The 140,276-nt window shown below is 51.9% G+C and overlaps 1 protein-coding gene and 1 long non-coding RNA gene across 26 annotated transcripts; one reads left to right on the top strand and one right to left on the bottom strand.

Annotated features, from left to right (window-relative positions):
* The first annotated feature begins 31,959 nt into the window (after window positions 1-31,959).
* Window positions 31,960-137,810, top strand: LOC105476534 (myosin XVIIIA). Of its 24 annotated transcripts, XM_071082590.1 has the most exons (49): window positions 72,132-72,191; window positions 75,448-75,516; window positions 78,575-78,717; window positions 81,066-81,124; window positions 83,902-84,585; window positions 86,441-86,515; window positions 87,707-87,850; window positions 89,833-89,920; window positions 90,126-90,232; window positions 90,355-90,531; window positions 90,861-91,074; window positions 91,308-91,450; window positions 92,617-92,717; window positions 93,598-93,661; window positions 93,851-93,995; window positions 94,258-94,278; window positions 95,565-95,576; window positions 96,171-96,347; window positions 96,570-96,660; window positions 96,920-97,112; window positions 97,922-98,008; window positions 100,154-100,295; window positions 100,425-100,584; window positions 101,386-101,572; window positions 101,907-102,150; window positions 104,870-104,979; window positions 108,103-108,168; window positions 112,009-112,137; window positions 112,801-112,944; window positions 113,327-113,416; window positions 113,548-113,667; window positions 113,873-113,984; window positions 114,422-114,549; window positions 114,859-115,013; window positions 116,710-116,833; window positions 116,919-117,119; window positions 117,655-117,765; window positions 118,316-118,420; window positions 118,740-118,886; window positions 119,288-119,401; window positions 120,764-120,880; window positions 121,075-121,158; window positions 121,591-121,728; window positions 124,243-124,428; window positions 124,788-124,927; window positions 125,720-125,764; window positions 128,919-129,041; window positions 130,367-131,634; window positions 136,418-136,551. In XM_071082590.1, exons 3-48 carry the CDS (start codon window positions 78,678-78,680, stop codon window positions 131,628-131,630), a joined length of 7,308 nt encoding a protein of 2,435 aa, XP_070938691.1. In that variant the 5' UTR covers window positions 72,132-72,191; window positions 75,448-75,516; window positions 78,575-78,677; the 3' UTR covers window positions 131,631-131,634; window positions 136,418-136,551. The 24 variants fall into 24 exon arrangements, with proteins under 24 accessions (XP_011730839.2, XP_070938685.1, XP_070938686.1 ...); XM_011732537.3 differs by lacking the exons at window positions 72,132-72,191; window positions 75,448-75,516; window positions 78,575-78,717 and adding exons at window positions 31,960-32,097; window positions 45,376-46,456 and having other exon boundaries at window positions 81,065-81,124; window positions 87,707-87,742; XM_071082584.1 differs by lacking the exons at window positions 72,132-72,191; window positions 75,448-75,516; window positions 78,575-78,717 and adding exons at window positions 31,960-32,097; window positions 45,376-46,456 and having other exon boundaries at window positions 81,065-81,124.
* Window positions 50,112-72,200, bottom strand: LOC105476529 (uncharacterized). Of its 2 annotated transcripts, none has more exons than XR_984119.3 (3): window positions 72,005-72,200; window positions 55,349-55,910; window positions 50,112-50,199 (listed from the first exon to the last, which is right to left on the bottom strand). It is a non-coding gene; the product is annotated as an uncharacterized lncRNA (long non-coding RNA). The 2 variants fall into 2 exon arrangements; XR_011615567.1 differs by lacking the exon at window positions 50,112-50,199 and adding an exon at window positions 53,099-54,146.
* Window positions 137,811-140,276: the final 2,466 nt, after the last annotated feature.

The raw sequence follows: 140,276 nt of genomic DNA, 5'->3' as shown, positions 1-140,276 counted from the left end.
ATAAAAATAAGTTCAGATATAGTTTTTGATTATTATTATTATTATTAGAGACAGAGTCTCACTCTGGAGTGAGGCTGGAGTGCAGTAGAGTAATCTTGGCTCACTGTAGCCTCAACCTTCTGGGCTCAAGTGATTCTCCCGCCTCAGTCTCCCGAGTAGCTGGGACCACAGGAGCACATCACCATGTCTAGCTACTTTTTTTTACTTTTTGTGGAGATAAGATCTCATTTTGTTGGCCTTGAATTCCTGAGCTCATGTGATCCTTCCACCTTGGCCCCACAAAATGCTAGGATTACTGGAGTGAGCCGCTGTGCCCGAACTTGATGTGATATTTTGCAGACTTTACCCATTTTTTCCTTACTGGCATTTTAACACTTCATGGCCACCACTGGCCCCTTTTCTAGGAGCTGGGCTGTCCTGTGCTCATTGCCTCAGAAGATGATGCTGCAGAAATAAAGTTGCTTCCTGGCCTAGTTCCTAGCCATAGGGGAATGGAGAGGTTTCTGAACATAGGCCGCGTATTTGAAGGAAATACCTTAAGTGAAAGCTGGGTGGGGTAGGTTGAAGGGGAGTGGGCTTCCCTTTAGAAACTAAAGAAGCTTCCTCCAGGCTGGTGGCAGAGGAAAAGGGATGACTATGTAGGTGGCCTTGAGTTCCAGCAAGAAGAACACTGCTGTGTATTTGGGGCCACAGCCTAGGCAAGCAGAAAGAGAATGGCCCCATAGTGAGGCTGGGCAAATGGGAACTTGGCCCCCTGGAATCCTGGAACATCAAGGCTGGCAGGAATGTAGTAAAAAAAGCCACCAGAAGGCAGGCGTGGTGGCACAGATCTGTAGTCCCAACTACTCAGGAGACTGAGACGGGAGGATGGCTTTAGCCCAGGAGTTCAAGGCTACAGTGAGCTGCAATCATGGTACTGCACTCCAGCCTGGGTGACAGAGCGAGACATTGTCTCTAAAACGAAAAACAGAAAAACGCTCATGTGTGAGCCAATGACTAGCTGAACAGTGGATGACACAATACTAATGAGCGGCAGATGACACAGAGGCAGAGTGCTTCCACCCCTGCCTTGGGACACTTTGAAAAATTATGGCTTCTGATGCAGAAGGAGGGGGAAACTAAAACTGACTGGGATTAAACTGAGTTATACAAAAGTTAATACCTATTTCCTATACCCTGCCGTTGAGGGTGGAGTCGTTCCTGCTACACTTGTGTCAAGTACTGTATAATTTATGATGTGAAGCCATGGAGTTTGAATCAACCAGATCTGAGTTTGAATCTCAGCTGTGCGACCCAAGGTAAGTTACCTGACCTCTCTGTTCCTCAGTTTCCTCTGCTACAATGTGGGGATCCTAATATCAATCTCATAGAGTTGGAAGGAGGATTTGAATAAGGAAAGGGATGTAAATTTTTATGTGTTTAGCACTGGAAAGCCACTCAATATTTGTTGGTTCTCTTACACAGATGAAGACCGGAGATGTAGAGTAAGTTGCCCAAAGTCACACAGGAAGCCATAGAACCCTAGGCCCTTGGTTTCAGGGTTGGATGCTGAGAGAGGTCAGAAAGACCAGAGAAGCTGGGCAGGCTTTCTGGAGAAGGGGACCCTCTCTTGGGAAGGTGCCCCTAAACGTCACTCCCAAGCTTCCCTGCCCCTTCCACCAAAATGGGAGAAAAGGACTTCATGAGGAAGAGCTGCTTTGGGGAGGGATAAGCCACAGCTCCTGATTCACTCCTGCCAGTGTAGACCAAGATCTCTTGGGGGCCAGGTGGTTTCCAAGCCATGCCTCATCTGTTCTTCCACACGGGTGACCATACAGGACCCTCAGGGCATTCACACCTGTGGAGCAAATTTAACAAATCTGGCAAGCCATGGGCACAGCTAGGTCCTGAGTGCTGGCAGTGGGGGGATTCTCGTGGCTTCTGTTGTGCCGAGTGGGCAGGATTTTCAGCACGAGGGATGCCCATTGTATCTCCCAGCTTTTGTCCCAGCGTTTTCTGAGTTTTCCTCCTGCAGGGCCCCCAAGGCCTGGGGATAAACAGCCCACATTCTGCACATTCGCTGGTCTTTGGTACCCCTAAGCAGGCAGCAGATTTATTTGGACCTCCAACTCTCAGAGACAACGATTCCCTCTCAGGTAAGAGGATGGTGGGCCTTGCTCTGGGGGTTTCCAGAAGGCAGAACCATATTCAGAGGGACTTAGGATAGACTGAAGGGGCATCTTGCTGATGGGGAGGAGAATGAGGCTCTGGAGCAGGTTTTGTCTATGGGTTTGGTTCAATTTTTTCTCTTTTTTTTTTTTGTCTTCTGGGATCATGAAATGTACAGGCCTTTCATGCCTTACCATCTCTCCTTTGGAGGCGGCAGAGTACAAAGGGTACAGGCTTTGGAGGCAGCAGACCTAGATTGAAATCCAGCTCTGACATTCAGTTTTCTCCTCCGTAAATGGGAAAAACTATATATAATTATATATATACAATAACTATATATATCCTTATTATCAATTCCATATAGCCATTCATTCAAAATGCTTTCATTGATTTTTGAGGAATACTTGTACCAGTAACCAGCCTAAGGTTATGAATGATAAACAACTGTAGTTTTGACATGAATGTTGGTTGATACTCTCATTTAAGTTAATGAGTAAGATGAAGGTGAAACAATGAAGATTTTTGTCCTGAACTTCATTCCTTATTCAATGACAGGAACAACCTCTTTGGTGAATCAGATAGTAGTTTACAAATACTGGAAGAATATTTCCTTGAATTCTTGTGCTATTCATAATGCAATGGCTACAGACAAGCCACACTATTAAGTTTACTCTACATAATTAACAATTTCTCGATCAGTTTTTTTGTCTGTTTGTTTGTTTTGTTTTGTTTTGTTTTTTGAGATGGAGTTTCGCTCTTGTTGCCCAGGCTGGAGTGCAATGGTGCCATCTCAGCTCACCACAACCTCTGTCTCCTGGGTTCAAGCGATTCTCCTTCCACAGCCTCCCGAGTAGCTGGGATTACAGGCATGCGCCACCACGTCCAGCTAATTTTGTATTTTTAGTAGAGACGGGGTTTCTCCGTGTTGGTCAGGCTGATCTCGAGCTCCCGACCTCAGGTGATCTGCCCACCTCGGCCTCCCAAAGTGCTGAGATGACAGACGTGAGCCACTGCGCCCGGCCTCCATCAATATTTTAAGTCTCAACAATCAACGAAACAATAGATCAAGCCCTGTTTTGCAGTTTTGCTGATTTCCATCCTCTTACCATGGCCAAGTTCATGCTACCACTGTGACATCACTGAGCACGGAGTTGGGAGGAGATTTACAGCAGCGCACCACAGTATTGCACTTCCACCATACAGATGTAATAGACATTAATAATCTCAAGAACATAGATAACAGGAAAATGTAGTAAAATAATTAGGAAGTTATGAGTTTTGTTTTGAAGATAAAGTATCTAATTGTTAAGTTTATATAATTTTTTTTTTTATAATGACTGTACTTAACCGACTCTGAAAATTTGACAGTCCGCTCTTGTGAAATGGCGCAAGCTGGCTGCAGCTCGCCAGTGCTCAGGAGATAAAGTGGGTCTTGTAGATGGGAGAAGTTGGCTGGGTGGCTAAGGGAAATTGGGCAGCACCCCCTTTTCCTAAATGGTAAGCCACTAACCTGGTTCCAAAAGCTATTGCCCATCATGTGTAGGGTTGTCAGATTATCCAATTTTCTTTCCCAGAAATCTGGGTTTTTATGTGATTCTCTTGATTTAAGACAATTGGCAACAAGTGAAGACATTTTTGCAAAGGTAGTGCAAGCCAAACAAAACCTGTTTGTGTGCAGAATGTAGCCTGTGGGTCCCCCTCTGCCTTCACATATGCCTCATGAGCTCTCCTATTAGGGACCCAGTGAGCAGGGCCAGGACTAGAGTGAGGGGAGTGAGGCACTCACCTCAGTCATAGTACTTAATGGGATTCAAAAAACTCAGTAATCAAAATAAATAACATTTTAATGCCATATTAAAAAATTTTTAGGGGTGGGGTCTTGCTGTGTTGCCCCGGCTGGATTCGAATTTCTAGGCTCACACAATCCTCCCACCTCAGCCTCCCGAGTAGCTGACACCATGGGTGCACCCCACTGTGCCTGGCCAATGCCATATTTTTTAGCAATCAAATTAATGCAGAAAAATCCATATTGAACAAAACAATATTTTCAATAAAGATAATCGGTAGCAGTATCATGCCAGGGCACACTGGAGCCTGAGGCAAAAGGAAAAATCCATAATACTGATTTGGGACTGGGGAGCTTAATGTGCACTTGTTAATGGAGCTTAATGGCACCATCAGTGCCGTTCTCCGGCCCAGTGTTCTAGGGCTTTGGGGAGGGCAGGGATATTTAAGATTTGAAGCTGGGAAACTTCCTTCCAGGTCTTGGCTCTTCTTGAAGGCTTCTGTTTTCCATGTGGCTCCTAGGAAGGCCCAGAGAATGCTTGCTCAGCAACCACCCCAACCCCAGATCTGAGTTTAGAGGAGGAGCGGAATCCATCCACAGTGGAGCTGATTTGCATGACAGGGCTTGTCATTGCTGAGGACCTGGGGAGTCACCACTCCCCAGGTCCACACTGCAAGGTCCTTGCTGTGTGACTTTGCGCAGCTGACTGGAGCTTCACAATTTCCTAGGATGTGGGGCCTATGTTATTCTCCCTGACTTCCGGCCAGTCACAACATCTTGTTTACCCCTTGTGGAGTTTGACTTTGCATTTTTTTTTCTTTTTTCTTTTCTTTTCTTTTTTTTTAATTTTACTTTAAGTTCTGGAATACATGTGCAGAACATGCAGGTTTGTTACATAGGTGTACACGTGCCATGGTGGTTTACTGCTCCTACCAGCCCGTCATCTAGGTTTTATTTTTATTTTTATTTTTTTGAGAGAGAGTCTCGCTCTGTCGCCCAGGCTGGAGTGCAGTGGCGCCATCTCGGCTCACTGCAAGCTCCGCCTCCCAGGTTCACGCCATTCTCCTGCATCAGTCTCCTGAGTAGCTGGAACTACAGGTGCCCGCCACCTCGCCCGGCTAATTTTTTTTTATTTTTAGTAGAGACAGGGTTTCACTGTGTTAGCCAGGATGGTCTCAATCTCCCGACCTCATGATCCACCCGCCTCAGCCTCCCAAAGTGCTAGATTTATAGGCGTGAACCACCGCGTCCGGCCGTCAACTAGGTTTTAAGCCCCGCATGCATTAGGTATTTGTCCTAATGCTCTCCCTCCCCTTGCCCCCCACCCTGCGACAGGCCCCGGTGTGTGATGTTCCCCTCCCTGTGTCCATGTGTTCTCATTGTTCAACTCCTTCTTATGAGTGAGAACATGCAGTCTTTGGTTTTCTGTTCCTGAGTTTGCTGAGAATAATGGCTTCCAGCTTCATCCCTGTCCTTGCCAAAGACATGAACTCATTCCTTTTTTTTTTTTTTTTTTTGAGATGGAGTCTTGCTCTGTCACCCAGGCTATAGTGCAATGGCGCCATCTCGGCTCACTGCAACTGCCATCTCCCAGGTTCAAGTGATTCTCCTGCCTCAGCTTCCCAAATAGCTGGGATTACAGGTGTGCACCACCACGCCCGGCTAATTTTTGTACTTTTAGTAGAGATGGAGTTTCACCATAATGGCCAGGTTGGTCTCGAACTCCTGGCCTCAAGTGATTCCCCGGCCTTGGCTTCCCAAAGTGCTGGGATTACAGGCATACGCCACCGTGCCTGGCCGAGTTTTACATTTTACATTCTAGAATATAAAGGTCAATTCTTTACTCCCCAGTTTCCAAGCAGAAAAACACTTTGCTTAGCATAGATCAGTGGTACTCAAGTAAGGGTGGGGTGAATTTTGTCCGTCAGAAGACATTTGACAACAAAGGCATTTTTGGTTGTTGTGGCTGGGAGCAGGGGTGCTAATAGCATCTACTGAGTAGAGGCCAGGAATGCTGCTAACCATCCTACCCTGCCCAGGGCAGTTCCCTACACTGTAGAATTATCTAGTTCAAAATGTCAATATGCTGAGGTTAAAGCTGAAGTTAGGAAACCCTGGCCTATAAAGATAGATCCCTACCCCATTTTCAAAGTTCACCTGGGAGACAATATTCTCTTCCATTGCCTTAAAGCTCTGGCAACCAGAAACTTCTAACTCATTCACTCCTATTGTTATTTTATAACTTTTTTCTCTTCTAATTTCAAGGGCAATAGAAAATAAGTTCCTCAATCCCCACTGTCTTCTTGGGCTAACTGGCATTTCTCCCTTGCTATTCTATGCTTTATTGATTTCTTTCTTTTCCACTCTTCTCCCATCAGGGCTCAAATCAAGAGAAGCAGGGGCTCAGCTCTGGCTTTTTGGGTTTGAGAAGGAGCCCCAGCCTCTGCTCTGTGGAGAGGCAGGCCAGGGTGACAGGAGCTGACAAGGATGAGCAGGGAGCTCACCAGATGATTAATAAATATTTGAACCATGGGAGGCAGGTCGTTTCCTTTTGCCACCCACTCCTGGATGTCTTTGCTTGGCCAGAAAAGAAGGCCAGGTGTGGTGGTTCATGCCTGTGGGAGGCTGTGGCAAATGGATTGCCTGATCCCAGGAGCTCCAGACCAGCCTGGGCAACCTGATGAAACCCCTTCTTCATAAAACACACACACACACACACACACAAACACAAAAATTAGCTGGGTGTGGTGGCACACACCTGTGGTCCCAGCTACTTGGGAGGTTGAGGTGGGTGGACCACCTGAGTCCAGGGAGGTTGAGGCTGCAGTGAGCTGTGATCGCACTACTGCACTCCAGCCTGGGCAACAGAGTGAGATCCTATCTAAAAAAAAAAAAAAAAAAAAAAAAAAAGTGGGCGGGGGAGGAAAGAAAATGCCCAGAGACCTCCATCTCCCAAGTGCCTACTGCCTGACCAAGGAGGCATACATAAACTTCCAGCCCTGCAGGAACTTCTGCTTCCTTAATGGTGGTGGTGAGCAGTTTAAACACTCAGACTGGGGGTTTCTAGTATTTTCTTCCTGAAGAGTGAAGAGAAGGGGTTTGGGGCAGCAGGAGAGGAGCTGCTAAGAGCAATAATAATAGCTTCTATTTATGACCAAGCACCCCTACCAGGTGTCCCGTACCAAGGAAGGTCCTGCCCACCCCCCACCATTTGGTTATATAAGTTTTTTGGTGTTTTTTTTTTTTTTTTTTTTGAGACAGAGTCTCGCTCTATTGCCCAGGCTGGAGTGCAGTGGTGTGATCTTGGCTTACTGCAACCTCCGCCTCCTGGGTTCAAGTGATTCTCATGCTTCAGCATCCCAAGTAGCTGAGATTACAGACACGCACCACCTGCCCAGCTAATTTTTATATTTTTAGTAGAGATGAGGGTTCACCATGTTGGCCAGGCTGGTCTTGAACTCCTGACCTCAAGTGATCCACCCACCTCGGCCTCCCAAAGTGCTGGGATTACAGGCATGAGACACCACGCCAAGCCATTTTGTTTTTTTCACAGGAGAGTCACTCTGTCCCCCAGGCTGGAGCTCAATGGCGTGATCTTGGCTCACAGCAACCTCCACCTCCAAGATTCAAGCGATTCTTGTGCCTCAGCCTCCCGGGTAGCTGGGACTACAGTCGTGCGCCACCACGCCCGGCTAATTTTTGCATTTTTAGTAGAGACAGCATTTCACCATGTTGACCAGGCTAGTCTGGAACTCCTGACCTCAAGTGATCTGCCCACCTCGGCCTCCCAAAGTGCTGGGATTACAGTCGTGAGCCACTGTGCCCGGCCGATTATATACATTTTTTGTAGTAAAATATACATATAAAATTTACCATTCTGGCCAGGTGCGGTGGCTACTCGGGAGGCTGAGGCAGGAGAATCACTTGAATCCAGGAGACAGAGGTTGCAGTAAGCTGAGATCACACCACTGCACTCCAGCCTGGGCAACAAAGCGAGACTCCATCTCAATAAATAAATAAATAAATAAATAAATAAATAAATAAAGTAAAATAAAAATTTACCATTCTAGCCATTTTTTGCTGTATACTTCATCAGCATTAAGTAGCTCCACAGTGTGGCACAGCTGTTACCACTCTCCACACCCAGCACTTTCTCATCATCCCAAACAAACTCTGCACCCATTAAATAATAACTCCCCATTCCCCCTCTCCTAGCCCCTGGGAACCTCTGTTCTACTTCCTGCCTCTATGAATTTGGGGCAGAGTTTTTGGTAATACATTATCTCTCATTGTCAATATGTCTTTGTCATTCTATGTTAAAAATCTCTACTTCACACATGGGAAAACAGGCCCAGAGGAGTTGAGTAATTGGCCCCACAGTCACACAAATAGCAAGTGGCAGAACCAGGATTTGAACCCAGGTGTGTCTGGCTCCAAAGGCCAGAGAAAGAAGGGGCAAGGAGGGAGAATGGAGGAGCTGCCTGAAGCGAGGTACGCGTGAGGAATGGAGGAGGCTTGCGTTTTCTTTCTTTGCCTTCCGCTGACAGCTCGCTCAGGAACGCTGACCAGGTGTGCCTCTCTCTCTCTCACTGACTTACCTAATTCAGGCCTGAAGCTTTGAATGAGAACAGGTGGGTTTCTTTCCTGCCTGGTGCCTCTGTTTCCCCAATTTTATCTAACATCCTTCCTAGCTATGGTAAGGAGGAGCCAGCAGTGGGGGAAATTTGAACTCTGCGCTCTGAGTAAAGTCTGGCAGAGCTTCCTCCGGAACCTCCCTCCTCTCAGGCCTTTCTGTTCCTGGACAAGTTGACCAGTGTGTGAGTCTATCTGAGCAGCTCCCTTGTGCTGGCTGCTCTGTAGGGCACAACAACAAGATAAGGCCTGATAGCAGGGAACGAGGCCAGCCAGAATGTGCACAGGGATCCTGCGTAGCAGTGAGCATAAGGAATTCAGGGATGCAGGCATTTGGTGTGGGCTGGAATAGTCAGGGGAGAATTCCTCCAGGAAGTGGGTCTCAAGGGGTGGGTAGGGTTGGGATGAAAGAAAAAGCAAAGAGGGTTCTTGGATGTGGGAATAATTCAGAAGTCTTGAAGAGTACACCTCTCTCTGGAGCTCTGGGAACCCCAATGATGGAGGAATTCTATCATCTACCCATTCATTCTTTCACTCATTCGTTTAATAAACATATATTAAACACCTATTTCATATTTAGAGTGGTGATGGCCGGGTGCGGTGGCTCACACCTATAATCTGCACTTTGGGAGGTTGAGGCGGGTGGATCACTTGAGCCCAGGAGTTTGAGACCAGTCTGGGCAACATGATGAAACCTCATCTCTACAAAAAATACAAAAATTAGGCGGGCATTGTGATGCACGCCTGTAGTTCCAGCTACTTGGGAGGCTGAGGTGGGAGGATCACTTGAGCCTGTGAGGCAGAGGTTGTGGTGAGTCCAGATTGTGCCACTGCATTCTAGCCTAAGTAACTGAGTGAGACCTATCTCAAAAAATAAATAATAACAGTAGTGACAAATATGATACAGTTTCTGTCATTGAATGATTCACAGTCAATTAATGGAGATAATTCTTATGTTTTAAATGAAATTTGTGTATAAATGGAAATTACAGACATTATGTTCAGCAGACAATGCACTAAGCAGGAGACCACCATAGGAATGGTCAGTCCTTTCTGGGATGGGATCAGGAATCTTCCTTGGAGAAAGTACTGCTTGAACTGAATGTTGGGAGGTAAGCAAGAATTGGCTGGAAGGACAGTGGGGCTGGACAGGCGGAGGAAGAGTGTGAGTGACTGCTCAGGAGCATAAAGTTGCCTGCGGGTGTGTAGGGCTTCCAGGAGTTCTGAGAGCTGGAGGGTAAGGAGGGCACAGATGGGGCTGGAGGTGTAGGCAGAGGCTAGATTACAGAGGGTCTTACATGCCATCTTGGGGAGTTAGGCTTTATCCTGAGGACAATGGAAGCCATTGCAGAGTTATTTATTTATTTACTTATTTTTTCTGAGACAGGGTCTCATTCTGTCACCAAGGCTGGAGTGCAGTGGCACTATCTTGGCTCACTGCAACCTCCACCTCCCAGGCTCAAGTGATCCTCCCACCTCAGCCTTCCAAGTAGCTGGGATTACAGGCATGCACCACCACACCCAGCTATTTTTTGTATTTTTTGTAGAGACGGGGCTTCACTATGTTGCCCAGACTGGTCTCAGCTTCTGAGATCAAGTGATACACCCACCTTGGCCTTCCAAAGAGTTGGAATTACAGGCGTGAGCCTCTGCACGCAGCTGAGAGTTTTAAGGAGGGAGACAAAATGACCAGATAACCAGATATGCATTTTAGGAATGCAGCCATTTAGCCAGGTGTGGTGGCACATGCCTGTAGTCCCAGCTACTCAGGAGGCTGAGGCAGGAGAATCGCTTGAACCTGGGAGGTGGAGGTTACAGTGAGCTGAGATCACGCCACTGCTCTCCAGCCTGGGCAACAGAGCAAGACTCCATCTCAAAAAAAAAAAAAAAAAGAAAGAAAGAAAACTATAGGAATGCAACCATTGAGGGTAGATCAAAGGGTCAAAACTGGAGGCAGAGCAAGTTACTAGGAGATTAGCGTAATAATGCCAGCAAGAGAAAGGGGAAGGTCTGGACTAAGTCTATGCCATGGACTGATGAGAAGCCAGTGGGTGCGAGAGATATTAAGGAAGTAGTACTGTGGGGACTTGGTTACCAATTAGATGAGGAGAAGCGAGAGGGAGAAATGATGGATAGTGATCAGGATTTGGGCAACTTGGATGACGGTGCTATTCACCAAGACAGCAAGAGGAGTAGGTTTGGAGGAGAGATAATAATACTTAGTATTATCTTACCATGGGCCAAGCACTTTTCTAAGTCCTTTACGTATATTAACTCAGGTAACCCATACAACTCTATGAGGTAAATCCCCTTAAAATCTCCATTACACAGAAGAAGAAACAGAAGCATAGACAGGTTAAGCAGCTTGCTCAAGGTTACACAGCTCTGGGTGTCCAAGTCCCAGTTCATAGCCACTATAACACTCCTTTCCAGGAGAGGGAGGTTTTTTTGTTTGTTTGTTTTGAGACAGAGTCTCACTCTGTCGCCCAGGCTGGAGTGAAGTGGCATGATCTTGGCTCACTACAACCTCTGCCTCCCGGGTTCAAGCGATTCTCCTGCCCCAGTCTCCTGAGTGGACACCACACCCAGCTAGTTTTTGTATTTTTAGTAGAGCTGGGGTTTCACCATGTTGGCCAGACTGGTCTCAAAAACTCCTGACCTCAGACGATCTGCCTGCCTCAGCCTCCCAAAGTGCTGGAATTACAGGCGTGAGCCACCGCACCCGGCCCAGGAGAGTACATTTAATGTGAGTTGGAGATGCCTGTGGCCATCCTAGCAGACTGCATCCTCCAGGACCAGTAAGAGGCTTGAAGTATCTTGAGGAACATTAATGTCTACAGAGTGGAGAGAAGAACAGCACATTGACTCAAACGGAGCAGCCAGGGAGATAAGAGTCAAGAGAACTTGGCTTCCTGAAAGTTAAGGAGGAAGAGGGAGGGGTCTCAGTAGGATCTGCAGGATTCTGTTTAGGAGGGAGTTAGGGAAGGCAATCAGTTACAGGGAAAGCTGGGGTCTGGTCTTTACCCTAAGGTTGTATAGTAAGCATGCTACGTACTGCTGTGTAGTAAGCAGGCTACATACTGTGTCAGCTGGGTGCAGCGGCTCACAACCGTAATCCCAGGACTTTGGGAGGCTGAGTTGGGAGGATTGCTTGAGGCCAGGAGTTCGAGACCAGCCTGGGTGAGATGAGAAGGCTCCCCCATGCCTCTACAAAAAATATATGTATATACACACACACATACATATTTTTTGAGATGGAGTCTCACTCTGTCGCTCAGGCTGGAGTACAGTGGCATGATGATCTTGGCTCACTGCAGCCTCTGCTTACTGGGTTCAAGTGATTCTCCTGCCTCAGCCTCCCAAGTAGCTGGGATTACAGGCACGTGCCACCACACCTGGCTAATTTTTGTATTTTTAGTAGAATCGGGAGTTGGGGTTTTGCTATGTTTGCCAGGCTGGTCTCGAATTCCAAGTTATCTGCATACCTCAGCCTCCCAAAGTGCTGGGGTTATAGGCATGAGCCACAGTGCCCAGCAAAAAAAAATTTTTTTTAATTACCTGGGCATGTGGGACACACCTATACTCCTAGCTACTCAGGAGGCTGAGGCGGGAGGATCACTTGAGCCCAGGAGTTTGAGGTTACAGTGAACTATGTTCATGTTACTGCATCCAGCCTGGGTGACAGAGTAGGACCTTGTTGCTAAACAAATACAATAAGTAAATTAACTACATGTTTATCTGAGAGGCAGAAGGGAGAGTGTTGACAGAAATAATAGGTGTAAATGCCCCACAAGCTATACACTTGGGAATTTTTTCAGTAATTCTCAGGGTCAGAAGCTGCAGAAGTGTAAAGTAAAATGAGATTGTTGCAATATGAGGCCTTAAGGAGAATCCAGTGGACAGAGACAGGAGGATATAAGGCCTGTCTCTTTCAAACCCTGCCACAGTAGTCAAAAAACATGTTACCCTGGACTTGGGAAGAAACACAATCTAGGTCATGAATTTCCACCGTGGCATCTTGGGAGAAATATGCCTGGTACTCTGTCGAGCTGAAGAGAATGCGAGGACAGTTGGGAGGCCCGAAAGCCTGTTGAGTTGGGAAGAGTTCAGTGGAAGCCTAACTGTAATAGAAGTATGCAGCCTGTCTTGGTGAATGTTGGGCTGCGTTGGGCTCCTTCTGGGAGTCACTGCTTCCATCTTTTCTTCGGCAGTGTCCTTTTCTCTGCCAGCTTGTTCTTCCCATCCTTGTCAGGCAGCGAGTGGCAAGCCTGGGCGTCAGGCACAGATGGAGCTGGAGCTCTTGCTGTGGGCCAGAAATAGCTTTGCAAATATCTGGCTGTGGGGGCATTATGTTTTCGTCCCCTTCCCTCCCTGTCCCCTCACTTCAATTTCTTGTGATTTCTGTGTCCACAGATGAGTGACTGGTCATTCCTGGGCTGGCTCCTGACCCGAGTGCAGAACGATTCCACTGTGGTTGGCAAGGTATGGCTCACTGTCCTGGTCTTGCACATCCTGCCTGTCATCCGACAAATGCTGTCTGTAGAATGAGCACTGCAAGTTCATCCTGCAATACCCTGCAGCCTGGTTGCACCAATGACCGCTTCTCCCACTTCCACTGGGGCTTTCCAGATTGCGCTGGTGGCCGCACCCTCCATCTTCTTGGTTGTCTGCACTAGATGGTGAGGGGGAGACAGTGGGTGTGGAGAGGGGGTACCTGCTGGAAACCGTGCAAGAGCTGGCAGCTGGAGGGGCTCTCCCTGGACCCAGGTTGGGGCCCCTTGGGACTTCTTACTTCCTAGAGGGGCAGCTCTTAGTAGGAGAGGAGGTTTTTCCACAAATGCCTTGGGGCTGCCGCCTGGTACCGCAGCCTGTAGTCATACAGGGTACTGGCCGTCTTCACTGCCCACGTGGTGCTGCGGGCCTGCATGGAGCTGGCCTTCCTGGTGGGGTCTACCCTCTGGGTATGATGTGCCATAGTTGCTTCACTGCTACTCCTCCCCTGTCCCTCCAGTCCTGACTGCTTTGTGTCCAGGGCCATGAGGAAGAAAATCTTCCTGAACTTTCTGTGCAGGTGGGGTTGGGCTGCTTCCTCCCAAACCTGGTGGAGTTGTGCTACCTGGGCTGGGTCTTCCCTTGCCAGGCACGCTCTGTGGCCTGCACCAGCTAGTGCTACTTCTGCTCCACTGTGATGAGGAAGGATTGTGCTCCAGGTGCCCTCCTGTTGGTGAGTGCCCGGGCAGTGCAGGCCCCAGCACCGCACGTCCCAGGCTCACTGCCTGGTGGTGAGAAGCAGCTGGCTTAGGGTAGCAGCAGAGACCTGACACTCCCCCGCAACAATGCCACCCAGCAAAAAAATCCTGCCATCCTACTTGGTCTTTGAGGGTGGGGAATGTGGAGTGGGAGAGGGAAACCCTGCTTCTCCCTAAAGACGTTCCTCAACAAACACAGTTTAGTGAAGTGGTGAAGAGTGAGGCCTCTGGAACCCAGATTCAAATCCCAGCTTTGCCATTTACCAGCTGTGTAACCTTGGACAAGTTGCTTAACTTCTCTCTACCCCAGCTTCTCTACCTGAAAAATGGAAATCATAATAGATCCTACCTCATAGGAATGCTGTGAGGGTGAAATGAGTTTATACATGTAAAGTGCTTACAGATAATAGCTGGTAACAAACATTAGCCATTGTATTAACCTCAGCTGCCTACAGCATTGCTTTTGCCTTGCCTAGCTTCCTGGGCCACCCACAATCGTGGAATCAGTTGTCAATTCCTCCCTCAGTTGCTCTTACGGCTGTTGGAAGCCAAGTCCACACACATTCTTCCTTGCAAGTCTCTCCTACACCTGTCCCCTCCGTTGGGTCTCCAAGTCATCTTCCTTGTTCAAGTTTGTATTCTCGCCCCCCTGCACTGCTGTTGCTGAACTGCCTAGCACCTCTCTGCCTGCACTGCCCTTCCCTCCATTCCAAAGTACACCTGCCTCGCTGTGGAATCTCCTTGAATTAATCACTTAAAGCTCCTGTGCCTGGAAACCAGCATCTTCCATGCGCTAGTCCGGACCTCCTTTTCTCGCCTGATCACCTACTTTTTCCAAAGAAGCCCTCCATTCTAACCATACCAGAAGCTGTGCCCGGGGCCTTCACAGGCTCCCTCCCCTACCTCTCACCCTTTGCTTGTGTTCTCTCCCGGGGACCTCTGACTTGGGAGGCTTCAGGACTCAGTTCAAATCCTGCCCTGCCACTCGGTGGTTGTGTGAGCTTGCGCAGGCTACTTGGTCCTCTGGCGATCAGTCGGCTGCTGTGTCAAAAGAGACTAATTATACTTTCTTTACAGTGTCATTGTGAGGATTAAACAAGATACTCTAAGTAAATTGCAAGGCACACAATGTTCATCGAGTAGTAGATGCCATGATTATCACCTACATTCAACTATTATTGCTCAGATACTACCTTTTTCTGTGCAACGTTCCTTGACCACTCCTCTGATCTTTTTTCCTCAGAGCCTCCAAGGCAATTTCACTTAACAATTAGTCACTCAGTGTTTTGTGACTTCCCCTTTACTGTGGTCTTCAGGAGTTATTTAAATCCCATCCTGCTGTATAAATGTGCACATGTCTCTCGTTGGTCTTTCATCTCAGTTGCAAGGAGGGGTGGTGATGATGTGCTTTGCAGGAAGAGGACACACGCTTCTGCTCCCAGCTTAGCACTTTGCATGGAATAGGAGCTCAACTCATGTATGCCAATGTAATTAATTTTGAAATCTTTAGGCTACAATTAGAACTGAGTCCAAACTGAGCTGTACTTGAGGCATGTCAGAAAAGCAGAGTGACAGACCTTCCTCCACTGTCTTCCACAACTTGGGCCGATTTCTAACAATCCTTTAACAACCAAAAAAGTTCTTTGCAGGGTCTAATTTGAGTCCTGCTTGCTGCAATTGAAGCTGCTTTTCAGACTCATATTATTGATGTCTAGGTCCTAAAAAGTGTGTGTGTGGGGGAAGGGGGCAGGCGCAGTGGCTCACGCCTGTAATCCCAGCACTTTGGGAGGCCAAGATGGGCAGATGGCCTGAGGTCAGGAGTTTCAGACCAGCCTGGCCAACATGGTGAAACCCCGTCTCTACTAAAAATAAAAAAATTAGCCAGGCATGGTGGCACACGCCTGTAGTTCTTGCTACTCAGGAGGCTGAGGCAGGAGAATCACTTGAACCCAGGAGGCGGAAGTTGCAGTGAGCCAAGATCATGCCACTGAACTCCAGCTTGGGAGACAGAGCAAGACTCTGTCTTTAAAAAAAAAAAAAAAGTGAGGGGGACAATATCTAGGATAATTGGAGATGTAAACCTCCTGTGACCCAGCAATTCTATTCCTAAATATATGCACCAGAAGATATCTTGCACAGTTAGCACCTGAAGATATGTCTTAAAATGTTCATAGCAGCATTGTTTTGTAATAACAAAAACCAGAAATAACCATGAATATTTATCAACAGAAGAATAGATAGATTGCATTATATTCACATCATGGAATATTATACAACAGTGAAATGAATAAATTAGAGCTAATCATATTAATAGGAATCTTTTTTATTTTATTTATTTTTGTTTTTTTAAATATTTTTTTATGATACTTTAAGTTCTAGAGTACATGTGCACAATGTGCAGATTTGTTACATATGTATACATGTGCCATGTTGGTGTGCTGTACCCATTAACTGGTCATTTACATTAGGTATATCTCCTAGTGCTATCCCTCCCCCCTCACCCCACCCCACAACAGGCCCCAGTGTGTGATGTTCCCCTTCCTGTGTCCAGGTGTTCTCATTGTTCAGTTCCCAGCTATGAGTGAGAACATGCAGTATTTGGTTTTCTGTCCTTGCAACAGTTTGCTGAGAACGATGGTTTCCAGCTTCATCCATGTCCCTACAAAGGACATGAACTCATCCTTTTTTATGGCTGCATAGTATTCCATGGTGTATATGTGCCACATTTTCTTAATCCAGTCTATCATTGATGGGCATTTGGGTTGGTTCCAAGTCTTTGCTATTGTGAATAGTGCTGCAATAAACATATGTGTGCATGTGTCTTTATAGCAGCATGATTTATAATCCTTTGGGTATATACCCAGTAATGGGATGGCTGGGTCAAATGGTATTTCTAGTTCTAGATCCTTGAGGAATCACCACACTGTTTTCCACAATGGTTGAACTAGTTTACAGTCCCACCAACAGTGTAAAAGTGTTCCTATTTCTCCACATCCTCTCCAGCACCTGTTGTTTCCTGACTTTTTAATGACTGCCATTCTAACTGGTGTGAGATGGTATCTCATTGTGGTTTTGATTTGCATTTCTCTGATGGCCAGTGACGATGAGCATTTTTTCATGTGTCTGTTGGCTGCATAAATGTCTTCTTTTGAGAAGTGTCTGTTCATATCCTTCGCCTACTTTTTAATGGGGTTGTTTTTTTGTTGTAAATTTGTTTAAGTTCTTTGTAGATTCTGGATATTAGCCCTTTGTCAGATGGGTAGATTGCAAAAATTTCTCCCATTCTGTAGGTTCTGTTCACTCTGATGGTAGTTTCTTTTTTCTTTTTTTTTTTTTTTTGAGAGGGAGTCTCGCTCTGTCGCCCAGGCTGGAGTGCAGTGGCCGGATCTCAGCTCACTGCAAGCTCCGCCTCCCGGGTTTATGCCATTCTCCTGCCTCAGCCTCCGGAGTAGCTGGGACTACAGGCGTCCACCACTTCGCCCGGCTAGTTTTTTGTATTTTTTAGTAGAGAAGGGGTTTCACCATGTTAGCCAGGATGGTCTCGATCTCCTGACCTCGTGATCCACCCGTCTCGGCCTCCCAAAGTGCTGGGATTACAGGCTTAAGCCACCGCGCCCGGCAGATGGTAGTTTCTTTTGATGTGCAGAAGCTCTTTAGTTTAATTAGATCCTTTATTCTTTTTATTTTTTAAATAATAGGAATCTTTCAATGATTAGCAAAAAGAGCAAGTTTCAGAAGAGTAATGACAGTGTGGTATTATTTTTACAAACTAGGTAAAATAATATTTTGTATTGCTTGAGGATATATGTTATAAAATAAAAGCATATGGAAGTGCATGAGAATAACAAACATCCAATTCAGGATAGTGGCTGCCCCTGGGAAGGGGGAGGATAATGCAGGGTGGTACTCAGTGTTCAAACTGAGTTTTAGTAATTCTTTCTTTCTTTATCTCCGTTCCTCCCTCCCTTCCTCCCTTCCTTCCTTCCTTTTTTTGGGACAGAGTTTCACTCTTGTTGCCCAGGCTGGAGTGCAATGGCACGATCTCAGCTCACTGCAACCTCCGCCTCCTGGGTTCAAGCGATTCTCCTGCCTCAGCCTCCCAAGTAGCTGGGATTACAGGCGTGTGCCATCTAGCTGGCTAATTTTGTATTTCTAGTAGAGACAGGGTTTCTCCATGTTGGTCAGGCTGGTCTTGAACTCCTGACCTCAAGTGATCTGCCCACCTTGGCCTCCCAAAGTGCTGGGATTACAGGCGTGAGCTACCACACCTGGCTATTGTTTAATTTTTTAATTTTTTTGTAGAAATGGGGTCTCCCTATGTGCCCAGACTTGTCTTGAACTCCTGAGATCAAGTGATCCTCCTGCCTTGGCCTCCTAAAGTGCTGGGATTATAGGTGTGAGCCACCGCACCCAGCCTAAATAGATTTTTATGTAGAGCCATTTTCCAAGGAAAGAATAATGGAGACATAATCTGGTTTTGTTCCTTCTGTCTCTGCTGGGAGGATTATAGCCTCCCTCTATAAGTGGGAACTCTGAGCTGGAGATTGGTGGCAGGATTTGCTGGATGCTATGTGGGAAATCAGGAGACCCTGCTGGTTCCTCTTTCTGTGGAACAAACTGGATTTGTGGAAATTACTTGTGTTGTTAGAGCCATTGAGACTTGAGTTTTAATCCTGCCTCTCACATTATCTATAACAGCTGTGTGGTCTTGGCCAATCTCTGACCTTTTAAAGCCTCAGTTCCTCATTTAAACAGGAAGATAACAACATTGAGTTTGCAGGGTTGTTGGAAGGATTAAAATGGGAGTGGTCCACCTTGCTCTGGTTTGGTACATGGTGGAAATGTAACTCAGGTCCTTTTTCCCATGCTCATAATCAGCTAGTCAGTGACCTTCTTCTCCTGGGCCCCACCTGTTCTCAGGGAATTTAGCCAACTCTTCTCTCTGACTATGATCAGGGCTCTCGACTGAAGGGAAAGCCACTTTCCATGTAATGTTGACATCTTGTGCCATGGAAATAATTAATACATTTATTCTCTTAATACATCTATTCATTAAGCAAATAACTACTGGTCAGTATAATATGGTAATCAAACTTTAGCCTTCAGAGTCAGAGATCTGAGTGCTAGTCTTGGCTATGCCATTTACTAGTTGTGTGACCTGGGCAAGTTACTTCTACTGTCTATACCTCATTTCCTTATCTGTATAATGGGGATAACATTGCCTACCTCCATGGGCTTTGCTGAGAGTATTAAATAAGAACACACGTATGGTGTTTAGCAGTAGCTATTATTACCCTATCATAATCCCAGCAATGTACTTGGGACTGTAGGGAGGAAGAAGTATAAACAAGACTGGTCTTGAAGCATCACAGTCAAAAGACATGATGACAAATAAATACCATATACATTCATGGAATGATAAACGTGGTAAAAGAGACAGAAAGCGCTGGAGTCGGTGAGGGGCGACCAACTCCTCCCGAAGGAGTTGTGGGGCAGCTCCACAGAGAAGCTAACATTTGGAATAGACCTTGAAGAACTGGTGGACTCCCTCAACTTGGGAGATGGGGAAGGATGTTTCAAATTGAGGGGCAGCACATACAAAGGCATGGTGGTATGTTCCGGGTAGAGCAAGGCATTTCCCATGGCTGTTGCATGTAAACAGTCTTTTTGGTTATGCTAAGAAGCTTGGATTCTGCCAGGCATGGTGGCTCACACTTGTAATCCCAGCACTTTGGGAGGCCTAGGCAGGCAGATCACTTGAGCCCGGGAGTTTGAGACCAGCCTGGGCAGCGTGGTGAAACCCCGTCTCTACAAAAAATACAAAAATTAGCTGGGAGTGGTGGCACGCACTGGTGGTCTCAGCTACTTGGGAGACTGAGGTGGGAGGACGGCTTGAACCCAGGAGGCAGAGCTTGCAGTGAGCCAAGATTGCACCATTGCACTCCAGCCTGGGTGACAGAGTCAGACCCTGTCTCAAAAAAAGAAAGAAAAAGAAGCTTGGATTCTCTTCCCTAGGCCAAGGGTCAGCAAACTACAGCCCTCGGGTCAAACACAGAAAGAAGTGGCTGTTATGCTACATGTTTTTGTAAATTAAGTATTTTGTTTTTGTTTTTGTTTTTTTTGAGACAGCCTCTCACTCTGTGGCCCAGGCTGGGGTGCAGTGGCATGATCTTGACTCACTGCAACCTCCGACTCCCGGGCTCAGGTAATCCTCCCACCTCAGCCTCCGGAATAGCTGGGAGCACAGGCACACACCACCACACCTGGCTAAGTAAATAAAGTTTTACTGGACCACAGTCATGCCCATTCATTTACGTATTGCTTTTGTGCCACATGGCTGCTTTTGTGCCACAATAAGAGTTGAGTAGTTGAGACAGAGACCATCTGGTCCCCAAAGCCTAAACTATTGACCATCAAGTCCTTTACAGAAAGTGTGCTGACCCCTGAGCTGGGCCATTGGGAACCTTTGAGGAATCCCAAGCCAGGAAGTGACGTGATCATATTTGTATTATGGAAAGACGACTCTGGCAGCCACATGGAGGACAAGTTAGAGGGGATGAAGTGGAAGCAGGTGACCACAAGAAGCCTGTTGCTATTGTCCAGCTAAGGGCTGACAAGGCCTGAATTGAGGTGATGGCAGTGAGAATGAGTGGATGATAGAGATCTGAGAGATTTTTGTTGTTGTTGTTTGAGATGGAGTCTTGCTCTGTCACCCAGGCTGGAGTGCAGTGGCATGATCATGGCTCACTGCAATCTCCACCTCCAGGGTTCAAGCGATTCTCATGCCTCAGCCTCCAGAGTAGCTGAGATTACAGATATACGCCACCACACCTAGCTAATTTTTAGTAGAGATAGGGTTTTACCATGCTGGTCAGGCTGGTCTCAAACTCCTGACCTCAAGTGATCTGCCCGCCTCGGCCTCCCAAAGTGTTGGGATTACAGGCGTGAGTCACTGCACCCAACCTAGATTTGAGAGATATTTAGGGATTAGATCAATAGGACTTGGTGCCTGAGTGGATGGTGGCTGAAGGAAAGGAAGGAGGCAGGGAAAGTGGACTTCTGGCCCCAGCAAAAGAGGGTTAGGGTCTTTAACCAAAAGGAAAAAGTCTATGGTGAAGGTTATACATTTCACTTTGGATACAACTTAGGGTATCTGTAAGTGATGGTGGAAATACCAGGCTGGCCTCTAGAGTAATGTCTGTGTAGAGATTTGGGAGTTATCCATTGTGTGGGAGGTGTTTGGGAGTCCTGAGAATGAACAAGATCTACCAAGGAGGGAGTATAGGATCATAAGAGCAAAAGGCAAAGGAAGAAATACTGAGAAGTGTCAGCAATGAAAGTCAAACAGAGGAAGTATATCTAGCCAGGCGATCCACAAGTACTTCTGGAGGCCAAGTTCTAGAGGAAGGCGGGTTGAATGGGCATTGATTAGCAGGCCAGGGAGGCAGGCCCTAGAATTAGCAATTGGGTGGTTACTGCTTGGGTGACCAACTCATACCTGGAACTTTCTCAGTTTTAGCACTGAAAACTCCCATCCTGGGAATGCCCTGAGTCTCCGGCAAACCAGTAGAGTTGGTCATCCTACTGCTGACCTTGCCATGAGTGATGTCAAGAAAAGTTTAGCTTGCAAAGAGCTAGCTTCTGAAGGTATCGATTTACCATTAAGTCGATGACCTAAGTCCTAAGTTGAACCTTTTTTTTTTTTTTTTGACACAGAGTCTTGTTCTGTCGCCCAGGCTGGAGTGCAGTGGTGCGATCACACCTCACTGCAGCCTTGACCTCCCACTCTCAAGCAATCCTTCCACCTCAGCCTCCCAAGTAGCTGGGACTACAGGCACACCTGGTTCATTTCGATTTTTTGTAGAGATGGTATCTCACTATGTTGCCCAGGCTGGTCTCAAACTCCTGGGCTCAAGTGACTAGGTTGATCCTTTCTGAATCACTCCAACCGTAATAACAAAAAGCTCTTTTTGTACAGCACTTGACCATTGTATGGCCTCATTTGATCCTTACGATAACCCTTCGAGGTAGAAGTTTGTAGCTGCGATTGCACAGGAGTGGGGATGGAGAGGTTGACTGTGCCGTGTAAGTGGCAAAGGCAGGGCTCAACCTCAGCCTTTTGACTCCAGAAGCATTTGCCTGGCTGCCTCCTGGTTGTAGATGTCCATAGTCTGGAGTGCTGGGCTCCTGACTGGCAGGGCTATGGATCCGCTGCTCACTGTAGAATTAGGCAGAGGTCAGGAAATTCTTGGAAGTGTAGAAGAAGCCCCACAGCTATGTGCAGATCAGTGTAAGAGTAAGGCTGTAGGTTCATAGAAAGGCCACTACATAAACTTATGCCACCAGGGGTTTGTAAGAGGGGCCATATTCTATGCAATAGCCAGGCTCTTAAACAAATTTTTCTTGTGGTAAAATTTGCATAACCTAAAATTTACCTTTTTTTTTTTTTTTTTAAAGACAGGGTCTGGCTCTGTCACCCAGGCTGGAGTGCCGTGATGTGCTCACAGCCCACTGCAGCCTCGAACTCCTGGGCTTAATTATTTTATGTATAAAATAGTTAATCCCCGTATTTTAGCTATTTTATGTGTACAATTCAGTGGCATTAAGTACATTCAAAATGTTGTATAACCATCACCACTATCCATTTCCAGAACTTTAAATAATCCCCAGTAGAAACTCCATACCCATTAAACAATGACTCCCAATTCCCACCCCCCCCAGTCCATGGTAACTTCTATTCTATTTTCTGTCTCTATGAATTTACATATTCTAGGTAGATCATATAAGGAGAATCAAACAATATTTGTTCTTCTGGGTCTGGATTCTTTCACTTAGCACAACATTTTAAAGGGCCATCCATGTTGTAGCCTGTATTAAAATTTCATTCCTTTTTATGGCTGAATAAAAATGTGCATATATTGTATGTATATGCCACGTTTCATTTATCCATTTATGTGTTGCTGGATAGACTCTTTTTATATTCTTATATTTCAAGTGAAGACAATCATAAATTTCTGATATCTTAGAGTATAATTTCAGAGACAACTGGATACTGTGTGCTTCCAGATATAAGAAATATTCTTGCCAAAAAAGAAAAAAAAATCAAACTCAAAGGTGATCAAGCCTCTAGATCTATCTGCCAATGATTGGATATCAAATTACACTACATGGATGCAATAAGAAAAATCCTGACTGTGAGAAAATCTATAGGATAAATGACCATGTTTCTTCAACAAAGAAGTTGCAGGGGGAAAACAGAAAAAGATAGAAGGGAAACCTGCAGATTAAAAGATAGTTAAAAGTCATGTCAACTCACTGCAATGTGTGGATCTTGATTCAAACACACATTTTTTAAAAAAGACATTTATGGAGACAATGGAGATCATTCCATCATGGAGATAACGGAATGTTTGACGATATTAAAAAATTATTGTTTAAGGCCGGGCATGGTGGCTCACGCCTGTAATCCCAGCACTTTGGGAGGCTGAGGCAAGTGGATCACCTGAAGTTGGGAGTTAGAGACCAGCCTGACCAACATGGAGAAACCCTATCTCCACTAAAAATACAAAATTAACCGGGCATGGTGGCGCATGCCTGTAATTCCAGCTACTTGGGAGGCTGAGGCAGGAGAATCACTTGAACCCGGGAGGCAGAGGTTGCAGTGAACTGAGATCGCACCATTGCACTCCAGCCTGGGCAACAAGAGTGAAACTCCATCTCAAAAAAAAAAATTGTTTAAAAATTGGTATGACCATTGTATTGTGGTTTTGTTTAAAAAATTATCCTGGCCTGTGTGGTGGCTCACGTCTGTGACCCCAGCACTTTGGGAGGTTGAGGTGGACGGTTCGCTTGAGCTCACGAGTTGGAGACCAGACTGGGCAACATGGTGAAACCCTGTTTCTACAAAACAAACAAACAAACAAGCAAAAATTTACCTGGGCATGGTGGTGTGCACCTGTAGTCCCAATTAGTTGGGAAGCAGAGGCAGGAGAATCACTTAAGTCCCAGAGGCAGAGGTTGCAGTGAGCCAAGATCGTGCCACTGCACTCCAGCCTTGGTGATAGAGCCAGACATTGTCTCAAGAAAAACAAAAAACAAAAACAAACCCTTATCTTTTAGAGATACACAATGAAATTCTTTCTTTCCCTTTCTTTCCTTTCTTTCTTTCTTGACAGAGTCTCTCTGTTGCCTAGGCTGGAGTTCAGTGGTACGATCTCAGCTCACTGCAACCTCCACCTCCCGGGTTCACAGGATTCTCCTGCCTCAGTCTCCCAAATAGTTGAGATTACAGGTGTGTGCCACCATGCCTGGCTAATTTTTGTATATATATATTTTTTAACAGACAGGGTTTCACCATGTCGGCCAGACTGGTCTCAAACTCCTGACCTCAAGTGATCCACCCGCCTCACCCTCCCAAAGTGCTGGGATTACAGGCATGAGCCACCGTGCCCAGCCTGTCTTCTTATTTTGAGACAGGGTCTGGCTCTGTTGCTCAAGCTGGAATACAGTGGTGTGATCTTGGCTCACTGCAACCTCCATGTCCCTGGCTCAAGTGATCCTCCTGCCTCAGTCTCCCAAGTAGCTGGGACTACAGACACACATCATGCCAGGCTAATTTTTTTGTTTTGTATTTTTTTGTATTTTTAGTAGAAACAGGGTTTCGCCATGTCAGCCAGGCTGGTCTTGAACTCCTGGCCTCAAGTAATCTGCATGCCTCAGCTTCCCAAAGTGCTGGGACTACAGGCATGATCCACCACAACCGGCCTGAAATATTTTATTTATTTAATTTTTTAATTTTTTATTTTTTTGAGACAGAGTCTTGCTCTGTCGCCCAGGCTGGAGTGCAGTGGCACGATCTCGGCTCACTGCAAGCTCCGCCTCCCAGGTTCACGCCATTCTCCTGCCCCAGCCTCCCGAGTAGCTGGGACTACAGGCCCCTGCCACCATGCCCGGCTAATTTTATATATTTTTAGTAGAGACGGGGTTTCACCGTGTTAGCCAGGATGGTCTCTATCTCCTGACCTCGTGATCCGCCCATCTCGGCCTCCCAAAATGCTGGGATTACAGGCTTGAGCCACCGCGCCCGGCCCGGCCTGAAATATTTTTATATAAAATTATTTGATATCTGGGATTAGGTTCAAAATTATACTCAGTGTGGGGGTTGGGGAGTAGGTAGAAAGATACTTGAAACAGTATTTCTGTGAGTTGATAACTACTGAAGTTGTATGCTGGCTACTTGAGAGTTTATTATATTATTTTGTTTACTTGCGTATGTGTTTGACTTCCTGTTAGTAGCTTTTTTACCTCATTTCAGAGACATGTTTCTTCATTTTGGACTGATCTTCAGCCTATACTCTAAGAATTTAGCTTTAAGTTTCCTGGAGAGCATTTTCCACCCACACTCCAAGTTTCTGCACAAAGATCTTAAGCTAATAAATGCAATAAGCTAATAAATGTTTGAGGAACAACATTTAAAAGTGTGCTTTTGACGTTTGAACAACACCAGCTATCAGGTATATTTGCAATTCTGTGGACTTTTAAAAAAGCAGACTTGCTTATTTTCAATTCTTTTTGGAGAGTCATATCATGGTAACTTACCACAGGACAGGCATCATCTTACACACTTTACATTTGCTATTTCTTCTAAGCCTCACAGTAACTCTACATATTATTATCAGCCTCTGTTTTACAGATGAAGAAATAGAGGTTCAGAGAGATTAATAATTCCTAACACGTGTTAACCACTTACTATGTTTTGAGCACTGGGCTAATTGCTTTAAATGAATTTGCTTATTTTATTCTCTCACACCCTTACAAGGTAGGCAATATTAATATTATTATTATTATTTTTTGAGACAGAGTCTCGCTCTGTTCCCCAGGCTGGAGTGCAGTGGCGGGAACTTGGCTCACTACAACCTCTGCCTCCCAGGTTCATGCCATTCTCCTGTCTCAGCCTCCCAAGTAGCTGGGACTACAGGCACCTGCCACAATGCCGGGCTAATTTTTTTTTTTTTTTTTTGTATTTTTAGTAGAGACGGGGTTTCACTGTGTTAGCCAGGATGGTCTCTATCTTCTGACCTCGTGATCTGCCCGCCTCAGCCTCCCAAAGTGCTGGGATTACAGGCGTGAGCCACTGCGCCCAGCCGTATTATTATACCTCTTCTATAGATGAGGAAATTGAAGTTTAGAGAGGCTAAGGAGCTTGCTGGCAGCTGCTAGAGCCAAGCATCCTCTCTGTGTGGCCCCAAAGCCCAGGCACTCACCACTCTACCCAGGATGCAGCCCAGAGCTTCAGGGCAAGCATACCAGGCTCTGCTGTTTATTAGTCACAGTGCCTTGGACAAATTAATTCATTTTCCCAAGCCTAGTTTCTAATCTGTGAAATGGGGATAAGAATAGCATCTCCCTAATAGGGTAATTCTGGGAATTAAGTGAGACAGTGCATTAAGGGGTTAGCATAGTGCCTGCCCCATAGGCTCCCTTGATATAAGTGATTTTCATTACCAAGCTTCTTTCTGGGGTGGAGGGCTTCTTGATTAAAGTCGGATCATTTTAGGACTTTAGGAATCTTCTGGAAAAACTGGCCTTCCGATGACCATCTGGGTGATTTTATGTGGATACTGCTCTGGCTTTTTTCTGTGCGAAGAGGAGAGGGGTGCTTTACTTTTACTTTTACTTAGAGCTAGGGCAGGGTTTATTCTGGCATTTGGGAAGGAAAAGACTAAAGTCAAGTGACCAAGAAGCAGAGTTACTGTGTCAGTGCGCGTGCTGCCCTGGAGTTTCAGTTTTGCTTAGTGTCTGAAACTGGTTCCTGGTTCAGGCAAGAAGAGCTCTCAGGGACACCATGTGCTACCCAGAGAGTGTCCTATGTGTAGACACATGTAAATAAAAGAGTTGTTGACTGGCACGTGGTGGCTCACGCCTGTAATCCCAGCACTTTGGGAAGCCAAGGTGGGTGGATCACCTGAGGTCAGGAGTTCGAGACCAGCCTGGCTAACATGGTGAAACCCTGTTTCTACTCAAAATACAAAAAATTAGCCGGGTGTGGTGGCAGGTGCCTGTAATCCCAGCTACTCAGGAGGCTGAGGCAGGAGAATCGCTTGAACCTGGGAGATGGATGTTGCAGTGAGCTGAGATTGTGCCACTGCACTCCAGCTTGGGCAACAAGAGTGAAGCTCTGTCTCAAAAAAAAAAAAAAAGAGTTGTTAATATACCTATTCATTTCACTGCCATGGTATAGGGAAAAGAATGGGCTTTGGAGCCTTAAGGACCTCAGATTGAATCCTGACTCTGCTACTCTCAGGCTGGGTGCAAGTCACAAACCTGTCTGTGCTTCATTTCCACAACTATGAGTTAGGAAAGATAACCAAGCTAACAGCTATAGAATGCTTACTATGTGCTGGGCACTGTTCTTTTTATATATTAAATCATGTAATTTAAAAAAATTAATAAATACAAGGCCGGGCACAATGGCTCATGCCTGTAATTGCAGCACTTTGGGAGGCCAAGGTGGGTGGATCACCTGAGGCCAGGAGTTTGAGACCAGCCTGGTCAACATGATGAAACCCCATCTCTACTAAAAATACTAAAATCAGCCAGGTGTGGTGGCACATGCCTGCAATCCCAGCTACTTGGGAGGCTGAGGCATGAGAATCACTTGAACCTGGGAGTCAGAGATTGCAGTGTGCTGAGATCACAGCACTGCACTCCAGCCTGGGTGGCAGAGTGAGACTTTGTCTCAAAATAGTAATAATAATAAATATTATTTTAAAAATCAGTTTAAGTTCACAGCCAAATTGCAAAGAAAGTACAGAGATTTCCCATCTGCCCCCTGCCCCCACACATGCACAGCCTTCCCCGTGATCACACTCTTCACCAGAGTTGTACACTTGTTATAACTGATGAACCTGCCTTGACACATCAGTATCCCCCAGTCCATGGTCCACATTAGGATTCATTCTTGGTGTTGTACATTCTGTGGGTTTTGACAAACGCATGTATTCAATATTGTGGTATCATACAGAAGAGTTTCACTGCCCTAAAAATCCTCTGTGCTTTGCATTTTCATCCCTCCCTCGACCTTAATCCATGGCACCACTAACTTTTTATTGTCTCCATAGTTTTGCCTTTTGCAGAATGCCATATAGTTGGAATCATACAATATGTAGCCTTTTCAGATCAGCTTCTTTTTTTTTTTTTTTTTTTTTTTTTTTTTTTTTTTTTTTTTTTTTTTTTGAGACAGAGTCTCGCTTAGTCGCCCAGGCTGGAGTGCAGTGGCGCGATCTCGGCTCACTGCAAGCTCCGCCTCCCAGGTTCACGCCATTCTCCTGCCTCAGCCTCCCGAGTAGCTGGGACTACAGGCGCCCGCCGCCTCGCCCAGCTAATTTTTTGCATTTTTAGTAGAGACGGGGTTTCACAGTGTTAGCCAGGATGGTCTCGATCTCCTGACCTTGTGATCCGCCCGCCTCGGCCTCCCAAAGTGCTGGGATTACAGGCGTGAGCCACCGCGCCCGGCCTCAGATCAGCTTCTTTCACTTATTAATATACATTGGAGTTTCCTCCATGTCTTTTCATGGCTTGATAGCTCATTTCTTTTTTAGTGCCACATAATATGCCATTGTCTGGATGTACCATAGGTTATTTATCAATTTCCCTACTGAAGTTCATCTTGGTTGCTTCCAAGTTTTGGCAATTATGAATAAAGTTGCTGTAAACATCAATGTGCAGGATCAATGTGTGGACATAAGTTTTCAATTCATTTGGATAAATACCAAGGAGTGGGATTGTTGGATTGTATGGTAAGAGTATGTTTCATTTTCTTTTTTTTTTTTTTTTTTTTGAGACGGAGTCTCGCTCTGTCGCCCAGGCTGGAGTGCAGTGGCCGGATCTCAGCTCACTGCAAGCTCCGCCTCCTGGGTTTACACCATTCTCCTGCCTCAGCCTCCCGAGTAGCTGGGACTACAGGCGCCGGCCACCTCCCCCGGCTAGTTTTTTTGTATTTTTTAGTAGATACGGGGTTTCACCGGGTTAGCCAGGATGGTCTCCATCTCCTGACCTCGTGATCCGTCCGTCTCGGCCTCCCAAAGTGCTGGGATTACAGGCTTGAGCCACCGCGCCCAGCCTATGTTTCATTTTCGAAGAAACCACCAAACTGTCTTTCAAAGTGGCTATACCATTTTGCACTGCTACCAGCAGTGAATGGGAGTTGCTGTTGCTCTACATTCTTGCTAGCATTTGGAGTTGGCGTTTTGGATTTTGGCCAAAATCCAAATTTAGGTAAATAAGGTAGTTTTATCTCATGGTTATCTTAATTTGCTATTCTCTTTTATTTTTTATTTATTATTATTTTTTTGAGACGGAGTCTTGCTCTGTTGCCCAGACTGGAGTGCAGTGGCACAATCTCGGTTCACTGCACCCTCTGCCTCCTGGGTTCAAGTGATTCTCCTGCCTCAGTCTCCTGAGTAGCTGGGACTACAGGCACGTGCCACCACCCCCAGCTAATTTTTTGTATTTTTAGTAGAGACAGAGTTTCACCCTGTTAGCCAGGATGGTCTCGATCTCCTGATCTCGTGATTTGCCCGCCTCAGCCTCCCAAAGTGCTGGGATTACAGGCGTGAGCCACCGCACCTGGCTTTAATTTGCTATTCTCTAATGACATACAATGTTGAGTATCTTTTCTTTTGCTTACTGCTATCTGTATATCTTCTTTGGTAAGGTGTCTGATTAGGTTTTTTGCCCATTTCTAAACAGGGTGGTTCATTTTCTTATTGTTAAGTTTTTAACTCTTTGCATATTTTGGATAACAATCCTTTATCAGATGTCTTTTGCATATATTTTATCCCAGTTGTGGCTTGTCTTCTCATTCTTTTGACAGTCTTTTGCAGAGCAGACATTTTTAATTTTAATGAAGCCCAGCTTATCAGCTCTTTCTTTCATGGTGCCTTTGGTGTTGTATCTAAAGAGTCATTATGATACTCAAGGTCATCTAGGTTTTCTCCTATGTTATCCTCTAGGAGACAGTTTTATAGTTTTGTGTTTTACATTTAGGTGTATCATCTATTCTGAGTTAATTTTTGTGATGGGTATAGGGTCTGTGTCTAGACCCCTTTTTTTTTTTTGCATGTGGATGTCCAGTTTGTTGAAAAGCCCCATGTGTTGAAAAGACTAAGCTTATTTAATTTTCAAAACAAATTTTGAGGGAGGGAGTCACTGTTATTATCCCAATTTTTTGGATGAACAAAGTGAAGCACAGAGAGGTTTTATAAATCATCCAGAGTAACACAGCTAGTACTTGACAGAACTGAGATTTGAACCCAGGCAATCCAGCTCCAGAGTCCATGCACTCAACCCCTATCTATAATAATAATGTCTCCCTCATAGGTTCATTGTGAGGAATAGAGATAGTGTCCAGTATATAGTAGGTACTCAGGAAACACTAATGATAGTCATTGTCCTATCTAGCCTGCAAGGTTCCCCTCAAATGTCATGTTTTTGGGTTTTTGGTTTTTTTTTTTTTTTTTTTCTTTTTTGGAGACAGAGTCTTGCTCTGTCGCCCAGGCTGAAGTACAGTGGTGCAATCTCAGCTCACTGCAACCTCTGCTCCCCGGGTTCAAGAGATTCTCCTGCCTCAGTCTCCCAAGTAGCTGGGATTACAGACGTGTACTACCATGCCTGGTTAATTTTTTGTATTTTTAGTAGAGATGGGGTTTCACCATTTAGTAGAGATGGGGGTTCAAGGCCAGGCTGGTCTTGAATGCTGGCCTCAAGGGATCTGCCCGACTCAGCCTCCCAAAGTGCTGGAATTACAGGCATGAGCCACCATGCCCGGCCTCAAATGTCATGTTTTTGAAGCTGCTTTTCTCACTCCTCAAGCCAAATAATCCTCCCGTCATAGCACCTATCTCATCATCCAAGTTATGCCAGCATGGTGAACCCTGCTACTGTCACAGCTCAGCTCTACCTGTTCCCCATGTGATTTCCCTGGAGATATGCCATGTCTGATCTCCTTCTGTATCACTCCAAATGCCTGGGGCTGCACTTGGCACTTAGCAGGCAGTTTGTCAAATTGAGTTTGAGTTGCATGTTATTCCAAAATGTGTATCCCACCTGGGTCTATTCCTCAGGAACTTCTAACTCTTACTCAACTCTTTGCTTCTGAGCCTTCTCGCTCCAGCCCTCCCTGGTCTGTCAGGTTGGGCTGCCCTTGCCTGGAGAAGTTCCTGTTTGGGCTGTCTAGGGAAGCAGCTGCCTTTGTCTGCTACACCCTTCTTCCTGCACCACCCCACTCAGTTTCTTCCACATTCTGGCGCACCCCACTCCAGCATGGACACTGCCCAGAAAAGTGTCTCCGTTTCTTTCTCTCTCCAAACTCCAGACATAGCACCTATCTTGGAGGCCTGGTATCTAGATGTCCCTTGGCCTCTCCTAGGAAGTATAAACTGTCTTCTTGGTGGGTAGAGCAGCTCACTTGATATTTACAGCACACGGTGGACCCAGGGACAGACTGCACTCCAAAGAGTGAAAGTGTTAATCTTGGCATTGGTGAACTCCTTCAGGGAGTGAGTGGCACTTACAGCCATGGCTCCCGGGCCCCGTACGCCTCTTGATCCACTCCACTTTGAGACAGGGCTCTATCAGACCAAGCTATTGAGAGTCTGTTTTTACCTTGGGGAGTGCATTCTGGCAGTGCCATCTGGGACATGGAAGGCAGTAACTGGTCTGGACTGAGCCTGGGGCACCATCCAGCAGGGCCCTGTGTGTGCCTCTGCAGAGCCACCTTGGGAAGAGTTGGCCAGTAAGACTTAATTGCTTCCTCTAGACAGCACTACCTTGAACACAGCCTGCAGAGTTCGGTGCCTGCCTTGGACAGCCCCTCTTCTATACGTTCATCATGACCCTGGTGCCTGTCCTGGGCAGTGCCACTCAGCCCCTTTCGGACCCTTTTCGGACAGCCTCCAGTGCCCAGTGCAGACAGAAACTCCAGGCAGGGCCTCTCTCAGACACAGCGAGAGGGGCTTCAGAGCCCACTGCGGACGGAGGCTGCTAGGGCAGCGCCCGGCCCGCCTGGCCCACGTCTGGCGGCGCGCACTGGTGCTGCCAGGCAGGCCGGGCGTTTATCCCCAGAGCAGCCAGCAGGGAGCTCCCTTTCGGCTCGGCTGGCGCGGTCGCTGGGGGCGGCGCTGAGCTGCGCCGCGCTGCGCTCTGCTCCAGCCCCGACCGGGCCGAGGCTGCTGGATGCCGCGTCTCCGCTTCTGCTGCCTGCCGGGCGGGCTCCGGTGGCCGGTGAGTGCGGGTCGGCGGCGGCTGCCGCTCGGTGGCGGGCCCGGCCCGGTGGGGCGGCGGGGCGGGCTCCGGCCGGGCGGGCGGGCGGGCAGGCGGCGGGGCCCGGCGGCTCCTCCTCCTCCCCTGTCCCCTGGAAGCAGCGGCCCGGACTCCCGGCTCCCGTCCCTGGCGGCGCCGTGGAGCTCGACGCCCAGGGGTGGGGGCCGACCGGGAGCGGCGGGGAAGGGGGACCACCGGCCCTTCCAGCCAACCTGGGGGGCGCAGGGAGGCAGGACAGGGTGGCCTTCAGTGTGGGGGGATTTGGCGCTTGGAGGCGCCCAGGTGGCCCGGAGCTGCGGGGTGCGGGCTGCAGCCTCGGGGGTGGGGGGACTTCTCTTGCCCCGGCCCAGGCCCCCCGATGGAGCGAGCGAGCGAGCGGGGCGCTGAGGAAGGCAGCGGGGAAAGGGAGCACCTCTACCCAGCCTTTTATCCCTCCCAGCGGCCTTCACTCTTTCACTGCCGGGCCGACTGCGGGCTCCTCTCAAAGGAGCAGCTGCTAGACAGCTGGCAAAACAATAGAGACCCCGCTTCCCTGGGCCCCCTCCTCTTGGGACAGAAGATGAGGCGATGAATGGTGGCAGGCTTTGGGGATTAGGGAGTGCAGGCTGTACCCTGCGACTGAATGCTCACCTCACCTTTCCCTGCAGAGGGGTGGGGTGCGTGTGGGAAGGTCGGACAAGCTGCCCCAGGCCTCTGGAGAGACCGCCCCAACGCCCCGCCCTGCTAACCTGTCATGCCAGTTGTTTCGCCAATGGGAAGGGGAGGTGGTAGGGGTGGCTGCCCCCTCACCCTGCCCCTTGTTAGTGGGGGTGCTCTCCTTGGTCCCAAGCCTGGCCAGGAGTGTGGGTCATGTTCCTGGGTGCGATAAGGCCCGCAGGGACAGGCCAGGCATTGGGGCTTTGTTGTGGGGGTGGAGATGGGGGAGTTGCCCTACTGCAAGGCACATGTGTCTTACTGATTAGTTGGAAAGGTTGCGGCCAGAATGAGCCAGAGGTGGGGGGTGGGGGAGATGGGGAGGAAGACAGCCAGTTTGTTTTTGAGCCCGTATTCGTTTTGCCTGGCCACTTGACCAATGGGGCACGTGTTTGGCGCTGGCCTCATAGTGTGTGTTTGTGTGGGGAGGGCTCGGGGAATGCTTCCTGAGAGGGACTGTCCTGGTTAGGGCCTTCATGCCCTCAGATGGCCACCCAGAATTAAAGAATTGGGTTCCCTCCCCGCTTCACCCTGCCAATGACTTGGGCTAGTTAGTGTGGGTTCGTCTTGTCTTTTGGAGCCCCTGGCGTGTCTGTGGCCGAGGAGACCTCATCAGTGCCCCTGTGGCGAGTGAGCTCTGGCAATTGTGTATGCACTGGGGCCCGCTGGAAGGGAGGGGAGGCCACTTGGATGATTAATAGCGAGATCAGGCCGGGCGCGGTGGCTCACACCTGTAATCCCAGCACTTTGGGAGGCCAAGGCAGGCGGATCACCTGAGGTCAGGAGTTGGAGACCAACCTCAACATGGATAAACCCCGTCTCTACTAAAAATACAAAATTAGCCGGGCGTGGTGGCTTGTGCCTGTAATCCTAGCTACTTGGGAGGCTGAGGCAGGAGAATTGCTTGAGCCTGGGAGGCGGAGGTTGTGGTGAGCTGAGATCGCGCCATTGCACTCCAGCCTGGGCAACAAGAGTGAAACTCTGTCTCAAAAAAAAAAAAAAAAAAAAAGCAAGATCATCTGAGGAGGACGGTGAGTACAGAGCCCATTGAATCAAGCTGCCTTTCCCTTGTGCTTTGGAGCCCTTTTCTTGAGCAGATTGGTGCCCTGTTGTCGTAGCAACAGGCCTGGCCTAATGTTCCCCACCCTTTTTAGTTCAGGGGCTACTTTCTATTTGGGGATATTGTAAGTTGCTCTCCTGAGGTCTCTGGCTTCCTGACAAGCCTCACTGGCTCTTTGTCCATGGCTTCCCACCTCCTCAGCTTCCCCTCTGTTTTTTTGTGATGAAGGCTTTCCAGGAAACATCCTCCTGGTTTCTGGATTTGACAGACGGGTTATATATAGCCTCGGGTGGAGGTGTGCTTGTCCATTTTGGGTTGAGGACATCGGGGTTGTGGCCTCAATTCCAGGAAAACCATGGCTTTGGGGGCAGCTATTGTATTGAGGGGATTAGGGGAATGAGAAGGGTTGTAGGTGGGGGTGGAGGGTGGGCATGGGAGGGGCCACAGGCTGGTGGTCACTTACTTTGGGAGCTTTGAACTTTGAACAGCTGATGACCTGGTGCCTGGTAGCTCTGAGTGTCTAGTTTGTTTACTCTCTCCTGGCCTGGCCCAGGTGCTAGAGTGTGTGCCTGAGGACTTCCTCCTGCGCCCCAGACTTTCCTCATGTGGGTTATGCCCTTCCTGACTCCCACCTGGTCTCTCAGCCTCACTCCTGGGCCGTCTGGGTAGCCAGCCAGTTCCCTGGAGGCCCCCTCACTGGCCCTGGTAGTGGCTGTTCATTGAGGAGTGCATGTGTCTTCAGAAACTAGGCCTGAAAACTCTGGGCCCCCCAGAGGCAGGTACCTAAAGGTGGACTGGGTGGGGCAGAACTGGGGCTCCTGTGAAAGGGAGAATCCACCCTGCTGAGGTGGAGCTGGGAGTTGTTGGAACTCAGGAAGCCTTCATCCGGACTTGGTGTGTCACAGGTCTCCAGGGCAGCAGGGTTGTTCTTACTCCTTGAAAGTAGAGACCTCCCCAGCCAGATCCTCTCACCTGGAGTGGACGCCACAGGCAAGAACCAGAGCATCCATGTGAGCTGGGTTTTGTTGGTGGCCCGGGGTCCCAGGCCTGAGTATGGTGGGAAAACCGAGGGGCTCTAGCTGGTTGTAGTTTAAAGGTTTGGGGCAGTAGGAGGGCCCAGCCCACTGTCTGCTGTAATTGACAGGTTCCCACAGGACTTGGGATTGGTAGGGGGCTTGATGGAGTTTAAGTTCTGCTTTAGGGTCAGACCTCTGGGTGCTTTAAGATCTGCACACCCCACCCCTATCACCTTTTTTCCCCCCTAGCATTTTCCAAGGTGGCTTGAATGAGAGGAGGTGGGGAGGTGCTGAGGTAGGAGCTGGATTGGGAGAGGTGTTGAGCAGACCTGGTGAGCCTCCACTCCCCACCTTCACTTCCCTGTCCTTCTCTTGAAGTAGGAATTGCATGCAGGGCTTGTAAAATGTCAATTTCCCTTGACATTTCAAACTTTAGAGTCAGGAAGCAGTTTTGGTTGTTGGACTGATGATTTTACAGGACCCAGGGCCCTTTCTCTCTGCCAAGTACTTTATCATCACTTACAAGTGATTATTGTGATTATTCTCTGATATTCAGAGAGGTTGGATGATGGGCTGAAGGTCACACAGCAAGTCGGAGGTAGAGCGGGATTACAACCTGCAGTGTGTGGTTGAGCAGAATACCTCCCCAGCAGAGGCTGAGGGCCAAGTCTGAGCTCTCAGGCTCTTGAAGATACTGTAGCTGAAATAATGAAGGCCTAGAGAGGGGAGGGGACTTGCTCAAGGTCACACGGAAGGGCTATTAGCTGAGCTGAGCGACCGACGGTGCACTTGGAAGAGCAGCAGGGGACCTGGCGGGGCCGCAGGAGCTCTCTCCCCCTTGCGTTCGTCCCTTGCCCGCCGGATTGCTGCGTTCCGGGGGAGATGGGATCGCAGCGGGAAGCGCCGCGGTTGCGCTGGCCCAGCCACCGGGAAACGCCGAGGGCCGCCCGGCTCACCGCGCGGCGGCGGGAGGGCCGGCTGATGTCACGTGAAAAGCGTGCAGTCGGAGTGAGGGAGCACACCTGGAGCCAGATAAGCTCCGTGTGACCTGGCAGGGAGTCACCCGGCACTGCGGAGCTCAGCACAGCCAGCCGGGAGGAGGCTCACCCTGGAGCGCGCGGCCAGGCCAGGTGCTGGCGACCCCGCCGGCCGCCGCTACAACCCTCGGCGCCGGGCAGAGCCGGGATGGGGGCCCCGGGGCTGGAGGAAACGGCCACTCAGGGAGGTCAGAGGTCAAGGGAGAGAGGCCGGCTCTCCCGGGAAAGTATTTCCTTTGTATTTATTTATGAGTGTGGTGTGGGGGTAGGAGGACTGACCTAAGAATCTATCCGCCACAGCCAAGTCTGGGCACCCTTGTCTTGGGACTCTAACGTTATAGTTTCCATTTCCTGGGTTTTTTTTCTTTCTTTCTTTCTTTTGCTAGCTGCAGGGTGACCCATTTAAACGTGTCCCCACTTACAGCCACAAGACACTAGTGAGCTCTATTTTAACTAAGTCCCCTAAGCCACCGAAACTTTTTCAAGACATGAAGGCAATCCTTAAACTGACTATTACCCTGTTTGCAGCTTTACTGTTAGTGGATTACCTACTAGTTTGTCCAGACATTTATTTTAGTCTGGAAAAAAGTTGAATCATTAGGTAGAAAGCTAAAGCGTTACTAAAGTGTTACCCTTCTTCTCCCCTACTCTCCAGAGATGACCACTGATATTTTTTGATCGAATTTTTCCAGACTTGCTGCTTTTTTTGAGGAGTCTTTCTCTGTTGCCAGCGCTGGAGTGCAGTGGCCTGATCTCGGCTCACTGCAAACTCCGCCTCCCGGGTTCAGGCGATTCTCTGCCTCAGCCTCCGGAGTAGCTGGGATTACAGGCACCCACCACCACGCCCGGCTACTTTTTTGTATTTTTAGTAGAGACGGGGTTTCACCATCTTGGCCGGGCTGGTCTTGAACTCCTGACCTCGTCATCCACCTGCCTCGTCCTCCCAAAGTGCTGGGATTACAGGCATGAGCCACCGCGCCTGGCCAGACTGCTTTTTAAAAGCTTATTATATTAAAAAAAAAAAAAAAGCTTATTATATATATTTTAGGCATTATGTATGTTTATAGTTTAATATATGTTATATAAAATATCATCTTATATAACTATTTTAAAATTTCCTGTAGGAGGCCAGACGCAGTGGCTCACACCTGTAATCCCAGGACTTTGGGAGGCCGAGATAGGCAGTTCGCTTGAGCCCAGGAATTTGAGACCAGGCTGGGCAACATGGAGAGACCCTGTCTCTACAAAAAATACAAAAATTAGCTGAGTGTGGTGGGGCATGCCTGTAGTCCCGGCTACTCAGGAGGCTGAAGTGGGAAGGATGGCTTGAGCCCCAGGAGGTTAAGGCTGCAGTGAACTGAGATTGCACTACCACACTCTAGCCTGGAGGACACAGTGAGACCCTGTCTCAAAAAAAAAAAAAAAAAAAAAAAAGAGATGAAAGAAAGGTAGAAGAAAAATGATAAATAATCCGACTCCCTAAAGCTCCTAGGTATAAGCAAATACACATTTACCAGATGAATGTTCTTATAAAAAATTAAAATATAGCCTGGACGTGGTGGCCCATGCCTATAATCCCAGCACTTTGGAGGCCAAGGTGTGTGGACTGCTTGAAGCCAGGAGTTCAAGATCAGCCTGACCAACATGGTGAGACCCCATCTCTATTATTTAAAAAAAGAAAAAAAAATTAAAATACGGATGAAACACAAGTCTATTTGACCCTTCTAAAATTCCAGTCTCCTCCCCAGAGCATACGTTTTTCCTACATATATGCAAATACTGTGCAAATATACATGTAATATAGGTTTTTAAATTTTAGCAAAATTATAAACTATCCTGCAACCTGTTTTTTCACTTAACAATATAGTATAGAATATTTCCAGGTCAGTGTATACAAATCTACTTCATTCTTTTTACTTTTAATTATACAACTGCTCAGTTGTATAATTTAGCTTTTTTGTTTTTGAGATGGAGTCTCGCCCTCTCGTGCAGGCTGGAGTGCAATGGCATGATCTTGGCTCACTGCAACCTCCACCTCCTGGATTCAAGTGATTCTTCTGCCTCAGCCTCCTGAGTAGCTGGGATTACAGGTGTGCCACTACACTGGCAAATTTTTGTGTTTTTAGTAAAGATGGGGTTTACCATGTTGGCCAGGCTGGTCTCGAACTCCTGACCTCAAGTGATCCACCTGCCTCAGCCTCCCAAAATGTTGGGATTATAGGTGTGAGCCACCATGCCCAGCCTTTTTTTTTTTTTTGAGACATAGTCTCCCTCTACCCAGGCTGGAGCACAGTAGCATGAATCTTGGCTCATGCAGCCTTGACCTCCTAGGCTCAAGTGATATTCTCCCACGTCAACCTCCCAAGTAGCTGGTATTACAGGTGTGCACCACTGCTTAGCTACTTTTTAAAAAAAAATTTGTGGAGTCAGAGTCCCACTATGTTGTCCAGGCTGGTCTCAAACTCCTGGGCTCAAGCAGTCCTCCTGCCTTGGCCTCCCAAAGTGCTGGAATTAGAGGCCTGAGCCACTGCACCTGGCCAGTTTTACTATTCTCTAGTAAGGACTTTTATATTTATAGACTTGCTATTATAAACAATGCTGCAAGGATTAGCCGTGTGTATTATGTGAATGTACCTATAGATGTCTTATAATGGAATTGCCCAAAGAATATGTACATAAATATTTTCATATGCCAGGTGCAGTGGTGGTGCCTGTAATCCTAGCTACTCAGGAGGCTGAGGCAGGAGGATTGCTTGGGGCCAGGAGTTTGAGACCAGCCTGGACAGAATAGCAAGACCCTGTGTCTAAAACAATTTTTAAAAAGTTAGCCAGTAATGGTGGCACACACCTGTAGTCCCAGCTACTGAGGAGGCTGAGACAGGGGGATCACTTGAGCCCAGGAGTTCAAGGCTGCAGTGATCTATGATTGAGCCACCAAACTCCAGCCTGGGTGACAAAGCAAGACCTTGTCTCTTAAAAAAAATTTTTTTTTCATAGATACCACTAACTTGACCTCTGAAAATATATTAGTTGGTGCAAAAGTAATTGAGGTTTTTGCCATTAAAAGTTAACGGCAAAAACCACAATTACTTTTGCACCAACCTACCAGTTTGTGTTTCTTCCAAGACTTATGAGAGACTCCCTGCATCCCATGCCCTAATTGATTGATGTTATCAACCTTCATAGTTTTTACTAAACTGCTAATTGAAAATAGTATACCTCAATTTCACATGTCTGTGAATATTGTGGAGGCTGAATACCTGTTCATGTTTGTTGGCCATTTGTATTTCTGTCCCTACAAAGTGCCTGTCCATAGTATCCTTGGCACTAGCTACGTGGGCCCTCTGGACTCAAGTCAGTGTGATCCAGCTTGGCCTTGTGCTTATCAAGTTACCTTCACTTCTTTGGACTTTACTTTCCGTGTACAAAGGTTTTGACTTATTTTAGTCATACTTGTGCTGATGGTCATTTGTGCACTCTGTTATCCTCTCTGCTGTCCCATTTAGATGGCAAAAAATGTGCCCTGCTACTATTAGGTACCTCTCTGAGGGTAATTAAATGTATTTCATTTAATTCCGCCACCTTTAGGTGGTAGGTACCATTATTATCTGCATTTTACAGATGAGGAAATGGAGGCATGGAGGCCTTAAGTGACTTGCCTGAGATTGCATAGCTATTTACTCAGATTTTTTTTCATTTGTATTTAATTTTTTTTTTTTTAGATGGAGTCTTGTTCTATCGCCCAGGCTGGAGTGCAGTGGCGTGAGCTCAGCTCACTGCAACCTCTGCCTCCCAGGTTCCAGCGATTCTCCTGCCTCAGCTTCCTGAGTAGCTGGGATTACAGGTGCATGCCACCATGCCCAGCTACTTTTAGTAGAGATGAGGTTTCACCATGTTGACCAGGTTGCTTTCGAACACCTGATCTCAGGTGATCTGCCCTCCTCAGCCTCCCAAAGTGCTAGGATTACAGGCATGAGCCATCGCACCCGGCCCTATTTACTCAGATTTGTTCACAGGTTTGTTACTTGATATCCAAAGCCTGAGATCTGACACTGGGCTTTTTTATCTTTATGTTGCTTGCCTTTAGGAAGTGACTGATAGATACATATTTTTTCCCAAAATTTTATCACAATGACCTGCAAACATTCAGAAAAGTTAAAGAATTTTGCAATTAATACTCTTCATCTCCTAGATTCTACAATTAACATTTTCCTATCCTTGCTTTTACATATCTTTATCCCTTGGTCCATCCATCAGGCTATGTTTTTTTTTTTTTTTTTTGAGACAGGGTCTCACTCTGTTACCCAGGCTGGAATGCAATGGCATGATTGTGGCTCACTGTAGCCTCGACCTCCCAGGCTCAGGTGATCTTCCCACCTTAGCCTCCCAAGTAGTTCCCACAGGCAGGCACCACCACATCCAGATACTTTTTTGTATTTTGAGTAGAGATAGGGCTTTGCCATGTTGCCCAGGCTTGTCTCCAACTCCTGAGCTCAAGCGATCTGCCCATCTCGGCCTCCCAAAGTGTTGGGATTATAGGTGTGAGCCACCTTGCCCAACCTCATCAAGCTGTCTTAAAATTTTATGCATTTCAAAGTAAAATGTAGACATCAGTATATTTCGCCCCAAATACTTTAACATATATATCATTCACTAGAGTTCAATATTTATTTATAGTTCTTTTGAGTGAATATTTACAAACAATGAATGCACAAATCTTTTTTTTTTTCTTTTTTTTTTTTTTGAGACGGAGTCTTGCTCTGTCTCCCAGATTAGAGTGCAGTGGCGCGATCTTGGCTCACTGCAACCTACGCCTCCTAGGTTCAAGCGATTCTCCTGCCTCAGCCATCCTAGTAGCTGGGACTACAGGCGCGTGCCACCATGCCCGGCTAATTTTTTGTATTTTTAGTAGAGACGGGTTTCAGGATGGTCTCGATCTCCTGACCTCGTGATCCACCCGCCTTGGCCTCCCAAAGTGCTGGGATTACAGATGTGAGCCACCGTGCCTGGCTGAATGCACAAATCTTATGTGCACCATTTGATGACTTGACAAATGCATATACTTATCAACCCAAACCGCTATCAATATATAGGACACGAACATCACCCCAAAAAGTTCCCTCATGTGATCCCACTCCTACCCCCACCATAGGTTAGTTTTGCCTGCACTAGAACTTCATATAAAGAGCATCATACCAATATGTACTTTGTCAAAGACTTCTTTCCCTCTCACTTGAAATCATGATTTTGAAGTTAATCCCTATTGTGTGTATCTTTAGTTGTTTCCTTTTTCTTGCTGAGTAGTATTCCATTGTATGAATATGAACATTGTTTATGCACTCTCTAATGGACAGATAGATGTATATTTGAGTTGAATGGTCATTGCCTTCAGGATGCTTACTCTCTTAAAGTGATAGAGCAGATAAGTGGACAGATTGTACTTTCCTTTTGTTTTTGGGGATAGTAAGATCAAGATAATTCGGGTCCATACCCTAACTTACATAGATGCCTTCCTTTTCTTAAAATTAAGAAAAACTTTACTTAGAGTATGGTGAGGAGAGAAACGCAGAGAAGGAGGTCAGGAAAATTGTAAGGTTACCTTCACTGGAGTGGAGGGAGAGGGTAGGAGAGGAAGGGGAGGCAGATAGAAACTGCAGCCTCGGATAGGGAGTAGGAAGGTGGTGGTATCAGAGCTGTTGGAGACTTTGGACCTGAGGCCAGGAGGTGCCAGAAAGTGCAAGGTCTACAAGAAGGCGATAGAGCAGCAGTTGCATTGTAGATCTGATCCTGGACGGGAGGCTGCAGGCAGCCAGGCAGGTCTAGAGTCAGGAGAGAACGTCCACAGCCAGGCCTGACGATTATGGGGATGGTGGTGGGGAAGAGGTGCCTTGTGAGCTGTGTAGACGGTGGTGCAGGACAGAGGTAGTGAGGGCAGGGCTGACATAGCCGCAATTCTCTGAAGGCCCCAGGGTTGGAATGAGAAGGGTGCCTTTGGCAGAAGGTTAATAACTTAACCTGTGTCCACAGGAGACTTAGATATTTAGAATTTTAGAGCCAGAAGAGATCTAGATCATACTGTAGTTCAACCTTGAGCAGAGTGACAGGCTCAAGGTTCCCCAGTGATTTTTTGGCAGATCCAGGCCTAGATACCAAATCTCCTAAAACTTCTGGCCAGCGCGCCGTTCCTTGTGCTGCTGCTGTGACCATCTGCTGTCCTGACTGCCACAATGACAGTGAGGAACAAGCTTTTGCTGAGACTTTTTCAGGGACCTTTCCAGCCCAAAGATCCTAGAATTCTGGGAGCTCCTTTCCACTCATGCTACTCAGCGATCTAGTCCCTAGCAAAGAGCCAGGATTGGGTAAGCATTATAGACCAAGAATTGGGTGTCTTGGTGGAACAGCATTATAGTCAGTTGGGTTCTCTGTGGTTGGACTGAGGCCAAGATACTCTTGTTGTCCCATCCAAGTCCCCAAGGTGGATTTTTTTCTTCATTTCTCCCACAAGTGCCCCTGGAGTTATCTTCTAAACCATCCCTTTAAGATGATCCAAGCAGTGGTGGGTGAGATATAAGGTGGGCGGTAACAGCTGAAGATCCCACATCTTGGTTTATGGTAGGTCTGTGCCACACCCCATCAACATTCAGGAGGAGAGAGACTCCCCTTGTCACAGTAGAGCCCTGAAGAGAGAATGCTGGCTGTCAGGTACCCCTCCACCCCAAATCAGTTCAGACTACCTGGCCAAGGCCCCTGGCTGTGTGCCTTTTCGGCCCTAGATTTCCTGTCTAACTCCCAGCTACTGTGCATGTAGCATTTAGAACCAACAAGTTCAAGGCTGGGCGTGGTGGCTCATGCCTGTAATCCCAGCACTTTGGGGGGCCGAGGCAGGCAGATCACAAGGTCAGGAGATTGAGACCATCCTGGCTAACACGGTGAAAACCCGTCTCCACTAAAAATACAGAAAATTAGCCGGGCGTGGTGGCAGGCACCTGTAGTCCCAGCTACTTGGGAGGCTGAGGCAGGAGAATGGCGTGAACCTGGTAGGCGGAGGTTGCAGTGAGCTGAGATGGCGCCACCTCTGCCTCCTGGGTTAAGTGATTCTCATGCCTCAGCCACCTGAATAGCTGAGATTACAGGCGTGCACCATCACGCCTGGCTCATTTTTGTGTTTTTAGTAGACACGAGGTTTTACTATGTTGGCCAGGCTAGTCTCTAACTCTTAACCTCAGGTGATCCGCCCGCCTTGGCCTCCCAAAGTGCTGGGATTATAGGCATGAGTGGTCTTGAACTTCTGACCTCAAGTGATCTGCCTGCCTCAGCCTCCTAAAGTATTAGGGATTACAGGCATGAGCCACTGCACCTGGCCTTGAATTATATTTCTTATGGACAGCACTGCTCTAGAAAGGAGATGAGATGGTATGCCAGGAGCAGCACAAGTCAGGATGCTGGGCAGGGGGAAGCAATTAGCCATTGCACTAGGGCCTTTGGGAACTTCTGACCTTGATACCTTCCTGAGCGTTGTACCAGGGTTGAAGGGTGGTCCCTCTCAGTAGACTGGAGATCCTGGAGGGGCCTGCTTGGTTGTGGGGGTGGGGCACACAGAGAGGAAAGGCCTGTCCAGGGCCTGGCAAGAGGCCATTACTAGAAGGGATGAGATTATAGATCCCATGTCTGAAACTCAGAGGGGTAGACTTTCAGAGAGAGAAAAAAATGTCATTTAATTTCCAATTAGGTGACATGGCCTATTTCTTCTTCTTGTTCCCTGCTGGTTAGAACAAGAAAGACTCTCTCAACTCTTTCCCACCAGGTTTTTATCAGTCCTGTCCTGTTAGATGTGCAGGGGGTTGAGTAGGTTGTGGGTAGGTTGCACACACCCTGGGACTGGGATTTTCTTTCAGGCTACCACAGCTTTCTTCCTAGGGCTATATTTAGGTGTTGGTCTGGGGAAAAGGATGTGAATTTTTTAGGATCCTGTTTATCCAGTGGACCCTACCCCACCCCCACCTCGCAGCTGTCTATCCTCTGTTTGGTCTGGAACTTCCCTTCCTTCTCTTGCTGCTTTACTTTGGTCACCCAGGCCCTAGAAAGAACACAATATTTGCCACTGAATCCCAACATCACCATTTATTAACTGTATGACAACTAACATATACTTAATTTTCTGTGTCCCATTTTCCTCCTTTGTACAGTGGAAATAATGATATCTACCTTGCAGGAATGCTGTGAGGTTCAGAGGAGATAGTGCATGTAAAGTACCTGGTATTAGGCCTAGGCAGTGGTGGTCATTAAATAAATGTTGATTCCTTTGAGGTCTTCTGTTAGGCGGTGGCTAAGGGTGCTACTCTAGGGATAACAGGCTCAGGAAAGAGCCCAAAGAATGGGATGTCTGTTGCTTAAACGAATATTGTCTGTGGGAGGTGATGTTGCATTAAGTCCCTTTTCTTTTTCCTTTGAGTTTGAATCTTTTTTTTTTTTTTTTTTTTGAGACGGAGTCTTGCTCTGTCACCCAGGCTGGAGTGCAGTGGCCGGATCTCAGCTCACTGCAAGCTCCGCCTCCCGGGTTTATGCCATTCTCCTGCCTCAGCCTCCCGAGTAGCTGGGACTACAGGCGCCCGCCACCTCACCCGGCTAGTTTTTTGTATTTTTTAGTAGAGACGGGGTTTCACCGTGTTAGCCGGGATCGTCTCTCGATCTCCTGACCTCGTGATCCGCCCGTCTCGGCCTCCCAAAGTGCTGGGATTACAGGCTTGAGCCACCGTGCCCGGCCGAATCTTGTTTTTTTTGAGACAGGGTCTCACTGTGTTGCCCAGGCTGGAGTAGTGTGATCATAGTTCACTGCAACCTCAACCTCCTGGGCTCAAGCAATCCTCAGATTCCCAAGTAGCTAGGACTGTGGGCATGCACCACCACGCCTGGCTAATTTTTAAAATATTTTTGTAGAAATAGGATCTCACTATGTTGTCCAGGCTGGTCTTAAACTTCTGGGCTCAATCGATCCTCTTGCTTCAGCCTCCCAAAGTGCTAGGATTACAAGCATGAGCCACCCTGCCCGGCCTGTGTTTGAATCTTAAGTCAGGTCCCAGGTTGGCTTGAAGTATTCTCTTACCAGGAGGTCAGATCTCCCACATACTACCTCCAGGTACACCTAAGCCTTGGTCTATCAAGGATTCAAGGAAATGACAGGCTTTGGAATCTGGGCTTTTACCGCCTTATCTAAGCCTCAAGTTTCCTTATTTGTAAAATGGTGTAATAATAGTAACTACCTATAGAAAGGTTGTAAGGATTAAATCAATGGAGACAATAGTGGGTAAAGCAGAGTGCCTGGCACATAGCTAGCACCCACTGAGGAGTAGCTGTATCATTTGGTTATGTCTGGACTAGAGACACACGAGGCTCTGTTCGAATAACCTTTCTCTCTCTGTGTTTCTGTTTGCAGCAGCAAAGTGGGGCACCAAGGCCCTGTGCTAAGCACTCATAATCCTCTGGGGGTGCTACCCCATACAAACAGCACCCCCACCATGTTTAACCTAATGAAGAAAGACAAGGACAAAGATGGCGGGCGGAAGGAGAAGAAGGAGAAAAAGGAGAAAAAGGAGCGGATGTCAGCGGCAGAGCTTCGGAGCCTGGAGGAGATGAGCCTGCGACGCGGCTTCTTCAACCTGAACCGCTCCTCCAAGCGGGAATCCAAGACGCGCCTGGAAATCTCCAACCCCATCCCTATCAAGGTGGCCAGCGGCTCTGACCTACACCTAACTGACATTGACTCCGACAGTAACCGGGGCAGCATCATCCTGGACTCGGGCCATCTAAGCACAGCCAGCTCCAGCGATGACCTCAAGGGTGAGGAGGGCAGCTTCCGTGGCTCGGTGCTGCAGCGGGCAGCCAAGTTCGGCTCACTGGCCAAGCAGAACTCACAGATGATTGTCAAGCGCTTTTCCTTCTCCCAGCGTAGCCGGGATGAGAGCGCCTCAGAAACCTCGACGCCCTCAGAGCACTCTGCCGCCCCCTCACCACAGGTGGAGGTGAGGACTCTAGAGGGACAGCTGGTGCAGCATCCTGGCCCAGGCATCCCTCGACCAGGGCACCGATCCCGAGCCCCTGAGCTAGTGACTAAAAAGTTCCCAGTCGACCTGCGCCTGCCCCCCGTGGTGCCCCTGCCCCCACCTGCCCTCCGGGAGCTGGAGCTGCAACGACGGCCCACTGGAGACTTTGGCTTCTCCCTGCGGCGCACAACCATGCTGGATCGGGGCCCTGAGGGCCAGGCCTATCGGCGGGTGGTCCACTTTGCTGAGCCTGGTGCAGGCACCAAGGACCTGGCCTTGGGGCTGGTGCCAGGAGATCGACTGGTGGAGATTAATGGGCACAATGTGGAGAACAAGTCCAGGGATGAAATTGTGGAGATGATCCGGCAGTCAGGGGACAGCGTACGGCTCAAGGTGCAGCCCATTCCAGAGCTCAGCGAACTCAGCAGGAGCTGGCTGCGGAGCGGCGAGGGACCTCGGAGGGAGCCATCCGATGTGAGTGCTTCCCTGGGCACCTGGGCTGAGCAGGGATGGGGAATGTGGGCACCTCCTGCTGTTGTGCTTGACTGGGTAATCAGGGTCCCCACGAGCTGCGATCAGAGCCCGGCAGTGTGTAAGTGGGGAAGCCGTGCTGCTCTCTGAGCTTGTGGGGAAGCATGAGCTCAGGAGAAGGTGCCCCATGCTCATTATCCTCTGGGGGTGCCACCCCTACAAACATCACCCCCACCATGTTTAACCTAATGAAGAAAGACAAGGACATTAAAGGAGTCACACCTTTGTCTCTCAACTGTGTCTGGGAGCTGAGGACAAGTCCCCAAAGGTTCACTCCGGTAGAGTTCTGAGCAGTTTGGCCCGGCCTCATGGTTTTATGGTTCCCTCCAGTGTTCTGTGTCTGTTGGATTGACCTAACTGAATTCAGCATAATGCGTTTCTCAAGGGTGATGGGCTAGACCAAACTCTGCCTGAACCTTAGTTTCAGCTCTGGAGCCCTCGAGAGAGGTCTGCTGTTGGTTAGTAATTACTGTGAAAGTATTCAGCTTCTCCATTACAAGGATGGGTTAGGGGTTTGGGCACCATATTTCCTGAGCCCTAAATTGGGGTGTATAGGCTAATATGTGTCACTTCCAGATATAAGAGACAATCTGGACGGTAAAATACAATATTTCCATGTTATTTAGATCTTGGGGATAAAAAAAGACAAATGGGCCGGGCGCGGTGGCTCAAGCCTGTAATCCTAGCACTTTGGGAGGCCGAGACGGGCGGATCACGAGGTCAGGAGATCGAGACCATCCTGGCTAACACGGTGAAACCCCGTCTCTACTAAAAATACAAGAAAATTAGCCGGGCGAGGTGGCAGGCGCCTGTAGTCCCAGCTACTCGGGAGGCTGAGGCAGGAGAATGGCGTGAACCCGGGGGGGCGGAGCTTGCAGTGAGCCGAGAGCGCGCCACTGCACTCCAGCCTGGGGCACAGAGCAAGACTCCGTCTCAAAAAAAAAAAAAAGACAAATGATTTCAAATTAGGGCTGTCATGGAGCATCTGAGATGTACAGCTGGTATGATTATATCTTTGGGAAAGATGACCTCAGGCCAGAGCCTCCTCTTGCCCCTGAGTGAGCAAGAGAATACCAGGTGAGGCTGCAGAGAGAGCAGGGGCAGATCATGGAGGACCTTATAAGTCACAGTTGGAATTCAGATTTCATCCCGGTGAAATGGGATCATCGAAGGGTTCGAAGCAGGGGAGTAACTAGATCTGATTTATAAAGGTCACTTGGGCTCCAAGAGTCTTTATTACCTCTCCTGGAAGGAGAAAAAGCATGGACCTGGAAAAGCAAGAGGGATAAAACCTGCACAGATACTATGTCCTGACTGTCCCTGAGATCCCAGCTGCCCATGCAAAAAGAGCAGCAGGAGGCACAGGAGCAGAGAGGTTTGTATCAGATGGAGGAACAGATCTCCATGGGCCATCAAGCTCACTAATCCCAGGGGTCTTTTGATAGGGTGGCTACATAGCAGTTTGAATGTCCTGCCTGGAGATAGTATACAAAGGACAAGTTGACCTCTGGCCATCTTCCCCTCCCAGCTGTGGGTTTTAGGATCGTCCAGATCATGGTCCCTGCTGCCTGACCAGGACCTTTTGGTACTAAGTGACCAGCCAGATGTGTCACAGTCAGAACTGGGAGGAAGTGCTAACAGGAGGAAACAGGCAGAGTCCCGGTCCCAGCTTTCTCCCAGGGAGGGCAAGCAGCTGCTAAGGATGGCTGCTCAACGCAGCAGCACCTTGGGCCTGAAGAGGGGCTGGCAGTGGCAGGATCAGACTATCAGGAAGCACTGTAGTTGGGTTCCAGGCCTTCCTTTAACCCGGAGCTAGCTGGGTTTAGGCAGCTTTGCTAGTCAGGGAAGGGTAGTGAATGGGAGGAGGTCTGTGTGAAAGACCTGGATTCTTCATTCCAGAAGCACACATTGAGCACCTACTATGTTTTAACCACCAGGTTAGGTGGAACTCAGAGAACCACAAGGTAGAAGGGGAAGAACAAGGGAGGGGTCTTTATGTCAGAAGCAAAGACTGGGCTGGGTGCAGTGGCTCACGCCTGTAATCCCAGCACTTTGGGAGGCCGAGGCGGGTGGATCACCTGAGGTCGGGAGTTTGAGAGCAGCCTGACCAACCTGAAGAAACTTAGTCTCTACTAAAAATACGAAAATTAGCTGGGCATGGTGGCGCATGCCTGTAATCCCAGCTACTTGGGAGGCTGAGGTAGGAGAATCACTTGAACCTGGGAGGCGGAGGTTGTGGTAAACCGAGATCAAGCCATTGAACTCCAGCCTGGGCAATAAGAGCGAAACTCCATTTCCAAAAAAAAAAAGAAGCAAAGACTGTAACATGTTGCCATGCCTGTCTGCGTTCTTCCAGGCTAACACTGCTTTTAACAGATGGAATTTTCTTCTTAAAGAATGAATCCCCCAGGGGATTGTTGCCAGCTCCCTGCTGAACCACAGCAAGGCCTCTATGGGGCCCTGGGCCTGGCATCCCAGATGCTGCTTGGTTTTCTCTTTATAGCACAGGGATCATCCTGGCATCTCACATTTCCTAGCTTTCCCTTCCCAACTAGCTGCTGCTATCCCATCCTTGGGGAAGTAGACGGTTTAGCTTTGGAGGCCCTGGTGGATTCCAGGTTACAGCTGATATCCCTGAAATGCTGGCTCACTCTCGCTCCTATGGGGTAAGCCCAGCTGGTGCCCAGAGGACTTCTTCCCCAAGCCTCAGCCTGTGTCATCTGCCAGAGGACACAGTAGCAAACCCCATCCCCATGCATCTCCTAGAGCCATGTGGCAGGATAAGGAGACGCATAGGGCTGAAAGAAGCCCGTATCTTTTCTCATCCAGGTAGGTGGTGGGGACTCATGCCACAAGCAGAGAGGAGCAGGGTGAGCCCAGCATTTCCAGCTTCCTGGGACAGGCCTGGGAGTGGTGTGGGGTACTGCAGCCTCTTCTGTACCCTCAGCCTCTATCTCCTCCTCTTCCTTTTACTCCTCCTGCTCCCTGTCTTGGCAGCAGTTCTAATCCCAGTTATGCGCCAAGAGAAGTCTTCCTGCCTCCTCCAGACTCCTGGGAGGGATACCCTGATGACTGTAGCCCCACAGGGACAGCTCTTGCTGGCCACCCTGCCATCAGGCCATCCATCAACTGTGTCTACACATTGCCTGTCCCCAGGGAGCTCTGAGGGAGCTGACTAGCCATCTGTTCTCTTCCTGCACACAGATGTGGCCAGGCCCCCGGCTCCTCTCCATGGCCTGTTTAGAAGGCCCCAGGGAGACACAGCCCCTTGAGTTTCCCTCTCACATGGTGTGTGTCCAGAATGCTGTGTTCACACCTTCATGTGTCCTGGTAGCTGCGAGATGAGGTTCTGCTGGGAGCAGGGGTGAGCCACAGTGGTAGGGTAGACTTGGGGCCTGGTAGAAATCAACCAGCAGGCCTGGGAGAACAGCGTTTTCTACTGCCATCTACCTTCCACCTACCCGTCCGTTAGGGAAGCATTTGTTGAGCACTTACTGCATACCAGGTCCTGGGCTCCAGCGGTGAGCAGCACATAATCCCAGCCCCAAGGAGCTCATAGTTAGCAGGAAATATGGTCCAGCAGCAGACCATGACAGTACTCTCTGAGAAACTCAACCACAGGGGCCAGTCCTGGTGCTAGGAGTGCAGCAGAGGGGCTTCAAGTCCAGTCTTGTGCAAGCTGACATCTGGGTAGTAGATGAGTGAAGGGGAGGCAAGAGGAAGGGAAACGCTGTCACAAACACATGCCAAGGCCTAAAGTTATGGAGAGAGAATCACACATTTCAGGAATAAGGCTGGGAGACGGTGAGTGGGAAGGGAGTGTTGAGAGAAGCACTAGGAGGCATCCACGGGAGCCAGGTCACGGAGGCCCCTGTGAACCGTGCTGGGGAATGTGAACTTTAACCAAAGGGCACTGAAGCAGTTTAATCAGGGAGCAATAGGAACAGGTTTTAGGAAATTACTCTGGCTGCTTATGGAGCATGCTCTAGGGTGTAGCAAAGTTGGCTGTGGGGAGAGTGGTGAGGGAGTGATTGTGATCCCAGGAGAATGGATGGAGACCTGGACTCAGGTAGAGGCAGTGGGATGGAGGGCCATCTCAGACTTGAGCAACTGTCAGACTCTGGGGTCTTGGTGACCCACTGGTAGGGGACTGAGGGAGAGGAGGGGTCACGTGACCACCGGAGTACTGGGAAGATGCTACATTCTTTCCCCTTTGATTCCTTAGGGAAGGTTCTTGGGGGGCATCTGTATTTGGATCAGTTACTCTTAAGTTTGCTGAAGGCCAAGTGTTTCCTGAGTCTGGTGAGGTTAGGGGAGATGTTGGTAAAGTTGAGGATCTTAAAACCCCAGTTGGATCAAAATTCCCTCCTCCACTTCCATAAGTCTGGATGGGAAAGTCAAGTCCCACTGAGAAGGGGCAGAGGCCAGGCTGGAGACTAGAGCCTGGGAGAGGAGAAGGCCAGTCTGTCTGTATCCTCAGTGGGTCCATCCTAGGGGAGTCCCTTAGGACTAGGCATGTCCTCCTGCATCTGGAAGTATGGGACCTTTCTGCTGAGCTCAGAAAAGCCCCACCCAGCTAAACCCTGGCCAACGTGGTTGTCCTGCCATGAAGAGCCAGAGGTGCTGGCCGGAAAGCAAGGCCTCCTGAGCTTTTTTTTTTTTTTTTTTTTTGAGACAGGGTCTTGCTCTGTCACCCAGGTTGGAGTGCAATGGGGCAGTCTTGGCTTATAGGCTCAAGCGATCCTCCCGCCTCAGCCTCCTGAGAAGCTGGGACCATAGGCACACACCACCATACCTGGCTAATTTTTTTTTTTTTTTTTTTTTTATAATGGAGTTTCACTCTTGTTGCCCAGGCTGGAATGCAATGGCGCTATCTCGGCTCACTGCAACCTCCACCTTCCTGGTTCAAGCGATTCTCCTGCCTCAGCCTCCTGAGTAGCTGGGATTACAGGTGCCTGCCACCACGCCTAGCTAATTTTTATATTTTTAGTACAGATGGAGTTTCACCATATTGGTCAGGCTAGTCTCGAACTCCTGACCTCAGGTGATCCACCCGCCTTGGCCTCCCAAAGTGCTAGGATTACAGGCTTGAGCCACTCACTGCACCTGGCCCTCCCTGAGCTTTTGAGAATGTGGTGGGAAGGGAGAGGGGGTCTTTAAAGGAAGGCCTACCACTCCCTCCCAGCCAAGTCTAGTTGCTGTGGTAGGGGTACTTCCCCTGGTGAACTGAGAGGCTGCTAGTTGGAGGTTTTAGTGTGTGGGGTGGAGTTTCTAGTCAAAGGCTTTCAAGCTGTCGAGTTCCTCATGAGGTTGCCATGTTCATGTAAACCACCTCCACGCTCAGGTGGGTCTGGGAAAGGGCATGTTACAGTGGAAAGAGCATGGGCTTTGGAGCCAGAAAGACCTGGGTTCAGGTTTTACCAAAGTTATGACACCTTTCAGAGCCTCAGTGTTCACTTTTCCCTCAGTAAATATTTAATGAAGTTGACCTAAGGACTGGTCCTTAGCACTGTGCTGGCACTGGGGGATTAAATAAATAAAATATAATCTTTCCTTGAGGAAGTACAGACCTAAATAAAGAAATGCAAAGCTGCTATCGCAGAAGTCTGTGCAGGCATACAGTGGGGCAGGAGGAAGTTCTGCCTAGGGGAAAAGGGTGGCAATCAGGAGAGGCCTCCTGGTGGAAGTGACCTGTTGTCTCTATGAAATGGGCCTATTCTATCCTCCCAGAGGTTGAGAAGGTTAAGTTGGAGAAAGATGCATACCCAATGAATTCACTCCAATTACCTCTGAGAAGCAGGATAGAATTGCAGGCTGAAAGGAGATTTGCTTTTTATTCTGTGTATTTTGTGGGTCTTTATATAAGGTAAGCATGTTTATGTTAGGCAAGTTCACGTATGTGAGATGTTGGCAGGTGGTAAATGCTTAGAAACATTAGTACCCTTCCCTTCCCTGTGCCTGGTCTCTAAAGCCATCCAGGAAGGGTAATTTTGCAACTTCCTTAATTAATCCATCCTAGTGTTCACCCATCCTTGCTCCTGAGGTTTTCTGATGCTTTCGTCTGGACTTTTCCTGTAGCCCTAGCCTTATAGACAGCCAGCTAAAGGGAGAGATGAGCTTCTGGGTAGTTCCTATCCTTTTCTAGCTTATTAGAGGCCACCTTCTGGGGCCTGCAGGCTTGGCCATTGGTGGCCCTGCAGGAGACGAGCAAGTCAGGGTTGCCTGCATCTGGGAGAAGGACAGGGGAGCACTTTTGCTGCAGGGGAAACCTTAGACCCCTTTGTAGAAACTGTGTGAGCCTCATCAACCTTGTCCCTAGGGTACCTGGCTGCTGCCAGGAGTGGGGCCTGCAGGATTCCAAGGGAAGACTCAAAATGGTCATGCCTCCAGGTATGTCAGGCTGAGTTTGGAGCACTGGGCTTTCCTAGGGTCTTCTGGTGGTGGTGGAGCAGCTGTGTGCTGCCTGGCTCAGTGTTCTAGAATGCTTCTGTTCCTGATTTTACTGCAAGTGATCCTTGGAGTGTTTTTGCTTTGTTTTGTTTTGTTTTGCTTTGGGTTTTTGGTTTCTGTGTGTGTGTGTTTTTTTTTTTTTTAAAAACAGGAAATTTTTACTTCAATTTGTGCCAAAGCTTCAGGCACCCCTGGCATCTGAGTCTCACCATGTGAGAACCCTGGCTTGGGGGCTCAGTGAGGATCCCTATCTAAGTCCTTTAGGTAATGAAGGGCCGGGGACAGGTGTCAAGGGCACGGGGAGTGGTGGGTGAAAGGTCTTCGGGATTGTCTATCCTGGATTAGTGGGGTGCATGGGACTGTCAGGGTGGGGCAGTGGACTTGATCATTTCCAAGGCTCCCTTCTCTGTCCTTGGAGGCACCATTCTGCCTTCTTCCTCATGAGATGCTGGATGAATTGCAGCCCTAGAGTGCCCTGGCCACCCAGCCCGTGGTGGTGGGCACAGTACCCAGGCCGCATTGACCTGAGTATGGGTACACGACATGGTCATGGGTGCTTCTGTGGGCACAGCTTGGAGCCTTGGTGCAGGAGCAGGATCTTAAAGGTAGCCTGCCCTTGCCCCTTCCTGTCCTGGTCCCTTCCTGCCTGCCCTGACACCCCAAGTCACCATGCCCTCTGCTCCCTTCTAATCTCTCTTATTTACATTGGAATAGTTCTGGAAAATACCAGATATGCAAACACCCTGACTAGGGGTGGGTGGGGAGTAGGGTGAAGGGGAGTGTGTGGCGGGTGGGAACACAAGTATTTTAAAAATGCTGCAAATCTCTACAGCGTTTCCCAGAAACCACAGGCACGCGCTGCCTGCCAGCAGGGCTCCCACCACCCCACTGCACTAAGCTGCTGTATTCTCCTCACTGCAGTCTTGGGGGGACGGTGGGGACTGGTGACCCAGCTGAGGGGAGGGCTCCCCTGCTGCCTGGGCAGGCGGCTTGGCGCCTCCATTGTCAGTTCTGGGCAGCGGGTACGGTTGTGCCCCGGGCATCTGGCAGCACTGAGGCTGCCCACCATGCCAGACAGCCACTGCGAAAGAGCAGAGTGTTCAGGGCCCCCACCTCTGCTGTGCAGTTTGATGAGAGCAGCCGACAGAAGAGTCCTGCATGGCGTTTGGCAGCAGCTTCTGTTCTATTAAATACAGGGGACGGTGTTAGCAAAGCTTATTTTTTCAGTTGTGGGCTCTAGTTTGGTTGGGAAAGTATTTTCTTTCTTTCTTTTTTTTTTTTTGAGATGGAGTCTCGCTCTGTCCCCCAGGCTGGAATGCAGTGGCGCGATCCCGACTCACTGCAAGCTCCGCCTCCAGGATTCACGCCATTCTCCTGCCTCAGCCTCCTGAGTAGCTGGGACTACAGGCGCCCACCGCCACACCCGGCTAATTTTTTGCATTTTTAGTAGAGACGGGGTTTCACCGTGTTAGCCAGGATGGTCTCGATCTCCTAACCTCATGATCCGCCCGCCTCGGCCTCCCAAAGTGCTGGGATTACAGGCGTGAGCCACCGCGCCCGGCCTGGGAAAGTACTTTCTTAGACCTAGGTCACCCCTCGGACTCCCTTAATCTCCCGCCATATGTTCTCCAGAATCAGGGCATGACGTTCTGCCCTGGTGCAACTCAGCCTGGTTGCTTTGCACAAACTCTGGGCCAGGGCAGAATGTCAGGTGTTTGCTGGTGTTCGCCGGGTGTTATCTGTAGCGCTCAGTATGGTGCATAGTGCAGACACGTGCCCTAGGTGGTGTTTAATTGATCTGGGTAAGACTCAGCTGAGGCAGGGCACAATGGCTCACGTCTATAATCCCAGCACTTTGGGAGGCCGAGGTGGGCAGATCGCTTGAGCCTAGGAGTTTGAGACCAGCCTGGATAACATGGCAAAACACCATCTCTGCAAAAAATACAAAAATTAGCCGGAGGTGGTAACACATACCTGTAGTCCCAGCTACTTGGATGACTGAGGTGGGAGGATCCCTTGAACCTGGGAGGTTGAGGCTACAGTGAGCTGTGATTATGCCACTGATTATGTCACTCAACTCCAGCCTGGGAGACAGAGCAAGACCCTGTCTTGAAAGAAAAAAAAAAAAAAAAAAAAGACTGAGCTGAACAGGAATGCCTTGGGGGAAGGGCATGAAAAGTTCTGGCAAGGTGAGGATCACGTCTAACATTCACTGTAGGTTAGGCACTGTTCTCCGTGTTTTACATACATTCACTTATTTAATTTTTCTCAACAACCCTTTGAAGGAGGGATCATAACAATCTGTTTTAAAGTGAGGAAACTGCATTACTGAGAGGTTCAAGTTAAGCAAATTGCATAAGGTTGCACAGGTATTAAGTGACTCACCAGGACTTGAACTCAGGCCATCAGCTCTTGACTAATCTGCTGTATAGAGGAGAGGAAGGCAGTATCCGGATATCCGTATAAATCCACTGCCCAGCTCAGACCTTCTGACTCCTGCTGCCCTGTCACTAAAAGCCTCTTCACCTCCTTGTCATCCTTCCAGAAGGGAAGCCAGGAGTGACAGGCCTCTCCTGAGCTGTGGTGGTGTGCTGCAGAAGGGTGTGACCGTTGCTCTCAGTGTCTCCTGAGGGTTAGCCAGAGGAAGTGAGCCCAAGTGGCAGCAGGCAGGATTCAATCTTGTGGGAGCTGGGAGAGGGAAGGGTGGCAGAGGGATGCCTTAAGAAGAGAAGTGGCACCTGCCTTGGCAGCATTTGATGTGGTCCTCAGGAGTGGAGGGCCATATGCTAGATCTGGGAGTCTGGGACGTTGCCCCTCTCACCTTTTTGGCCTATACTGGCATGCCGGTGCTGATCTCCATAGCACTTGGGGTGACCGGATCCCTGCAGTGTCACCTCTGACCAAGAGCAGGCTCGCTGTGTTGCTCGAGGCCATGCTGTTGTTTCCTCTGTGTGTTGTGGAAAAACAGTGGCAGAGCACAGCCTGGCGGAGGGCCTGGCAGGGGTGGGGGCAATGCAGGCTTCTCACTGGCATTTACCCTTGAGCTCTGCTGTTCATTTTTTCTGTAGCCCCTTTCCGTGCCCACGCTTGTACACTTCTACACATTGGCTTCAGTTTGAATGTCACTTGCACCTGATCCTCCCAGACCATGTCAAGTTCCCACCCTGGCAGCACCCCAGCCTTCTCATAGCATTCACAAGATGGTAATTACTGAGTTATCTTATTCCTTCTCCAGTGCTGGAGCACTGCACAAGGGCAAAGGACATTTGTTGAAGGAAAGAAGATGGTTCTGTAATCAGGAACTAATTCTGTTCGGTCTTCCAGACCAGAACCAAAACTTTAGCTCAGTTTTGGTTCCTGGACCCCTCCTGCTCCAACTGGCCTTGGTGACTGGTCTGTAGGACCTTAGCGTGTCCCGTCTCCACCCACGGACTGTTTCTTGCATGCCTGGGGCCTGGCATCTCTCACAGGACTGGAGGAGAGGCAGCTCTGTGGGCATCCAGGAGCAGGAGCCTGGGAAGGGGGATCCTGGGGACAGGCTGCCTCCTGCCCCCACACAGGAGCCCGCATGAAGGTGCCAGGCTTGGGTGAGAAGAAGATTCAGGGTTACATGGGGGCTATGCAGTGTCTGGCCCAGACCTTGGAGGAATGTGCCTGTCTTACTGGCTGCAGGTCTCTGAGGGGCTGGAATGTGGCCCGGTGGGGCTTCCTCTTCCCTTCTGCTGCTCTCCCTGAACTGCCTTCATGCTGGAATGTCAGCAGGCTGGGAATTTTCACAGCAAGGATCTTGCCCAATCACAGCAATGGATTCCAGCTGGAGCCTGGGGACAGCTCCCACATGTCCCTACCAGGGAGGGGAGAGTGGGTGCTAAGGCAGCCCCAGTTGCTCTGCTCCTGGGGCCCAGGCTCGGCTCCCATCCCCTCTGGGAGACAGTTTTGGCTCCTGGAACCTTCCCACTCTGACTGGCCTAGGTGACTTGTCTGTAGGACCTTAGCATGTCCCTACTAGGCCACATCAGGGGGAACCTGGGCTTCTGGAGCTGTAGGGCTCAGGAGAGGGAGTGGGAGGCCTTGGAGCCCAGAGACTCCACCTCTGTGAGGAGAGAACAAGGCTGGCCATGTCCCACAAGGCCTTGCTACCTCTGGTGTGAACATGAGTCAGGGAGGGGAGCCGCCTCGGATTCCATCCTCAGGTGGGGCAAGGCCTCTGGTCGCGGGTTCTCTGGCCTCGGCTGGAGGTGGCCCTGCCGAATTCGTCACCTGTATCTGTCTGCTCCCCTGTGGGTCCCACAACACCTTCGGGGCCTGGTCCCCTCTCTTAATGACCTTTCCGGCTCCTGTGCCCTTTGCCCTCTGATCTCATTTCTGCTGGCTGCTCCCTCCCACTCCCATTTCTGCAAGGAGCTGACTCACTTCCTCCCTCCCTCCCCAGCTCCTCTCCCTGCCAGGCCCTGGGGCAAGCAGGGTCCATACAGCATGGCAGGTTCCTCCCAGGGAGCTCTTCTCTGGCAGCAGGACTGAGGCTGCCCCGGCCCTGGGGCAGAAGAGGGCTGCATGTGTGGTGGGGAGGAGGCAGGGCTCTGCGCTATAGGAAAGGTGAGATGTGGATGTCCCCAGAGCCTTGGTGCAATCAGGGTGGGATGTCAGGACACCTTGATGAACACTGCTCTGTGTCAGCCCCTGAGCCTGGTTCTGTGGAGGAGAAAGGCTGAAGATGGCACCCCTGTGATGACAGGGCCTATGCGTCTGCAAGGACAGAAGACATCTGCAGGAAGTTTGATCTCAGCCCTGGGTGGCATGGGCTAGAGGCCAAGCAGTGACAGCACCGTCAGGCAGCATGAGACTGTCATGACTCTCCGTGACACCCAGTTTCATGCCTGGCCCCAACACATCAAGGGGAAAGTATCTGGAGATTCCAGTAGAACCTTCCAGGGACATGGCGAGGGAAAGGGTCTAATACCATCTGCTTGTGCGGTTAGTTCTTCCTGCTGGGGGCCCTGCCTTCTGCCCCTGCCCCTCCCTCATGTGCGGACTGCTTTGGTTGTGGAGCTGACTGTAGAAGCACTGGGCTCAAAGCAGTAAAAGATTTCCTCCCTGGCTGGGCTGGCATCTTCTGCCTTGCCCTCCCCAGAGCTGTCCAGGCTGTGGGAGCTAGTGTGCCTGGCACTTCAGGCACGGGGGGAACCCAGCATGTGCTGAGCCTGGCACAGTCCTGCCTCCTCTCAGCAGGCACCTAGGTTCCCTAAAGGACATGGGCACAGGGTGGGTCGAGTCCCCACTCACTTGGCCATGCCTCAAGATCAACAGAGGCAAGAGGGAAACTGGGCCCCCTGCCTGAGAAGCCTGGGGAGACTGCTGTGGCCTGTCTTCCCAGAATCGGTGGCCAGCAAACATCCCTATTCCCCTTAGCACTTGGCTTTGCCTGGCAGAGCCCCGATTGCCCTGGCAGCCTGAGATTCTGGCCTCAGGATTTCTGAACAATAAAAGGGGTTTCTTGCTTAGATGAGGTGAGGGGCAGGCAGGAATGAAGCCTTCTCCTAGGGGTACCAGCCTGACCACCTCACCCCAAATGCCCTTGCCCTCCCTCGAGGGAGGCGAGTCACCCTGTGTGGTCACACCAAGACCTGTCTACACACCTCTCCTGGCACTGCCTAATCACTCCTGCCTCCACCCATTGTCACCTAACCTCAACCTGGGAAGAGAACCACAGAACTGGGCTCTGTGGCAGGACACCCAGCTTAGGAATGGCCCAGGCGCCACATACACATGTGCACATATTCTCTCTGTCTCTCACACACACACACTCTGTCTCTCTCACACACACACTCTCTCTGCAGAATGTAGAATGGGTTGTCCTTTTCTCCCAGACCCCTCCAGTTTCTGCCATTTGCTTCTAGCCCTTACCTTCTCTGTCAAGGGGAAAGCAGCTGGCTTCACGCCAGAGGACTTTGTCTCTGGGGTAGGGGAAACAGTTTTCCTGCTTTAATCAGGGCTTTGGGTTCCTACCCAGCCCGCTTGTCTTCCTTTGATGACTGATTTTGAGGTCTCTCTTCTGTGCCTCTGAAAGAGGGACCCATCCTATAAAGGGTCCTCTACCCTTTGTCCCACCCATTTTCTTCAAAATCCCAAAACTGCAGCTCTTTTCTAACTGTAGAAACAGATGTTTGTCAAATATGAAGTTGCTTGGAAGGGCTAGTTTTGGCTGCAGGAACTGCTTTCAGCTCATCTGGGGAGAATAGAGGAGGAGAGTGAGGGCCCCAGGCAAGGGCCCACAGGTCAGGAGTTGCGTGTGGTTACGAAGGTGTTGTTAACACAGTGCTAAGTATTGGCTACAGCTTGGCCTCTAGAGCCAGACTGCCTGGGTCTGAATCCTGGCCATGCTGCCTACTGGCTGAGTGATCTTGGGCAAATTATTTAATTCCTCTGTGCCTCATTTTCCTCATTTATAAAATGAGAATAATCATAGTAGTTTTAGTCCAGTGTGGTGGTTCATGCCTGTAACCCCAACACTTTGGGAGGTAGGAGGATCGCTTGAGCCCAGGAATTCAAGACTAGCCTGGGCAACATAGTGAGACAAGCCCAGGCAACATGGTGAGACCCCATCTCTATTAAAAATACAAAAATTAGCTGGGCATGGTGGTGTGTGCCTGTAGTCCCAGTTACTCAGGTGGCTGAGGTGAGAGGATCGCTTGAGCCCAGGAGTTTGCTGCAGTGAGCCATGATTGAACCACTGGACTCCATCCTGGGTGTCAGAGCAAGACCCTGTCTCAAACAAACAAGCAAACACAAAATAATAGTACTTTCCTTGTAAGGTTGTCTTGAGGATTAAATGAATCAATACATATAAACCACTTAGAGCAGTGCCTCAAAATAGTGCCTAGAGTCAGTGAGCACTGGCCAGGCACAGTGGTTCATACCTGTAATCCCAGTGCTTTGGGAGGCTGAAGTGGGAGGATCTCTTGAGGCTAGGAGTTCAAGACCAGCCTGGGAAAGAAGGTGAGACTTTGTACAAAGAGTGAAAATATTAGCCGAGTGTGGTGGTGCATGCCTGTCCTAGCTACTTGGGAGGCTGAAACAGGAGGATAGCTTGAGCCCAGGAGTTTAAGGCTGCAGTGAGCCATGATCACACCACCGTACTCCAACCTGAGTGACAGAATGAGATCCTGTTTTAAAAAAAAAAAAGTGAACATTATGATCGTCATAATTAATCTGTCTCTGGTACGTCAGGAAGCACGGGTGCCTGGTAGCTTGGTACCCACAGTAATGTCACAGGTGCTGTTCCTGTTAATGACTCAGCTCTGCTCTATTCTTTATTCTTGTCCTTACGCTGATGCTTTTGCCCAAAGTACCTTTCAGGTAGAGATGGGGAAGAGGCCCAAGCTTACTCAGGGCTTCACAGTAATCTTAGCGAGTGATTGCTTTGGCCTGAGTTTCCAATCTGCTCTGAAGTTTGATTCCAGTTTTTAAAATTGAGCTGCTTTCTCTGTGACTCCCTCCAATCAGATTCTTAGCTGATGGCAAGACCTCTGGAATACTAGGTGTCTTTCTACCCATTTGTTTTCCATTTGAACAAACTTACCCTACTTTTTGGTCTTTCTACAACTTATTTTGTTTATTCACACCTGTCTTGCTCCTGACAGCCCATTTAGATTAGGACTAAGCAGGAATTGACGCATAGAACAGAAAGACAGTCCTGACCTGCCAGTTCCAGGGTCTGTTCTCTGCTCCTACCACCACACATATGAGTGTCCCCAGACTCTCCCACTTGTAATTTTTACTGCAGCAAAACCTCTCCAATGAAGTCCCTGTGATGGAACGCAACAGTGGTCAGACCCGCCACTCTGTTCCTTTGCTCGTCTGTGGATGCGGGGCTAGGGGGCTTCTCTAAGCCTCCTCTCCAATGTATCAGGTATGTCCAGAGTCCATTCTCCACTGTGTCCTCCCCTTCCTACTCCTCCTTTGCTTCATCTAGCCAGTGATACAGGAAGGTGTCCAGTTAATGGGCCTCATTGCTCCATGGCAGAAATCCTGGCATGCCCTGGATGAGTCTTCATTGGCCTTATTTGCTGTTGAAAGTTCAGGATTCTATTGGGACTTCTGTCTCTATAGGAATACTAACATCAGATAAGTCCTGCAGCCGGTGGCTTGGGGAAGCCCTCAGGCCACTGCATTCCAGATGTCTTACTTGGCTTGGCCCAGAGAATGCAGAAACAAGGAACGATTGTGCGATTGTGCAGGGCACTGAGGGGCTTTCTCCCAGGCCTGGGACGCTTTGGGGTGGGGGCAGGTTTCCATTCAGCCTTGCTTCTGCTCCCAGCTGGGTATTAAATTGTGACTACAGTCCCCTCCTCCACCTCTTTTGGAGGCCTAGGGAACAAGGCAAGGCATGTGGGGATAGGAGTCTAAGCAGACTCTGGGATGAGGAAGGGAGAAAACAGCAGGTGGGCAGGGGCATCACCTGAAGGAGGCATTGGTAGAGGGACCAGGACACATTGAAAGGGAACCTCTAGACCAGACCTGCCCAACAGAACATTTTGCAAGGATGGAAATGGTCTGTAGTGCTGTCCAACTTAGTAGATACTGCACCTTAAATTTTATTTGATTTTTAATTTGTTCAGAAGTATCCTCATTGTTTCCATTTAACTGGAATTTTTTTTGAGACAGGGTCTTGCTCTGTCGCCCAGGCTAGAGTGCAGTGGCACCATCACAGTTTACTGCAGCAAGCTCTTGGGCTTAAGTGATCCTCCCACCTCCCACCTCCCCCTCCCAAGTAGCTGGGACCACACCTGGCTAATTAAAAAAAAATTTTTTTTAGAGATGGGGTCTCACTATGTTGCCCAGGCTGGTCTTGAACTTCTGCCTCAAGCAATCTTGCTGCCTAGACCTCCCAAAATGTTGGGATTATGGGCATGAGCCATCACACCCGACCAACTTCAATTTGAATAGCCACTCATGGCTAGTAGCTACCATATTGGACAGTACGGCTCTAAACAGCTCCCAGAAAGAAACAGTTGGGTGTTCTTGAAGGTTTATTTCCTCTTTCAGAGTTCCCCTGGTGAGGCAGGGGATGGTGGCATTTCCCTTCCTCTCAGGAAGGAAGATCTGTCCTCTCAGGCAATTTCTACACCTCACAAGCTCTGGAATCCTGATGCCCCAGGGCCAGCAGGTCCCTGGCTGTGTGCCACCACAACTGGGGCAGCGCTTCCTTTCCTTGCCAAGCATGTCTTCTGCCCAGCTTTGTAACACACAGGTGCTCACATGCCCCAGTGGATTTGGCCCAGGCAGTGAGCGCGGAGGTGGTGGATTGGTATGCAAGGTAGAAGCTTTTGCTTCTTCCTGTTTCTATGGACATAGGGTTTGTACTTTATTTTTACTTCAAAGGGTTCTAGAAACAGGCCCAATAGGGGCTTCAGAGGTGAACACACATATTCTCAAATATTTATTGGATGTCCAGTGTTAGGAGGAACCAGAGGCTTGTCTAGAGGAACTTCTCTGACTTTGAGAATAAGCACCACAGGCCTCCATCTCACACCCAGGAAGACCTTACTGATATTTTATTTAAATTGCTGTGACTGACCCTTAAGCTGGTTTCCTTTTTTTTTCTTCTGTGGAAATGGAGAAGAGTTGTCATTTATATGAAAAAGAGAACAATGCTTCATTATGTTTATTCCCTCGTGTCTGCCAGAGGGGGTGGGGAGGAGAACATAATGCATGTGGTACATTTAGGAGACCCAGAAGTGACCCAAGTCCTGATGAGATGTGGGGCAGGGCTGTGGAGGATTTTGGGAAACTATCCTCAAGGCTGGCTCATGGCTTTGGGCCTTGGGGAAGCTTGGCAAAGCAGAGGCAATTTGGAAATCCCCAGCCGCCATGAGAAACTCCCCAGCAGCTGAGAGACCTCAGAGAGCAGCAGGCCTGCTGCCGGGCCAGTCAGCTGGTCCCTGCAGTTTGCCGCATATGCCTGCCTAGTCTTTGGGGATTGACTCTGGGTCTTGGCAGAGAGGACAAGCCCAGGCGTCCGTACTTGGGCTCTGTGCCCAAAAAGGTGTGGTGGCACATGGCTCTGAGCAAACCGATGGGTGTGCCAATGCAGGGACTGGGTGGGTGTAGGGGCTGGGGGGAGTGCCAGAGCCCCAAGCCTCAACGACCACCTCTGGGGCAGTGATTTGTGGCTCGCCATCCCAAACCCACTGATCTTCCTGATTGCTTGTCCTGGGCCCCTCTCTAGAACAGACTCAAGGCCTTCCTGGCGTCTTTTGACCTTGCATTCATGTATTCATTCATTTATTCCATCAGTAAGCATCTACTGAATGCCTGCTAAATGTAGGAACTGTTTTAGGTTAGGGATAGAGCGGTGATAAAAACAAAGTGGGCGCCGAGCTCATCCCTGCCTCTTCTTGCCCTACGCATCCTGGGGACGGCGAGAGGCCATCTTGCCACCGCTGACCCCTCGGGCCTGAGCTCCCGGGGGACGCCTCCTGGGGGCGGGGCCCGGAGGCCGGCCAGGCGGAGGTGAAAGCCCGCGGCCCTAGCAAAGCGGGAGGGTAGATGAAAAGGTGGCTGCCACCCTCTGCCGGGCGCCAGCGGCGCTGCAGGGCGGAGCTTCCGGAACCCCAGGCGCATGTGCTGGGCCTGGCCCCACCCCCTTGGCCCCGCCCAGGCTCCGGCTGGCCGGTGGGCAAATCCAGGAAGTGTGGCCCGGGGCCTGGGGCTGACTCGGGCCTCACAGACCCTGATCCGTGCGTAGGGTGCTGAGTGGCTGCGCTGGCCCTGGGCATGCACCGTTGGCCACTCCAGGTTTCCTCTCAGCCCTCCTTCTCCTCTCTGAGACCATCCCTAGGCTTCTTAAAGGGAGTCTGCCCTCTACCCCTTCAGAATCCACTGGCCTTCGGCACCCGGTAGAATTTCATAAAAAATCTTGTCACCTCAATACCAATCGCTGTCTCCTAACACTGCTGTTTCATACGAGATGACATTTTGTTACACACACACACACACACACACACACACAAAGGAATAAAGGATAATTCCTCCCAAGAAAGGGAAGGGATTTCCCTTCTTGCGCTGGCATTTTCTTTGAGACAGTGTAGACTCTAGTACTGGCCCTAGGGCTGGCGCTGAGGACCTCTGAAGTGGTCATCCAGGAAGTGCACCTGCCACCCTAGTGGCTGGGCCCTCCCACCCCAAAAGCAAGTGCTCCAGGCCCTCCTGGCCCTGAGCTCTGAGTGCTTTAAACAGGACTCTCCCCAGCTCCCTAAATAAACAGTTCTGTTACTGACACTTTACACACCACAACTTTGTAATACAAGGATCATATAATTCGTACCCATTTATGGCAACAGTGTTTATAGACTTTTTCTTTTTTTTCAGGAGTTTTGATTTACAGGGGAACTAGAGGGACAAATGGGGTCAGAGAAGTATTCTTTTGTTAAGATATATTTTGTTAAGATATATCTTAACAGTGAGATATATCCTAACAAAATACATCTTCCCAAGCTTGAAACCTTGGTATCTTTCCTTCCTTTTCTCAATCTCCACCTACACCCGCTCGTGCCCATTTCCCATCCTTCCCCAAATAGTCACCAAGTCCAACTTATTTTTCTCTTGGATCAGCCTCTCTTCCCTATCAACTGCCAGAATCCTAGGCAGACCCTTCTCACCTCTCATTTGGTATCCCTTTTACCTTGACTTCCTTTTTTTTTGGTCACCCAGGCTGGAGTGCAGTGGCATGGTCATAGCTCACTGTAACCTGTAACCTTGAACTCCAGGGCTCAAGTGATTGATCCTCCCACCTCAGCCTCCCAAGTAGCTAAGACTACAGTTGCATGCCACCACGCCTGGCTAATTTTTAAATTTTCTGTAGGCGGGTCTCTCTGTGTTTCCCAGGCTGGTCTTGAACTCCTGGTCTGAAGTGATCCTCCTGCCTCTGCCTTCCAAAGTTTTGGGATTCCAGGTATGAGCCACAATGCCTGGCTACCTTAACTTTCTAATGTTTTTTCTCCTTCCAGCCTCCTTTCTCCTCCTCTTGCATCCTGTTAGCTCAGCATTTTTTTTTTTTTTTCTTTTTTTTAGGCAGGGTCTCTCACTCTGTCACCCAGGCTGGAGTGCAGTGGTGTGATCATGACTCACTGCAGCCTTGACCTTCCCCGGGCTCAGGTGATCTTCCCACTTCAGCCTCCCAAGTAGCTGGGACCACAGGCATGCCACCACCACACCCAGCTAATTTTTGTGTTTTTTGTAGAGATGGGATTTTGCCATGTTGCCCAGGCTGGTCTTGAACTCCTGAGCTCAAGCAGTCTGCCCTCCTCGGCCTTCCAAAGTGCTGGGATTACAGGAATAAGCCACCATGCCTGACCTGCTCAGCATTCTTAAGTCACAGGTTAAATCATGCCCCATCACTCTCCAGAAACTTGTTATGCCTCCCATTGTTTTCCAGGCAGGTGGTGGTGTGTAAGGAGCTGGGCTCTGGAATCTGAACAACCTGAGTTCAAATCACCTGGCCGGTCACAATCTGTGTGATCACAGGCAATTATTTAACCTCCGTAAACCCCGTTTCCCCATTCCACAATCCCCCTTTTCATTACCTTGCAGGGTTTTGAGAGGAAAACGAGTAGCACTGTGCCTGGCCATGGCTAGTGCTCGGTGTGTGCCTTCTTGTTCCTTAGACTGCCCACCTTGCTTTCATCTCAGGTACAGCTCTTTCAGGTGGGAGTAACAGAAAGCCCAGCTCAACTGGCTTAAAAAGATATGCATTGTCACCAATATCTGAAAAGTCCAGTAGTAGAACTGGCTACAGGCTCAGCCTTATCTGGAAACATTAACAGTGTGACCAAGACCTGACCTTTTCTGTCTCTCACCCCATCTTCTCGGCAGGCTTGGTCCTCAGACAAGTAATGGCAAAATGTCACAGCCCCAGGTTCTAGTTGTGTGGATAGAGAAGTGTGACTCTTTGAATAATCCCAAAGTTTCATTATGTATCCTTGAAACTGATTGGGTCACATGCCCTCCATGAACCTATAGCCTGAGGATATTCTTATTGGCCAGGGCCAAGTCATGTGCTGGAGTGGGTCCCCAGAGGGGAAAATAGGGTGCTATAATCAGAGGATGGAGGAATGGGTGGCGGGCAGCAGAAACAACATACATCCACTATATACACCTGCTTGATTTGAGACCCAGCTTCCTTCCCAGCTTTATCCCGCCTTGGTTTCCTATATGTGTCATACATTTCTTCCAGACTTACTGTCCATATCTCATGCTTTTCCACCTCTTTGCCTTTTTATTTTATTTTATTTTATTTTATTTTTTTGAGACAGAGTCTCTCTCTGTCGCCCAGGCTGGAGTGCAGTGGCGCAGTCTCAGCTCACTGCAACCTCTGCCTCCCGGGTTCAAGTGATTCTCCTGCCTCAGCCTCCCAAGTAGCTGGGATTACAGGCACATGCCACCACGCCCGGCTAATTTTTGTATTTTTAGTAGAGATGGGGTTTCACCATGTTGGCCAGGCTGGTCTCGAACTCCTGACCTCAGGTGATCCGCCCGCCTCGGCCTCCCAAAGTGCTGAGGTTATTGGCGTGAGCCACCATGCCTGCCTGGCCCCTTTTTGCCTTTTCTTACACTACTTTTTCACCCTGGAATTCCCTTCCTACCTCATTACCACATTATAACATTTCTCTCTTTCACTGGCCTAGCTCCAAGCTGTCTGTAAGCTGTCTGCCTAATTCCCTAACTGGAACATTGATGTCCCTGTTGGAGCACTGAGCACATTCTGACTTGAATTTTAATTATTGGGGTACATTTGTTACTTCCTCTGCTGGTCTGTACATTTTTTAAAATCAGGAAATATTTAGTTGAAAACAATAACTAAATCATCTTTCACTGAGTCACTCAAATGTGCCTCGTATTGTCTCTGAGCAGGGCCCAGTGCTAGGTGAGTGCCGGGGATAGAGCAATGAGCAACACACAACCTCTGCGTCAGGAAGCTCAGTCTGTGGTGGGGAAGCTGAAAAAGAAGCAGGCACGGTGCTTCCCCACAGTGTTCACTTTGAGGTATTACAGTTCACAGCTAGTTGAATAAGTGAACGACTTCCTCCAGCCCTCAGAGCCTCCTGTCTGGCCTGCCCCCAGCTCTGCTTAGCTACTCTGCCTGGTCAAGTGCCTGAAACAGAGCCAAAGACCTTGCACTCACCCACACCACCAATGTGGGAGAATAGAGCAGTTGAAGTTGTCACCACACATGGAGATCCCCTTGTTCCCCACTGTATTCCAGCCCGCTTATTGTGCATGCACCATTCAGATCAGTTGGTTAAATCCATATGGATTTTCGTGGAACGCCTGTTGTGTGCCTAGTGCTGGGGAACGGGATGGGATATAAAGGAAGTAGGAAATAGTCCTAGCTCTCCAGGGAGAGCAGGCTTAAACATTCAACACGAATTGATTATCATTCAGAACATTAGTTATGCTGTATAGTCATGGCACGTGGACAGTAAACTTCAATAAATTCAACTATATGCTTATATAAGAAACTATATTACTGTAGCCTAAAATTATAAAAATTATGTTTTGTGTGTTTTTACTATATGCTGTACATGACTATTATGCTTTCCTGCAGCAATACTATATCAAATGGCATACCCAAAATCATGTGTACTGTACTTTGTGAGCAGTTTAAGGGATTTTCAGGAGTTTTAGACCATATTCTATTTTTGCCTTACATACTGACTTTGGAATCTAACCCCATATAGTGTGTGACTCCACTGCATGTAATAGAGCACCATATTGAGTATAACCAAGAACCATATGTATGTAATGTGTTGAGGTGTAGACAGTGAGTGCTATGGTTTATGATAATAATGATATTAATAATTTAATAAGTATAATTTGCCAGGCCTCATGTCAGTTGCTTTACATGTACTGCCTGTTCTATTCTTACAACAGCCTCATAAGGTGGATATCATACTATTTTAAAGCCAAAAAAGTAGAAACTCTAAGAAGTCAAGTAACTTTCCCTTAGGTCAAGCAGCAAGAAAGAGGCTGGGATTCAGACCCAGGTGTGTCTGGCTGCCGAGTCCACGTTCTTTGCATTGCCAGGTGGGTCTTGGGTTTCAGGGAAGGCTTCATAAAGAAGGTGGGAGTTGAGATGGGCCTGGAGAGATGCAGAGGGTCAGCCAAGGTAGAGTCACATTCATAAGGAATGGCTCTGGTGGTGACAAGGGCAGGCAAATGAGGGAGAGCCAGGCTGGCTGGGAAGAGGGAGAAGAGACTAGAAAAGTAAAAGTAAAGTCTGAGGAGGGGCCAGATTATAGCTTCTGACTGTCCTTGGAGGCAAGCTGAGGGGGTTGGGGTGGCCTGGCTGGCTATGGGAGTGCCCACATGACCTCTGGAGCCATCAGTTAGACTCATCGAAGAAACAGACCGTGCCCTGAGATTGCACCATGCTTTGGGCAGCAGAGGGACTAGCTGTGGTTGCATATGAAGCTGAGTGGAGGAGTGGAGACAGGCACACTGACAGGCGAGTGACAGCTGATGGCCTAATGAGGTCGGGGACAAAAGAATTAAAAAGCAGACATATGGCCACAAAGGGTGCCTGGCCTTCCTAATATAGGCATATGCAAGGCTTCAGCATGGTGGTGCCTAAGAGGGGCTGGTGCCCTTGGAGAGAGGCTGGGGCATTGGTGGGGCAGAAGCCAGGCTTCTATAGCCAGGCCAGGAAGTCAGGAGTCGTCATGGTGGAGATGGCGTGCCCTTCAGTACAGGATGGAGCAGAAATGGATTGGGTTCAAGAAGGAAAGCTCAAAGTTTGAGATCTTTGAGATGAATTAGAGGTGTTGTACTTAAGGAAACAGGGTATATATGTTGGTTATTTTTAGGATTATAAATAGTATAGAACTTAGAAAATGACTTAAATCTTTTATCCCTTAAAAAGGGTAGGCTCCAGTTACCTGGAAATTTTGCTTACAATGCCTCATTTTTTCCCCCGCTTATGATCATAGGTAGATAATAATAGTTAAAATGTATTAAGGCCAAATATGGTGTCTCACGCCTATAATCCCAGCACTTTGGGAGGCCGAGGCAGGTTGATTGCTTGAGCGCAGGAGTCTGAGACCAGCCTGGGCAACACAGGGAGGCCCCATCTGTACAAAAAATATATATATAAAACTTACATGGTGGTGCATGCCTGTGATCCCAGCTACTAGGAAGGCTGAGGTGGGAGGATGGGCTGAGCCCAGGAGATGGAGATTTCAGGGAGCCAAGATAGTGCCGCTGCACTCCAGCCTGGGCCAAAGAGCAAGACCCTGTTTTTTTATTTTGTTTTGTTTTGTTTTAAGTATTGAAAATGAATGTGCTGGGCGCTGTTCTCAGAGCTATGTATGTACTAATTCTTTTAACCCATGTATTAACCCCTCGTGGTAGGTGCTGTTATTTTCCCATTTTATAAATAAAGAAATAGAAGCACAGAGGCTGGGCATGGTGACTCACACCTGTAATCCCAGCACTTTGGGAGGCCGAGGCTGGCGGATCACTTGCTGTCAGGAGTTCAAGGTCAGCCTGGCCAAAATGGTGAAACCCCGTCTCCACTAAAAATACAAAAATTAGCTGGGTGTGGTGGCGCATGCCTGTAATCCCAGCTACACAGGAGCCTGAGGCACAAGAATCGCTTGAATCTGGGAGGCGGAGGTTGCAGTAAGCCAGATGGAGCCACTGTGCTCCAGCCGACAGAGTGAGTGAGACTCTATTTCAAAAAATAAAATACAAATGAAAAGAAGTTGAAACACAGAGAGGTCAAGTTGTGTAGTTTACTACGTGGAAGAGCCAAGATTAAACCGGGCCATGTGGCCCTGGAGGTCACACTCCTAACCATGGTATGCTGTGAATCATTCCTTTCAAGCCGTGCCTCTCAGAATTTAATGTGCCTCAGCATCACCTGGAAGCCTAGTTAAAACACAGATGCTGCACCCCATATCCAGAGTTCTTGGTTCAGCAGGTCTGGGTCAGGTTCCTGGAATTTGCATTTCCAACAAGTCCCCAGGGGATGCCCACACTGCTGGCCTGAGAACTTGGAGAACCAAAGCCCTTTCACATACATTATGTACCAGTCTCAGACTGGTTGGGTAAGAGTCAGTACAGGTGTAATCCTCATTTTACAGATAAGGGAAATTTAAGTCACCTGTCTGTGTTCACGCAGCTAAGTCATTCATTCATTCACTCATTCATTTAACAAATGGACATTTCTGTGCTAGGCCTTATGCTGGCCTTAGAGTCTTGCAGTTCTCAGCCTTGGCTGCATGTAAGAATCACCTGGGGAGCTTTTATCCATAAAAAATCCCAGTGCCCGGCCGGGCGCAGTGGTTCACGCCTGTAATCCCGGCACTTTGGGAGGCTGAGGCAGGAGGATCACGAGGTCAGGAGATTGAGACCATCCTGGCTAACACGGTGAAACCTCGTCTCTACTAAAAATACAAAAAATTAGCCGGGCATGGTGGTGGGCGCCTGTAGTCCCAGCTACTCAGGAGGCTGAGGCAGGAGAATGGCGTGAACCCGGGAGGCGGAGCTTGTGGTGAGCCGAGATCGCGCCACTGCACTCCAGCCTGGGCGACAGAGCAAGACTCAGTCTCAAAAAAAAAAAAAAATCCCAATGCCCAGGCTCCCCCTCCCAGACCAATTATGTCAGAAACTGAGAGGGAAAGGGTGGGCTCCAGGCATCGGTATTTTTTTCAAGTTCCCCAGTGGATTTCAGTGAGCAGCTGAGGCTGGCACCATTGTTCTAAGTAGCCACTGGAGATGGGAAGACCTGCGACACTGCATGTGCTTCAGAAGGGCCAGATGCTTCCCCTGGGGAGACATCCCATTCCCTAGAGAGCAGGACACAAGCACAGCACCATGTCCTAAGAGTCTGTATATGTGACTATATGACAGTGAGACTTGGACAGTGCATGGCAGGTAGGAGGCAGAGCTGGGTTTCCGTCCTCTCTGGCAGTGCTTACCAATCTTTTCATGGAGAAAGTCAGACAATTTATAGAACCAATGGCCCTTAGAGCTGGCCAGGGGCAAGAATCATGGGGTGTATGCCAGACTGGTTAGGAGGTGATTCTGTACCAGGGCTTCCTAGCACCACCCCCACCTTTTTTTTTTTTTTTTTTTTTTTTCCCTGAAGAGGAAGAGGGAAGCAATGACTGTTTCCTTTTTTCTGCAGAGCTGACAGCTTCTGAGACTTGCACTCCCTGTCTTTTGGCCCCTTCCCATTCTGTTCTCCAGCTCCCATTTCAGCCTCTCAGCGGGTCCCTAGTCCTGGTCTAAGCATCCCATGGTGCTAACTGGAGAACCAGGCCAGGATTTCTCCTCACAAGAAACACTGGCTTTTCACAGGCAGCCGTCGCTCATTGGCCAGACACCCATGACTTCCTCTGTCTGCAGGGCTGAGGCCCACCCCACCCTCCTCTCTGCCTGTGCAGTTCCTGGCATGTGTGGAGGGGAGAGGGATGTAAACGTAGAGAGTACTATTGATTCTCTGCATGTCCCCTGTGTACTGACGGCAGTGGGGCAGTAAGTGGGCCTGCCCGTGTGGGTCTCTGCTCTTGCCAGAACTTACAGGACTGTGTGCGGCTGCTGTTTGGGCACAGTGTGCAGTGGGCCCCATGTGTTGTCTTGGATGTGACGTTAGTGGCTGTCTTGGCCTCTGCCGCAGTAATTAGATGGCTAGGGTAGGCCTATGATTTGGGTGTTCTCAAGAATACTGGGTTGATTGAATGTTTGTGCATGCTGGTGTGTGTGTATACGTGTACATGTATGTGAGTGCGCATGTGCTTGTCTCAAGTTTGGCCTGTGGGGCCGGGGGCTGCAGGTCTCAAATTCCTCTGCTATTTTTAGGAGCCATATCAGCCCAGCTGTCCCGGAGCTGGGGTGTGTGTCCATAGACAAGTCTCACCCTCCCTGTCCTTGCCCTAACCCCCCAACACTGCCTGCCGCCCACCCCAATGGCTTTACCCTAAGAGCCTTCTCCTTCCCTTCCACACACACTGCTGTATCACCGTCTCCCTCCTGGCATACCTGATACCCGCAGTCCTCCGGGCTACTGGTTCCAACCGGGGCTGGGCAGCTCTGGACGGGAGGGGCTGGGGAGAGGGCGGGAACTGGGCGGGGCCAGAGCCTGTGCTATTTTGAGCTGCTAACAGAGCCAGAGCAGCATCAGAGCGGAGTCTCCTTGCTCTGGGCTGCTCCAGGCCAGGCCATGCGGGTGAGTGTCCCTCTGACCCCCTACCCTGGAAATGTCCCAGGCTCCTCATGCTATTTCCTCATTTAGGAAAGGAGGGACCTTTTTGTGATTTCCCCAGATGTGGCTGAAGTAGGTGGGGAGAGGGGTGGGGCCGCCTTGGGGCTCCTCTCGGAGCTTCTTGGTAAGAAGGGAGTTACCCAGCCCCGGAAGCCTCAAAAACCCCTCCGTGGCTAGGAGCAGGGCATCCTGGGCCTGACTCATGACTTCAGGAGTTTTGGAGGGGCACTGTCTTCTGAATCTCAGTTTCCTGAGGTTGCATCCACCCCCAAGGCTGTGACATGCCTTCCCCACCAACCATTAGTGCTTTTTTGGCCTTCCTTCCTTAGAATGCTATTTTCTTCCAAAGCCCCAGCCTCCCCAGCACCCAAGGTCTTCGGTAGTCTTGTCTCTGCATTGTTGGTGGTATAGCCCTCTCCTCTCTTCCTCCTTGAGAGGGGATGGTCCTTGGAGTTGTCAAGGAGCACCCGTTCTCAATGTCCCCAAAAGTAGTCTTAGCATGGCCACCTCCATTTCTGTGCATAGGACACTTGCAAGGGGCACAGATGGTGTGTCGGGGATTCTCTGACTGGCCCTAAGTCTCTTTTTTAGTAGAGATTACTCCAGATAAGTAAGTTCCTTAAAAAAGAAGGTGAGGAGAGGCATAGTTGCTCCCAGTCCTTTCCGTTCCTCTGACTCTACCCCTCCCAGCCACCAAGGGTAAGGTTTTCAGTCGTGTCAGCAGTTGGCAGAGTATGTGGGCTGGCCTGGTGCGGAGGTGCATCAGGAGCCTAAGATGTGCCCGTGAGCACTTGTATCTCTTTCTGCTCAGGACTGCCCTGCCTCAGCCCCCAAACTGGCACCAGGGCTGAGTTGTGTGGGCAGTATGCCCGGGGGTGGGGGAGAGGTCAGAGAGACCTCCTCACCCTGAGAGATGGGTGCTTCCTGGTCTATGTTACTCTCCCCCTGCCATCCCCGGGCCACTAGCACCAGGTCACAGATTCAGGGCCATGCACAGTGATATCCAAGCAGACAGCGAAGTGCCCTGCAGAGGGGCAGTGAGCATCCCCAGGGAAGGGAGGCCTCCAGCAGGTCCAGTTGTTGGAGGAGGAAACCAAGACCCTTCTGCAACTGCAGTTGCGGCAGGAAGCCATTCTAGTGCACCTGCTTCCTCTGGGCTGGCCTGCAGTGAGGCGGGTGCCCGCCTGCTTTCTGTTCCGCCCTGGGGCTGGGGAGGGCTCTGGCTGGAGGCTGCACTGCAAGGGCCAGGTTGTCCCTGCCAAGCTCGTCTCCCCCTCCTCCTCTTCTGGTAGCATGGCCTTCAGTTCATTCCCTAGAGAGCTTCCCTTCCTCTCAAGCAGTTCCATGTAAAGCATATTCAGGTCGGTGGGTGGAGGGGCGGGTCATCATTGGGAATCCCTGCTTTCCTCCCAAGCTGCTGTTCTGGCAGCTGATGTAGAAGGACAACAGTGCAGGTGAGCCAGGGGAGATGGAGGGTAGGGCATGCCTCCATCCCTTAAAGTGAGCAGTGGAGGTCTCTCGCAGGAGACCTGAGTGTGAATCCCAGATCTGCCACTTGCTGCTGTGAGGCTTTGGGTGAGTCACCTGACCTTCTGAGCCTCCTTTTGCTCATTTGTAAAGTAGCAATCACACAGTCACACTAGTATCTATTTCAGAGGGATGTTGTGAGGATCAAATGAGATGATTCATGTGAAGGATTCAGCACAGTGCCTGACACATACCAAATGCTCAATAACGATTAACCGTTTTTTACTATTATGCTAGTATTTCTTCCCTTCTCCTTTGTTCCTCCCACCCCCCGTCGCCCCCAATCCCTAGATAAGTTGGTGCTAGGTTGGGACTGGGAGGAAGAAGTCTCCTGGGAGCTGCCCTCTATGCCTCCGAATGGGAAAGAGGGAGGAGAGGAGAATGCCCTGCCTTTTGGTCCTCAGAAGGAGAAACCTTGGGTGTGTGAGTGCTGGCAGAAGCGGCGAGGTGGGGAAGTGACCTCGGCCACGTCTCGGCTTCCTCTGGGCACTCTCTTGAGGGTTACCTGCTGCTCTCAGGGGCTTGCAGTGTGCAGATGTCTGGCGTGGATGCTTGGGCCTCAAAGCATTTGTCCAGGCCGGGCATTCCAGGCCTGAGGGACTGCCTGAGGCATGGCATTATTCTCCTAGAAGCATTTGTGCCCCCATTCCCTCCTGTGAGGGGCCCAGAAAGTGCATGTTAAGGGCGAGTGGGCTCTGCTGGCACGGTGGAGGGTAAACCCCAGCTGCTCCCAGAGCATCAGAAGCCTGCTGGGGCTGAGGCTTGACAGTCCCTCAGCACATTTCTTGGATCTCTCCTCTTTGAGAACAAATGTTTCTAGCTATTATCTGTTTTTCTTTTTCTTTTTTATTGACTATTTAGCCATCTTCACAATAAAAATAAGGAGTAACAAATACATAACAAAATAAATACCAAGTGTTCCTATTGTGTCTAATTCACACAGTTTATAAGACTATTATGATCACTCTTTGTATACTATTTGAGTTCCAGTTTTTTTGATTGGTGTTATTTTATGTGGAGCTTTCCATATGGTTACGTTGTCCACACATTTGTCAGTTTAAATGGCAATATAACAACGGGTTGTACCTAACCATTTCCTAATTCTAGGCATTTGGGCACTTTCCAATTTGGAGCTGTTATGTAGAGTGCATCTATAAAAATCTTTGCATTTTTTTCTTTCTCTTTATTTCTTTAAGTCTGCTCATTGGACATACATTCCTGAAGATGGAATGACTAGACCAGAGGATGATGCATTTTGTGGCTGTTGTTCCACAAAGAGCTACTAAGCAATTTCAGCGTCCTCACCCTCCCCACAAACCCAGGCACTGAGTTGACTATGTATCTATTGTGAGCAGGTTTAGAGATTATACCTCCCTTGTTTGTACCATGTCCCTGGGAATCAGAATAGGCAAGTGTTGTTCTCCATAGATTACATTTGGGGAAGAGATTAGATGGGAATAAGAGGTTTGTGCAAAGAACCCCTGTCCCAGCACTCTCGTGCAGCTAACATTTCTTAGGCACCTACAGTATGGTGAGTAAGATGGGTAAGTTCTGCTCAGGGGTGAATCACAGTCCAGGGATGACAAAGACACACCAACAGCTCCCCAAGATCCACTCTGGTTGTGGCTCCCAGCTCTGCCACTTAATAGTTGCAGGGCTCTCGGCAACTCACCTTCTTTATTTCCTTACCTAGAAAGTGGGTTGTTGTGAGGATTCAATGAGGAGACCTGTATGAAGTGCCTTCCCCTGTGCCTGGCTCATAGTAAGTGTTCAGTGAGTGTGGGTTTCTCTTGCTGTCCCTCAAAAGTACCACAGAGGGAGGAGGTGGGTGAGCTGCAGAGTGGCAGAATCATGGTGGGGTCTCCCTTTTTGCAAGTCCAAAAACTTGATTTGGAAAGTTGCACACTAGTAAAACACACTATCAATCCATGCTTTGGCGTGACCGGATCTTCTGAATCTCCACGCTGATGAAGTTTATCAACCAGATTTGGCTACCAAGGCTGACACCTGTCTAACATACCAGAAAATGTGGGCACTAAGGAAGCAGCACAGGCTTTGGAGGCAGACCAATGTGGGTTCAAGTCTGGGTTCCCCCACTTAACTAACTTCGTGACTTAATCTCTTTCTGGATCTTTTCCCTCATCGATAAAATTGGAATAATAATAATTCCCATATCACCAGTCCTCAGATTGTTGTAAGATTTACATTAGAAAATAAATGTTAAATACCTTGTATAGGGCCCATCTCATTGTAGGTGCTCCATATTCAGTAATGTTGCTAGAAATGGCTGAAATCTCTAGAGAGAGAACAAGTCAAGGAAGAGAGGCCTTAGATCTAAATACCCTTGCTCCGGAGAGCCATTTGTTCCCAACTCAGATGCTGCCACCATCTTTGGGGCCTGAGTTCCTTACCCGTTCTGTCTTGGATAAGAGTAACTTGATCTTTTTTTTATTTTTTATTTTTGTGGGTACATGATAGGTTTATATACTTATGGGATACATTTTATATATATATATATATATATTTTTTTTCTTTTTTTGTTTTGAGATGGGGTCTCACTCTGTGTCACCCAGGCTGGAGCATGCAGTATTGCAATCTCTGCTCACTGCAACCTCTGCCTCCCTCTGAGATCCTCCCACCTCAGCCTCCCCAGTAGCTGGGACCACAGGCACGCACCACCATGCCCAGTTAATTTTTTGTGTTTTTGGTAGAGACAAGGTTTCACCGTGTTGCCCAGGCTGGTCTCAAACTCCTGAGCTCAAGCAGTCCACCCACCTCAGCCTCCCAAAGTGTTGGGATTACAGGCGTGAGCCACCGTGCCCGGCCCATGAGATGTTTTGATATGGGCATGCATTGAGAAACAAGCACATCATGGACAGTGGGGTTTCCACCCCCTCAAGCATTTATCCTTTGGGTTATAAATAATCCAGTTCCAGGATAACTTGCTCTTGATCCTAAACAAATTCAGTGATAAGGAAGACAGGAAAACTGTCTAGGCAATTCTGCATAAAAGCCACAGAATTTCCTCTGGGGAGAGCCCCACATCTGTGTTCAGAGTGATGCTCATAGGAACAGCTGATGCAGAGGAACAGGCCTGGGTGGAAATGGCCCGGTGTCCTTATAGCCTAGGCCAGATGGGACCTGTATGAACAAGTAGGAAAACTTGAACAAGAGACCAAAGATCAAATGAGTTAAAATTACAGCAACAGACAAACTTAAAGTCTTTAGCACATTAACTGAATAATAAAACAGAAGTCAATAAAGCAAAATAAAAATAATTGAAAACAAGACATTTCCTAATTTTTAACTATTCATTTATGATAAGCGGTTTTAAGAATGAACCAGTTCTTGGCCGGGCGCAGTGGCTCACTTCTGTAATCCCAGCACTTTGGGAGGCCGAGGTGGGCGGATCACGAGGTCAGGAGATCGAGACCATCCTGGCTCACACGGTGAAACCCTGTCTCCACTAAAAAAATACAAAAAATTAGCCAGGCATGGTGGTGGGCACCTGTAGTCCCAGCTACTCGGGAGGCTGAGGCAGGAGAATGGCGTGAACCCAGGAGGCAGAGGTTGCAGTGAGGCGAGATTGCGCCACTGTACTCCAGCCTGGGTGATAGAACGAGACTCTGTCTCAATTAAAAAAAAAAAAAGAACCAGTTCTTAAACTCCACTGAATTGCACTGATTCTTTGGATGAAGCCTGTGCCTGGACTGAGGCAAATTCTGATTTGATTTTTCAAGAGGCCCAGCTCGGGTTTCTAATCCATAGATGGACAGTTTTGCAGTTCTCCAGGCCTCTTGCCCCAGGTAATGCGTGTTACAGCTGGAAGGCAAAGTTGCTGGAGTCCTGAGGCAGCTTCCTCAATTCCTCTCCTAGGTCACAGGCCCACAATTTTGGTTTACTGTATTAAGGGTTTGAGTGCCAGCTGGGCATGGTGGCTCATACCTGTAATCCCAGCACTTTGGGAGGCTGAGGTGGGTGGATCATCTGAGGTCGGGAGTTCAAGACCAGCCTGACCAACATGGAGAAACCCCGTCTCTACTGAAAATACAGAAATTAGCCAGGTGTGGTAGTGGGTACCTGTAATCCCAGCTACTCGGGAGGCTGAGGCCGGAGAATCGCTTGAGTCCGGGAGGCGGAGGTTGCAGTGAGCCGAGATCGTGCCATTATACTCCCGCCTGGGCAACAAGAGCGAAATTTTGTCTCAATAAATAAATAAATAGAATTTGAGTGCCTCTCCCCACATAGACTCCTAAGGTGCCAGACATGGAGAGGCTTTGAGCCATTATCTAGACTAGCCCCTAATTCTACAGAGAGGCCCAGAGAGGCAAAGTGGCTTATTCAAAGCACACAGCTTCTGGCCAGGCGCAGCGCTCACGCCTGTATAGATCCCAGCACTTTAGGACGCCGAGGCGGGCTGATCACCCGAGGTCAAGAGTTTGAGACTAGTCTGGCCAGCATGGTGAACCCCCATCTCTACTAAAAATACAAAAATTAGCTGGGCATGGTGCATGCCTGTAATCTCAGCTGCCGGGGAGGCTGAGGCAGGAGAATCGCTTGAACCCGGGAGGCAGAGGCTGCAGTGAGCCGAGATGGCACCATCGCACTTCAGCCTGGGCTACAGAGTGAGACTGCGTCTCAAAAAATAAAAAAATAAAAGTAAAAACAAAGCACACAGCTTCCAAGGGTAGGGAGTGCTATGTTCTGTGCCTACTTTCCTTCATTTTCCTTTAATCTTTTATTCCTTACTCCAATGCCCTTTTGAGTTTTGTAATCCTTCCTCCTCCACTCCATTCCTCCTTTCCCCTTGTTGCCCACAGCGTTTGTCCTGGCAGGTTCTGGCTTTTAGGAAGACTCTGAGACACCGCGAGACCCTGCCCCCAATTTCTTCTCTGGCTCAGGGTACAGGTTACCTTCAGCGTCATGGCCTTTTCATCAAGGTTCGCCTTCTGGGAGCAAAAGGAAAGTTAGATTTTAAAATCTTTATGTTTTTCCTGTGTGCTTAGCATGTTGTGTCTGCAGGCAGGAGACTGGCTTGTGGGAGAGGGAGCTTTGGAAGCTAGAGATGGACTGGGGCACGTGTGTATAATTGGGGGTGGCAGGGAGAATGACGGGGAGGGGCTGGTGAACTCCCTATTCTGGCTGGATGGGCTCCTGTGCCGAGTCATGCTCCTCCCCTAAGCCCCATCTCTGGTAAGGTGAGCTGCCCTTTGTCCTGCTGGTGTCCCGCTGGGTTAACCCCTCCACACCCTTCCCACCATCCTGCTGCCTTGACTCACCCCTGGAACGTGGGCTGCTGTGGAGGGACCACTGGAACTGGGTCTCCCTGAGCCTGGGGACTGCAGTGGGTAGGAGGACAAGGGGCTGAGGGTGAGAAGTCAGGCCAGTTGGCCACCTGGGTCCAGAGGGTGATTCAGGCTGCAGACTTGGGACTGCCTGTGTGTGTGCCTTTATGTGTGTGCATAGTCCCCAGCTGGGCAGTGACCTACAACAGCCAGAGCCCTTCTGGTGGGGGAGGGAGCAGTGAGTCAGCCTGATGCTAAATCCAGAGCTGAGCTCAGAGCTGGGCCCAGTGTTTCAGACACTTGGGGGGCACCCAGTGTTTTCCCCAATGCCACACCTTGGGCCAGACATTTGGGGTCCCAAATTTGAGCCACTGGAGGGAGGACAGATTTGGAGCTGGTGAAGAACACAGAGTGGACTTGGAATCTGGGCCACCCCGGAACCCAAGTTAACAGCACTGCATGCAGTAATGAATGTATCTGTGTGATTTGCAAACACTTGTCCTCCCACTAACCTGTGTGCCCCGGAACTACTGCATGGTGTGATCCCTGGGGCAGCAAGGGGGAGAGTGATGGCTTGGTAGGGGGCAGCAGGCACAGACCTAGACCCTGCCACTCTTCCTCACTCTGTCCCCCATTCCCTGCCTTCCCTTTCTCTGCTCCGATTCCATTTCTTAAAGAAGTAGGCTCCACTCAGGTGAATATTTGTCATTTTCCCCCATCCTTGGCATTGTGAGCTAACTATGAAGCTTGAGCCTGTTGCAGATAGCTCTGTGGACAAGATGCAGCTTTAAAACTGCAGCGGCTATCACGCCAGCCAGTGCCTCTGGCACTGCTAATTTGAGCTCAAAATTAGCCATAGACCCTGGTTAAAATTGGAGAGTTCCCCCAAGTGGATCATGTAAATGATTCTGGATGTTTCTAAGGATTTTTTCCCTTAGGAATCAAGGACTTCTTGCCATGCTCCTACCCACATTGTGCTGGGAAGGAGAGGCACGCTGAGGAGGAGGTAGGGTTGGTAACAGGCCTGTCTTTTTCCTGTAGCCCTAGGTGACTCAGGAAAGAGGAGAAATTAAATCCACTAGGACTGCCTGAGCTTTTGGAGGGAGAGATACGGGTGAGGGGAAAGGAGAAGGCTCTTTTAAACTTGAGGCCTGGGTCTGTTCTGAGCCAGTTTCTGAACTGAAAGAACCTTCAGAGCTTCCGCATCATCTGCCCCTTTTCCAGATGTGTGATGGTATCTGCTGTTTCCACGACTCCACTCCTCCCCTCTGACTCAGGCCAGCCAGCTCCTGGGCTCCAGCACAAACCCCTGGCCACAGTGTCCAGAGCTTAGGCATCTTTCCTTCCTCCATACCCCGCCCCTAGCTTCAGGGTTCCCTCCCTTGGCTGCATGGTTGGCAGTTTTGTGAGTCTGAGGTTAAGAAAATATCTGGCCTCCTGAATCTCCGCCTCTGCCCAACTCCCTGCCTCCAGCAAGAGCTCAGCTGAGCTTGGGGAATTGTGCAGGATCAAGAAGCAAGTCAGAGCCAGCCCGATAGGGGCCAACCTTCACTCTACTCTAAAAGCTGCTGGCCCACAGGTACCCACACTGGGTTACTTTTACCTCCTCTGTCACTAGATCAGGGGCTTTTTGTTCAAACCACTTCTTGCCTGAGCTGGGGATGACTCTTGTAGTTTGGATGAGTTACATTAGCTGGATCTTCCTATCTGCCACGTAACCAAAGCCACGATGGCGCTGTGGGTGGACCTCTTTAGCCCCCAAAGTGGGCAAAGTGGCTGGTCGCTGAGGGCAAGGGTACTTGGCTTTTGCCCCCACAGACTCTTCATTCTTGAAGTCATCACTGAATAGTCCTGATTCTAGGATAGGATAACTCTTGCCCAGGTCCCCTAGCCCTGGTATTCCTAAAGACTCAGGAGCTCCACCTCTCAGGGAGAGGGAGGCCCCTTGAATGTTCTCTCCCTGTGCTTTTAGTGCTGGGTCTCCCAGCCTTGACCTGCCAGTGACTTCTTCATCTGCTCCCTCAGGTTAAAGAGGAGGACAAAACTCTGCCAAAGCCTGGCTCTCCTGGCAAGGAGGAAGGGGCTGTAAGTGTATCCCTGAGTTCTCCGAGACGTGCATGCATGCGTGTGCGTGCGTGTGTGCGTGTGTGTGTGCACGCGCGTGTGTGTGTGCATGTGTGTGTTTGCCCCTGCACCCACTAGCCCTGGACTAGCCTGTGAGACAGCTCCATGGAGTAGGTGGAGATTGCAGGGGGCCCCTTCCTGTGTGGCTCAGCTGGAGAGAACTCTAGTAAAGGGGAAGAAAGTATGGTGTGTGTGATGCCAGCCTCGGGTGTGTGAAGGAGATAGCCAGGGTGCTTTGGGGACCTCCCCTAACCTCCTCCCTAATCCCCTTAAGTTGCCTCCCTTTGCTTCTGGTGTCCTGAACCCTTTGGGCCTGGAGAGGCTTGGGTGGGCAAACACTTAGGTTAGGGAGCGTCAAATGAGAGCTCAGCTGTTGGGATTCTTCAGCCTGCTCTGGGTGGCACAAGGCAAGGGCGTAGAGGGACTTCACTGCAGTCGCTGCTGTCTCTTCCAAGACCCTGTCAGCTGCTTGGTGCAGGTGACCTGGAGGCAGGCTCCAGCTACCCACTGCCTCCAGCCCCAGTGCATTGGGATAGAGACCCTGAATAAACCTGGACTCTCCTAAGGCAAGAGAGGAGAATCGGTTTCTGAATAGCCAAGTCCAGAGATGTGTAGTTAGGAGAGGGCAGCTGGTGGCACAAGGGGCAGGAGTGCCCAGGGCTCTGGGGCAGAGCTGGATCACAACACAGATCCTTACTTCATTACCCCAGATGGTGCCTGTCCTGGCTCCCCGTACTTCCTTGGTCAATTTGATTAGCCAGGCACTGTGGCTTCCACCTGATCTGCAAACAGTCCTGGAAAGCCAGACTGTGATTTGAAAGGGATGTGGGTGTGTGAGGGAGAGGCCTCAGAGTTGCCCAGAATTTATTTATTTTTTTTTTTGCAAAAACTACATGTAAAGTGCTTGGAAGAGTGCCATGGCCCATAGTAAGTACTGTGTAAGTCTTACTATCATCATCATTGTCATCATCATTATCATCATTTTCTTTTTTTTTTTTTTGAGACAGGGTCTTATTCTGTCACCCAGGCTGGAATGCAGTGGTGCCATCTCAGCTCACTGCAACCTCTGCCTCCCAGGCTCAAGCTATCCTCCCACCTCAGCCTCCTGAGTAGTGTAGCTGGGACTATAGGTGCACACCATCAAGCCTGGATAATTTTTGTATTTTTTGTAGAAACAGTTTCACCATGTTGCCCAGGCTGGTGTTGAACTCCTGAGCTCAAGCAATCTCCCTGCCTTGGCCTCCAAAAGTGCTAGGATTACAGGCGTGAGCCACCACACCTGGCCCATCGTCATCATCTTAATGATGGAAGGGGGATGGGAGAAAAGCCAGAAGAGGGAGGGGAGGAGTGTAGGATCCAGTGGCTAGGGCCACTGGCCAACTCTGCAGTGCCCTGGCATGCCATTGATCACTCTTGGCCTAAGAGGTTGAGGAAGAGGCACCTTCAAGCCCTTACTCTCTCTATCCCTTCAGCAGAGCCAACCTGTAACCAGGGCCTAGATTAAGGCCCTTGGCTCAGCTCTGCGCAAAAGGTGGAGCAACTTCTCCTTGTGGCATCCAGAGGCAGCAGCTCCCAGGTGTGCCTACTATGAGCATCTTCCTGCATCCAAGCAAGCATGGGCAGGTGGGCCTTCACAGAGCCCAGTGCCCATATGTGTTCTAGAACCAAGATCATTGTTTTGGGCAGCAAGGACTCAAGCACAGCTCAGCTGGTGACAGAGCTCTGCCTGTCCAACAAGGAGACCCCTAGTTGCCCTTACTCCCCCCAGGCAATGGGGCTGGCTTTATGGGAAACTGTCCTGCTGTTAGCCAGCCTGGCCTTCCAGTGGCAGTCCCTTGGGACCCAGACAGTTAGCACCAGTGTGTGGGGGAAGGGTGGGCACACCAGCTAGAGTATACCAGTCCACTCCAGGGCAGAATGGAGCTGAGGCTGCTTGAGTGCTTAACCCTTTGTGGGCTATACACACACTCTGGGAGCTAGGGGGTCTCCAAACCCTTGAAAGGTTTGCAGGAGGAAAACTGCAAAGAGACTGCAGAAAGCAGGCTAAAGTGGAAGCTTCCTGGGCCCATGCTGGGCTCCGCAGCGCTTGAGAATATAGTTGAAGGGCAGACAGTGGCCACAGACGAGGGATACTGCGAGGAGGAGGCTTGGCATGTCTTGGGGCCAGGAAGAGCTCCCTGATCATTTTTCCCTTCAGGATGGGCAGGCTTTTGGTCTGACTGCCCAGCAAACAGGTGATGGAAGGACCAAGGACCACAAAGGCAGGAAGCCCTGGAGTTAGGCCTGGGATTGGTGGTGGGAATGGAGGTGGTACTTGGCTGTTTAACCTCTCCATGCTCCATCTCTGCTGCGTCTGAGCTGTGAGGCAGTGGGCTCACCTAGATTGGGACTTGGTTGCTGCCCTAACACAAAGCCAGTAACCCCAGAGCGCCTCACAGGCCTCTGGGCACTGTGTGCCGGCATCTCACAGGTCCATGCTGAGCCTGGGGATGGGCAGCAGGTGACAGCAGTACCTGATCGTGCTTTGTGGAAAAGAAGCCAGACTCTTAGCTGCAATTGTCCTATCTGGAAGATGGAAAGTGGGCTTCTTGGGGTAGCCTCTTGGAGCCATGTGTTGCTTTGGATGAATGGGAGATCTGTTCCAGGGCATGAGGTCACACCTTCTTACTCCCTCTGCATGGGATGGGCAGGGCTGCAGGGGGTGATGCTAACGTCTACCTGTGTTTGTATGACTATAGCTAGAGGGCAGCTCAAAGGAAGGCAGCGGCCCATCTAGGAGTCCTCAGCCTCCCACCAGTCTGGAGACTTCCCAGAGATCCAAGAGCCCTGCACCCACACTCGCCATGAATGGCCTGGGAGCTGCCACAGCAGAAGGCCCAAGCGAAGAGGTCCAGGGCCTGTCCCGGAAGCGGGTGGCAAATGCAGTGAGGAAGGTGGTGAGTAAGGTGCTGCCCAGCGAGGAGCTTGGAAATGCCAAGGAGCCCCCAGGCAGAGGAGTCAAGTCCCCTGAGCACCCGACTCGAAGCAAGAGGGGAGAAAAGGCAGCTTCTAGTCCCAAGCCGCCACCCCCTCCCCCACCTCCCCCTGCTCTGCCTAAGCCTGAAGCGAAGAAGGAGGCAGCCAAGGATGAGCTCTCCCTGGGCCTGCGGAGCCTGATGTCTCGGGGCAGGGGCAAGGAGCACAAGGCCCGCGGCAAGCAGTCTCCTGGGAAGGGGGAGAAGCCCTCCAGCCAGGAGCCAGGCTCCCCAGACTGGGTGGACTCCCCAGAGAAAGCAGGATCCCCAGCCAAGCCTGAAACCCCAAAGAAGCAGCGCTCCCCAGCCCCACGGGAGGAGCTGGCAGCCCCAGGCTCCGCTGGCCTGAAGTCAGACCTCACTGGAGAGCAGCAGTCCAAGTCACCAGTCCCTGGTGTGAAGCAGGAGGTACAAGAGTGTGTCACTAACCACTCCTGCCCCTCACCACCCTCGCTCAAGGGCCAGACACCCTCACAGCCGGCTGCCCCAAGCCACCTCAATGAACCCCGCATGACCGAGAGGCTGGGCCTAGGGTCATGTGCTGACAGCAGGGGCTGCATGGCTTTCCCTAACCCAATGCGGACCCCGCAGTTGCCTGGGCTCTGGCCCAGCGGCTGGGATGGAAACTGCTAACCAGCATGCTGCTGGCCTTGCCATGGGAGTCAGGGCCTGGTCCCCAGCTACACGGCGCCAGCTTGAGGCCCCAGACCCAAAGCGGAGGATCAGAGTCTCAGCAGATCGTTCCGGGCGGAAAGATGTTTTCTCAAGTCTGGGGTCTGGGCTTGCATTCCCAGCCACTCATCCCCTGGGACCTCAGCAAAGTCCCATCTCAGACTTCCCCTGTTGAGTGGGGTTAATACAGGTCCAAAATTTCTTCTCTGATACCCTGGGTGTGGAAGTATTTTGGAAATTAGTAATCTTTGTATTTTAGTGCCATACAGGATGCATAATGAGCAACAACGCATAACAAACATTAATATTTCCCAAGCAAAATCTATGAATATTCACACTACAGGGGCACAGAGGATAAACTGCCAGGTTTTGCCGCCAAAATAGTTAAGAAAAATGTTTTCTTTGGGGGGCTTTTGGAATTGCAAATAAGGGATAATAAGGGTTTTAAGTAACCAGAAGATTAGAAATGATACAGATAATGCTCCAAGCTGGTCCCTGGCATGGTGGGTGCTCCATAAATGGTAGCATTGATAGTGGTGCTAGTAACAGTTGTTATTGGTGCGCTCACTGCCGTCACTGCCTCCTTTAGGCCTGGCCAGCATGACCCTCTGGCAGCAGGACTCGAGGAGCCCTGAGCTTGGATGGCGGATGGGTATAGTGGGCCCCTTGGGGTATAGGACAATCCTGTCTTCCCAGAAAGTGTTCTCTGGGTGGGGGCAGGAGGCTGAGAAGCAGGAGGGAGGGTCAGTCCAGCCTCTTTCCCTTGGAAAGTGTTGCCTTCTTGGCTGGCCTCTGAGTTGGGGACAGTTCTCTTCAAGTTTCCCTTTTGTGGACCCTGCTGAGGCCTCCCAGGGTGTGGGGGAGGGGCATCAAGTTTTGCTACTACTTCCCTGTGCTCTTGCAGGCTCCTCCTGGCTGGAAGGAGAGGGGTCTGGAGGGTGTGGGGGAACAGCCTGAGAGGCCTTGAGGCCCCTCCCTGACTGCTAACTCCTGGGACCTGAGGAGCCTTGTTGCTCCCCGTTCTTCCTGGGCTTTGCAGCACTTAGAGAAAAGCCAGCCGCTGCTTTTCCCACCCACCTGGCCCAGTCTGTGAATCGGGGAAGTGCCTGTTCCTGCTCACAGGGAGGAGCTGGCATGGGCATTTTGGGCAGGGTATGGGCAGAACTGTCAGTCACTCTGGAGAGCCTGTAAGCAGGTGGGGAGTGTCGTGGTCCTGTTCCCGGGCGGCTGCCCTCCCCTCGGATTCCCTGTCCCTCCTCCTCTCACAAGGGAGGAGTTGGGAGCTGAGACATGCCCTGACCTGGAGTTTAGCCACCTGTCACCTGGGCCTGGGACAGGGTCCAGAGGGCAAGTGGGATAATAGGGCCATTTGGTGCTCAAGATAAGCAGGTGGGAAGAAATAACCCCAGAACTCCCAGGCAACTGTTCTTTTTTTCTAATCTGATAGTTTAAAGACTCAGATTGCCGCGGGGCTTGCTCCCTGACCTTGCTCCCCTTCCCTGGTGGGTCCCAGTGGCTTCCTGGGCTGGGAGCTCTGCATGCTGCGGCCTCGCCGTTTCTGGGCTGGGACTAATAGTGGTTTAACCTTTAGGCAGGAGCTGCCAAGGTCCAGCTGACCCCCGTGGAAGAGGCCCACCAGCGGCTGGAGAGGATCTTCACAGCTTCTGTAATGTCCCTCTTGTGTGTGGGTCCCAGTCCCTGGCCACCCTCTTCCTGAGGCTGGCAGCAGGACCCTGTGTGTGTCTGTAGGCGCGCTGACCATGAAGGTGGCTCCGTGGCAGCCTGTGGGCCCTCATGTCGGGCTCTCGAAGAAATGAGAGAAGTGCTCTGGGGAGAGTGGTTCCTCCAGAGAGCCCAAAGCGCTGTGCATGTGGGAGGGCACCCCTCCTCGCTCAGGGCCCAGTTCCTTTCTCTGGCCACATTGTCCTACCTCTAGGACATGTGTTGGTGGCAGGGCCTGGCGGGTGGTAAGGAAGGGTGCTGTCACTATTTTTGGTGTCCTGGCTCTCCGGACCCAGGTGGGGCCTGTTAACTCCTTGCCCATTTCTAACAGGTAACATCCAAGTTCTGGTTGACTCGCCTTCCTCCCCAGAAAGGCTTTGCAGGGCTTTAAGTAACCAGAGAGGTCAAGGCTGGCCACAGGGTTTGCCCACGGTACCTTGGCTCTTGGGCAGCTGTCAAGTGGTCCCCAGGTTGGATCTAGATGGGGTCGGTGTGCCTGGCTGGCAGAGGTGGGAGTGCTGTAGGGTGCGTCGGGGTTGAGGAAGAGATTCTAGACTGGAAGCTGCTGGGAGCTGTGTTCTATGAGAGGTGCAGGGCGACAGCTCTGAACGCAGCCCTTGACCTGGGGAGTGGCACCCTTGGGCTGTGTTAGAAGGCAAGGAACAGCTCTGTGCTGGTGGCCACAGGGGAGCTAGGCTGAGAAATGCTCTGGAGATAAGGCAGGAGGCTGGCAGGGGGCCCAGGCCTTGGGTGTGGTGAGGTGGCCTGGCCTGGTAGACACACAGAAGAGGAAGCCTGATTCAGAACAGACTGGATGGTCAGCCCAGGAGAGACTGTGGCCAGAGGCAGAGTGGCAAACTCCTGCCCAGGCCACTGGGAATGACTTAGAGGAGCATGTCCTCTGAGAGGCCTCATGGTCACTAGTGTCTCTTCACCTTCCTGGCCTATCCTTGACTGGGTGCACTTCACCTGCTCAGGCCAGGTCCTGGCACCAAACCCCCACCTTCACCCCGAGCCTTGGACAACCAGGGCGTGCCGGCCCACTTGACTCAGGAGTGCTTGCTAAAGGGGACGTGCCAGTGGTCTGCTTGTCTTCACCCTTCTTCTCTCTCTCTCCTTTGCTTGCTGTCGGTAGCTGGACTCTGAGGCCGCCTCTCGTGCCCACAGCCAGGTAGGGTGCTCTCCCCCCACTCAGGAGCCCTCCGCTCCCTCCGGTGACCACCCAGCGCCCCCGGCCTGCACCTGGGCTGGCGTCTGTGCTCGGGCCTCCTGCTGGAGTGTAAGGCCTCTTTCTCCTCCAGGCTCCCACCCTGTGTCTGGGAGGACCCCAGCGGGAGGTAGTGCCAGGAGCTTGAGATGGTGCAGCTCTGTGTCAGGCCCCTGGGGAGCATCTAGACCGAGTGTCGCCCTTCAAGTCAGGCCCATGTGGCATGTGGTTCTCAGCCACTGGAGCCCAAGGGGGATCTGGTTGAGTTCTAGGTGTTTCAACTCTGCTCTCTCTGGAGAGAGAAAGCTGAAAAGGCGGAATCCCTGCCCTCTTCCCAGCCCATGCCTGAACATGAGACATTCTCTGTCTCCACCTCCTGGCCAATGTGAGAAACCCATTTTCAGATACACTTTAAAGGAGTTAGTTACAGGCTATGATGTCACCTTCTTCATCAGTCCCCAAATACCTGGTGCCTATTCAACACAAAGGTCTCCCCTGTCTTATGTGATTTGGAAAAAAAAAAAAAAATTACAACATTGTAATGATTTTTATAAAGTTATAGTTCTTCAAATATAAAGAACTAGCCTTTTTAATGTCCTCACTTAACACACCAAAATGTTGCCAGCCACATGGTGATCCTCCTATTCAAAGAGTTATTTCATGGGTCCATGAAACCCAGAGATCTGGGAGCCACTGGTGCAGCCCAGCCCTCCTATTCCAATCTGGGGAAGGGCCATCCAGCACTGGAGGGATCTGCTAAAGCCAGAAGCCAACCTGGGAGGAGAGCACACATCTCCTTTTCTTTCAACTCCAAGAAATGTAACAAAGAACATACTTCTTATGTTTCCTTATCGTTTCCTGATTTCTCACTCAGGGGGTCAGGACCCAGGCAGTGTCCACGCCTGGGCCTCAGGTTTCAGGCTGATTGTGCCTCACAGCTGGGACCCTCCGAGAGTGTAGGGGCCTGGGCTAACCCAAGGGTGGGTCCATGCTACTGGGATGCCCATCCCCCACCTGGGGCACAGGATGACCTTGCTGTCATTTCACCCACACACAAGAGGAGCCCGTTGGGCCCTGGGTCCTTCATCTGTTTCCCCAGGTCCCCCAGACACCATTTCTTCCCAGTTCAAATGTCCTTCTTAGAGGGTGCCAGATTTGACAGCCCACACCCTGTCAGTACCTATGAATGCTTATTTCTGAGTTGGTGACCTCCTGAGGCCTCTGGGGGCTCCCAGCCCCTTTACACCACTCCTGTGTCCATCTGTATAATGTGTGAGCCTCTCCCTGTGTTTGACAGAGCAGGGCTGCCCCTACCCCCATATCTCTGGCCGCACTGCCTCGTGCCTTTGTGTGGCATTAGCATGTCCACTAGGTCTGTGTGACAGGGGTCTTTGCTGATGGTGGCATGAAGAAGGAGCAGGGAGGCTGGTGTGTGTACCTGGGTACTGTCCCCCGGCCCAGGTAGAGCAACCTCTGGACGGGAGGGCCAGGGCTGAGGCCAGGGCTCCGAGCCCACCTATCCTTCTGTACTGCGAAGTCCGGGCAACTCCCTATTGAGATCTGAGGACATGCCCTCTCCCAGCCTGGCAAAGGAGGCCCTATCATTTGGATGAAGGGAGAAGCTGGGCATGGAAGATCCTAGTAGCTGTGGCCAGGGTCTAGGGCCTTGGACTCAGGACACTGATCTCCCGGGCTTGGCAGGGTGAAGGGGTAGAGGGTGGCTGAGGGAGAACCTGGTGATTTGCTTTCCTGGGGCCTGCTCTCTCCTGGGCACAAGCTCCCTGTGTCCCTGTCTTGCCAGACCCTCACTGATGGTATGGTCCCTAGCCTTTGTGTCCTGTCCTCAGGGCTCCTCAGAGCCACCCCTGCCTCCTGGCTTCTCCACCCTCTTTCCCAGACACCTCTGATGTCGCTGTGTTCTGTGTCTGTCGCCTAACTCATTCCTTGCCCACTGGCTTGTCTCGAAGCCTATGCTCTCACTTGTCTCCCCTCTCCTGCTGTCCTTGTCCCTGTCTTCTATAGCAGGGCCTTTTATTCTTCCCTCTCGCTGACAGGCGAAGACAGAAGAGCAGATTGCAGCGGAGGAGGCCTGGAATGAGACGGAGAAGGTGTGGCTGGTCCACAGGGACGGCTTCTCACTGGGTGAGTCTTGGAGTGTCCAGGGGCACATGTCAGGACTCTCTGGTCTCAGGGCTGGGCAGCAAATGTGCCTTCTGCATCTGGTGAGGGCTGAGCAGTGAGCGAGAGGCTGGTGATGCAGTGGGGAGGAGGGCAGGACCGAGAAGTTCCCACGTGGAGTAGCAGAGGCTTCCCTGGCCCATCCCAGCTGTCTGTCCCTCCCCTGCAGCCAGTCAACTCAAATCTGAGGAGCTCAGCTTGCCTGAGGGGAAGGTGCGCGTGAAGCTGGACCACGATGGGGCCATCCTGGATGTGGACGAGGATGACGTGGAGAAGGTGGGCAGGGGGCTGGGTTGGGGAAGGAGGCTCAGGAGTGCTCTGGGCAGGGCAGGCCCATCCTCTGGCAGCAGAGATGGGCTCTGCTGCTCCAGTGCCCACCCGCCTATCCTCCCACACAGGCTAATGCTCCCTCCTGCGACCGTCTGGAGGATCTGGCCTCACTGGTGTACCTCAATGAGTCCAGTGTCCTGCACACCTTGCGCCAGCGCTATGGCGCTAGCCTGCTGCACACGTATGCTGGCCCCAGCCTGCTGGTTCTTGGCCCCCGTGGGGCCCCTGCTGTGTACTCCGAGAAGGTGCGGCACCCTCAAGGCTACCCTGCAGACTCCTGGCCCCACCCCCTGCCCTGGCTCTCTGCCCTTCCCCTGTGGCATCCCACTGGGCTCCTATCCACTCTCACAGTTGACCTTGGGAAGAGGAGTCATTTCAAGAGATGGGGGACAGGACCTCCCCACAACCTTTGATGGAGTCCAGGACTTACCTTCTGTATTTCCATGCATGGCCTTGGAATCCCTGGGCACTACAGGAGGGAAAATCCAGAAAGATGTGGACCTTAGTGGTGAGGGATGTCTTAATGGGATCAGCTAAGAGCCAACCCCTTCTCTCCCTTGCTCTCCTGCCCAAGGTGATGCACATGTTCAAGGGGTGTCGGCGGGAGGACATGGCACCCCACATCTATGCCGTGGCCCAGACCGCATACAGGGCGATGCTGATGAGCCGTCAGGACCAGTCGATCATCCTCCTGGGTAGTAGTGGCAGTGGCAAGACCACCAGCTGCCAGCATCTGGTGCAGTACCTGGCCACCATCGCGGGCATCAGCGGGAACAAGGTGTTTTCTGGTGAGGCAAGAACAACGGAGAAAACTGAAAGTGGGGTGAGGGGAGGGGAGTGAGGAGAGAGCACCCTCTTAAGTGCCAGCTCTTTTTCTCCCTGGCCTTTCCATCCCCCTGAAACCCCTCTGTCCATGGGCAGTTCTGTGAATGGCCCTAAGCCTTCATACCTCTGGAGCTCCTAGCTGGGAGATGAGCTGCCCCTGGCTTTCCTGATGTCCCCTTGGGCCTGTATTCTGCAGTGGAGAAGTGGCAGGCTCTGTACACCCTCCTGGAAGCCTTTGGGAACAGCCCCACCATCATGAACGGCAATGCCACCCGCTTCTCCCAGATCCTCTCCCTGGACTTTGACCAAGCTGGCCAGGTGGCCTCAGCCTCCATTCAGGTGAGAGTGCTGCCCAGGACTCGGGGTAGGAGGAGATGGGCCACGTGATTTCATGACCTAGAAATTAGGCTGTCTCCCGTGCCTCATTTTCCTGGGATTCTACCCCAACAAAATTGACCCAGGCACAGGCAGGCTTGCCCTGTGCTACCCGGAGGCATCACCTTCTGCCCTCAGGGCCTCCTGCCCTGGATGGGGCCTGGTCCAGCTTTCTGCCCAGTTCGCTTCACTCTCCCAACCCTGGGGTTGTCCTCACTCTACTGCTGGGCCTCAGCCTCACACCCATTTTCTCAGATTCATGCTTGGGGCTTCTCTCGGGCCAATTTCACCTAGCAGAGGACCGGCTTGTCAGTAAAGTAAGGCCCAGCCAAGGCTGATTCTTTCCCATGCTAAATACCTCATCACAGGCTCCCATTTCCAGAAGGCAGGCACCTGGGGGCTGGGCAGCGTGGCAGGGCCCCTTTGGGAGCTGGGCCTGTCTTCTTCCACCTCATTCTGGTTTCTGTCCCCAGTTTGATCCTAGAGGGATCTGGTATCTGGTTGAGCACCTTGGGAATGAGATGCAGCTGCTTAATTGAGCCAGATGTGGTAGTGCATGCCTGTGGTCCCAGCTACTTGGGAGACTGAAATGGGAGGGTCACTTGAGCCTGGGAGGTTAAGGCTGCAGCAAGCTGTGATTGTGCCACTGCACTCCAGCCTGGGCAACAGAGCGAGACCCTATCTTAAAAAAAAATAATTAAAAAACAAGATGTAGGTTGGGTGCAGTGGCTCATGCCTGTAATCCCAGCACTTTGGGAGGCTGAGGTGGGTGGATCACCTGAGGTCAGGAGTTCAAGACCAGCCTGGCCAACATGGTGAAACCCCATCTCTACTAAAAATACAAAAATCAGTTGGGCGTGGTGGTGCATGCCTGTAATCCCAGCTACTCAGGAGGCCAAGGCAGGAGAATCGCTTGAACCCAGGAAACGGAGGTTGCAGTGAGCCAAGATCACTCCACTTTGCTCCAGCCTGGGTGACAGAGTGAGACTCTATCTCAAATCTTAAAAAAAAATGCAGCTGCTTGTTCCCCAGGGCCTAGAGGACCATGGGTTTGATTCCTTCTGATGTGGGGTGGGAAAAACTTGATCTGGCACTGCCCTGCTTACCCACACCTCCATGCTGTGCCACAGACAATGCTTCTGGAGAAGCTTCGTGTGGCTCGGCGCCCAGCCAGTGAGGCCACATTCAACATCTTCTACTACCTGCTGGCCTGTGGGGATGGCACCCTCAGGTGAGATGGGTCAGAGGGTACACAAGGGTGCTATGAGCTCCAGCCCGCTGACTGGCCTCCTGGACCTTGATTGCATCCAGAATTAAAGCCACTTGATCACGTCCCGCACTGTTTGGTCATTGCATGTCTGCTATGTGGTAGGCTCTGAGCTAGGCCCCAGGGACGGTGACACGGATGAGATGTAGTCCCTGCCTATCAGGAACTCCCTGGTCCTGGGTACTAGGGCCTGGCTATGTGGGAGGGGAACAGAAAACCCTTCAGTGTTTCCAGGGCCTAGCTAGGATCTCCATTACCCATGAAGCCAGTTCTGGAAAGCAAAGCTCACTGAGGTGCCGGTGGTTGGGGACTTGCCTACCATCGTATGACTGGTAGGGGTATTTGAGTCCACACTGGGGCCAAAAGCCCATGCCTCTTCCAGTGGCCTCCAGACTAGCCCTTCCTGCCCCGTGTTGGCCGCCTCTGCCACGCTCTTCCCTTTAGACCTTCAGACTTGCTGTGTGTTCACTGAAAAGATAAATGATGAGGCTGAGCCAGCAACCCCAGGCCATTGTCCTCTTTAGCCCTTCTTGTAACTGAGGGCATGGTCTCTGCCTTGGCTGGACTCACCCTTCGGTCAGGTTCCCTGCTCCCTTCTGGGGGCCTGGCTGCATCCTCTTACCAGGGCATGTCTGGTGGCCTGTACTCAGGAGAATGGTGCCCTGACCAGGCATCCAGGCCAGTTAGGAAAGCAGTGGCAGCTGGCCTGCCAGTCGGGGATGATGGGAGGATGGGCAGACAGAACTTGGAGTCTGGAAGCTGAGTCTGTCTGTCTCCACCCTGGGGGGAAATGGCCTTGGCATGGGGACCAAGCGCCGTGCTGACGCCTTATTTATACCCCTAGGACAGAGCTCCACCTCAACCACTTGGCAGAGAACAATGTGTTTGGGATTGTGCCACTGGCCAAGGTGAGGGGTCTGTGGGTCTGGGTTGGCAGCCCTGGGCCTTGGAGGGTAGGAAAAGCCTCCATGGGTCCCGTGGGAATAATGGGAGCCCAGCTCCAGCTGCTGGCTCTACCCAAGCCTTGTCTTGAGGGCCCAGCTTCTCATGGGGGTGTGCTGGGAGGAACAGCCCTTTGAAGTCATCTATCTCCACAGCCTGAGGAAAAGCAGAAGGCAGCTCAGCAGTTTAGTAAGCTGCAGGCGGCCATGAAGGTGCTGGGCATCTCCCCCGATGAACAGAAGGCCTGCTGGCTCATTCTGGCTGCCATCTACCACCTGGGGGCTGCAGGAGCCACCAAAGGTAACCTGCAGTGGGTCCCAGTAGGCTGGCCTGTCCCCTGGGAGATCTCTTAGGGGCCCTGCCCACTCCCAGTTTATTCTTGCCCAGCACAGACTCAGCCATTCTGAGACACCCCTCTTTTGCTTGTGCCTCTTCTCAGCCCCCCGGGGGGCACTGTGAGGAAGCATGGAGGGCTGGGGGTTCAGAGGCTGAGGGATGAGAAGGACACTAAGGCAGGGCAGCCCCGCTGGAATAACTCTCCTTCTTGTTCCCTTCCTGACAGAGGCCCCCGAGGAGCAAGCGGGTAACTGACCTTGGCCCCGCCCTGGGGTGTAGGGGCCGCCGTGCCCTGTCTTGGTGCTTGCCCAGGACTTTCTGGGGGCTGGGCTTGTTCTATTGCTGCGGAGAGGACTGGTCTGGGGAGAACCCCGGGGGGTTGAGAATGAAAGGGGAACCTGCAGGCTGTGGGGTGTCTTGGAGTCCCAGGAGTAGCTGCTTCTCCTGCCAGTTTTGGATCTGAATCCTGGAACCTCTCAGGATGCCCACCATGGGGTGGGGTAGGGTGGGCTTGCTTCCTGGGGCCTCCGGAGACCAGTTTTCCCCAGTCCTCTTTCCTTCTCTCCACTGGTTGGGTAGCTGCGTATCTTCCTCTTGCATGTCAAGGTGGCGGCCACTAGGGGGCAGTAGGCACCGTGGTAATGAATGGGCTGCAGCTTTGGCACTTTGCGCTTGGGGACTTGGCCTGGCTTGGAGGAGCTCTGCTCCATCCTTCAAGATGACTTACGTTGGAGGGTGGCGATTTGAGCACCTCTTCACCCCTTTTTTCTACAGTTTAGGGAAAGGGGATGCTAGTGCTGAACAGCACCTTGGGCTTTGGCTTTGTCCCCTTCTGGGATGTGAAGGGCCCCAGGCTGCTCAGCTGGAGTGAGAAAGCCCTGGCGGGTGGTGGGTGCATGGAGGAATGGATGCCCGGGCGTGAGGCTCCGTGCGACCCCAAGAAGTGGCATCCCTGCCCAGGAGGAGCCAGGCTCTGGGTTAGGGAAGTTGTTTCGAGAATGTGGAGGACGGACAGGCAGGCAGGCGTGTGGCTGTGTGTTGAGGGAAGTTGCTTCACTCTGAGGTGACAAGCCTAGCTTTCCTCTAACCTACCCAGCCCCAGCTGCAAGCAGAGAGCTCCGGGTGTCAGCACAGGGACCTTGTCGAGCAATGTCTGTTAGCGCCTCACAGGGACCTTGTCGAGCAATGTCTGTTAGCGCCTCACAGGGACCTTGTCGAGCAATGTCTGTTAGCGCCTCAGAGCTTCCAGTGTTTTCCAGGGTGTGTGTGTGTGCGCGCACACATGTGCATGAATGTCTTTGTGGGTCTCTTTCTGTGTGTGTCAGTGTGATTACACCCACAAACATACTCCCTGGAGACTGTGTGTGTGTGTTTGCATTTGTCCCAAGTCTGACTGTGGTTGTGTTTTCTTGCCTGCTCATCCTCACAACAGCCCCGCCCCACGGTCCCTTCGAGGCGGCGAGCCCCGTTGATGACTGTTTGCTAACACGCTGTTTTTCTTTGCATGCTGCATGCTGGTCCTTTGCCTTACAGAAGCTGCTGAAGGTAAAACCTTGTTTCTTGTTAGCTTTCCCTAATTGCCGTGATTAGACACATGTTGGCTGAGGCACATACGTCTGTGTGGGCTGTTCCCTTTCCCCTGCGGCTTTTTTGCCTCCCCACTGTTGGGCCATCAGTGGGTGTTTGTGGTCTCCACTGGCAGATGCCGGGGGGCAAGAGGGAGGGTTCTAATGCACCCAGGGAATGAGGAGGCATGAGCGATCTCTCAAGATAAATCCCCCACAGGCACACAGGGTTCTTGTGCCCATCCCAGGTGGGCTGGTTCGTCCGCCCTTCCCCTACTTGGGCACCCCTGGAGCTGAGCCGTCTGAAAAGGGATTTTTGCAACCGGCTTGTTGCCCTCCGGTGGCAGCATGTGGAGTTACCGCCTACTTTAGGACCTGCTCATTCTCTCCATCCCCATGGAACACAGGAAATGCTGGCCACTGCTGGCTGCCCCTATTCTGCCTAAAGCCCATCAGGTGTCATCAGGGCTGGTTTTTGCCCCCAGAAGATGCATAGTCATCAGCTGGTCATCACGTCATCAGCTGGCCTAAGGAAAAAGTCCCAGGATGCCAGATCCCTTTTTCCACTCCACAGCTGGGCGCAAGCAGTTTGCCCGCCATGAGTGGGCCCAGAAGGCTGCGTACCTACTGGGCTGTAGCCTGGAGGAGCTGTCTTCAGCCATCTTCAAGCACCAGCACAAGGGTGGCACTCTGCAGCGCTCCACCTCCTTCCGCCAGGGCCCCGAGGAGAGTGGCCTGGGAGATGGGACAGGTACGCTTTGTCCCTTGGCTGATGGTTGTGAGCGGGAGGCCTCATCCCGGCCTTGCTGCCATCCCTGGGGCTGGAGGGGATTGCTGGAGTGAACAGATGCTCTGTCAGTGGCAAAGGCCCTGCCCCAGGCCCCGTGCTGACTGGGCCTTGGGCAGGTCAGGGGCCTACCCAGGTGGGGAGTCCTGCGGAGCAGGAGATAGCGCTGCTCCCCCTGCCCCACAGGCCCGAAACTGAGTGCGCTGGAGTGCCTTGAGGGCATGGCGGCTGGCCTCTACAGCGAGCTCTTCACCCTTCTCGTCTCCCTGGTGAACAGGTGAGTGCCAGGCAGGACCCAGGGCTTTTCCTGCTTTGGCAGAGGTGGAGTAGATGCCTTTGTGCCTGGTTGGCCGAGGCAGAGCCGGCCTCCTCCAGCAGGGTCTCCCTGTACTGTGGGCTATGAGCAAGGCCAGCACGCCCTCCCCCCCAGGGTCCTGGGCACCTGGGCAGGGATGGAAGTCTGGCTGGGGCAGGGTGGGGCTTCCTGGTGCCAGAGGCCAACCAGCGGGGCTCTGACCCAGGCTGTCCCTATCCAGGGCTCTCAAGTCCAGCCAGCACTCGCTCTGCTCCATGATGATTGTCGACACCCCGGGTTTCCAGAACCCTGAGCAGGGTGGGTCGGCCCGCGGAGCCTCCTTTGAAGAGCTGTGCCACAACTACACCCAGGACCGGCTGCAGAGGCTCTTCCACGAGCGCACCTTCGTGCAGGAGTTGGAAAGATACAAGGAGGTAGCTCTAGGGCCTGGGCCTCACCTGGCCTCAGATTCTGGCCTTGGCACCCCTAGAGAGGGCATCTGTGGATGCAGAAGGCACCACCTTATTCTCCATTTCTGTCCTCCTGCACTCTCTGGAGCAGCAGTCGTTCCTTGCCCCCTTGTCCCTGGCCTCTGGCTTTGGCTACGTTCTCACTTGGTGGAGAGTTTACTCTCCAGGAAGCCTACAGGTGCATTGAGGGCCCTGAGGAGACCGCCCTTGGCCTCTTTCGAGGCACCTCCCAGGCCCAGTGATTGCCACTGTGTGGTTCCTGCTCCAAGTGTGTCTGGGCCTGGCCTTCCCGTCTCCCTTCCCTGATCTGTGAGGGTGACAGATGATGACTTAGTGCCTTCTGTAAAAGGGTGTCCCTGATGGGATGAGAACTGGAAATCCTGCCTCATCTGGAAATGAGTTGAGTGAATTGTCAGGATATTTATTTGGGGCGAGAAAGGATTCAGAAGGAAAATGGCAGTTGTCTTCAAGTGTTTCAAGGATGATTGTGTGAAATTGAGAGTGGGCTTGCTCTGTGTTGCCTAATCAACTGATGTGAGTAATGAGAATGTGACTCTGGCTTAGGATAAAAAGAGGTTCTGAGAATTTTAGCTGTGCAAAAAATACAGTGTGTTGCCTTGGGAGCCGTTTCATTTGGGATGACGGAGGGAGCTCCTGCACGGCACTGAAGGAGGTTGGCCTTGCAGATCTCAGAGCTCCCTCCCAGCCTGCTCACAGGGCTGTTCCCCACAACGTGACCCCCATGCTCAGTACTGCTCGGCCTTCCTTCCCAGGAGAACATCGAGCTGGCGTTTGATGACTTGGAGTCCCCCACGGATGACTCTGTGGCTGCTGTGGACCAGGCCTCCCATCAGTCCCTGGTAGGAGCTGCAGAGAGGGTTTGAGAGAGCCTTTCCTATCATTTCCCACCCGTCTCCCTGTGGTGGAGCCCTCTCCATCTGAGCTGCTGCCAGGAGTGCCACTGTGGGCTGAGGGAGGGTCCAGCAGTCATGCCCAGACACCAACTACTCTATGGCGCTGGGGCTCTGCCCCTTAGCACTCACGCAGTCTGGCCAGGAAGGTGGCACTTTCTTCTGCTTTAGTGCCCTGGGGAGCCACAGCCCACGGGTGTCCCAGCCAGGCAGGAAAGCATATCTCCTTTCTCAGCCTCTGAGGCTCAGGCCCCAGCTGGTGACTGGCTGAGCCTCCAGTGTGTCTGCCAGGAGCCCTGGTGACCAGTCCCAGGTGGTGAGGGCCCAGACCCCAAGGACATAGTCATTCCCTGCCATTGTCCCCAAGTAGAGGACTGGTGCAACCTAACAGGGCAGGGCCAGGAGGCAGCCTCCCACTCCCAGGGGAAACAGTGCCAAGCTGTCAAATGCCCTCTAGGGGGCTGTCATGGATATGAACCCTCGCCCCTCAACCTTGGGGGCAGGCTTTGTCACCCTTTGTGCTAGTGTCCTGGGCACCTTGGCACTTGGTGGGGGACTGGCTGGCCTAGCAAACTCTTGGCATTTGGCGATTGTCCGCCATTAGGGGAATTGCATAAGGTGCTTTATTGGCGAACTGGCATTTTTGCGAGGTCGCCGATCTCTGTCCTGTGCTTTGATTCCTGCCTCTCCCTCCCTCTTCTCTGCCATAAGGCCCTGCTTGGCTTGCACAAGTGGTGGGACTGGGAAAGAGTGAGTACCCCCCGGGGACAGATGTTTAAAGTGCCCAAGCACCGCATCTCCCCAGGGAAGTGGATTTTCTTTTCCTGGCACCTGGGCTCCTGTGACGGCCTCACTCAGAACCATTGTGGCTCCCAGAAGAGGGGGGGTGTCAGCATGAGCGGCAGGGGTCAGACAGCATGTGGGAAGAGCTTGGCCCTTCTTTTTCTTCTGTGGTCTCCCCTGACTAATGGGCCTTGGCATGGGGCAGCTGCACCCCTGGGGAAGGGGACCTTGGTGCCAAGCCTGTCTTCCCATCTGATTGCTTCATTGCTCGTTCCTGCTACTTGGTTCCTGCCGCCAGAGTTACCCTGGCCTTTGGCCACATTCTGCTTCCTTCTGGTAATCACGCCAACTCCCTTGGGCATCTGTGGGGAGGAGATGCAGGCAGCTGGGGTCAAAGAGAGAAAAAACTGCCCCTTTCTCACTTCTTTTTTCCTCCAGTCCCTAAAGGCCAGGCCGGAATAGAGTGTGGGGAAGGTTCCATCCTTCCTGCCCAAGAAAGATGTGGGAACTCCATAGAAAAGGCACCTGCAGGCCAGATGTGGCCACAGGCCTAGTTTGTTTGGCCTTCCTGGGATATTGGAAATCAGAATTGGGTATTTCTACCTTCTCTTGAAGAACCAGAGGGTTTATCAATGCTAGGCCAGTGTTCTTCCAGGACAGCGGTTGGCTGCAGCTCAGTGGTGGTTGTTCCCTGTAGATAGGGGTACCTGCTGTCTAGCTTGCCCCAGCCTCTGCCCATTTTGGCTGCCACATCCGTTAAGTCACTTGTCTTATGCTTTTGGTCCTTGAGTGAGCCTGCAGTGATCCCACCGGCAGCCATCTGAGCCCCCTCTGGGTTCTCTACTCTCAGAGACCAGGATTAACCCCACAGCTGTCACTTACTGACAGCTTCCTTAGGGCCAACCCTTGTGCTCAGGGCCTTCCAGACTTTATCCCACTGCCAGGGAGTGAGAGCCATATGGGGTTCACCCAAGTCCCTGGTGACCTCCGAGGGGAAAGGGTGGAGGAGGGCCTCAGGGCGTGGGCTCTGGCCAGGAGGAAGGCTGCAGTCTTTGGTGACTTTGGACTGGAGTGCTAAGCACCCTCTTTTGCTGTGGGCTTCCCTTTGCTCCCTTTCTTGGCTTCCCTTTCCCTGGGCTGCCCGCCTCCTCCACAAGGTGTCAGCAGTGAGCGACAGGAGCTGCAGCGTGTGCGTGCGTGCATGTGTGCACGTGCGTAGCATTCTGTAGGGTGTGTTTGGGCCTGAGGACCACCCTGGCCCCTTTCCCGCAGCTCCATATGACAAGGAGGGATTTCCTTCCTTCTCTGTAGGTCCGCTCGCTGGCCCGCACAGATGAGGCAAGGGGCCTGCTATGGCTATTGGAAGAGGAGGCTCTGGTGCCAGGGGCCAGTGAGGACACCCTCCTGGAGCGCCTTTTCTCCTATTATGGCCCCCAGGAAGGTGACAAAAAAGGTAGGTGGCATCCCTAGAGGGTAGCTCCTCTGCTTCCTCTTACAGGTGGGTCTAGGTGGCACTCCCTGTGCAGGGGATCACTTTGTGCCTGTGCCCTGACAACCTGAATCTTGCTTCTCCCACCGTCAGGCCAAAGCCCCCTTCTGCGCAGCAGCAAACCACACCACTTTCTCCTGGGCCACAGCCATGGCACCAACTGGGTAGAGTACAACGTGACTGGCTGGCTGAACTACACCAAGCAGAACCCAGCCACCCAGAATGCCCCCCGGCTCCTGCAGGACTCCCAGAAGTAAGACCACCACTGCCTCCTCCCCTGTCCTGTACCCAGGACTGTTTTGATTTTGGGGCTCCCTCCCCCTGGAGTTGTCTCAGAGGCCCCCTCACTAGCAAAATAAATGGCCTTTATTCCTGAGAGGCAACAGCCCAGGGCACTTGGCCTGGAGGAGCTGGAGGGGCCTCTTGGAGTAGAGGGGGGAGGCAGACATGGTGGGAGAGCCTATGGTTTAAATGTGAAGAACACCCCCAAGTCAAAGAAGGCAGGAGTGGCCTTAGAAACCCCCAGGCCCATAGGCCCTGTCATCCGCTCTGCTCTTCGGAAGATGGTTAGGGGCACCTACCCTGCGACAGGGGCTTCTAGGTGTTTGGCAGATCATAGTGAACAAAACTGAGCTCCCTGCCCTTGTGGAATTTACATTCTAGTGGGAGAGACAGATAATGAACAGTGAACGTAATAAATAAATTATATCGTATGTTAGAAGATGTTGAACCCTAACCCCTCCTGTCACATTGGAAACCTTTCCACACCTTTGCCCTCCCTGGTGAGTGGAAGTAGATGAGTAGATCGCTCCCCTCTGTCCAATTCCTGTCCACCCCTTGGCTTCTGCCCACCTCTGGCTTTCTCTCCGTATTGTTTGAAAATTTCTCCACTGTTCATTTCTCTGTAGGGTGTGGGGCATGCAGTTCAGGTAGCCAGGCCCCTGGACATGGCTGAATGGGACTGTTTGGTGCTCTGGGGCCTTGGGGGAGGAGCGACCTTTTCCGCTCCATAGATGTGACTGCTTTTCCTCCCTTATCCTCCCACCTCTGGCAGAAAAATCATCAGCAACCTGTTTCTGGGCCGCGCAGGCAGTGCCACGGTGCTCTCTGGCTCCATTGCGGGCCTGGAGGGTGGCTCGCAGCTGGCACTGCGTCGGGCCACCAGCATGCGGAAGACCTTTACCACGGGCATGGCGGCTGTCAAAAAGAAGTCACTGTGCATCCAGATGAAGCTGCAAGTGGTGAGTGCCAACCGGTTCCCAGCAGGCAGGCCTGGGGACTCCTCCTTACCCCTGGCAGGCAGGCCTGGGGACTCCGAGCACACTGAGGCCATCTGGTGCCCACTCAGCGTCGCGCTGTGACTCGATGGCTGCTGGTGGGGTCTTCTTTTTCAGTGCTGCCACCTGTGAGTGGCCACCCAGGCCCAGCGAGGGCAGAGTTGTCCAGGCTTAGTAGGTCCTGGCTGGTGCTGGCACCCTTGCTACCCCGTGAGCAGTGGAGATGCTGGCACCAGTCTCTGCTCTTCTGAGCACAGGCCATCAGAGCCCACTGAGGGCGGTCCCTTCCCCTCGGCAGGATGCCCTCATCGACACCATCAAGAAGTCGAAGCTGCATTTTGTGCACTGCTTCCTGCCTGTGGCTGAGGGCTGGGCTGGGGAGCCCCGTTCCGCCTCCTCCCGCCGAGTCAGCAGCAGCAGTGAGCTGGACCTGCCCTCCGGAGACCACTGTGAGGCTGGGCTCCTGCAGCTCGACGTGCCCCTGCTCCGCACCCAGCTCCGCGGCTCCCGCCTGCTCGATGCCATGCGCATGTACCGCCAAGGTGGGGCCTCCTTTCCTCTCCACTTTGGGCTCTCTTTTCCAGAGCTGGCTCTGCCCTGCGCCACCTCGCACCTGGGACCCGTGGGCTGCAGTGGGGCTGCTCCTGTCTCTTTCCTCACAATCCTTTCTGCTCTGGTCTCTCATCTCTCCCAGCCCACAGCCCCTTCCTTTCTCCATTTCTTTCCATCCTGCAGAGTCCCCGCCTCCTCCTCTCCCTTCCGTATTCAGTTTTCTTCATCCCTCTCCCCTCCCAGCTCCACCCCGCGCCTTGTCATTTGTCCACAGCTCCCTTTCTCCTCACGTCCCTAGTTTGGACAGTTCAACTTTGCCCACAGCAGCAAACCCAGTGCCCTTTCGGAGCCATCTGCCTAATGAGAAATGAGGTGCTAAATCTTTCTGAAGTACTTAAAACTCCCAAGAAAGGTCAGTCAGACCCTTTTTTATGGGCCCATCTAAAAGAGGAGACATAGAGGATGATAGTATTAGTGGTTACTTAGAGTCCATAGAAGCTATTGTCGGTGGCTGGGGGCCGGGATAGCACACCGCTATCATGATAGCACTCTGCTATTATTCCAGATGAGGAGACTGAGGCTCAGAGAGGTTAAGTAGCTTGCCCAAGGTCACACAGCTCCTGAGTGGCAGAGTGGGATTTGACCAGGCAGGCTGGCTGTAGAGTCATGTCTCACGTCTCTCAAGTGGGGTTTTTTGGTTGTTGTTTTTGTTGTTGTTGTTTTGCCTGAGAAGTTATGAGTTGCTGGGTTTCTGATGTTTTTCTCCTTTGCTAGAAGAGCAGGTAGACCCACCCACAGCCAGGTCCCCTTCAGGCATTCCCATGGGCACTGTCACTTTTTAGCAGCCCAAGCCAGGAAACGGGCTCCCTGCCCTGCTCTAAATAAATCATCGATCTGTCCCCACGTCTTGATATGGAGTTGGTGTTTATTATTTCAAAACCAGATTGTTACCGCTCTGAACCAAAATCAATGTGCTTTACTCAAACAAGCAGATCGATGAGGCCAGCAGCAGCAGGCCCCCCTTCCCTCACCCGGCCCCCAGCCACCGACGATAGCACTGATGATTAATTAAGATGCCAGGCGTCCAGACCTGCTATCCTGGCCCATCAATTTAATTGCAATTCAGATACAATCAATAGCTCACTTTGTCTTGGCCCCTCAGCAGCCCCCGCCTCCTGTTTCAATTATCAGGCACATGCATCAGCCTCACCTCCCAGCTGGAGGGTTTCCCAGAGCCAGCTAGTCCATCATTGCTATGGAGCGAGTCCCTGGCTGACTGTCGGGAGTCCAGGTTTGGAAGCCAGTTCTGCCCCCAGCGGCAGCCTCTGTGACCTTGAGCAAGCCAGTCGCTCCTCCCAGGCCTCCATTTCTATGTCTGAAAGATGAGTCAGATCTGGTTTAAGAAGAAACCCTTTCTGGTTTGAAATTCTGTAATTCTGTGGGAGTGGAGTTCGTGGCCCTCCACCCTGGGCTCTGGTAAGATCAGGGTGACTTGGGGTCACCTCCTGCTAGCCACTGCTCTGACCTTGCTCCAAGCCAAAAGCCACCTTGCTCCAAGCCAAAAGTCAGGTCACACCTCCCCTGACCTGAAGCCCAGACACTCTTCAGGGAAAGAGAATCTACAAGTCTTATTTGTCACCTGGCCTAGGACTCAAGGTCAGGATGAGGCAAGGAGGGCGGCCTTTCTGATGTCCTGCTTCAGTGGACGGAGGGGGAAAAGAAGTGTTTATTAAATGCCAAGCAAGTGAGTCACACTGTGCTTTTTACTTGGTTTCTCATTTAATCTCCATGACTACCATGCGAGATAAGTGCTAGGGCCCCCGTTTAAAGGTGAAGACACTGAGGCTCAGAGAGGTTAAGTGACTGGCCCAAGGTCACATGATCCTAAGAGGCAGGGCCAGGAATCCAGCACCTAGCCAACGCATGATTCCTTTCAGCTACTCTGGTGCCTTTTTTTGTTTTTTTGTTTTTTTGTTTTTTTTGAGACAGAGTCTTGCTCTGTCTCCCAGGCTGGAGTGCAGTGGTGTGATTTTGGCTCACTGCAGCCTCTGCCTCCTGAGTTCAAGCGATTCTCCTGCCTCAGCCTCCTGAGTAGCTGGGACTACAGGCATGGACCACCATACCCAGCTTACTTTTTTGTATTTTTAGTAGAGACGGAGTTTCACCATGCTGGCCAGGCTTGTCTCAAACTCCTGGCCTTAAGTGATCCTCCCACCTTGGCCTCCCAAAGTGTTGGGATTATAGGCGTGAGCCACCACGCCTGGCCTGGTGTCCTTTTTTTTTTTTCTTTTTTTTTAAAGACCACAGGACATTGTTCTGTCCGCGTTATCACTGAGACATAGACTTGGAGGGCTAGAAAGCATCTTGGGGATTGGGACGTAGCCTTCCTCCGAGCTGGTCAGCTGCCCCACAACCCCCCATTTGCATACCTCACTGACTAGGAGCTTACTTCTTTCTGAAGGAGCCTGTTCCTTTTTCAGGCCTTCCTGTCCCCCTGTGGAGCAGGCCTGATTGTCCTCCTGGCCTCCTCTTCCTCTTCCCTGACTCCCCACTCTACTTTCGAGGCCTGCCTTCAACCACAGACTCCCCACCCGCTGCAGTTTCTTCTCTTTTGGTGACTGTCCACTGACTGCCCAGGCACCAGTGGCTACTGGGGTGTGCTGGGAGCAGGCAGCGTTGACGGGCCTGGCTCTGGGCTGCTCTCTCTAGGTTACCCTGACCACATGGTGTTTTCTGAGTTCCGCCGCCGCTTTGATGTCCTGGCCCCGCACCTGACCAAGAAACACGGGCGTAACTACATCGTGGTGGATGAAAGGCGGGTAGGTCCAGGTCCCCAGACCACTCTCCGTCTGCCCAGGCCCCTCAAGCAGCTGCCCTTCCCAGACTCATCTGCCTTCCCTCCCCTGGAGACAGCCCATCTGGCCCTGCTCAGGCTCCTGGTTTTGGAAGCACCCAGCTGTGTCCTGGGGCCCAGACCGTAGGAGCTGGAGAAGAGCCATTCCCTCCTTGGAGGCCTGAGCTGGGGGTGTCTGCTCACTGGTGGGTCAGACAATCATCCAGGAGCGAGCAGGGCCTGGGCCCACTGGGGGCACATGAGAATTATTAGTGCCTTGGGAGCCCCACTGACGGCACCTGGGCCCCCAGCCTGGCCCACATGTCAGGGATTGGTTCCTGAAGCAGGAAACTGTCCAGGGCTGGGTGAACATTCCTCCTAGAAGGAAGGTGGATATGGCGAGACCTCTGTGGTGCCAGGTGAACACAGGCTGCTGGGCCCTTTCCGGCCCTGGGTGGTGAACTCGCGGCTGCGGAAGGGGTGTCCCTGCCCGTCTGGGCTGTCATGTTGAGCCCCAGAGGCAGCCCCTTAGACAGTCACAGGGCTCCCAGAGCAGAGGACCCCTCCTTTACTGTGCTGGGCCTCAGGCATCCAGCCTGATTCTGAAAACACCTCAGACCCTAGGATGGCTTCCCTAAAAGGAGGGGATGCTGCAGAATGGGGCAGAAAGCCCACAGAGTGCCCAGCCTGTGTGTGGCCCCCTGCCCCTCCACCCCCGCCTCAAAGACCTGAATTCATGGAGGGGGCTCGGAAGAACTTTCTTCCATCCTTTGGCCTGCTGGTGGCCTGGGCAACCTCGTGTGGACATGGATGCCCGTCCCACGCCCCCTTCTCACGGGCCTCAGCCTCCATTCCAGCCTCCCACCTGTGGCTACACCAGTACCTCATCAGCTCTGGAAATGCCCCACCTCTGAAATCATAAATCCCAGCGTGACCTTCTCTGACCACAGCCTCCTGCCTGCTGGTCCCACACCTCTCTTCCCCTCAGGACACCTGCTCTCCAGCTCCGTCAGGACCTCTCTTTCTGGATCACACTCCGTTTCTCTGTCAATTGTCTCCTTTTCCATGGTTCACTCTGCAGTCACTCTGCCTCCATTGCCCTCAGCCCTCCTGAGCCTCCCGCAGCACCTGGCCTGCCAAACTCCCACCCCAAAGTGCCAGGCTTTGGGTGTCTGCCCTCCTCACTTTGGGGTCCCAAGGGTGGTGGAAGAAAATTATACAACTTTGTGGACTTGACTTCCTACAGGTTCATGGTCTTCAGCCTTTGGTGGGCCCTCGGGGGGAACCAGCAAGTCTTCTAGATGTCCCCTTCTTATCTGACCGTGACTCCAGGCTTCCTATCTGCTATTCCATTCTCCATCTTTCTCCTCAAATCCTCCCCACCCCACCTTTCTGGCTCACCTTCTCAGCAGATACCCAACTTCCAGATCTCAGGACATCAGGCTCCAGCTTCTTTTCCTGCCTCCTGCAAACCTCTCTTCCTTGGCCTCCTTATTCCTGTACACCTTCTGTCTTGGTGGGAAGGGTCCCTCCTCTCGTCCAGTCCCTTGATCCTGTGCCTTGGAGTCCGTTTCCTTGGGTCTCCCCAGAGACCCGTTCTATCCGTGTGAATTTGCTTCTCTGTCTTTTTCCTCCAGCATCTCCTTTTCTCCTGGCCCTTTTCTCTCCATGGAGAAACTCCCCCACAGACCTGCAGGTTTTGCTCTCTGGAAGGAGCCTCTGTCACCTCTGTCATCATCTCCCTGTACTGTGCTCTGCCTCCTGCCTGCCCTGGGCTTTCTTCCTGCTGCCCTCACCGCCCATGGCTGCCTGGTCCCTCTCCCTGATGCCCTGGCACTGGTCTTCTCATCCCCTCCATATTGCCACAGCCAACCAGCACTTTCTATCCCTCTGTTACTTGAATTCTTAGCAGCACGGGGCTCCATTCTTTCTGGGACATCCTCTCCTGGGCCTCTTTGCTGCCACTCCTGGTTTCCCCCTTGACTCTGTTCTCATTCCCTCTGAGCTCCTCATTTCCACTTGCCCCTGAAGTAAAGAGGTGTCTTTCTCAGGACTTTGTCTTTGGCCATATGTATTTTCTATTCTGCACCCTCTTCCTGTCCAACGTCATTCACACTCATCACTTCAATTACTGCAGATATATTGATGACTCCCAAATCAATACCTCTAGCCCAGGCCTCTCTCCTGAGCTCCAGACATACATTTCTATCTGACTGCCTTCTGGACTTCTCTACCCCTATCCCTTATGGCATCTCAGACTCAGCTTTTTCAAACCAAACTCATTCTGTCTCCCCACAGGTCGGCTCTTTCTCTTATATTCCCTACTTTGGAGAATGGCACCATTATCTGCTTAGTTATGTCAATCGGAAATCTCAGTATAGCCCTAGATTCCTCCTTACATACCCTATCCCCATATCAGGCAAGGCTCTGTCTCCTTAACACTTGCCGTGTGTTCTCGTCTTCTCTTCCCCTTGGGCCAGGCTCTAGCCTCCCTTCCTGTGGACTACTGCCTAAGAGGGGTAGGTCTCCATCCATCTACCCATTTGCCAGTGAGACCTCTACCAATGCAGACCTGATCATGCCCATCTCTGAGAGAACCCTTCAGGGGCTCCCGAAGCACACGGGGCTCCACGTGCTTTGGCTCCAGCCCCCTCTCTATTTGTACCTTCACTACCCACCCCCCATCCCAGTTCCAGTGAGTGACTTGGAGTTTCCTCAGTGCATTTTGCTGTCTTGTGCTCCCAGGCCTTTGCGTACACTGGTTCCTCCGCCTGAAATGCCCTCTCCCCTACTTGGTCCAGCAAATTCTCACTTGTATCAGAAGTTCTCAGCACAACCAAGAGCTGTCTGAGGTGCCTCGTGTAGGTGCCACCTCCTGTGGGCACTGCAGTAGTTCACTTGTGTTGCTCCCCAGCAAGATGCTTTGTTCCTCTTGTAGTCACCTCTGTGTCCCCAGAGTCCAACCCAATGCCTGACACTGAGGAAGCCCACACAAGTGCATGAACAGACTGTCTAGGAGGAGGGAGGGGAAGGGCCAAGGGCCTGGAGGAAGCCCTGCATGGTGAGGGGAGACCCAGGCGGGCTGCCTGACGGAGGCCTCTCTCTACAGGCGGTGGAGGAGCTGCTGGAGTGCTTGGATCTGGAGAAGAGCAGCTGCTGCATGGGCCTGAGCCGGGTGAGTTGTCCCACAGGAGGGCAGTCGGGCCTCACTCCAGGGGCCCCTGGGTGGCTGGCCCACTCCTCCTGTTCTTGTTGCTCAGCCAGACATCACTGGTCTCCTGGTGCCCTCTGAGTCTTGCCCTAGCTCCACCCCGCCCAGCCACTCAGGGGCTGCCCCCTTCAGGGCTAGGGGCCAGGGAGCTAGAGGGTTCAGATGCAGCAACTTGACTTTCCTTCCTTCTGGATAACTGGCTTGTTCAGTGCCAGGAACACCTCTGTGATGTCAGGAGAGAGTGGGTGGAAGGTGGCCCTGAACTTGGCCCGAGTCCTGGTGTGGGGAGTAGGGGAGACTGGAGGGCTGGACCCAGAGGATGTGGGCTGGAAGAGGCAGGAGGCCTTGGGTAGAGCCCCTGTGGAGAGTTACCTGAGGCTGCTGGGTTCCAGAGAGCAAGCAGGACATGGTGAGGCTGTGCCGCCACCACCTGCCCGCAGGCCGAATTCCTCATCTGAATGGAATGCTGTGCGTAAAATGCAGGCACGCCGGCCCCTGGGTGCCAGTTTGCCGCGTCACTCCTCACCAAAGGGTCAGCTGAGCATTCCTCCCACAGGCAGGAAGCCCTGCATGCCCCTCTCTTCCGAGCCTGGGAAGCTTGGACAGGGGGCACCCGCATACGTGCCCCAGGGCTGGGGTGGAAAGGAGGCCAGTGGAGAGCCAGAGAGGGTTCTGGGCTGGTTGTCTGCCGGCAGAGAGGGAAGGAACTCTGGGTTGCAGGGTCCCGTGAGGCGTGTGCGGTGCAAGGAGGTGCTTGCAGAGGCTTGAGTCTCACTTGTCCTGTGTGCTTGGTCCTCTCGGCCCTGCATGTTGAGTCGCTTTCCTGGCTCCTCCTGCCCTCCCTCACTGTCCATCGCTCCCATCTCTGTGTCTTTGCATCTTCCCATCTTTGCTTCTGCCGTCCCTGGCTTTCCCTTTGGCCCCAGCAGTCCCTGCTGGTCTCTATTCCTTGGTTTCTGGTTCTGTTTTTCTGCTTCTCTCCTTGTTCTCTGTATCTTTGTGTCCCATTCTCTTTCTGTGTCATTTTCTGGTTTGTGTCACTGCTTTGTCTACCTCTGTGTCTGGCTCAGCTCTTTTCTCTCTGTCTGTTCCGCTCCCCCCGCTTTTTTAAGCTGGGGCTGCCATCTAGGGCCCCTGCCTAGGGCCGCCTGCTGTCAGGCATTACTTCAGCTGCAGGGTCTCTCCCTGGGTCCCGTCACCCTGGTCTTTCCCGCCAGGTTCCTGCCTCTCAAGCAGGCTGAGCTGCTGCTGGCTGCCATTGGGGATGGCACCTCCTCCAGCCCATGCCTGGGTTCCCAGGCCTGTCTCGGGCAGGGCAGGAAAGGGCCTGTATAGGCTGATCCTCTTCCCAGCTGCCATCTCAGACCTTCTGTCGTCCTGAGCCATGCCAGGTGCCCGGCTGAGGCAGGCAAGCCCCAGGGCGCACTGTCACTCAAGGGCAGAGCTGGGCCAACACTGGGTGCCTGCTCACATCTAGTTTGGGAAAGAAAGTTCAGGCCGTCTAGGCTCTGGTTAACACTGACTCGTGAGCAGGGATTCCCTGTGTGTCACATTGCTTCAGAGGAGGGGGTCTTCATCTGAGCCATGGGACCCTGAGAGTTTCAATAAGGACTTTGGGGGGCTCAGAGCCTCCTGACATTGTAAAATTTGTATGAATGTGTATTTTGGGGAGGAGATGGCCTGGAGCTTTCACCCAATACCCAGAAGGACCCTTAACCCCACAAATGTTCAAGAGAGATTTGAGGCTCGCTGCTTTGGCCTCTAGACCATTCTTTCTCTTTTCATTGTGTCTCTGGGCCATTATCCACCCCCCACTCCAGCACCTCACTTCTGCCCTGATCAGGTGGCTATGTGTCCTAACCAAGCATGTTTGCTGTCCCCTGGTGGGACTTGGATATTCCTTTTACCCCCAGTGGGATTTCAGACTTGCACATTATATGAAATTAAGCATCTGGGGGCCAGGCGTGGTGGTTCACGCCTGCAATCCTACCACTTTGGGAGGCTGAGGTGGGCAGATTGCCTGAACCCAGGAGTTTGAGACCACCCTAGGCAACATGGTGAAACCCCATCTCTACTGAAATACAAAAAAATTTTCTGGGCGTGGTGACGGGCACCTGTAGTCCCAGCTACTTGGAAGGCTGAGGCATGAGAATCACTCGAGTTCAGGAGGTGGAGGTTGCAGTAAGCAGAGATTGCACCACTGCACTCCAGCCTGGGTGACAGAGCAAGACTCTGTCCCCAAAAAAAGAGAAAGAAATTGAGCAGCCGGGCACGGCAGCTTATGTCTGTAATCTCAGCACTTTGGGAGGCTGAGGCAGGAGGATCACTTGATGCCAGGAGTTCAAGACCAGCCTGGGCAACATAGGGAGACCCCATCTCTACAAAAAAATACAAAAATTAGCTGGGAATGGTGGTGCACACCTGTAGTGCCAGCTAGTGGGGAGGCTGAGGTGGGAGAATAGCTTAAGCCTGGGAGGTAGAGGCTGCAGTGAGCCATGATCACGCCACTTTACTCCAGCCTGGGTGACAGAGCAAGACCGTTCAAAATAAATTTAAAGAAAAGAAATTGAGGCTCAGGTAGAACTTAGGACCCATGAGAGAGACCCCATGTTCGATGGCGGGATTTAGGGAAGTGTCACAAAGGACTGAGCTGGCTTTTTCCAAGGCCAGCCTCAGGGGACCAGGTTTCTGTGGAGTCGCCAGAGGCAGAGCTTTCTCAGCAGAAAGTTTAGGCCCTCTCTTTGCATATTTGCTGAAGGGGGCCTTGGGATACTGTGCCTGTTGGCTCTCAGTGCATTTACGTAACCTGTTTCCCATCACGTTCACATCTTCTCTTTGCCCCACAAAAAGGAATTTTCTGTGTTCTGTGCCAGATGGAGGTAGGCCTATACCTAGGTGTCTCCGCCCACTCTCATGGATACAGAGTGATTTTTTTCACCCAACTCTTCCCGTTTCACACACACTCCTCTTTGTGGCGTGTGGCAAATTTTACCAAGCCCTATCTTAGGGCAGCACAGAGTGTTAAGGAAAGGCCGGGTGTGGGGGCGCCCAGCTGGTTCTGCACATGCCTGCCCTCCAGCCCCCAAACCTGTATGACAGGTCCCTCAGCTGGGCCAACCCCCGCCCACCTCACTGGCTTCTTCATGAGAAGGTGAAACTTGGGTGTGTGTTGGGGGGGGTGGCACATGAAAGAGGAGACCATCTGAAATGAAACTAGCAGGGAGGGGGAGGAGAAGGCAGGAGCTTCCCACCACCCCTCTTCCCATTCTCCCTGCTTTTCCTCTGCACGCTTCTCCCCAGCACTGCTTCTCACACAGACATCCTCCGGCATCCACTCCCCCTGATCCCAGCAGTTGGGAGTCAGAGGGGGCTGGAGCCCGGGTTGGGCCCTGCAGTGGGCTGTGGGCACAGGGGGCATTGACAGGATTGCTGGCATTCCTGGGTGAGGAAGCCCTCACAGATGTGGCAGGACGCCCCCTCCCTGTTTGACCAGTGACTGCTCCATTTCCTTCCTTGCCCCAGATATCTTCCCTTTACTTTCCCTCTCCTTTCATCTTTCTTTGAAGTTAAATTTCACACCTTACTCCTCCCCTGCCAAAACCTCCCCAGCCCCTTCTCCCTCAGCCTTCCCAGGGCCTCTTCCTGCTCCTCCCCTCCTCTCTTGGACAATTGGATTTTGAGGCTCTTCCCAAGCGAAGGGCTGTACTCCCAGGCCTGCTTGTTTCTCCAGTTCCTCACCTTCCCTCCCTTTCCTCTGCTGGGCTGGCCCAGTCTCCTGCCTTCACCTGGCCTGCTTTTTCACAGGTGTTCTTCCGGGCGGGTACCTTGGCACGGCTGGAGGAGCAGCGGGACGAACAAACCAGCAGGAACCTAACCCTTTTCCAAGCAGCCTGCCGGGGCTACCTGGCCCGCCAGCACTTCAAGAAGAGAAAGGTGCTGCTCTAGGGACATCCCCTCCCCCCGCAACCTAGATGGGCACGGCCAAGTTCCTGGGGTGGGGGCTATGAGGGGGAGAAGAGGCAGGAACCTCCCAGGCCACCATGTCCTGGGCCAGGGTGGGGAACGGGCAGCTCTCTGGTGCCAGCAAGTGTGCTGGTGTGCCCAGCAACGGGGCCTGGTTGGAGGGCTTTGTTGAGAGGTAGGGGAATCAGGGCCCAGGCAAAGGTGGGCTCTGGATCATAGGCTGCTCCATGAAGATTAAGGAGCTGTGTCAGCGACTCCTTTTCTTATTAGCAAGTCCATAAAACAGCCAGCACTGCCGCCTCTTGTGTTTCAGCAAGATTAGGTTTTATAGCACAGCTAGGCCAGGGTGCTGGAAATAATCAGGCAGCAAATAAAGCAGATGAAATTATTCCTAATGGCAGCGGAGCGGCTAGTGCCCAGCGCGGTGCTCCCAGGGCTGGGTTCTGTGGTGCCCACCCTCTGAGGGATGGAGGGAGCCTGGGGCAAGGGGGAGCATGGGAAATATCTGACCCGGGGTCAGGAGGCCAGAGGAGCAGCCCTGGGGGCCTGTGCTGATGTTGGGGAGGATCCTGGGCCGAGCTTGGCCAAGGTGACTGAGAACCGCACTGTGCGCCACCCCCACCCCACCTGCAGATCCAGGACCTGGCCATTCGCTGTGTTCAGAAGAACATCAAGAAGAACAAAGGGGTGAAGGACTGGCCCTGGTGGAAGCTCTTTACCACAGTGAGGCCCCTCATTGAAGTACAGCTGTCAGAGGAGCAGATCCGGAACAAAGACGTATGTGACAGCCTGGGAGGGCCAAGTCTCTGGGTGAGGGGAAGCCTTGCCGGTTTAGCTTGAACTTCCAAGCGCTTCTTCATTTAGTCCAGAGAGCTCACATCCTTGAAATGTGCCCAGCAAACAGAAGATGACCCTCTGGGGTGCTGGCTGAGCCCCTGGGCAGCCTCTTAACGATAAAATCTTGGGCATCTCTAGCTTATTGGGAAGGGTCTAGGGACAGGATTCCCAGGAGGCAGTGGCTCTGCTATTGGGGACATGCTTCCTCCCATGGTGTCCTGGCCCAAGCTTCATCAACTTCGTTCACTACAGGGGTGCAGACCCAGGGCCCCACCCCCTCGCAGTGCCTTTGGCTCACTTTGCCCTCTTTGGTCCACCCTAGGAGGAGATCCAGCAGCTGCGGAGCAAGCTCGAGAAGGTGGAGAAGGAGCGGAACGAGCTGCGGCTCAACAGTGACCGGCTGGAGAGCCGGGTGAGTGACTCCTGGCACCACACCAACTGGGCATGGCTGCAGGGAGACGCAGCCCCTGCAGGTCCCCCAGGTGTTCTGGCTGAGTGAGGCAGGCACTTCAATTGGTGGTGACTCCCTACCCCCAACCCCAGATCTCGGAGCTGACATCGGAGCTGACAGATGAGCGTAACACAGGAGAGTCTGCCTCCCAGCTGCTGGACGCGGAGACAGCAGAGAGGCTCCGGGCTGAGAAGGAGATGAAGGAATTGCAGGTGAGGGCAGGGCCTGGGTGAGAACAGCAGGCTGGTGACTGCCACACCATAGTGCCCACTGGCTCCCCCCAAAAACAGTTGGCATCTTCACCCCTAGCCCAGCATCCCTGTCTGCCCTGGGTAAGCATGTGAGCATGGTCTGTGTGGTTCGGGGAGTGGGTATGAGGGGACAGAATGGCATACCCTGAAACCCCGTCTTCTGCAGACCCAGTATGATGCACTGAAGAAGCAGATGGAGGTTATGGAAATGGAAGTGATGGAGGCCCGTCTCATCCGGGCAGCGGAGATCAACGGGGAAGTGGATGATGATGATGCAGGTGGGCCTGAGGCCCAAGCAGCTCGGCAGTGGCCTGCGATGCGAGCCCTGATGCCCACCCCTGGGTAGTCATGTCCCTTGTCCAGGCCTGTCTCCCCTCCATGAGCTAAAGTGAAAGAAACAGATGAGAAGGCAGAGGTGCCAATAAATGCAGGGGATTGTTAGGCAGAGCTGTAACAACCACGATCATGACAAAGACTGAGGGCCGTGGTCCCATCAGTCCCTGGGGGAGGCACAGCACATGTAGCCACATCTCTCGCTCTGGTCTTCTCCTGGCTAGTGGCTCCTTCTGCCTTGGGAGGAAGCCGTCATTACAGAGAGCTTTCTGAGCCCTGGCTGACTCCACCTGCTGCTCCCCCTGCCCCATCCTCCTTCCCCTCTGCCCCTTCTGGGGACTCTCAGCACCTCCATCCTCCCTTGTCTGCCTCAACCCCACAGGTGGCGAGTGGCGGCTGAAGTACGAGCGGGCTGTGCGGGAGGTGGACTTCACCAAGAAACGGCTCCAGCAGGAGTTTGAGGACAAGCTGGAGGTGGAGCAGCAGAACAAGAGGCAGCTGGAGCGGCGGGTGAGGCTGGGGAGGAGCCGAGGCCTGTGCTTGAGAGGACCAGGAGGGGAACTGGTGCCTTGTGTCCGTCCAGTGAAGGCTGGGGGCAGGCAGGCCTGGCCTGGGACAGATCAGGGAGGATGGCATGTTAGCTTCTCGGTGCAGGGGCAATCAGGAGCAGGCTATCATTAGAGCTTCTTCAGTACCCTGGGAGACCCTACTTCCTCCCACATCCCTGGGTCTTCCCCTCACTTACCCACCTCCCTCTCCTCACCTTCTCCACCAATGCTTCCGGGCCTCTCTGTATATGCACCCCGTCTCGGCCCCTAGCTCGGGGACCTGCAGGCAGACAGTGAGGAGAGTCAGCGGGCTCTGCAGCAGCTCAAGAAGAAGTGCCAGCGGCTGACGGCTGAGCTGCAGGATACCAAGCTGCACCTGGAGGGCCAGCAGGTCCGCAACCACGAGCTGGAGAAGAAGCAGAGGAGGTAGGTGGGCCCCCTGCCCTGGGCCCAGAGAACCTTCTGGAGCAGCCACAGACAGGACTGCCTCCTCGCCCTCCAGGGAAGAAAGAAGGAAGGACCTGAATTTGTCCAGGGCTCTTGCCTGCCTGGTCACTCATCTTGGAACGTGAGGAGGCCCCCTCTTGACCTCCAGGGTGGACTCGAGCTGTGTCCCCACTGAAGGCCTGCCCAGGCCTCTGCTTTCAGAGGTGCTCCCCGCATCACGTGCCTGTCACCCTGTGCCAGGCCCCATCAGGAAGGGCATCAACCAGGGCCCGTGCAGGAACCGCTATGTCCCTGCCCCCGGCCCCCAGCTCTGCCTCTCCCTCACTTGCCTCAGCTACACAAACACTCTCTCCTGACTAATGTCGTTAAACTACCGTGCCACTTCCATCTCATTATGGTAATGATACAAAGGAGGGGGGTGGCCCTCACAGGAGAAAATCCAATCTAAATTAATTTCCCGGGCTGGGAATGAGGATGGGACGCCTTCATTAGCAGTACTGAGGAACCCACACACCCTGGGAACAGCAGGGCGCCCTGGGGAGCAAGAACAGCACCCATTTCTCCTCTGCGGGGGAAGGGCTTCTCAGCAGAGGCACCGGTTGCCTTTGTGAAGGGGTATCCCCACACCCACGACCCTGGGAGTGAGGATGGCAGAGCCTTTCCAGTGACTCTGGGTTACCCCTGGCCTCCTGGACCCACCACCATCTCCCCAAATAGGGGAAATAGGAAGGTTTTCTATTCCTCCCACCTGACACCATGACCGCCACTTCCCTCGTTCTCATCTCTGCCCCCACCCTACCCCTTTACCCAAAGGCTGGCACCCTTAGCTCGACCCCCCTTCTGAGCACGCAATGACAATACCAGCTCGGCCTAGTTACCGTGCTGCTGTGCTCCCCGCTGGGCAACTTATTAGGTTTCAGCTGCCCGGAGTTTTCTTACTTTTTTTGATGTGGGGTTGGGGTAAGGGGAGCGTTCAACTTCCACAGGAACCTGATTAGCTATTCAGGGAAGGTGGTAAGAGGAATTTGAGCAATTTGCTGCATATTTAGCGGGAAATGGAAGACTGGGAAGTGGAGGAGTGAAGAACGAGGCCCCCTGTGTGCCCATTGAGGCATGTGGCCAGCTGGGCACAGTGGGAATGCCAGCTCTGAACCCAGTATGGGGTGTCCTGGTGGTGTCCTGCCAGCACTGCTGGGGTGCATGGTCCTGGCCAAAGGCTGGTGCCCAGAGGCAGGGACAAGGAGCCAGTTGTTGCCCTTACAGTTGCCGAACCGAACTGTGGAAAGTGAGTTAGTAGAAGCAGGGTGCTCATCTCTACCCTTTTCCCACCCCACCCTCACTTGGGTCTCTCATTCTTTGATGTGTTGAAATGGAAAATGTAGAGACTTAACTCCTGAGGGGCCTGTTAAGCAGGCTAGGGGTCCCTCTTAGGCCTACTTGGTGAAAGGGCTCGCCTGAGTGCTCCCTATCCCAGACCCAGTTGCTCAATAGGGCCTCAGTGGCCTGACCTGCCACCTCTAAATGTCACCCCTACCTTGCCACTGGCCCCACGTTAGGGCTGCATGGGTCCCCCCACCCCTGCTTGGGTCCTGTCCATGGCACCACCTCCTGACAATCTCTGTGTGGGGGACCCCGGCTCTTCCCCATCTGATAGAGCCACCACGCTCCCTTGCAGGTTTGACAGTGAGCTCTCGCAGGCGCATGAGGAGGCCCAGCGGGAGAAGCTGCAGCGGGAGAAGCTGCAGCGGGAGAAGGACATGCTCCTTGCTGAGGCTTTCAGCCTGAAGCAGCAACTAGAGGTGGGTAGGGCCACCCACCGTCTGTGCCATGTCCCCCTCACAACCTGGGGTCCGCCCTGCACCAGCCTCATCTCTTTTGCTCCAGGAAAAAGACATGGATATTGCAGGGTTCACCCAGAAGGTTGTGTCACTAGAGGCAGAGCTCCAGGACATTTCTTCCCAAGAGTCCAAGGATGAGGCTTCTCTGGCCAAGGTCAAGAAACAGCTCCGGGACCTGGAGGCCAAAGTCAAGGATCAGGAAGAAGAGCTGGATGAGCAGGCAGGGACCATCCAGATGCTGGAGCAGGTACAGGAGAGCTTGGCCAAGGGAGGGGTGCCACCATCCCCACAGCCAGCCTCAGGCATGGGCCAGAGGATCCTGCCTCCATTCATTCATGTGTTCACTCACTCACCTACTCACAAAATGTGGAGTGAGCACCTGATCTGTGCCAGCCACAGTATAAAGATGCAGTCATGGAACTTTCCACAAAAACAAATCTGATGGAGCTCTAGTAGGGAAGGGCTCAGGATGCATGGCAGCTGAGGGCCACAGGCCCAACCAGCCTGCCACCAAGTCAGTTCAGGCAGCTGGAGCCTGCAGGCAGACAGAGAAGCTGCAGGACTGTCCCCACCCCAGCTACCTCTCTCTGGGCCTATGCCAGACCGCTAGCAAGGGAGTTCAGCTGCTCTGGAGAAGCTGCTGCCACGAGAGCAAGGTGCCAGCAAAGGGAACTGGCTGGTGGACATTCTCAGCCCATGAGCCTAGGGAGAGCCACACACAGGTGGGAAGGGGGTGGGCATTGCTGGGGAGGGAACCCAGACCCTACTCCAACCACCTCCAGGCCAAGCTGCGTCTGGAGATGGAGATGGAGCGAATGAGACAGACCCATTCTAAGGAGATGGAGAGTCGGGATGAGGAGGTGGAGGAGGCCCGGCAGTCGTGTCAGAAGAAGGTAAGGTATCTGAGTACTTACCTGTCTAGCGTAAACACCTTTTCCCATCGCCGCTTTAAAGTAAGGGGCTTTCTGCCTCCCTACCTCAGCCACATTGTCTTCCATTGTCATTCTGGGCCAGGAAGTGCCTGGAATCCTGGCATTGGCAGGGATGTATTGGCTCAAAGTCTGTAGAGAAGCTTAAGCCCCTGAGGAACTAACGCTCCCTGCTTTCTGTGCCAGGGGCAGCCCCCTGTGCCCCTGCTGTGCTGCGCTGTACTGGTGCTATCTGCAGTCAGCCAGCCTGGCCGGATAGGTCTCCACTGTGCGGCGAGGTGTCCTATTCTGTCTTGGCTAGCCCCACCGCATGTGGCCTGCCATCCCTCCTCGCCCTCCCAGGCTGCTTTGAAACCCTGGAAACCTGAAATTTAGGTTCTGACCCCTCCACCAATATCACTGTGCTCAGGCCTGCCCCACTGTTTTCCCGGAGTGGGGAACCCAGAACCAAAGGGGCCTGCTTGGCACCAGGTACTAAAGGGATGGACGGGTCTCTGTCCCCATGGTATTCCAGTTAAAACAGATGGAGGTTCAGCTGGAGGAAGAGTATGAGGACAAGCAGAAGGTGCTGCGAGAGAAGCGGGAGCTGGAGGGCAAGCTCGCCACCCTCAGCGACCAGGTCAGGGGATGCTCCACCTGCCAAGCCTGGCCAGCTACCTGCCCATGCAGCCTGAGGAGTGGGGATCCTAGGGATGGGGAGCCGGGAACAGAGCTGTCAGGGGGATAGGGGTGCTGCAAAGAGCCCATCATCATCCCTCGATGGAGGCATCACCATACATTGGCACACCCAGCCCTTTACCACTGATTGGCATGATCCTGGCTCTTCCAGGATCCTTATGGGGACACTGATAATGAGGACGTGGTGAGGAGTGGGCTTGGGTAAGATAGGAGGAGGCCCTGTGTGGAGCCCAGAACCCCAACTGCTGGTGCCCACCCAGGTGAACCGGCGGGACTTTGAGTCAGAGAAGCGGCTGCGGAAGGACCTGAAGCGCACCAAGGCCCTGCTGGCGGATGCCCAGCTCATGCTGGACCACCTGAAGAACAGCGCTCCCAGCAAGCGAGAGATCGCCCAGCTCAAGAACCAGGTATCCCCAGAGAGCACATGGCTGATCCAGGCACAACAGAGCTTACCTTTTCCATTCTCTTTCTCTCTCTCTCACTCCTCTCAGTGGCTCGTGAGTCCTTGGGAAGGAAAGTGACAGGATAGAGGGGAGAGCCACATGTAGCAGCTAGACTCCCCAGGCCCTGCGTGTGCCTTACTGTCTCACCGCCCAGCCCAGGGTGGTGTGGATGGGGCCTGGTGCCCACCAGCCCTGTCACAGGAGGAGATACCCACGCATGCAACACCACACAGCCATAGCCCTGGGGTCTGAAGTGAATGGAGGAGGAGAAGGAGGGCATCTGGGCTCACTCTTCCCTGTACAGCCCTCCTGCCCCCAGGGAATGACTGACATCTCTCTCTGGGGCGGGGGTGGTCTCTGTCCAGCTGGAGGAGTCAGAGTTCACCTGTGCGGCAGCCGTGAAAGCACGGAAAGCAATGGAGGTAGAGATCGAAGACCTGCACCTGCAGATTGATGACATCGCCAAAGCCAAGACAGTGGTGAGGGGCCAGGGTGCCCGGGGCAGAGCTCGGGGGGCCGAGGCAGAATAGAGCTGCCTCTGTGGCTCCCTTCACCCCAGACAGGTTCCTCCACGTCAGGACTTGTGACGGGTCCTTTCATGCCAGGACTTGCTGCAGGAAGAGCAGGCCCCCCTGCTCTGCGTCTCCCCACCCTGAGCAGAGGCCTCGGGGAGGAGCGGGCAGAAGAGGGAGCCAGCAAGGGCCCATCTCCCTGTGTAACCACCTGCCTGCGGGAGCTTGGCCGCAGGCCCCAACACCATAAATAAAGGCATCTAATGTGACTGAGGGACGTAAACAGGTGCCTAGAGATTAGCAGAAGCACCGATAAGAGGACAGGATGGCTTGGCTTCCCTCCCCTTCCCCCTGTCCAGCCCACTGACAAGCCCAAGCGGCAGCTAATTAGAGCTCTTATTTAATGCCTCCTTTTTAATTCCCCACCTCTCCCACAGCCCATCCATCAGCAGAGAATTCATTACTGGGATGTGGCCACCAATACCTCCTTGGGCAAGGAATGGGGCAGGGGAGGAGGCTGGGCTGGGCTAGTGGCTTCATGGCCCCTGAGCTAGTCACCTAGCTGCTGAGAGATGCCAATCTCACAGGCTTGATTTATCCCCATGACATTTGTGCTCCTCAGCAGTTTTCAGGTGAGTAATTCAAATTCCTTAATTGTGTTAAAAAAGGTTGTTATAAAATTACCATTTTATTTAAATCTGAGTTAATAAATTTCTTGGCGGAGGCTTCCCCAGCTCCCCACAGCCCAGTAACAAGATGGATGGGGCAGAGAAGGAGCCAACACAGTCATTGTGGTTTGGAATTACAGGCTAATAGATTCATTCATTTCCTGAAGCTGCTGTTGGATCTCTCTTCCCCTCCCCCAAGGAGGGGACTGGCTGTGGGGGCTGGATGCCCAGGGAGTGGGCAGTCCCAGGGGAAATGAGAGTCTAAGCCAGGAGACCTTCGCAGACTTGAGGGGTCCTTCCCTGGGGCCTGAAGGCGGCAGAGTACATGCAGGCAGGGCCTGGACTGATAGTGCCGGGATGATGGGTCATTTGTTCTGGGCAGACCTTTTCTGCCTTCTCATTAGCCTCAAAGGAGCTGCCAGGAAGCAGCTGTCATTCAGCTCAGAGGCCCGGGGTCTGCCTGTACTGCACACAGCCCTTTCCCTCATCTCCCTGGTCCGGAGCAGGACAGGCAGCTCCCTGAGCATCACTGGTCCTGGGACCCACCCCAGCGGGCAGACAGCCCATTATCATCTCTACAATGCCCCCACCATTGGAGGCAGCTGGAGCCCACAGACACACTGGGCCTGAGGCCCTCTGATCTGTCTTTGCCTCTGTCCAGCTGGAGGAGCAGCTGAGCCGCCTTCAGCGTGAGAAGAATGAAATCCAGAACCGGCTAGAGGAGGATCAGGAAGACATGAACGAATTGATGAAAAAGCACAAGGCTGCCGTGGCTCAGGTACCCCTGCCAGGAGTGCCCCTCACACTCCACACCACCATCATCCTTCTGGTCCTCCTCGTGGGTCCCCCATACAACCGCTTGTTTTGGGAGGTGATGGAGTGAGAACTTCGGTCCCCTGGTGTTCCAGCTGGGCTGGGCTGGCTGAATGTTTATGGGGGATCCTGCTTCTGATGCTCTCACCCCTTTCCCAGGCTTCCCGGGACCTGGCTCAGATAAATGATCTCCAAGCTCAGCTAGAAGAGGCCAACAAAGAGAAGCAGGAGCTTCAGGAGAAGGTGAGGACCAGGGGCTCCCTTGGGAGAGAGTGCCAGGATCACTATGTGTGGGAGGAACCCCCAAGTTCACAGTTTAGAAGGCACTTTTCTCTGCCATCAGTAATCCACAGAGCAATATAAACTAGGAGCAAGGGCTAGGCTTGGAGCCATGTTACCATAGCAGACATTTGGGCTTCCCCTGCCTCATTTCCCATCTCTATTCCCTCTCCAGTCCTTAGCTTTCTCCTTTCTCTCTGAAGGGCAAGATCTGTGCCAAGCGCTAGGGCAGATGGGGGAGGCCTCTGGCCCAGGGCTCCATTCTCTTTCCTCCCAGGTGCATCCCTCTCTACCCCTCCCGCCTTCTGGTCACCGTGGTGATATTGCCTGCCCCAGACGTATCCTCCTCACTTTCTGGGCTCAGTTCTTTCTTCTCTTCTTGCCCTCCACCTCTAGCTACAAGCCCTCCAGAGCCAGGTGGAGTTCCTGGAGCAGTCCATGGTGGACAAGTCCCTGGTGAGCAGGCAGGAAGCTAAGATACGGGAGCTGGAGACACGCCTGGAGTTTGAAAGGACGCAAGTGAAACGGCTGGAGGTGGGTTCCCGCTTCTCCCAGGCCGCACCGAACAGGGCAGAGCTGCGCCAGCACTGGAGCCGCGCATGCTCAGCAGGGCTGGGCAGGCCCCTGGACACTCCTCAGAGGCCTGTGCCTCGTTGCCAGGCCAGCTGACGGGCAGGTGCTTCTCTCCCGCCCCGCCTGGCCTGCTCTCTGGGTACCATGGAGCCCGCCTGCTTTACATTCTGTTTCCGTGCTTGCTTTCTGCCAAGGGACCAGAGCAGCTTAGCTCTTCGTCTTCATATTTTCCTCCACCACGAGCTCCCCCCCGCCTGTTCCCCTCAACCGGTTCTCTGGCAGGGTCATAAATATGCAGCGGATGGTGCCACTTCTGTGCAGGCTGGAGTCTGTTCTCTCATCTGCCCTCTCTCTCCTCCTCTCCCCTTCCCTGCTTCATTCCCTTTCTTCCTCACTTCTTCTGCCCTCCTGTCTCTGCTTTCTCTCTCTCTCTCTTCCTTTTCCTTGATTATGACCCTATTCTTCTCCCTTCTTTTTTCTTTTTTTTTTTTTTTGAGACAGAGTCTCACTCTGTTGCCAGGATGGAGTGCAGTGGTGCGATTTTGGCTCACTGCAACCTCCATCTCCCAAGTTCAAGCGATTCCCCTGCCTCAGCCTCCTGAGTAACTGGGACCACAGGCACGTGCATTTTTAAAATTGTATTTTAGTAGAGACAGGGTTTCACCATGTTGGCCAGGATGGTCTTTAACTCCTGACCTCATGATCTGCCCACCTCGGCCTCCCAAAGTGCTGGGATTACAGGCGTGAGATATTTTTTCCTCTCCCCAATCTTACTTCTCTTTCTTACCCTCTTCCCATCCCTTTCTCCTCTGCCGTTATTATAAAGTTCATTCTCTCTTCTTCTTCTTTTTTTTTTTTTTTTTTGAGATAGGGTCTTGCTCTGTTGCCCAGGCTATAGTGCAGTGACGCGATCATGGCTCACTGTAGCCTTGACCTCCTGGGCTCAAGCAATCCTCCCATCCCCCTGCCTCAGCCTCCTGTGTAGCTGGGACCACAGGCATGTGCCACCATGCCTGGCTAATTTCTGTATTTTTTGCAGAGACAGGGTTTTGCCTTGTTGCCCAGACTGGTCTCGAACTTCTGGGCTCAAGTAATCCGCCTGCCTCAGCCTCCCAAAGTGTTGGCATTGCAGGCATGAGCCACCACACTGGACCAATCCTTTTTCTTTTGGTCTCCCAAAGCCAGTATGGGCCAGCGCCTTCCATCTCTGGCAGAGCAGATAGCAAGAGAGAGGCAGAAAGGATTATCTCCTGGGTTTACACTCCTCTCGCCTTATTTTTAAGTTCTCTTTGAGTTTATAAGCCTTTGACTCCGCACCGTCAGTTCTGTCTGGGCCCTGTGTTGATAAGTGTGGTTGCTGAGGGGCAGCCCTGTCACCTCCTCCATCAACTCGCAGTCCATGGAGCAGGCACTTAGGTAGGGATAGAAACAGGTGGGCCTCTAGAGGGCATTAATAACCTGGACACAGGAAGAGAGCACAACTGACCCTCCCAAGACGGGGTCACAGTCCTCAGGAGAGCTGGAGAGAGTTAGGGGAAACTTAAGAATTTATTTTCTGCCCACCCCAACCCCAGGCTGGCTGATAATATTTTGATCCCCATTTTACATATAGGAAGGGTTATGTAGGTTGCCTAAGGTCACAAAACTATCAAGGGACAGAAGAGGCCATTAGTCTGGTGGACACAGGACAGGCCCACAGGACTTATCTTCTTTTCTCTTGGGCCTAGTCCCTTCCCACACCTCTATCCCTCAGGTTCCCTTCTGCTCGGAGAGTTTTGTGGTTTAGACTCATAGGATGTTAAACACGAATGGCCCAATCCTGCAGCCTGGCTCTGTTATTTTAGGGACATAGAGGCTGGAGGCCCAGTCAGAGGTAGAACCAGGATCACAAGCAGATGCGGGGTTCTTCCTTCACATTCAGCCCCTCTCTCCAGGTCATTTTTTGCTCAGCATCCCACTGCCTGGCAGGAGATTCATTAGGCTTAGAGAGATGCTCTCTGCTTGGAATCTGATGATTGTTTAGTCTCTCCTAATCCAGAACTCCAGCAAAGCCATTTACCTCTGAGCACAGGATCTAGCTTTTGGGGCTTCTGGGTTCAGAGTCCCTGCAGGAAGCCCTGCTGACCTAAGAGGCCTCTACATGCAGTGTCAATACCGACAGGCCCACCAAGCTGTACCCAGAACACTCCTTCAGTCTTGGTGTAGTAATAATGATAATAGCACCTTTCATCTTTCAAAGTGCATTCACATTCATTACCTTATTCATCCTCAGAAGACCCCTGGGAAGTAGGTGTTATTCTCCCCCCATTTTACAGAAAAGCAAGGGAAGCCTCGGGATTGCTTGCCCAGGTAGCCAATGAATGGTGGAGCCAGAGCTTGACCCCAGGCCTCCTGACCCAGAGCTCTGCCACACCCTCCCTCTGCCTGACTGATGGGCCTACGTGCTGTGTCTTTCTTCCCCGACTGCCTGTCCAGAGCCTGGCTAGCCGGCTCAAGGAAAACATGGAGAAGCTTACTGAGGAGCGGGATCAGCGCATTGCAGCCGAGAACCGGGAGAAGGAACAGAACAAGCGGCTACAGAGGCAGCTCCGGGACACCAAGGAGGAGATGGGCGAGCTTGCCAGGAAGGAGGCCGAGGCCAGCCGCAAGAAGCACGAACTGGTAATGCCCTCCTGTCCCCCACAGGGCCCACATGGCAGCCCCCTGACGAGCTGTTGAGTGTGCGCCTCACTCTGGCCTGGTTGGGGATAGGGTGCAAAGAAACTGCACATGAGTCAGAGAATGAGAGGGAGGAGGAGCATACCAAGAGGGTAGACCAGGGAGCCAATGGCACTGGAGGCTTCCTCAGGTGAGGCTTGGCCCCCACAGCCCAGCAGCAGCAGAGCGGAAAAGGCTCTGGAAGCCTGTGTCAGCCCTTGGGTAGCGCCCCTATGACTGGGAAGGACTTGAAGCAGGCTTTTTCTGGTCATCTGGGGAAGAAGCTAGCCCTCCTGCAAACTGGGCTGCCCCCTTCCTCCTAGGAGATGGATCTAGAAAGCCTGGAGGCTGCTAACCAGAGCCTGCAGGCTGACCTAAAGCTGGCATTCAAGCGCATTGGGGACCTGCAGGCCGCCATCGAGGATGAGATGGAGAGTGATGAGAATGAGGACCTCATCAACAGGTGAGAGGTGGCCTCTGGGGCATCTGCAGCCAGCACGGAGGCCCTCTTGACTGCCTCTGGAACCAGGCCACCAGGTAGAACAGTTGCATCCTCTGCCTCCCCATGAGCGAGCCACCAACCCACCCTCCCTTTACTGCCAGACCCCAGCACAGCCTGTCCTGCAGAGGCAGAGGGTGAGACAGGTGCACCCTGATTGAGGCCCCCCAGCCAGTCTCCCCTCCCCAGGACCAGGCCCTCCAGCTCTGCCCGCTCAAGATGAGTTATTCCCCTGTTTAGCTGCATTTCCGATGGTGCCTGCTCCCCTCTGGGGAGGGCAGAGATTTAAAGGCTGTGGTGCCTTGTTACTATGCCAGAGATTTTCTCATAAAACCCACCCAGGGAATGGTCTGGAGAGAAAGAGATTTGTAGTCTTAGGCGGAGGAGACAGTCACGAAGAAGGAAGGCCGGCAGTGTGGGGTGGCGCCAGGCCATGGAGAAGCTCCCAAGGCTGCCCTAGGCAGACCCTAGACCTGCCTGCTTCCCACCTCAGGGCTGGGGCCCATCCTGCAGGCAGGTCTGGGGCAGCGCAGGGAGCCTGCTGCTTTGGGGCAGGGGAGAGGTGCCAGGGGCAGCCCAGATCAGGTTTTGAGGACAGTGCTATCACGCAACCCCCACTACCTGGTCTCAGCCAGCCAGAGCTGGCTCTTGCTGAGGGAAGAGAGGTCCTTAGCTAAGGGGTCCACCTTGGGGTTGCCCATTGATTTCATCTGTTTCCCCTGGACCCCTTGCCCACCATCTTCCTTCTATTTCCAGTTTGCAGGACATGGTGACAAAGTATCAGAAAAGAAAGAATAAACTGTGAGGACTGGAGCGCATGTGCTCTCTGCCTGTCCTCGCGGGTGTCTAACCACCCCTAACACTGGCTCCCACCCCAGGGCCGCTGCACGCAGCATGTGGATACAGCCTCCCCACACTCCTGCCTCACTGTTCTCTAATGCTAACACACTGACTCTATCCTCAGGGGAGGCAGGGAGCGGGCAATGAGGTGTGCTCCCCAGAAGGCTGGGGCTGGCCCGTGCACCCTTGGTGGGCAGGACTGGGGGCTCCTGCAGAAAGGAAAGTGCAGCCTATTCGAGAAGTTTACCTTCCTGAGCTCCAGCACTTTCCTCCCTTAAAAACCAAGTGTGGCCACCTCCCTGGCCTATTTCTCTGGGAGAAAAGTCTGTTTGGGCTGGCTCTGTCCACATCCTTGGGCTCCTTGGGAGCCTGAGCTGCCTGAAAGAAGCAGGCATGTTTCATCTTTAAAGGTCCACCACCTTCTATTGGCAGACAAGGGTAGAAGGTGAGGGGTATCTCCCAGTTTCTTGTTTGGAGAAAGCATTCAGGCAGCTAATCATGGGCTGGTCGCCATGGCGGGGGAAGGGAACACAGCCAGATGTGTTTACTTTACTCCCTGCGGCACCGTGGGCAGAGGGAGGCCCCGGCGGGCGCTTGTGCTGATGCTGTCTGTCAGGTGGCGGGAAGCCCAGGAAATCCAGCCCTCTCTTTTCCCGCTATCTGGGTGGGAGCTGGACAGCAGATGCAGATGTGCAGGCCTGCAGGCAGAGCGGGGCTGATCCTCCATCAAGTTCGACAGGGTTGTTTTTCAGAGGTCGTTTTTTTAGCATGGCATTGGATTTCTTCCCCCACTCTCTCTTGCCTGGTGGGCCCCCTCCGCTGGCCAGGATGGGCTGGTGGCAGCGCACAGGACTCCGTGAGAGCTAATGATAAATGTAATAGTGTGTAACAGTGATAGAGGGCCGCTGGAGCCTGGTTGTCACACACAATTAATATCCCCCGCCATTCTGTCTCCGTTTGTTTGTTCCCCCGCGATTCGGCTCCCAGTTAACTAATAGCACATGAGCCCGGACATAAATTGCATTTGACGCAAAGTTTAATTCCGACCATTTAAAATTTCAACTGCCCCCTGAGCATGCCTGCCCCTGGAGTTTGTTTACAGGCCTGATTATTTAAGGAAAAGACCATCTTCTAGATGCTTGCAACTAAAGGGAAGGCAAGGGCAGGCAGGCCAGCTTTGCAGCCCATCCACTGCTCTGAATGTGAGGAGGAAAATTCGTATTCTGAGCCCACAACTGTCTGTCCCCTGTGTGTTTCAACCCTGTCATCTTTGGGTGGTAAGAGCTTCAAGGGCTGATAAAATGCGCATTTAAGATCATATTCTAAACCACTGCGAGGCACGCATACACACAGGTACACTGCACACGCACACACACGCACACGCCAGTGTGCGCTCACGTAGACGCATGGGGACGTGCGGCTCTAACCAGGTTCCGGCTGATGGCAGAGAGGTGGTGTGGCTCCTTCCTCAGCAGCTCTGGGCCCCAGCTCCAAGTTATTGAGCCCAGCACACTAAGGCGGGCAGAAAAATAATGTTTCGATTTACTTAGAGATACAGTTGTTATTGCTATAACCTTAATGAAAGCAGTAAACAGCACAGTATTAAGGGAGATTTACACAGAAACGCTTTTAACATGTAGACATAGATTTTGCGATGCATACAGCACCTCCTTTCTAAAGGCAATCAATATGGTTATGAACGGTGGTGATAAATTATAGGCTCTGAAGCTAGAGAGGGAGGTTTTTTGCACGGGTGTATAAATCAGGTGGTATTGGCGTTCCATGGGGCCCATGCACCACAGTAAATCTGCCAGGCTCGGACAGGCACAGGGCTTGCATTAGCAGTTTCGAGGCTGTCTGCTAAACTCCTGTTTACCCGGGGCATCAGCCGGCCTCGTCTTTGTTATAATTCTGTATTTGAATGGAAGCCCATAAAATATGCCTCTTTATTCCCCTCTCCGTGAGTTGGACTCTCTCACGGTCCCCAGAACAGTCTGCTGGTTTCATATGTGTGTGTGTGTGTACACATGCCTGTGTGGCTATTTATTTAAGAACATAATTCAGGAATGGAGCCATTCCTGTTGACACAGAGGAAAGGAAATTTATATCAAGGAGAAAGCCTAGCCTATACATAGCAGGGCAACTTGGTGAGCAGACATTCTGCAGAATTTTAGAATCTATCTTAACTCAGAAGCTATCTCCAAGCCCAGCTGCTTCATGAAGGGAGGGCCATGACTCCAGCCTCAGAATTGGACTCCTCTGGGCTTTCTTGCAAGTGCTAAGGTCAGCTCTGCCAGATGAAGCTCTTGTGAGCAAGGGCTGGGGGCTACCTGAGGACAGAAGAGGAGACCTTGAGTGACAGGGCTCTGGTCTGGGACTTTCTGAGCCCAGCTGGGTCTCCAGAGACAATTTAGATACTGAAACTGTTGCTAGTCCCTCTGGAAATGCCGATGCCCCCCACCCCTTTTCCTTTGTTTCTTAAAAGCCAGAGAAGCCACAGGATGGATCTGCAATATGGCCTGTGCCTCCTTAACCTACAGCCCAGGTTGGTGCTGCCATCCGCTAAGGAGACCTCCAGGTTCAAGCTAACTCCAAATCCTACGAAGCCCTTCTCTTCTCCTGCTTTGTGGCTGGCAGCCCAGCTCTTGTAACAAAGGCATGGAAATTGACAGCAGCTATGGCCACAATCTGAAGAATGGCAGAAAAGAAACAGCAGAGTAGGCCTTAAGGAATCACTGAAGGACCCAGGGCTCCTCTTTTTAGCTCAGAGCCATTTAGCTGAAATTGATGAGTGGATGGTCTCTAAGTCATTCTCCTTGGATTGGTCAGCTAAACAGTGGCCTGTCACAGATAACTGGCTTGGGAGCTGCCTCCATGCTCCTCAGGGTCTTCTTGGTGGTTGTCACACAGTGTGGCTGCTGAGTGGGGACAGGCTCCTTGTGAATGGTGTGCTCTGTCTAACCTCTCTCGTTCGCCCCCTGACTCACTGACGCGCATGCTGCCCACATCCCCCCTGCCCAAGACACCCCCTGCACCCCCCTCTGCTCCCCTCGTGGGCAGCAGGTGCCCATCCCTTGCCTGGCCTTGCCTACCTTTCTGCTCCTCATCCCTACAGTGAGGGAGACTCGGATGTGGACTCGGAGCTGGAGGACCGGGTCGACGGGGTCAAGTCCTGGTTGTCAAAAAACAAGGGACCTTCCAAGGCGGCTTCTGATGATGGCAGCTTAAAGAGTTCCAGGTGAGCATATGGCCTTGAGCTGGGAGGAAAAGCCATCTCATGCCACAAGGAATGGACAAGTAGCGCCTGGATCTCATGAGGGCAGGCCTGCGTCTCTTGCCTGGCATTTGTGACTGCAGCCCGGGCATGCTCCTGGCATGTGCGTGAGCACAGGAAGAGGCCTAGTTTCTTCTTAGCCAGGCCTGTGTTGCCCTTATTTTTCCCAGGTAATGTTTTCCCATTAGGCTGCAAGCTTTGGTTTGGTGTAGGTTAAATGTCACCTTTGCTTATTCATTCAACAAATGTTGATCAAGCTTCCTGATAGTTCAGACCCTTGGAATCAAGACTGGGATGGGGCACAGGGGACTCTTGATCCCACAGCCCTGGCCAGCTCTGGATCTCTGACATCTTACCATGAATAACAGCAGAAGAGGCACCAGTTCCACTGATTCTTGACCCAGCTACAGGCACATTTCTGTCTTTTTCTGCCCATTCTCTCCTTCCTCTAATCTCTTCACTGCCCCCACTTCTTTCCTCCTAATACCCATCCACTGGGGGAATGTGCTCCCCTGTTTTCTAGCCAGTCATAGTCCTCTGATCATACAGACAGCTACCCCTGGAATCCAGAGCTTCCCCTTCCCCATCTCTTTCCTACTGGCCAGTGTGGCAGCAGGGAGAAAGAACAGCCCTCACCCGTACCCCCAACCACCCCCATAAAGCCATATCCCTGCTCCCCCCACAACAGAATCCCGACCCCCAACTCAAGCCCATCCTGATCCTCCAGGACACACCCTTCCCCATCCTCTCCCAGAGACAGCAGGTAGACTGGGTTGAAAAAGTAACGTCTCTCCCTCCCTTCTCCAGCTCCCCCAAGGCCCCTTCCCCAAGCCTGGCCCCTCACCAGAAGCACCCAGCAGCCCCCCCTAATTGGTTTAATTTATTCGGCCAAACAACGTTTTGTTATTGCAGATAATGCCGGCTTCCCCGCCCCACTGCTGTGGTTCACCACGGAGTGGCACGAGGCTCCAGGTAGTTGACAATGAAATAAATTGAACTAAACGTTTAGAGGGGGAAAAGTGATGAAATAGAACAATAGTCTAATTTACATGACATTCTCCATGAAGCTATTTTCACTGACGCAAATTATTTTGCTTCATTTCCTCCGACGCTCTCACCACCACTTTGCCAGGGCTGCTGCCGTTTTCTCCTCCTTTTGCCTCCCTCCCCCTGTGTCTTTATTCTCTGGGTTTAATGCTTGTTCCTCTCTCTCTCTCAACCTCCCTCTCTCCCTGCTGCCCTCATCCACGGCTGGTTCTCGCACCCTCCCTCGGAACGGCCCTCAACAGCCTCTCTAAGGAGGCCGCAGGGGTGGAGGAGAGGCCATCCTCGGTGGTGAGCTCCCTGAGCTATCGGAAGCGGCTCACCTTGAAGGACTCCATTGGGGGCACCGGGGATGCGGATTCGCTCTTCACCTCCCTCAGCGAGCGGGCGGCCTCCCCAGAGAGGCCCCTTAGGAAGGCCCGTGTGGGCCCCAGGGAGGAGCCAGGCCCGGGCAGGAAGTCCGAGGAGCCGGAGGAGTGTGGCTCTGTCCTCTCAGGGACTGGGGGGCGCGCTGGCCGGGGGCCGGAGAAGCGGTGGGGCTCCGACTTCAGCCGGGCCTCCACCGTCTCTGCACCCGTCAGCCGGGCCTCCTCGGCCACGCGGCGGGGCTCTGGCGAGGACAGGGCTGGCTCTTCCCTGAGTTTCTCGCTGTCGGGCTCGCCTGGTTCCCGCCGCAGCACCTCCCGGCTCGACAGCCTGACCAGGACGCTCAGCCCTTCCCTGAGCCGGGCCTCTGGCCTAGGCCGGGAGAGCCCTGATTCCCGCCTGTCCCTGGGCCGGAGCTGCCTAGAGGAATGGGACGACGGAGCCAGTGTGGCCCTGAGCGAGGCCTGCTCGCAGTACAGCCACCCGTCGCTGGCACGCAGTCTGTCGGTGCCACCCCGGCCACGCAGCTCTGCCTCGGCCATGGATGAGCCTCCCAGCTCCAGCGTCCGCTCCGTCAGCCGTCACTCCTACCTGGACCCAGACCTGGAGGCTGCCATCAACGAGGTCTTGAGCTACAAGCCTGTTCCATTCCAGCGGAGCAGCCTGGAGCCCGACTCCGAGGAGGATGACAGGAAGAGCATCCAAAGTGCCCGGAGCGCCCAACTGGACCCCCCGGAGCGAGCTGCCAGCATCCGCCGCTCCGCCTCTGCTGCTGATGTGTCCCGGTCCCGCAGCGGCCGGAAGAGCCGGAGCCGGCGAAGGAGCAGAAGGAGCAGCTCCAGCTCCAGCTCCAGCTCCGAAGCTTCCTCGGAGCACAAGAGGCGGAAGAAGGGGCGCTCTCGGAAGAGCAAGAAATCTAAGTCGAGAAGAAAGAGAACGGAGACGGAGTCTGAGTCCTCCTCGTCGTCATCTAGCGGCTCGACCGTCTCCAGCCACAGCCGCTCCAGTGTGAAGAAGGGCCCAGCTGCAGAAAGTGAAGAGACTGGGCAGACGCACCAGCTGTCGAGGAAGGAGGAAAAGAAGCGCAAGAAGGAGGTGGACAGCCTGATGATGCGGTACCTGTACCGGCCCGAGAGCGACTAGCGCAGTAGGTGGCACCTGGCCTGGGTTCAGCATGGCATGTCCCACCCGGTGTGAACTAACGTGCTCCCTGTCCCACAGGCCGCCACCTTAGGGCCCACGCGCATTCCTCTCGGGCATGCCTGGCCTCGGAGAGCCTCCTGGCTGCCTTGATGCAGGGGCCAGCCAAGCTGGTCAGTCATCCTGAGCCCTGAGCCCCATCAGCCGAACTCGCTGGTGATGTCATAGCTCCCACTTACAAGACCCTGAACCGGGGACTGTCCTTAATACTTTCCACACTTTAGTCACTTATCCCTCACAGTAACTCCATAACAAAGGTCTGAGTAGCCCTGTTTCATAGAAGATGAAGCTGAGGCTTGGAGAGGTTAAGTCACTTGCCATGTGGTCACACACAGCTGGGAAGGGTTGTTGCCAGGGTCTGAATGGGGTCTGCCCAACTCCAACACTCTTGCCCTTACCTACTCCTCCACGCAGCCAGTGCAGAGCACATGGGCAACATGTTTACTGTGTGTGCCCAGCAGCACCCATTCAGGAGCTTCCGTTCATCGCCCCAACAGGCTGGGGGCCAGGAAAGGTCCCAAACTGACACCGCAGCTGTGATTGGTGCACATCAGTGGCCCTAAGCTATTATTGGGCCTTTTGCTTAGCTCTCCCTCCCCCGCCCTGCCCCCTCAAAGCTACCTTCCTCTCTGGCATAGATCTCAAGCCTAGGAGTACAAGGCTCCCAGGGCTACAGCCCACACAGTGCCACACCCTACAGCAGACCCAGGAGATGCCTGGCTCTCTCCCCAGCCCTCCCACCAAAGGCCCACACATGGGCGTCACCTCGGTTCTACTCATCTTGTAAGGTTCTAATGAATAGAAATTAGCAGCTGCTGAGTGACAGCCCCCTCCTGGCTCCCCTGCCTCCCCCAGCTCTTCTCCCTGTGGGGAGGGAGATCTAGCAGTTAGGCCCTTTATGCCCACACCCCCACCGTGGAAGAAGGGCAGAGCCTGACTCATTGGAATCCCATTGTTGCCAGTTTCTCTGGTGGGTGGTGACATTTTAGATCACCCTGCTTATGTGAAGCTGTTTTCAGCATGATGCCCTCCCAGGGCAAGCTTGCTGCTTCCCAGGAGGTATGACCCCTGAGTGCAGCCTCCTGGGGCACAGACATTTGTCTCCCAGATGCATGAACTAACACACCTGTCGCATGCTTGTGCTGTGAGTAGCTGGACACCTAGGCTGACTTTGAATGGATTATACCAAAAGGGACTGATGTAAGACCTTTTAAGGAATGGAGCAAGTGGAATGGCTCAGCCCTGCTCTGTCACTTCCCCCATGCAGCAGATGGTTACTGGGTGCTCCAGGAGGAACAGGAAGCATCTCTGTTGTACTAGGGAACCAGTGTTGGCTCCATAGTAAGACAAGAGTTGGCCGAGTGCGGTTGTTCACACCTGTAATCCCAGCACCTTGGGAGGCCGAGGCAGATGGATCACCTGAGGTCAGGAGTTGAGACCAGCCCGGCCAAGATGGTGAAATCCTGTCTCTACTAAAAATACAAAAATTAGCCGGGCGTGGTGGCGCACACCTGTAGTCCCAGCTACTTGGGAGGCAGAGGCAGGAGATCGCTTGAACCCGGGAAGCTCGGAGGTTGCAATGAACCGAGATCGCACCACTGCACTCCAGCCTGGGCGACAGAGCGAGACTCCATCTCAAAAAAAAAAAAAAAAAAGACAAGAGTCAAAATATTTGATCAGGCATCTCAGCCTTCCTCTTAGCAGCCCTGCTAAGTGCCCTACACCCCTAGGGCAGGAAGTCAGCTGATGGACCTGGGAGAGAGGTTTGGAAAGCAAAGAGGGCCAGGCCTTTTTGCACACTGCGTCTGAACCCCCAGATGGACATGGGCCTAAAGCTGGGCCATCTCACACTGACTGGCAACTGGCAGATTTCAGACCCCAATGCCATCAGCCCACCATCACCCTTGACCCCACAACCAGCAAGAACAAAAAGACCAAAAGCCTGTTTCTTCCACCAGCCACGAGCACAGTTCCTCTTTTCCACCAGGAAAGCTGTAGTCGTTGTGACGCCCTGTATACCACCCCCTCCAAGGAGGATTGGATTCAGTGTTGGTAGAGTGGCACCAAGCCAGAACCTAGTCAACCAACACGGAGCCAGAGGGAGAAGGCCTGGGGAGGGAGAACCTCAGTGGCGCTCAGCATCAACTGGCTTTGGAGTGGGGGCATGGGATGGAGCAGTCTCTTAGCTTCCCATCTGTTGATGAGGACCAGCAAGAATTTACAACAGGAACGCAGCTTCCATAGCACATTCAAGGGAGGGGAGCTGCCGCTCTGGGCTTGCCTGGCGGGAATTAGCTTATGTACCAAATTGTTTGTGACAGCGCTGAGCAGGAGGCACTGGCTTGTGGGGAGGAAGGCTTTTTTAAACAATTTGGTTAAAATGTTCAAATTGTCAACCCTGACTCTTGCCCTGGAGAGGAGGGCAGCTGCCTGCTGTTGACTCCCTGATGGCTGGAGCAGTGGAAGCCACTAAGAATGGCTAACGATCACCCAAGCTACAGGCAAGGGCAATCTCATGTGTCCGCAGCCCAAGGCAGAGAGAGACATGGAGTTTACCACCTCCCCAGCAGCCTCTGCCACTGCCCAGTGTCTTGATGAAACAGTATGGAAACCTGGCTGTCATTTATCCAGGTGTCTGCCTACCTGGCACAGGAATGTGGGCTTGGGGAGTGGAACCCCCACCTTAAAAAGAGGTGAGGCAATGGAAAGGACCAGAGGGCCCTGATTCAGCAATTTACAGCACCTCGGAGCTCGCCAGCAGCCTCTCATTTGCATCTGGATTCTAGCCCTGGCATCTGTCTCACCCCCCTCCGCTCACAAAGTAACCCCACTGTCTTTCCACAAAGCCAGGCGCTCGTTAGCCTAACGGCAGACCATAGCCCTGAGTGCCCAGAAATTTTATGTAAAAAATGAGAACCAAACCAGGCTCCCACTAATTTAGAATTGAAACAACCCCAAAGCTAAAATAACCCCAATTTTTTTCTATGTTACACAGTCATCAGTGAGCTTTATAATTTTGTCCTTACTTTGATAGGTCTATACTTTGTCCTATCAAAGTAAGACTCATTTATGTTCAGTCTAGTTTGTGTTAAATGTGTTTTGTGCTATCCTGATTCCTTTAAAAATGGTAATTCATTCATGAGAAATACGATAAGTATTAACCAGACTGCCCCATTCCGGAACCATTTTGCATAATTGAACATGTATTCTATCAGCCTCTTCCTTTCCCCCAGGGATAGAGACCGACATCTCTTCATACAACCCCTGGGCTCTCGCCCAAGCCAGCAGGAGAATTCAGGTTTGGTCTTGTGTGTGTGTTTTTTTCCTCTCAGGTCATCCAATCGAGTGGCTGGCAGGGTGAAGTCGTCCAAAGTCTTTGAGGTCTAAGAGTCCCAGATTCAAGTTTACATACTGGCTGTGTGGCCTTGAGGAAGATCCTTTCATCTTTTTTTACTGGCTTCCTCGTAATATTTCATAGGGTTATTGTGAACAATAAGATAGCCCATCTCACATGCCTAGGCCGTGTCTTACACAGAGGAGTGCTCAGTGACCAAATCTTGCCCTCTGCATCTCTCACTGCCACCTTGGGAAAAGCTAAGAAGAAGGTTCTTTCTGCAGAACCTTGACTCCTCCTCTTTTGGTTTGGGGTTAGAACTTTAAAAGGGCTAGTAAACAAAGGGCCTTTTCGCTTCTTAAGTCAGAATTATAGGCAGCAGGGAACATGGAACTCCTGCTTGCCCAAGTTGGAACCCTAGGATCTGGAGGCAGGGCTGCAGCTCCAGGGACCACGCTCAGTGTGGGGCACCAGTAGGAGAGGAGCCACACTGGGCTGTGTTTTCTCCAGTGGTGTTGAAACGAGAGTGCACTTGAACCGACAGAGGCAGTGGAGGCAGGAGGAGTAGGGAAAGGTGGTCCCAAGGCTTTGGGAGAAAAGAGAAGGTGAATGGAGCTGTGAGATGAGGTCCCCTCTTCCCTGTTCAGTGCCATGATCCTGCTCCATCCGGGGGAAGAGGCCTCTTCACATCCGGGATAGCTGGAGGCCTCCAGAGCCAGTGGCCTGATGAAGACTCTGAGTTATGTTATTGTACCAAGAAAGGGGCTTTTCCCCTTGGGCCACCCTAAAACAGGTCTTCCCAGCCTCTCTTTCCTGAGCTTCCATTTCTTGTTAGTAGATGATGGCATGGTCAAAGGTAAAAATCCTCACAGGCCTCAGGGGAAAGGGTTCAGATCTGGGAGTATTTGACGGGGAAAGGGCCTCCTTCTCAGAAGGAATCTTTTTAGGAATTACTCGCCTAAGAGAATCCCTACCCTAGACAAGTTGTAATCACCAGACCTCCAGTCTCCAGGCCAATGTGGTTCATGGACTGCCTGCTTCAGAGCCTTCTGGGGAAGGACTGAAAATGCAGAATTCCTGGGTTGTACCCAGGAGCCAGCGATTCAAGGTTTCTAAGAGGAAAGGCCCAGGAGCCTGCATCAGATTCTTATGCACGCTTGAGTCCGAGACTCACTGCTCTCAGCATCCCTTTCCTCGGAGCTTTAAAAGCTTCCAGAGTCGCCTTCCTCTTACCGCTTTGAGTATCTTCCAAGTAAGCCAAGGAAGGTTTTTACTTCACAATGTTTGGCTTTTGGGGAGTGCTCTGACGCAGCTTTGTGGGCCTCCAGAACCAAAGGCGTGAGTGCTTAATGGGGGAGTGTCATTTGTCCCTAACCTTATTCCTCTGTCCCTGCAGCCCCACCAGCTACTGGAAGTCCCTTGCCCCTGACCGGTCAGATGATGAGCACGACCCTCTCGACAACACCTCCAGACCCCGATACTCCCACAGCTATCTGAGTGACAGCGACACAGAGGCCAAGCTGATGGAGACTAACAAATAGCCCAGGGGAGTAGTTCGCAGCCCTTTCACCCCACGGCCTGTGGCTGCCTGGGCACCACTCCCAGGAAGTGGTGGGGCGCCGGTCTCCCCCACCCGACTGCTGATCTGCATGGGAAACACCCTGACCTCCTTCTGTCAGGGGGACTTTCCAGGCTATGGGTGTCTGATGTCTCCACGTGGAAGAGGTGGGGGAAAGAGGAGTTTCTGAAGAGAACTTTTTGCTCCTCTCTGCCTCAAAATGCCAGATTCTTGGCTTCTACCCTGGGCCACCGTGGACAATGGCAGGTGGCCTGGCACTGCATGGCGCCAGCACATTGACCTCCCTCTCAGCTCCCTGCTCAGGGACGGTGGACAGGTTGCCTACTGGGACACTCTAGGTTGCTGGGTCCATGGGGAGGATTGGGGGAGGAGCAGCAATGCCTTCCCTCTCGTGTGGGGTGGGGGCTCTCTTCTTGGTGCCTGCTGTCTTTCTACTTTTTAATTTAAATACCCAACCTCTCCATCACAGCTGCATCCCTGAGAGTGGGAGGGGGCTGCAGGGGTAGCTGGGGCTCCCAAGAATGACTCGGGAATGTCATCTCCATCTTCACCCTCGAGAGAGCAGTCCTTTCTCTGTGCAGCTGGAGACATTGGCGAGCAGAGCCGGGTCTAGGTTCTTACGAATGAGTTCGGGAGGGGCTCTCCGGTACTGCTGGGCTGGGTTGAGCAAGCCTATACAGACAAGTGTGCGTGTGGACCATCCACACCTCCGGCCCCCACCCCACCCTCTTTGTCTCAGCGTGTTATGTGCAATGACCTATTTAAGATAAACCCATTCCAACTACAGCAGTTCAGGGCTGATCCAAGCACTGCCTCCCTCCTGCTCTGTCCAGGTAGCCTGGACCATAAACTCAATTTGAGAGGGAAGACTTGGGGTTGAGGGCTTGTCATCAGAAAAACTGAAGATGGAAGTTTTGGCCATTAGACATGAGTCCTCACTCTGTGTCCTGAGCCCATGTCATTCTTCTTCTTCCAACCTCCCTGCCCCCACACACTTACCCCAGACACAACACCATGTGGTCTGGAGGTCCCAGCCCCCACCCTAAAAAGGTTATCCCTAACAACTCCACCAGACTTGGGAGCCCAAGGGCAGTGCCTGGTGCTGCTCCCATCTGCCACCCCTCTTCTCTCCTGCAATTGGTTTGTACTCACTGGGCTGTGCTCTCCCCTGTTTACCCGATGTATGGAAATAAAGGCCCTTTTCCTCCTGGCTTCGCCAGTTTTCCTGCCTGCTCCTTCAGGCTCAGGTAAAGTCCAGATTGGTCCTGGGGGCGAGTGGGCAGAGGTGGGATTCTGATGGGGACTGTGAGGGCATCACTCTGGTCTCTGGCCTGCTCCCCAAAGTGTCAGACCAGTGCCAGTTAAAGAGCTTGGGCAGCTCATTTTGGGGCAGGGAGAGGTAGTGGGATGAGGGGATTGGCCAAGGAAGACACAAGCCCCACCTTTTATGTGAAGAGCCTAGGGACTGTGATTCAGGTTAGCAAGGGTAGCAGAGCCTCCAAGCCTCATCCTCCCTGGCCTCCACAAGGGAATGTTGAGGTCCCTCTGATTGTTAAATCTCACCAATTACAGAGATTCTATCTTCTCTTCCTCTCTCTCTCTCCTTTCTTTCTTTTTTTTCTTTCTTTTCTTTCTCTCGCTTTCATTCGTTCGTTCATTCTTTTTCTTTCTTTTTGGATTCAAGCCCTTCTCATTAGAACATTTTTTAAAAGCTTAATTTTAGCCATTTCAAAGGTGACTTTTTGATCAAAACTTGGCAGAACTAGCTCAGGCCCACAGGGCAACGTGAGTAGGTTGGGAGTGCTGTCTCTGCCCTGCTCAGTTCCTATCTTCATGCCCCTCTCCGTGCTTTGTTCCTTCATTGACAGCTAAGAGGCAGCTCATGCAGAAAGGCAAGAAACAAACGACACCCCTCCTCCTATTCTACCTTCTACCTTCTCATTCTGTAATGTGGCCAGTTATAATCCCTGAATGAATAAAGTAGTTTGGACAGATCGGTGGGAAAAGATAGCAAACAGCCCAAGTGCCGAGGCTCTGGTAATGTCAGCCCTCCAGAAAGAGTCCAAAAGGGAAGAAGGGAGAAAAGTCTCCCCCAAAATGAATGGGACAGAGTGTGAAGTGGATCCGTCTTGAACGGAGACTGCCCCCTCCACTGCCCCACGATAGAATAGAGAAGAGGATAGAGACAATAGTAAAAGGGAAGTTACTTTTTTTTCTTCTGGAGACAGAGTCTTGCTATGTCGCCCAAGCTTGAGTGTAGTGGCGCGATCTCAGCTCACTGCAACCTCCACCTCCCGAGGTTCAAGCGATTCTCCTGCCTCAGCCCCCCGAGTAGCTGGGACTTAACAGACATGTACCACCACGCCCGGCTAATTTTTGTATTTTTAATAGAGACGTTGGGCACCATGTTGGGCAGGCTGGTCTCGAACTCCTGACCTCAGGTGATCTGCCTGCCTCGCCTCCCAAAGTGCTAGAATTACAGGCGTGAGCCACTGTGCCTGGCCTAAGTTACTTTTTTTTTACAAAAAAATAATTTTAAAAAGGCTGCTAGCTTATGTTCAGTTCTGTCACTCTCATCTTTTATTCCTGTTTTCACATAGCGTGGTACATTTTCTGTTTCTACTAGGAACTAGTGTGACAAACTCCCTGCCACCTTTAGATGAATGCCCAAATCTGTTCGCTCATACTGAGTCAAGCCTCTGGTTAACTGGAAACTCCAACATCAACCTCCAATAACCCGGCCTGGGGTAAAAAGCTTTGTTCAAGTCAGAAAACATATTCATTTGCTTAACAGTTGAGAAATATTTCATGACTGCCTGCTGTGCCTAGGCCCTATTTTGGGTGCTGGTGATGGGTAAGGTCCCTTCCTTCATAAAGTGGAGGGAGGTAGACACAAAATACATGCTGCACCTGCTAGTATGTGTAAGCTTGGAGTAGGTAGAGAGGAACACATCATAGTATCCATCCTCCGGGGATTTGTGGATGAGGGCTGGAGCAGACCCATGTGGAAATAATTACATAAGGCCTAACAAGGACAAAGAAGTTGCTTTGGACTTATTATGGAGGGAGATACTCTCTCTGGCGGGGAGAATTGGGAAAGCCTCTCAAAGGAGCTGCTATTTTGATAGGGACTTGAAAATAGCACTTCCACAGGTAGAGTTGCTGGGAAAGGCATATTGAGAAGAAGAAGAGTTTAAGCAAAGGTCCCGGGGCAAAAGAGAGGTGGTGGTAGAACATGCCACAGGCTGGCTGTGCATTGTCACATGACCAGTGCTTCTCCAAGTTTCAGCTGAGAAGGAGACAATTCCCTTGGCCCCAGAGGAGTCCAGGAGCCTTTAGGGCCACCAAAGCCAATGTTTATTTTGGGTGTACCTTGAAAGCTCTGCTGTTGGCCTTACCTGTATGTTCATGGTATCCGTAGTCCTTAAGATGTTGCAGAATGCAAATCTGGCCCTTTGCCAGGCTCAAAGCCAGCCTGCTAGATCCTCCTCTATAACTGCAGATCCCCGGGATTGCTCTGACTCCTGAATGAGAGGCAGGGGCGGGAACCAGTGCCCCTGTGGGACTCCCCATGGTGCCCAGTCTGTGCCCATAAACAACAGTGGCAGGCAGTGACCCCTAAATGGTCTTCTTTTGTCTTTGTGTCTCCTTGGCAGATTATCCCAGTTGTCCTTCC

Source organism: Macaca nemestrina, chromosome 17, assembly GCF_043159975.1.
Source record: "Macaca nemestrina isolate mMacNem1 chromosome 17, mMacNem.hap1, whole genome shotgun sequence".
NCBI classification, from domain to species: Eukaryota; Metazoa; Chordata; class Mammalia; order Primates; family Cercopithecidae; genus Macaca; species Macaca nemestrina.
This window is presented reverse-complemented; position numbering and strand designations above follow the sequence as displayed.

What these genes read in the sequence shown, in the direction of transcription:
- LOC105476534 (XM_071082584.1), top strand. Translation starts at nt 45,458, where the DNA reads ATGTTTAACCTAATGAAGAAAGACAAGGACAAAGATGGCGGGCGGAAG. An exon ending in AGCACTTCAAGAAGAGAAAG is followed by an intron (nt 112,138 to 112,800) that starts GTGCTGCTCTAG and finishes CCCCACCTGCAG; the next exon opens with ATCCAGGACCTGGCCATTCG. An exon ending in TCGCCCAGCTCAAGAACCAG is followed by an intron (nt 118,887 to 119,287) that starts GTATCCCCAGAG and finishes GTCTCTGTCCAG; the next exon opens with CTGGAGGAGTCAGAGTTCAC.